At 37.8% G+C, this 144179-nt stretch overlaps 1 pseudogene; it reads right to left on the bottom strand.

The window, feature by feature from the left end:
- Positions 1-36788: 36788 nt before the first annotated feature.
- LOC137765852 (14-3-3 protein eta-like) lies at positions 36789-129290 on the bottom strand (annotated as a pseudogene).
- Between the last annotated feature and the right edge of the window lie 14889 nt (positions 129291-144179).

Below are 144179 nucleotides of genomic sequence, written 5' to 3'. Positions count from 1 at the left end.
GTCTTTTTGTCTTGTTTATGGTTTCCTTTGCTGTGCAAAAGCTTTCAAGTTTCATTAGGTCCCATTTGTTTACTTTCGTTTTTATTTCCATTTATCTAGGAGGTGGGTCAAAAAGGATCTTGCTGTGATTTATGTCATAGAGTGTTCTGCTTATGTATTGCCCTAAGAGTTTTATAGTGCCTGGCCTTACACTTAGGTCTTTAATCCATTTTGAGTTTATTTTTGTGTATGGTGCTAGGGAGTGTTCTAATTTCACTCTTTTACATGTAGCTGTCCAGTTTTCCAGCATCACTTATTGAAGAGGCTGTCTTTTCTCCATTGTATATTTTTGCCTTCTTTATCAAAAATAAGGTGACCATATGTGCGTGGGATTATCTCTGGGCTTTCTATCCTGTTCCATTGATCTACATTTCTGTTTTTGTGCCAGTACCATATTGTCTTGATTACTGTAGCTTTGTAGTAGAGTCTGAAGCCAGGGAGCCTGATTCCTCCAGCTCCGATTTTCTTTAAGATTGCTTTGGCTATTTGGGGTCTTTTGTGTTTCCCTACAAATTGTGAAATATTTTGTACTAGTTCTGTGAAAAATGCCATTGGCACTTTGATAGGGATCGCATTGAATCTGTAGATTGCATTGGGTAGTATAGTCATTTTCACAATGTTTATTCTTCCAATCCAAGAATATGGTATCTCTCTCCATCTGTTTTTATCATCTTTAATTTCTTTCATCAGTGTCTTACAGTTTTCTGCATACAGGTCTTTTGTCTCCTTAGGTAGGTTTATACCTAGGTATTTTATTATTTTTGTTGCAATGGTAAATGGGAGTGTTTCCTTAATTTCTCTTTCAGATTTTTCATCATTAGTGTATAGGAATGCAAGAGATTTCTGTGCATTAATTTTGTATCCTGCTACTTTACCAAATTCATTGATTAGCTCTAGTAGTTCTCTGGTAGCATCTTTAGGTTTCTCTATGTATAGTATCATGTCATCTGCAAACAGTGAGAGTTTTACTTCTTCCTTTCCGATTTGGATTCCTTTTATTTCTTTTTCATCTATGAATGCTGTGGCTAAAACTTCCAAAACTATGTTGAATAATAGTGGTGAGAGTGGGCAACCTTGTCTTGTTCCTGATCTTCGTGGAAATGGTTTCAGTTTTTCACCATTGACACCGATGTTGGCTGTGGGTCTGTCATATAGGCCTTTATTATGTTGTGGTAAATTCCCTCCATGCCTACTTTCTGGAGAGTTTTTATCATACATGGGTGCTGAATTTTGTTGAAAGCTTTTTCTGCATCTATGGAGATGATCATACAGTTTTTATCCTTCAATTTGTTAATATGGTGTATCACATTGATTGATTTGTGTATATTGAAAAATCCTTGCATCCCTGGAATAAATCCCACTTGATCATGGTGTATGATCCTTTAAATGTGCTGCTGGATTCTGTTTGCTAGTATTTTGTTGAGGGTTTTCGCATCTATGTTCATCAGTAATATTGGCCTGTAGTTTTCTTTTTTTTTTGACATCTTTGTCTGGTTTTGGTACCAGGGTGATGGTGGCCTCACAGAATGAGTTTGGGAGTGTTCCTCCCTCTGCTATATTTTGGAAGAGTTTGAGAAGGATAGGTGTTAGCTCTTCTCTAAGTGTTTGATAGAATTCACCTGTGAAGCCATCTGGTCCTGGGCTTTTGTTTGCTGGAAGATTTTTAATCACAGTTTCAATTTCAGTGCTTGTAATTGGTCTGTTTATATTTTCTGTTTCTTCCTGGTTCTGTCTTGGAAGGTTGTGCTTTTCTAAGAATTCGTCCATTTCGTCCAGGTTGTCCATTTTATTGGCATATAGTTGCTTGTAGTAATCTCTCATGATCCTTTGTATTTCTGCAGTGTCAGTTGTTACTTCTCCTTTTTCATTTCTAATTCTGTTGATTTGAGTCTTTTCCCTTTTTTTCTTGATGAGTCTGGCTAATGGTTTATCAATTTTATCTTCTCAAAGAACAAGCTTTTAGTTTTATTGATCTTTGCTATTGTTTCCTTCATTTCTTTTTCATTTATATCTGACCTGATCTTTATGATTTCTTTCCTTCTGCTAATTTTGGGTTATTTTTGTCCTTCTTTCTGTAATTGCTTTAAGTGTAAGGTTAGGTTGCTAATTTGAGATTTTTCTTGTTTCTTGAGGTAGGATTGTATTGCTATAAACTTCCCTCTTAGAACTGCTTTTGATGCATCCCATAGGTTTTGGGTCGTCATGTGTTCATTGTCATTTGTTTCTAGGTATTTTTTGATTTCCTCTTTGATTTCTTCAGTGATCTCTTGGTTATTTAGTAGTGTATTGTTTAGCCTCCATGTGTTTGTATTTTTTACAGTTTTTTTCCTATAAGTGATATCTAGTCTCATAGTGTTGTGGTCGGAAAAGATACTTGATACAATTTCAATTTTCTTAAATTTACCAAGGCTTGATTTGTGACCCAAGATAGGATCTATCCTGGAGAATGTTCCATGAGCACTTGAGAGGAAAGTGTATTCTGTTGTTTTTGGATGGAATGGCCTATAAATATCAATCAAGTCCATTTTGTTTAAGTGTCATTTATAGCTTGTGTTTCCTTATTTAATTTCATTTTGGTTAATCTGTCCATTGGTGAAAGTGGGGTGTTAAAGTCCCCTACTATGATTGTGTTACTGTCGATTTCCCCTTTTATGGCTGCTAGCATTTGCCTTATGTATTGAGGTGCTCCTATGTTGGGTGCAGAAATATTTACATTTGTTATATATTCTTCTTGGATTGATCCCTTGAGCATTATGGAGTGTCCTTCTTTGTCTCTTGTAATAGTCTTTACTTTAAAGTGTATTTTGTCTGATATGACAATTGCTACTCCAGCTTTCTTCTGATTTCCATTTGCATGGAATATCTTTTTCCATCCCCTCACTTTCAGTCTGTATGTGTCTCTAGGTCTGAAGTGGGTCTCTTGTAGACAGCATATATATGGGTGTTGTTTCTGTAACCATTCAGCCAGTCTGTGTCTTTTGGTTGGAGCATTTAATCCATTTACATTTAAGATAATTATTTATATGTATGTTCCCATTACCATTTTCTTAATTATTTTGGGTTTGTTACTGTAGGTCTTTTCCTTCCCTTGTGTTTCCTTCCTAGAGAAGTTCCTTTAGCATTTGTTGTAAAGCTGGTTTCGTGGTGCTGAATTCTCTTAGCTTTTGCTTGTCTGTAAAGGTTTTAATTTCTCCTTTGAATCTGAATGAGATTCTTGCTGGGTAGAGTCATCTTGGTTGTAGGTTTTTCCCTTTAATCACTTTAAGTATGTCCTGCCACTCCTTTCTGGCTTGCAGAGTTTCTGCTGAAAGATTAGCTGTTAACCTTATGGGGATTCCCTTGTTTGTTATTTTTTGCTTTTCCCTTGCTTTTTTTAATATTTTTACTTCATATTTAATTTTTGATAATTTGATTAATATGTGTGTTGGCATGTTCCTCCTTGGATTTACCCTGTATGGGACTCTGCATTTCCTGGACTTGATTGACTATTTCCTTTTCCATGTTAGGGAAGTTTTCAACTATAATCTCTTCAAATATTTTCTCAGTCCCTTTCTTTTTGTCTTCTTCTTCTGGGACCCTGTATAATTTGAATGTTGGTGTGTTTAATGTCCCAGTGGTCTCTGAGACTGTCCTCAATTCTTTTCATTTTTTCTTTATTCTGCTCTGTGGTAGTTATTTCCACTATTTTATCTTCCAAGTCACTTATCCGTTCTTCTGCCTCAGTTATTCTGCTATTCTTTTTAGAGAATTTTTAATTTCATTCCTTGTGTCGTTCATCATTGTTTCTTTGCTCTTTAGTTCTTCTAGGTCCTTGTTAAACGTTTCTTGTATTTTCTCCGTTCTATTTCCAAGATTTTGGATCATCTTTACTATCATTACTCTGAGTTATTTTTCAGGTAGACTGCCTATTTCCTCTACATTTGTTTGGTCTGGTGGGTTTTTACCTTGCCTCTTCATCTGCTGCGTATATCTCTGTCTTCTCATTTTGCTTAACTTACTGTGTTTCAGGTCTCCTTCGTGAGGGTGCAGGTTCGTAGTTCCCATTGTTTTTGGTGTCTTCCCGCAGTGGATAAGGTTGGTTCAGTGGGTTGTGTAGGCTTCCTGGTGGAGGGGACTGGTGCTTGTGTTCTGGTAGATGAGGCTGGATTTTGTCTTTCTGGTGGGCAGGACCACATCCGGTCATGTGTTTTGGGGTGTCTGTGAACTTATTATGATTTTAGGTAGCCTTTCTGCTAATGGGTGGGGTTGTGTTCCTGTCTTGCTAGTTGTTTGGCATGGGGTGCCCAGCACTGGATCTTGCTGGTTGTTAAGTGGAACTGGGTCTTAGCATTGTGACGGAGATCTCTGGGAGAGCTCTTGCCAACTGATATTACATGGGGCTGGGAGGTCTCTGGTGGTCCAATGTCCTGAACTCGGCTCTCCCACCTCCAAGGCTCAGGCCTTACACCTGGCCGGAGCACCAAGACCCTGTCAGCCACACGGCTCAGAAGAAAAGGGAGAAAAAAGGCAAAGAAAGATAAATAAATAAATAAAATAAAGTTATTAAAATAAAAATTTTTTAAAATATTAAAATAAAAAATTAAAAGAGCAATTAAAAAAAAAAAGAAGAGGCAACCAAACCAATAAACAAATCCACCAATGATAACAAGCACTAAAAACTAAACTAAGATAAACATAGAAATCAGAACGTAGTCAGTTGCGTACGGCAAACCCGAAGTCTACAGTTGCTCCCAAAGTCCATCTCCTCAGTTTTGGGATGATTCATTGTCTATTCAGGTATTCCACAGATGCAGGGTATATCAAGTTGATTGTGGAGGTTTAATCCACTGCTCCTGAGGCTGCACGGAGAAATTTCCTGTTCTCTTCTTTGTTTGCACAGCTCTGGGGTTCAGCTTTTGATTTGGCCCTGCCTCTGCATGTACGTTGCCCTCTGGTGTCTTCTTTGCCCAGACAGGAGGGGGTTAAAGGAGCAGCTCACTGGGGGGCTTTGGCTCACTCAGGCTGGGGTGAGGGAGGGGTACGGAATGTGGGCGAGCCTGCAGCGGCAGGGCCCGGCGTGACGTTGCAACAGCCTGAGGCGCGCCGTGTGTTCTCCTGGGGAAGTTGTCCCTGGATCACGGGACCCTGGCAGTGGCGGGCTGCACAGGCTCCCGAGAGGGGCGGTGTGGATAGTGACCTGTGCTTGCTCACAGGCTTCTTGGTGGCTTCAGCAGCAGCCTTAGCATCTCATGCCCGTCTCTGGTGGCTGCGCCAATAGTTGCAGCTTGCGCCCGTCTCTGAAGCTCATTTAGGTGGTGCTCTGAATCTCTTCTCCTTGTGCACCCTGAAACAATGGTCTCTTGCCTCTTAGGCAGCTCCAGACTTTTTCCTGGACTCCCTGCTGGCTAGTTGTGGTGCACTAGCCCCCTTCAGGCTGTTTTCACGCAGCCAACCCCAGTCCTCTCCCTGGGATCTGACCTCCGAAGCCTGAGCCTCAGCTCCCAGCCCCCACCCACCCTGGCGGGTCAGCAGACAAGCCTGTCAGGCTGGTGAGTGCTGGTCGGCACCGATCCTCTGTGCGGGAATCTCTCCGCTTTGCCCTCCGCACCCCTGTTGCTGCGCTCTCCTCCGTGGCTCTGAAGCTTCCCCCACCCCGCCCAACCCCCGTCTCTGCCAGTGAAGGGGCTTCCTAGTGTGTGGAAACCTTTCCTCCTTCACAGCTCCCTCCCAGAGGTACAGGTCCCATCCCTATTCTTTTGTCTCTGTTTTTTCTTTTTCCTTCTGCCCTACTCAGGTATGTAGGGAATTTCTTGCTTTTTGGGAAGTCTGAGGTCTTCTGCCAGCGTTCAGTAGGTGTTCTGTAGGAGTTGTTCCACATGTAGATGTATTTTTGATATATTTGTGGGGAGGAAGGTGATCTCCATGTCTTATTCCTCCACTGTCTTGAAGGTCCTCTGTAATGTGTTTTTAAGAGAGTGTTGGTATTCCCAGAACATGTTCACAGAACGAATGGATTAGACAGGAACTAGGTATATTCCTGAACTTCACTATTTTATGCCAACATACTTGATGATTTATTTAAATACAGAACCAAGTAGAAACACAGAGTTCCTGAGGCTGATAGATGGCTTCAACTTTGACCTTTGTAGATTTCCTTAATGTTATTTTCATGACCTTTAATTTTAGATACAGTATGGTTGTAAATGTGTCTTGTGATCATGGCTTTATGATGGTAATTGCTCAGCATAATAGTAATTACCAAACAAATCCCAAAGCAGTTGTGCATGTAAATTGGACTCGTCTCTCATTAGGGATTTTGCCTATGCAGTTTTAATTTATGAATTTCTATATGGTTTGAAACTAGGCTTAACACTGATCTCTCTACTCTCTTCATGGTTAAGAAAGCCATGAAGCTTTCATAAAAGCCTCATTGTACAGAATATGGCTTTCCACTTTTTGATTCTGTCTTTGAAAAACTTCTCTGGAAAAGTTATTTTATATTTATTTTTTGGTTGAAGTATAGTTGATTTACAATATTGTGTTAGTTTCTGGTGTACAGCAAAGTGATTCAGTTATACATATATATATATATATTCTTTTTCATATTCTTTTCCATTATGGTCTATTACAAGATATTGATAGAAAAATTATTTTTAATCCTATTCTTCCTTTTAGAAGTAATATAACTCCTTGGCTCTATTTTAGAATGTTATTTAATATATCATACCCAGTAAACTAGGAGTGCTCTTTTAAAAAATGAGTCTTAATTCCTTTTGGGTAAAATATCACTCTATTTGGCAAATTATGGAAAAAATGGGATTTAAAAAAAAATTTATTCATTTATTTTCGGTTGTATTGGGTCTTCGTTGCTGTGCGCAGGCTTTCTCTAGTTGCATCGAGTGGGGGCTACTCTTCGTTGCAGTGTGCGGTCTTATTGTGGTGGCTTCTCTTGTTGTGGAGCACGGGCTCTAGGCACACGGGCTTCAGTAGTTGTGGCACATGGGCTTCAGTAGTTGTGGCATGCGGGCTCAGTAGTTGTGGTTCGACGGCTCTAGAGCGCAGGCTCAGTAGTTGTGGCACATGGGCTTTGTTGCTCCACAGCATGTGGGATCTTCCCAGACCAGGGAATCGAACCCATGTCCCCTGCATTGGCAGGCAGATTCTTAACCACTGTACCACCAGGGAACTCCCTGGGATCATGTTTTTTAGGAAGGTGCAGTTGACTTATGGAGGCTATCTGAAGAGTCATATAAGAACATCTTGATAAAAAGAGTCATAAACTTTAAGAATATGGCTTAGAAAAATGTAGTCTACTCCCATGTGTGGAAATAAATGAAGACCACTCAAATGAGAACCAGTAAGGGCTATTTATTCAGAGCTTGCTATAGCAAGACAGTCAGCCACCATAATTTGCATTTGACAGAAACTCAAAGGCTGCAGAGAAGTGGGACAGCTTTATAGTGGAAAAAAAGGAGGGCTTCAGGTGTGCCCTGATTGGAGGCTGTAGGTGTGGGGAAGCTGGAAGCTAGGTAACTAGAAGCAAGACATCCTATGAGATTGGTTAGGGTCACATATTTGGCTTTATCCCATTGGTCCTAAGTTGGAAGCAGGTGCAAAAGTTAGGGAAGCTTTCGGTTATTGATCAAATCCTGACCATTTGGGGCTGATTGCTAGTAGGTTGTGGTTTGGCTTGCTGCACTGGCCACTTCAGGTTAGGGATCAGAGTTCTATTTTAATATCTGACCTGGCTATTAAGTGTCTGTATATGCAGTCTCTCACAAGGAATCAGAAATATCTGTGATCATATGAAAAGTTACCAGTAATTCACAAGAACTAACTTAAAAATCAGGGTAATTTTCCAATCATCATATTGTTCTAGGTATTTTTACTCTTCTTATCAGTGAAGTAAAAACATGGTTGATTTGCTCCTTTTTTTTGCAGTTAAGGAGGATCCTTGACAACTATCTCAAGTAATTATAGAGTAGAAATCAATTTTTGATTCAGTAAAAATCATGAATCAGTAAAATAACTTAATCATAAAAGACTTTTCCTTGCTTCTGAGAAGGAATGAAGATGACACTTACTCTCATCTATTTCAAGGTTTGTAAACACGGCGTGCTTTTAATTACTTACAAGAAAATTTCTATTAGTGTGAATGGAACCAAGCAAAGGCCGTTCTACAACACTTTCATCATTTTGTTTTGACTCAATGTTACCAGTATCTTTTTTGCAAACCAGAAATATATTTATTCTACAATTTTAAAATGTCCCCAAATGCTACATTCTTGTCACTGGATTCAAAAATCTGTTGTATTAAATATGGGTAAATAAAAAATAATACAAAAGAAAACAAAAATCATGTTCACAGGCAGTGTGCACTAATGGTAGTTCCGCTTTCTTGAAATAGAACACTGTGACATGGTAGTTGACAGTAATTAATAAGTGATAAACAAAACAATAAAATGTCAGTCTGCAAGTAACCTTGTCAGACTCCTGATGTTGCTCTAGCTCCCACCAATCAGTCAAGCTAATTAAGAGGATCAGACAGCAATTAATATCTTAATGCCTGTGAGACCAGCAGCACATTACAAATACTACAGAGTTAAAGGGGCTGTACCGAGGTGTGAATATCCCGAGGGTAGAAACCAACAGCAAAGAAGAAAATGCTTCTTCAGTTGTTTCCTCCCTGGCTGCCATTTGCACCTCTTTCAAATAATGTGCTGTTCAGATTATATCATGTTAGTGATTCAAGAAAAGCACTGTATGTATATAATACAATTACTCAACGGTATCCTTTAAACTGGAAGAATATATTAATCATGCAGTCAATTTCTGCTCTCATGAATATTCAAAACAGTACCAGCATCCACCTTACCTTTGTAGTCCCTCATTTTAGCAAGAGAGAATGTGTATTAGTTTACTTGCCTTTTCCCTATTTAAATTACTAGAAATGAGAAATGATAAACTCATTCTGCCTAGTATAATATTGATGATCCATAATTAGTCATTAGAAAATGTGAGTTTCCTGTGCATTTTGGAGACATTATTGAGCTGATGTCTTAGATAAAACCATTTCTATTTTGAATGTGGCAAATTCACATTAAAGACACTACATTCTTGGCTTTAGCTCCCAACTCGGAACCTTTGCAATAAATACAGACAAGGTGTTAATTAAGAGAACTGCCAATCCAAATGAGTAATGGAGTGCTGGAAACAGCACGGGTGAGGGCCTGACCTTCTGTGTCAAAGAGGTGCTCTAATGCTGAAGTCTCAATTTTGGAACTATGACTACAGAATAATGAGAAAATGGGAGGGAAAAAATGGATAGTGGGATCTCCATTAACTCATTCAGCTACTCCTAATTAGTTTGTAAAAACTGTCAGGCAATGTTTAATGAAAGGCTTTTCAGGAATAGGAAATGAATAAAGGTCACTGTATCTATATACTATTTCTTCAACCCAAAGAGTGCCAACTGAATATTAAGTGAGAGTTGATACTTTGTAAGGGCCCTTCCTAAAAGCCATGCTTTAAGCAGCAGCATAAAAAAAGCAGCCATCTTCCTCAGGACACTGACACAGGCTGAGCTAACTCAGCCATCTCGGCCCCCTGGGGGAGGGGAGGTGGGCACGCAAGAGGTGGAGGCATTCGGGTACGTGGGGGCCCATGGTCAACCCAGAGACAGCTGCCACCTCTGACTCCTACACAGACTGTGCCTCTCAGTCACCTGGGAGTCCAGGGCAGTCCAAGTCAGAAACCTCTCATCAGGCAATTCTACTCCTGATTCTAACTTGACAACTAAGTTGTGAAGTCTTTTCTGGACTATGGGGTCCTTCCAGCTTGAAGGAGAGACCCGACCACCATTTAGTCAGGACTCTGAATTATAAATCTCTGAGGTTTTTCAAGTGTTTGAGAAACCTAAATCATTGTGAAGATTCTTCTGAAGCTACTAAATACCTTAGGCCATGAGAATAAAAAAACATTTCAGTGAGGCCAATACTGCAAATAACTTAGTTTCTTTGAGAAAGCAGCTTTGGCTTTGGCCTCTTTTCCAGGGAAATCTCCAGGTTGAACAGAGAATGAGACAGAGGAAAATCATCTTGTGAAGACAAGTGGCATTTATTGAAAGCCTATTATGGATATGTGCTGTTCTATGACAGTATTAAACCTTCATAACAACTTTATGAGGTAAGTACCATTATTATACCCATTTTACAGATAAGGATGCTGAGGCACAAGAGGTAATGTAATTTGCCCAAGAACACTATTCTACCCAAGTGCCTAGTTTTAGGCATGAATCTTGGTGTCCAGGGTGTCACAGGAACCCACTGTGGTCATTTGTTTTCACCAGGACTCTAGACATTGTGGCTTTGGTTTCTCCTGGGTATTTTACTCAGTTTAAATCCTAGCCTATACCCAGGCTCACAGGAACATCTAGCTGTTTCCACTCAACTCCACACACCTGTGTGGATAAACTGAGTGGTCATACACCCAGGCTTTCAAAGCAGAAGCATATTTATTGGGAAGAAATAAGGAAGAAAACTACCTTATCCCCACCTGAGGTCCCATGATAGGGATTTTTCAAAACTAAATACCGTCTCCCAAGTTGGCTGTCAACGGAAAGTGAAGCTGTGGTAGGAATTCCTCTAGGACCACAGCTTGGCCATTGCTGGGTCCCTGGCAAAGATTGCTGTTCTGAAGAAATAATAGAGTGAATTTTGGTTTTAGGATGTCACCTGAAAAAACTTTTGCCTAGCCTTAGCCAGTGACCAGGGTTTAGCAATGTTAGAATCTATTTCCCCTATTTCTGTGTTAAAAGGCTCAACTACTTAGTTGTCCATCTTCCCCAGATGCACGTGAAATTGGAGACTCTTCCCTACAGTTTTTAATCCATGTTATATTTTACATGTAGAGTTACCAGGTAAAAACACATGACACCTAGTTAAGTTTACCTTGCAGAGAATTTCAGAGAAATTCAAGTTTAACTGGGTATCATGTGCTTTTGTATGCTAAATCTGGCAACTGTATTCTATAGCTAACTCATTAGAAGTGAGGGGAGGGGCGAGCCACTTTTTATTGAGTAAACTATCTTGTTTAGTGTAGATTAGTTTAATAACACTAGAAGCTAAAGTATTTTTTGTGCTTAGCATCTGCAGATGGATGCAAAATTTTCTCTCATTTTAAACTGTACATTATAAATTAATTATATTCAGGCTTTAAATCTAAACATATTTAGTATGATTCCCACCATTCATTTTCCCAGGGTAAGACAAGCACCATCATAATTTTCATGAACTTTCCCCTATCATTTGTGATTAAGGGGTCCATAAAGATGAATCTTCTTAAGTACCAAAACTTTTCAATTTTAATTTTTCATAGAGATTTTTCTGAGGTGTGTTTCATTTTGCTTTATCTACTTGGGGGTGATGTATTGAACATGACTTCCTCTGGAAAAATCAGTGTTATCATTATTAACATAAATTCTTTTGGTCTTTAATGCAGTAATATACCCCGATAGTCTATGGGCACGTACAGGACTGTCTTCCTGTCTGTAAACATTCTTGCTGTGCTATGCTCTTGCGGTTGCATGCTGCTGTTTGCTTTCCTCTCTGTCCACCTCCAGGAGACAGCTGTGTGAATTAAGAACCGAGGGAAGCTCATTTACAGACTCAGGTGCGTTTGCTTTGGACCAGCTGTGTTTTTTGCAGCTGCTTCAGAGACCTGCTTGCACTTCGAGGTCTGTGTTTTCTTCCTTACAGGTGAGTTTTGTCGGGTACGTGAAGGGCTGCTCTGTGTTTGTCATTATTACTTCCCAAGAGATGTTCTACCGGACACAAGTTCTATAAAATGTTAATAGGTGCCTCAAGAAAAATTTTAATGGTTGAAGAGTTTGAGAGACAGTGAGCTAAAAAAAAGTTAAACCTATAAAAAGCTAAAGCTGCCTCTAAAGGGATTTTCGTATGTTAACAGGGCTTATAAAGCTCCAGGTGTTTAACATTGTACGTGGCAAATTTTGATTTTATCTGTCCATGTAATCTCTTTGGTGAGAAATCATTCTGGACACGTTGTGACATCTTGTCATGACTTATAGTTTCAGTGGTACACAGAAGTAAAAATCTTAAGTATGACATAAATTCTGTTCTAAAAACAAGAGGAGAAAGGATTGAAATAATGAAGTGATTTATAATGGGGATGAATTAATATCTTTTATGTATTCAACTAATTATGTGTTAGAGATGTTCTCTGAAAATAATAGCAAGTGTACAAATCTTCAGGACATTAATTGGAGGACAAGTTTCTTCTTTAGAAGTAAAGGGTTGAGTTTCTGAATGCTAATGTATTAGAAAGGTATAACATGTCAAGGTTTAGAACCCATAAAATATACTAACAGAACTCCTTCCTGCTCTCTGGACAAGTTCAATGAGAAGCTAAAATTAAAGGTTAAATAGAATTTAATGCTTCCAATAGAGACTGCAAAAAAAAAAAAAAAAAAAAGCCAAACAATCTTGGCTTCTTTTTCTTCCTGAACTGCCACTTCTTTCTCTCTGTGCCCTTAAAAATATATATATATTTTGGGTGAATATTATTGCTTTTAATTAGTGTTTGATATTATTTTGTCATTAGTTTGGAAGTTATTACTGCTAAGTACTGAAGGAAAGGACTGTACATTTTGTTGAGAGGAGCACACTAATATTTGGCTTAAGCACGTGTACCACACTTGTCTTTGCCTGAAGACACACACACATGCACATAAATATATTTGTATTAATTATATTATAAACACCTAATCATGTATAACAATGCCCTCTGTTCTCTGTTTTGTCTCATGTCAGAAATATATTTTTATGGCTTAGCATCAATGATAAACTGTAACTCAGATACTTAATTTAATCTGTGTTTAGATACTTGTTGCAAAGGCAAATCCACAGCTTCCTGCAGCTATTCTGTCACCTACTGGACCCTGCATCTTTAGTGATCTGTGCAGAGAGGCTCATTTTAATAATAATAGCGAATACCTATGTCAGTCATGCTTCTAAAGTGTTTTTACAAGTATTATTTAATTCTCACAACAATGTGTTCATGATTTCATTTTAGAGATGACAAAATCAAGGCATACGCGCCCAAGATCAACAGTTAGTAAGTGGCAGAGCTGGACTGTGAACACAAGTAGTCTGATTCCGGAGGCTGCTCTTATTAACCACTAAGAATGGAAAGATGGGGCTGCCCTGGTGGCGCAGTGGTTGAGAATCTGCCTGCCAATGCAGGGGACACGGGTTCGAGCCCTGGTCTGGGAAGATCCCACATGCCGCGGAGCAACTGGGCCCGTGAGCCACAATTGCTGAGCCTGCGCGTCTGAAGCCTGTGCTCCGCAACAAGAGAGGCCGCGATAGTGAGAGGCCCGCGCACTGCGATGAAGAGTGGCCCCCGCTTGCCGCAACGAGAGAAAACCCTCGCACAGAAACGAAGACCCAACACAGCCATAAATAAACAAATAAATAAAAATTAAAAAAAAAAAATAAAGAATGGAAAGATGGGAGTGATACTTAGCTTATTCCATACAACTGTAATCCTGCATTCCTAGAACCTTCCCATTTTCTGAAGCAATGTGACCACCGAACTGAATTCTTACATTCTTCACAAAAATAAGAAGAATAGAGTTTTTTCCACTGACTTGGGCATAGTTGATGAGGTGTGACATCTCGATTAGGAATAGTGAAGTGCTGCTGGGCTCAGTTGTGTGCGCCTGTAGTCCCAGCTACTTGGGAGGCTGAGGCAGGAGAATGGATTGAGCCCAGGAGTTCTGGGCTGTACTGCGTTATGCTGATGGGTGTCCACACTAAGTTCGGCATCTGTATAGTGACCTCCTGGGAGCGGGGGACCACCAGGTTGCTTAAGGAGGGGTGAGCTGGCCCAGGTCAGAAACGGAGCAGGTCAGAACTCCTGCGCTGATCAGTAGTGGGATGGTGCCCGTGAATAGCCACTGCACTCCAGCCTGGGTAACATAGCGAGACCCTGTCTCTTTTGTTAAGGGAATCCTATATCTCCTAAATGATCCATATATCCCCTAAAAAAAAAAAAAAAAAAGATAGTGAAGTGCTAACATTATTGGTAGCCAGTGTTTCTACCTCCTTGAGTAAGAACATAGATTATCCTAAATCCTGGGAAAGGTGTGGGCTCTGTCTCACTCTCCTTTAATATCCTACAATGCTACTACAGAACCGAGTGCTTATTAGTGGTTCCACGAAGACTTTCTGAGTGATTCTCACTTTACTGATGAAATTGAGGCCCAGGGAGATAAAGACCTTGACTAAGGCATTACAGTAAGTGGCAAAAATTCCACCCATGGTCACAGGTCCATTTCATTTTTCACTTGACTATGTTGACATTCGGTGTTGATCTCTTGAGTTAATTTGTAGAAATGTTAAACTGCTAGAATTATTGAAACATACTGATTTGTTATGCTTATCATGATCATACTAGAATATACACAAATATCTTCATTATAGTGATCAAGCTGAGATTGCTGGTGGTTTGCTAAAGCAAATTACTCTCCAGATGTATTTGGGCCAGTAGCACTTTCTGGCTTCCTCATAGAGCATCCCTACCTTAAAGCAGGCTGGGCAGATCTCCTTCATATCTTCGCCACAAGAGTCTCAGGTGGTGTCAGACAAACGCTTTTGCTGTTTTTCCTCTGGAAAAGCTAATGAATTATGGTCAAGTGTGTTCAGGGTTCACAGACCAACCCACACGCCCTACTTCCTTCCCTGACAGTGCATTTTCCAAGACAATTTGAAAAGCACTATTGTCCAAACAAGAACCATTTTACATGGGAACCTTCCCATATGTCCTAACAACTTGCATCTTGATGGGTCTCTTTTATTTCTCTTTGCCCACTCACTATTACTGATGTGTATACATTTTTATATGTTTTTTTTCACTCCTGACCAATTATTAATAGGTGTCTAGTCTTTCATGCCTCTGAGTTTTACCATCCTGATATTAAGATGGCCAAAAATGTAGTCATCACACTTCAGATACTCCATTCTGCCCGCCTTTACCTGTTTTAGAAGAACATGTGAACAAAAGAATTAATTAAAATTTCTGGAACACACTATGTGTAATGAAGTGTTTTAGTGTCACTGACTTTGCCATCAGATTACACCTGGACTAGAATTCTGACTCTGATAATTACCATGTGACCCTGAACAAACTACTTAACTGTTCTACACCTTAGTTTCCTTATCTGTAAAATGGTGCTGAGAATAAAACATCTCATAGGGCTGTGAGCATTAAATGAGATAATGCATGAAAAGTGCTTAGCACAGTACCAGTTTGTACTGAGCGTAAGTGTTAATTACTTATTTACATCTTCCATACTGACTGATATAGAGAGCAGATCTTTTCAGGTCTCCCAAATGGAAAGGGTAATGTGGGCCCAGAAGTCATACTTAAAATCTCCCCCATTATAATAAGGAAAAATACTGAAAAGACAAAGCTATAGGAGTCTTGTAAGTGTGTGAATAAATACCAATGGCACTGGCTAGCCTACTCAGTGTGATACACACACACACACACACAAAATAAGCAAAAGTTGTGATGTAGTCACAAATGCAAGAACAACAAAACAAAGAAAGAAAAACAGTATAAAAATTCTACCATGTTATATTTTGGGAACTAGTATCTTTATAATCATATATATTTAGGTATGATTTATACCTTTAGTTCCACATGCCACATTAAATGCCTGCCTTTGTAATTATACTTGTAAACACTATTATAAAATTATATCTTGGGCTTCCCTGGTGGCGCAGTGGTTCAGAATCTGCCTGCCAATGCAGGGGATACGGGTTCGAGCCCTGGTCTGGGAAGATCCCACATGCCACACAGCAACTGGGGCCATGAGCCACAACTACTGAGCCTGCGCATCTGGAGCCTGTGCTCCTCAACAAGAGAGGCCGCGACAGTGAGAGGCCCGCGCACCGCGATGAAGAGTGGCCCCCGCTCGCCGCAACTAGAGAAAGCCCTCGCACAGAAACGAAGACCCAACACAGCAAAAATAAATAAATAAATATAGATTTACTGCAAAAAAAAAAAAAAAAATTATATCTTTGTGGCTGAAAGTATATATTCATTTGTGAACTCCCCACACTACAATTAAATTATGAAGGTAAGAAATAATTTTTATTTGGATAAGGAAAATAGCTTGTCCATGCGCACAGGTCCCCTTGTTCTTTGTTTTCTCGGTTTGTGTGACAGAACCCCTAAACTTGTAGGTGCTGCCCCACTCTACCCCACCTCCCAAGTTTTCTATGCTTGGCTTTCCTCAAAAATACATTCTATTCTGTTGTATTGAGCTCATGGGTATACAGATATTTATAGGCTTATTTCACTATAAGCACCCCAAAAACCATTAGGCAATTTTCAGGTCCAAAAAATAAAATAAAATAAAATAATATGCTGGGCAGTGTCGATGTTAAAGATCAAGGTATTTAGGAGACCTTCACTGCTCATCTCCCAATCTATTCTTGTTCTCAGTGACTTTGTGGAAATGTCACTTTTGAAAGGCTCTAAAAAATCTGACCTCCATAGCCTCTTTCCTTCTAGGTAGGGTGACTGTATTATACAAACAAATGTGAATAATTATGACTGAATAAGGATTTTACTTCCAGCTGTGAAGAGCAGTCACAGAGGTGACATATTGGACCCCTGACACATTTCGAGGTTTATGGGAGTGGTTCACAAGCCTTTGGACAGTGAGGGACTATTTTCTGAGCACCTGCTATGTGCGAGGGTCGAAGCTGGGGGGTTATCAGTTAATTCACGTTATGACTCAATGAGCAGGCTCTTTATATTTTCTCATTCTTTAGGGAAAATTGAAGCTTAGAGAGCTTTCCCCCAAATCGCATGGCCAATAAATGACAGAGGCTGGATTTGAGTCAGGTATGATTCCACCATTTAATAAAGCTGCATTAGATTTTAAAGATTCCAAAAAACCTATTTAGTAAAGCTCTTATGCATCTGAAATAGTTTAAATACAGGAATTCCTAGAAGCAGGGGAAAGTCTTTGAGCCTCTTTGAAATCTTTACAATCTGATTTTAACAGGTGGTGCTAAATTCCTTTTCTTCCTAAAGAGAAGCTAATTTCAAAAAAGATCTGATTTGGAATACTGACATAATTAAAGCTATCAAATAATTTTCTTGTTCTCTTTACAAGATATTAAACATTTTGGATCACTGCTTACAATAATCTAGCTATATGTGGACTATAAAGTCTACCTACCACAAGGATAAATGTAATTTTCATAGTGACCGAAGGTAATTTTCCTGTGTTGTTAAAAATATATTTATACCGCTTTGCACATCACCTTCAGTTTATAATCATGGTTCATGAAAGTCTTGACATGTGAATATAATCTAGCAACATAGTTCATATATTTATAATTTTGAAAGAACAAGGGAAGCACCCTAATGTAATAGAAACAGCATAGCCCTGGGCTTTGTCCTCACATTGCCACAAGGTAGATGTATAGGTTTGTGTAATCCCTCAGTCTCTTTGAAGTCAGTGTCTTCAGTTATAAAATTTATTGGGTTGGACCAGGTGATCTGCGGGGTCCTTCCAGTTTTAAGGTTAATGATCATCATAATGAAGGGATCAGAGAGAACACACACTACACTAAAGAGGTTTCGTATGCTCTGAGCTGCCTCTTAGAAAGTTGGCAGTAGCCTTTAAATCAATCATAAACCAGAGGGCAGAGGTGCAATGTGTGAATTGAAAAGCTTCTTGCTCTTAATTTTTGGGTGCATTTCTGATACTGCAGAGTAGTTTAAACGGCTCTGAGTGCCCTAATGCCACAAAAAACCCACATTACTCTACTCATTATGAAACCTTCACAGATGTGCACTGGAAAGATTTTTCTGAGGAAGCTGGAAAAATGAAACTGTAAATGCCTTCCAGCTGGCATGCCTTAATGTTCTTCATCTCATTGGAGATGTGTTCAGGTTAATTTCAGTTGATGACTGATAGCTCATCCAAATGTTACTCAAGATAATGTGGAGCAATTTTTCTCTCCTAGTGATGAACTCAGATAAGAGGGTGATTATTAAAAAAAAAAAGTAACTAACATTTCTCAATGGAAAAAAATGGTATTACAAAAACACAAAATTAAATTATAATATCTTTTAAAAAAAAAGAAAAAGATTCAATGTCGGGATATAAAAAGCATAAGGCTAATTACACACATGCATATGGTGTACATTCTAGTTAAGTACTGAGGGAGTTAACACTTTCGTGCCTGGCTCGTTTAGGTCATGCCATTTACATCCTGCTGTTCACAATAATAATGATAAGAAATCGGCTGCCTGATATCACTTAAGTGCCAGATACAGACCATATGGCAACAAGGCAACATCAAATTTTTAAAAATTGCAGTTTTCTTGAGACTTAAAATACTTTGATAGCTTAAGACATGCAATCTATTGCACATTTCCTTAATTCCTTTAAATTCCTCTTCTCATCCTGGCGTTGCTGCTGGCTGCTCTTCAGCTGTTTAATGTGAATGTGAAAACAAGCAAAGAACATGATTACAAAACCACATATCCTGGAATCTAAGTTCTTTACTTGGGACAATTTCCTTCTTTAAATGATAGCTACTCTCTCTATAGAAACAGTAGAATTCCAGGAAGAAAAACATAAAAAGGGATGACAAGCTATTCAGACTTATGCATATAGGCAGACACATAAAATGTGAAGTGATTTCTTAAAAGTAAAGATAAAAATAATGGAATCATAGAATGTTAAAGCTGGAAGGGATCTCAGAGCTCTTCAGACTCACCCTATTGCTTTACAGAAAAGGAAACTGAGGCAGAGTTGTGTTAAACCACCTGCCCAGGAGCACATGAGAGTTACAGACAGAAATGAGTCTACAGTTTAGGCCTCCAGACTTCCATTCTAGTGCTCCTTCAAAATCTGTATATTATAAGTTTACAGAGTTAAAGATAATAGGGTTTCAAAGAATTAATTTCTGATGATTGATTGAGAAATTGTTTGGTGTACAACAGATAAGCAAACCCAGGACTTCATGATTAAAAACAATACATTTCTAATAAATACAATATATATTTTGAGGAAAAGTTGAATACTTCTTTAATATGATTTTATCTGTTAACTGAATTAGTGAGTTGCCCTAATCACTCCATGCATCAAAAATTTTTGGTACAGATTTCAGAGTCATTCCACAAATCTTTTTCTATACACAAACTAAAAAGAGCGTATTTCTCATGGTCTGGTGATGGATATCCTCTTCTGTAAAATGGCCTATGTGATCTAAAAGGTCCCTCTCAGCTCCAGCAGATTATGGTCCTATTGTACCCTGTTCATGATGAAGTGTGACTTTTGAAGCTGTGATCATCTGACTTCAAGGTAATTCAAGATTTAACTTTTGCTGGTTTAAAAAAGCCATCACTCTACAGTGTTGGTTAAAGTTACTTTTGGTTAAAGATAGTTTTATAACTTCAAATTATACTTAGACATTTCAGAACATCATTCTCAAGATAAATGTTCAGAAATTTCTACCTACTATTGATGAGACCATTAATCCATTGGAGTTTTTCTGTAACTCACACTCAAATGTATGAAATAAGATGCCCTTGAGACTATTTGCATCGGTGCAGAATTTTCATACTTTTTTATGTGAGTGCAATGTATTTTTAAAAGCATTTAAAATTAAACTGTACTCATCATTGAGACTGCATTAGACTTTTTATCTCTCTACATTTTCATATTTAAACTCCATGATTAAAACCAATCCCAGATATCAGAGCATCAAAAGGACAGGTAATAAAAGTGAGGGATAGCCATGGGTAACAGGACTCTCAGGTACAAAGCAGAGTAAAAAATTGAGCTTAGAAACTTAAAGTTAGAGCTAACAATTGATTTATTAAGAAGTGTTTTGGTGATTCAATTTTGATTTGATTATAAACTACTCAAGGACTTCAAAGGGTAAAGATAAATGATTACTAAAGACCACAGTATGAATTATGTAAAAATCTATCACTGAATTTCAGAAAAGCCATTACCCATTCCAATTTTTGTCAAAATGGCTGATTCTAGGGCTGGAGAAAGGAGAGTCTACAGCATCTTGTAGCTCTAGAAAGAAAAGAAAAGCTCAAAACCTGAAAACCATGTGGGTGGAGTATATCAAAAAGATATAGGAGACAAACTGAAAGAATTCCCAGTGGCCAAAGCTGAATCATGCTGAGTGACAAAATAAATAACATAGTATTGGATTATAACCCAAAGTATAAATATCCATGAATACACACCGATATAAATAAATGATTGAATAAGTAAATGAGGCAGGGATGAATCTCTTACACAGAAGAATTTCAAATAGTTTATGTAGCTACTAATTCCTCAAGGAGGTGAATCTTAACTCCCTATTCCTTAAATGTGAGCTGTACTTAGCAACTTACTCCCAAAGAGTAGAAATAAATTTAAAAAAACATAACTTTACAGTGAAGAAACTTGGCAAATGCTATCTCAGTCAGGCGATCAATGTCAGCATTATCAGTGATAAGTCACATTGATAGCATGTACCCTTAAAATGATGTGACAAGAAAGGCACTTCACCTCCGTGATCTTCCCCCAAACCCGCAATCTCAACCTAAAAGAGAAAACATGATATACACTCAAACTGAGGGACATTCTATAAAACACATGACCAGTACTCCTCAAAACTCTCGAGGTCTTGAAAAACAAGGGAAGTCTGAGAAACTTTTAAGACCAGAGGAGACTAAGAAGGCACAATGACTAAATGTACTATGTACCCTGGACTGGATCCTGTAACAGAAAAAGGAAAAGGAAAATATGCGGAAAATGAATGAAATCTGAATTAAGTATGGAGTATAGTGAATACTAACATATCAGTATAGGTTTATTAGCTGTGACAAATGTATGACACTAATGAACTAACAATAGGGGAACTGGGTGTGGGGTATGTAGTAACTATCCATATTATCTTTGTAACTTTTCTGAAAATGTAGAACTATTCTAAAATAAAGTTTATTTAAAAACAAAGAAAGTTGATGATTTTGTTCTCTAAAGTTTCCACAAGGTAGGTTGCATGTTTTGACTGTCATTTTCTATTTGATTAAGTCTTGTTTGCAAAAAAATTCAGAATAACTAGGCAATAGGAGACTTGCTTAACGGCGACAGTTTATATGAGTATCAGACAGAGAAATAAATTGTTTCAAATTATGCTGCCCTCTGCCACAAAGCTCAAAGCATTTTTATAGAGTCATCACTCATTTTCTAATGTGATAAAACTTATGAAAGTGTGTTGTAAATTGTAAAAGACTATAAAACGTATACCATAATTAGTATTACTTTATGATTACTTTTATCATTATTCTTGAGATCTCAATAACGTATTGGTTGCTAAAGGGAGTTTCTACAGGTTAGATAATCGTTATCTTCAAAAAGTTAATGTCAAAAAAATGGTGCCATTTAGCCCCATAAAATAACACTTAATGTGATTTTAACTGTGTAGTTGTGCCCTTAGGAGAATTATGTGTAATTGTCCAACTTAGTTGGTTTCTCTTGCCTTGGTCAAACCAAGTACTTCATATTCTGAGTGTCATATTTGATGAGCCATTTTAATAAAGAAGGCTAACAAGACTGATCATATATTTTATATACATATAATTTGACCTTGAACATATAGACACAAGCTGAGTGACCTCAGTAAGACAAAGCTGCAGACAAGTAAGATAAACTACTGAATATTTATTCTCCTGAGAACACATTCTTGGAGTATGAGTGGGTGATAAAACATTTTCGGATGAATTTGGACTTTTGCCATCTTTTGAGATAAATCAGTGGTTGAAGTGAGAAGAAAACCAAAGCCGAAATGCAAATACACTGGTGAGACAGACTGACAGTGGTGGGAAACTGCTCTCCTGTGGTGAACTCTGTGGATTTTATCTTATCTAACCCAAGCCAATTGCTTTACAGAGCAATTAAATATAGGAATAACCAGTTTCAACCTCAAATCCTCTCAGTGAAGTGACTCTCCTACAGAATTAAATGCGTTAATTTTTTATTTATTGTTTAAAATAAAGACAAGGTGACAAGTGGTTCCCCAAACTTTATTTTTACCACTCATCATGTGCTACTTAAACTAACCCTTTTCCTATCCTGTGGCCATAGACTTTATTATTTTCTAGAAACATACTGAAAGTCTTACCTGCTTGTCCATCACCTTAATCTATGTCATTTGCTGTCATTTATCAAATTCTCTGCCTGCCTGTGGGTGACAAATAGCATAGCTGGCTAGTTCAGGAAGACCCAGATCACTGATTCAAGGCATGTGACAAACAAAATGACACTCATATTTTACCTTCACTTCCAGAAGAAAGCAGCTCCTCATTACCACTATTGATTCTGTAAACATGTCAGTGCTGGTAAATACCTTTCTGACAATATCCACCTAATGAAACTCTGGGAGAAATGACAAGCCTGCCATTAACCTTTCGAGCAACTGATAGTGGTAGAACCAAAATTTATCACTTATAAAAATTACTTGTCAATGTTTTATGGGTCATTTATCTAACCCATAACTATTAATATTGGTTATAGTTATATTGGAGATAACTATTAATGAAGCAGGTTTGAACCTTGAAGAGTTAAGCCTTCTACAAGTAAGTTGTTAAAATAATTAAGTGAACAATCTCTAATTCTAATACTAGAAAAGAGGCATAAATACATGCTATCAGAATTCAAAAGCTTTTCCTGGGTCCAAACTCAGGGACATATTGTGGACATAACTCCATAATAACAACAATAAAATTTTATCCTAAGTGTGCAAAGAGACTCTATCAGAAAAGCAATAAAACTTATTTATTTATATTTCAGTGAGGAACTTGTCACAAAACCTGATATTTATCAGATTCTTCACAAATAGTTTGGGAAGTTTACTTTGTTCCTTCTCTTGTTTTAGTAAAATAAAAAGTAAAGAACGTCATAAAATCTAGGTATCTCGAATTTTATGTTAATCACAACTTTCTAATAACTGAAACATAAAGTAGCATGAAATTCACTGCAGGGTCCTGAATGCTCCTAAAGCATTTCATAAGTTTTAAAAATATGTTGAAAAATTACATTCCTTTCATTACTTTGCAAGTCCTTCCATTGGTATTCCTAGGCCATCTGAGGTTTTAAAAGCTCCCCTGTTAGTTCAATGTGTAGCCAGAGTTGAGGCCAGGGGCCCATGTTTCTCAACGTGTGCTCTGAAAACTACCTGCCTCAAAACCACCTGGGATTTTGTTAAAAATGCAGGTCAGAATCTTTAGTGTTGTGCCTTGAAATCTATGTTTTTTAAGAGGTCACCTGCATTACACTCAGGATCACTTCAAGGCTAAGTAGAAATATCGTAATGAATCCTGATTTTTTTCTACAATGAGTTATCACCTCACACCAGTCAAAATGGTCATCATTAAAAAGTCTACAAATAATAAATGCTGGAGAGGGTGTGGAGAAAAAGGAACCCCCCTACACTGTTGGTGGGAATGTAAATTGGGGCAGCCACTATGGAGAACAGTATGGAGGTTCCTTAACAAACTAATAATAGAGTTACCGTTTGATCCAGCAATCCCACTCCTGGGCATATACCCGGAGAAAACTTTAATTTGAAAAGACACATGCACCCCAATGTTCATAGCAGCGCTATTTCCAATAGCCAAGACATGGAAGCAACCTAAATGTCCATCAACAGAGGAATGGAAAAAGAAGATGTGGTACATATATACAGTGGCATATTACTCAGCCTAAACAAGAATGAAATAACGCCATTTGCAGCAACATGAATGGACCTAGAGATTATCATATTAAGTTAGTCAGACAGAGAAAGAAAATATCATATATCATTTATACGTTGAATCTAAAAAAATGATACAAATGAACTTATTTGCAAAACAGAAATAGACTCACAGACATAGAAAACAAACTTACAGTTACCAAAGGGGAAAGCAGGGGGGATAAATTAGGAGTTTGGGATTGACATATACACACTACTATATTTAAAATAGATAACCAACAAGGACCTACTGTATAGCACAGAGAATTCTGCTCAATATTCTGTAATAACCTATATGGGAAAAGAATTTGAAAAAGAATAGATACATGTATATGTATAACTGAATTACTTTGTTGTATTCCTACAACACAAACTAATCACCAAACTAACACAACATTGTTAATCACCTATGCTCCAATATAAAATTAAAAACTTTTAAATAAATAAATAAAATTAACAACAAGGACCTACTGTATAGCACAGGGAACTATATTCAATATCATGTAATAACCTATAATGAAAAAGTATCTGAAAAAGAATATATATTGTATATGCATATATTATATATATGTATAACTGAATCACTTTGCTATACACCTGAAACTAACACAACACTGTAAATCAACTATACTTCAATAAAAGAAAAAAAGAAATGTCATAATGAATCCCGATTTTTTACCCTTTCTTATTTTCAGAAGCCTCCTAAAGCACAAACAATAGTCCCAGCAGCTGCAGCTTTACTTTGGTCCGTAGTGAGTGATAGGCTTGCTATCACGATTTGTCTCATTATTTATTTATTTATTTTTGACTTCCCTGCTAGCTCAGGTTTTTGAGATCCCAGGCCAATTAATTTCTTAATTCATCAGAGGGAAGTGTCACTCCTGTCTTTTATTTTGGCATCAGCTTGGTAAGGAACCAAGAAAACTCTTTGAGGAAAAAAAAAAAATTTGTTTTTAAGGTTTGCTGAATTTAGCAAAATAGGCAGTCCACGGACTACTAGTTCGGATATAAATTGGTACAGCCTTTTTGGAATATGGCTCTTTCATCTTGGGAAACCAAAGAAGATCATGTTGGATTCCATGGCAGGGTCAGTGATGCTTCTGTGAGTCAGCCTTATTGACCCTAATACTACCCCCAACCATGCTGTAGATTTTGGGAGACTTTAATCTCCAGGTTTACTTCCACCCACATGCCTGAGCCAATATGAACCCTAAAAGACTAACCCTACAAGTGGGTTAGTCTTGTTACCTACTATTGTATGATCCTGGCATGGGCCTGTGGGCACAGTCATGGGGTACGTGATTCCTTCTTTCTTTGCAGTGTCCTTAAATTACTTTGCACGTGCTACCACAGTTATGTGTATCTCTGCAACTTGATGCATTTAGCAATTCACTGACAGCTCTCCCTCACACAGATATATTTGTAAAGGGGGCAAACATTTTTTTCTTATTGGATATTTTATGCATATTTGAAACAAAATAAAAAGCACTTTATAAATTAATAATAATAGCTACTATCTATTAATAATAATAGCTATCTATATCTATGCTGTATATCAGGCATGATGTTGGGCATTTCAAGTATATTATCTCTAACATTCTCACAGAAACTGCAAATAGGTAATATTGTTCCCACCTTACAAGTAAGGAAACTGAGGCTGAGATTGATAAGTCCAATATCATACAAGTAATGAGTAGAATCTAAATTTTAATTCAGATGTAAACTCAATAGTTCAAAATACAACCCCCAATTACACTTTTGCTGTGTTTTAACTGAATATTGCTAAATAGTACCTGGAACACACAGTAATTTTAAAGATTCATCTGGAGCCAGATGAATAGAACTTTGATTACTGCCAAGGTGAACTTGGGCACATTTTTCAATTTCTGTGAGTTTAAGTTTCTTTACTTACAAAATGGGATTATATGAGGATTAAATAAGGACATGGGTGCCAAGAGCCAAGCCAACAATGGATCCTTATGACTATTTACCTTGTTCATTCATGCTCAATTATAGTGCTTACCACGTCCATATTATTATTTCATAGCAAATTGGAGCTGAGAGTAAAACGCATTGCTTGTAGGCCAAAACTTTAGGTTAAATTGAGAATAAAAGTTTGGATTTCTATCCATTCTGAGGAAAGAAATAATTATAAAATAATCTCACACCAAAAGCCCAATACAAAACCAGTCTTATAAAAAAGGCAGGGCTCCCTTACTGTCATATTTCACTGAAAAATAGCTAATTAACCACAGATTGCCAAATAAAGACAGATGAGTTCTTTCCCTCCAGTTCTTCCAGAAAAACCCTATTATCACTTTGCCAAAACAATGTGACATTTTCTCAAGGCTGGGAAATGCAAACAGATGAAAATAATACTGGCCTGAAGTGAAGAAATAGACACATAGAGAATTTCTCACTCAAATTTTTTGTCACATATTTTGTTGTTTAGTCAACTGTCCCATTCTCAGAATCTACAGGTGTGTTTGGAGGGCAATTCAAAGAAATGTTAAGAACTAAATGAAAGGAGAAGGACGCTCATGCAAAAGTGCTTTGTTTTAATAAGTTATGAATAAAGCAAGCAACCATAGTTTCATATAATATTTATACAACACCAAGAAAATTAACGAGAGGATTCCCTAACCTTTAGGAATTTTAGAATTAATGACTTAAGCCTTGGCTTCTTTCCATGGAAGTCATGGCAGAAGTCACAGTGAGCCTCAGGCTCTTGTCACAAATATAGCAATTACTCTTTACGACTTCACTAGAGATTCTTTTCTGTTTCAACACTCTCCTCAAATAAAATATTATAATATTAATTCACATCCATAAAAATGACAAATTCTATGGTTCCCTATCAGGCAGTGTTTTAAGGCTCCACTTTCAAACAGGTTTACAGGGAAACCCTCAGTATTCTTTAGGGAAGAATCATTACAAAGAGTTTGTGTGGACAGTAGTTAAGCAAAGGACTGGAAAGCCAGGATGCCTGGGCTTTGGTCATAAACCCTGCTGCTTACTGTGTGATTTTGGGAGGAGACTTAATCTCTTTGTGCCTCTGTTTTGTCACCTGTAAAATGGGAGTAATAAGAAGGACCTACTTCATAAGTTGTGATAAGGATGTAAAACATTGAGAGCACTACCAGGTACATAGTATTAAAACCAACTTTTTTTCAGGATAAGCAATTTGTCAGTCACCACCTAGCCATTTGACCCTTGAGTAAGTCACTTTTCTGAGTCTGATTTTCTTAATCTTAAAATAGGGAATATATATAGTACCTAGCTGCAGAGTGAGGGCTAAAGATTGTCTTTGAAACATGGCTCTGTGCAGCAAATATAGTTGTTCACTGCATTGTAACCTATTATGGATTTTATCTATATCTTTTATATCTTTTTTTACTTTCTATCTTATCATATAATTGCTTGTGTGTGTGTGTGTTTTCTCTCTCTCTCTCTCTCTATATATATATATACAAATTTTAGATTATTAATTCCCTGAGAAATGGAAGCAATGTATGTTTATATTCCATAGCACATAGGTCAGTATCTTAAATGTGGTGGGCACTCAAAAATTATCAACTGAGAAAAAATTAATATTAGTTTAATTTTAGTACTTTAGGATACACTAAATTCTGTGTGAGTCTCCTTGGCTTCACATTATGAATTATACAACACTCCCCAAGAACCTGGGAAATTAATATAGTAATATTTTCTATATCATATAGATAGAGGAAGTAGAGTAAAAGTTTGCAAGAATACTGAAAATTTATATTTTCCCTTTGATGATTTGCCATTATTTGTTTCTCTTATAAGCTCACAACCCACTAGAACCCAGATCCATTATTTCCATACTTCAAATGTAACTAATGCATATTAATTTTAGAAATTTCCTCAGGTAACTGAAACTGGTAACATGAACGAGTAAGCCATGCTCTTACACCTCCAATCAGCTTTCAAAGTGCTGTTTAATCCCACGGTTGTGCTCTGTTCTGTCCTCACCTCGGTACACCTGTGCCTGCTTCTATCCATGGAGCTGTCTTGGCCCAGACACAGCTTCTAAATTCACAAAATCACAGGTCCTCAAGTATTCACTAATACTATCTTTTAGCAGCATATTGGTTTCCTACTGCTGCTGTAACATGTGACCACAAACTCAGTGGCTGAAAACAGCACAAATTTCTTCTCTTACAGTTCTGTCGGTGAGAAGTCTGACAGAGGTCTCACTGGGCTAAAACAAGGTATTGGCAGGGATGCATTCCTCCTGGAGGCCCTGGGGGAGACTCCATTTCCTTGCCCTTTTTAACTTCTAGACGCCACCCACATTCCATGGCTGGTGGCCTTCCTCCTCTGTCCTCAAAGCTAAGAACAAAGAGTTGAGTTCTTCTCCCATCACATCACTCTGACTTTTCTTCTGCCTCCCCCTTCCTACATTTAAGGACCCTTGTGATTACACTGGGCCCACCCAGATAATCCAGAAAAATTTCTCTATTTTAAGGTTAGCTAATTAGCAATCTTCCATCTTTGAGCTTAATTCCCCTTTGCCATGTGAGGTGACATATTCACAGGTTCCAGGAGTTAGGACATGGCCATCTTTAGGAGCTCATTATTCTGCCAACCACAAGTTCTTCAAAAATATGTTAAACATTAGCACGTTGGAAAACTGACATTTTAAAATTGGAGTTCTTTAAGTAATTTGGGGGAATCAGACTTCTATAAGGGACAGATAGTCCACTGTTGGAAGTGCGCTCATACAGCAATGCCAAGAGGTTCTTTCATCTTAGAAGTCTGGTTTCCACAGTGACCAACACAGCATCATCTGTTGTTTTGCAGCCTGCGCTGTAGGGCACCCACCTCGATTCCGGCACGAACAAATAAGTGACAGAACAGAAAGCTCTCCTAGCAAACACACTGTTTCTAAAAGTCCACAGACTGAGGATTCATAATTCAGCCTCTTCCAGCTTAGTCTGTTTCCCACTGTGTGCTTGGCAACATGCTGGACTCAATGGAAAGACATCATTCACATTGGATGGTTTCCACTGACTGTCAAGTTGACTGCAAAGGGAAATGTATGGCAGAGAACACCTCAAGTTCAGCTACAGATGTCAGAGTGCTCGTGTCACAAATGAGCTACAATCTGAATGCGGAGATTTGCTTCAGGTGGAAGCCGGCTTTTTAGACTTCCAATTTCCACCTTTAGCACAGCTTGTCATTGGTAGCATGGCCTTGGAATTAGACAGCCAGGTGCAAAGCCCAGCTCTTTCCCTTAGGAGATTTGTCATCATGGGCATTTTACTTTTTAGGTCTCAGTTTCTGCATCTATAAAGTTAATTATTGCTACCACATAGGATGATTATGAGGAAAAGTGAGGTAATGTATTAATATTTTAGTACAGTGCTTATGGCACACCATAAGCCCTCGATGGATGGCACTACTTTTACTTTTTCTCTTTTTAATCTGTTAGACTTCACTGCTTTAAATTCCAGCTAAAATATTAGGGAGAATATGAAAGGATATATCTTTTACCCATGGGAACAAGCTACTGAATTTTTACTCTACTGATAGACTATTTGTTAAAATATTTCACTCTGTAACACTGTAATTGAACAAAATGTTAAATCATTAAAATATGAAAATTTTAGTTTAAATGGCTTTCTAGCAACATGAGATGAAATTTCTTATTATTTTGCAAATTCCCTTATTTGTGAATGTAGATTATTCCTGCCTTGTTTCCTTACCTCTATGCTTTTTGGTCTCTCACATCTAAATTTCATGGCATGGGTTAGATCCCTGGTCAGGGAATTAAGATCCTGCAAGCCATGCAGTGTGGCCAAAAAAAAAAAATTTAAGAAGACTCTTTTTAGGTATTCCTCCAGATAGCTACACATAATGGTTTAAATCTCACACTAAGTTTATCCGAATACCATCTTCCACAGGGTTAAGTGGGCTTGCTCTATCTGCTTGTTTTTTCCTTTCTTTTTACTACCTTATTTCCTTTGCCTTTTTCTGCCTCTTCTTTCTCAGTTGTATACTTGGCAATATCTTAGAGCTCATGACCGTATCTGTTTTACATGTCCAGGGAAGCCTAATAGAAAGTTAGGAAATATAATGAACGGGTTCCCTACAGTCTTAGCTGGCAGACTTCTTCACTGGTTGAGTGCTGATGGGTCCCTTTGAATGTCTTTTATCTGAGCCCAGGTAATGAGAATAGGTATATCTCTTCTTGGAAATTAATGCTGTTTTTGTCATCTATCTCCAAAGATACAACTGCAGTTTGAGTGTGATGCAGCTCTCTTACTGCTTCCCCAACTCACTGCCCCCTGCTAGAATACAAATCCCTCAAGAGGAGCGATCTTTCTCTGTTTCATTCACCGATGCATCCCAACTGTCTAGAACAGTGCTGGGCACATGGTGGGCACATGGTAGGCACATGGATATTTACGGAATGAATTGCTCTTAGGGAACAAGAAGCCTAGCAAGGGTTAACCTTATGTAGGGGGAGGGATGTTGGGAGTAAGGCGGGCCAGAAGGCTGTACTATTTGTTCCCGAGAGAGCAAACATTAAGAAAGGTTTTGTGCTTTGGTTGCCCTCTCCAAATATCTCATGGTCTTGCTTTCATACTGTTTTTTTCTAAGATCTTTTTATCACAATCCTAACAACTACTGTATTAACGTAGTATCTTAAACATTCTTCCATAAGTACCACCTTTGAAAATATGTTCGGCTGAGGAGATCGCTCTCCCTGCTACCTACCCTCACATCAGCCACACCTCTGTGTGCAACTATTTCAGGGAGGAGACTGCCACTGTGACTTTGCCAAAGGACAAGTTATTAAAGGAATTATTAAAACAGAGTGTATAAATATAGCATTAAATATTTATTTGTAAATTGTTGAACATATTCATAAAAATTGTCCACCTAATCTTCAATGCTTATGCTAAATATTGATACCCTTGTGTCTGTAATCACCAGTAAAAACTATAGCTTCAATCTTCAATGTTTTCCTTCTTCCTCTTTTATTTCTTCTTGCTGTCTGTTTCTTCCTCTCCCGCTCTTCTGTAAATACTCACAAGGAACATACAATAGCCACAGTACGGATAGGTGCTGGCCTGCAGAGTAGAGTAAGGGGATTCCTATTGAGAGGTCCTCGTGGTCCTAATGGAGGTAACAGATGTTGTGGTCAACATGATCCTGTGTGGTAAGTTCTACAAGGAGGTGGGTTTGTAGGAGATGCTGTCTGAGCACAGAGGAGAGTAACTAACTTAGCCTATAGGTTTAGGGAAGCTTCCCAATGGAGAAATCTTGAAAGAAGAGTAAGACTTCTATAGGAAGTCAAGGAAGATAGGAGATTTCACACAGAAAGAATATGTCCCTGACCCTGCTGGTTGCCCCTTCAAGTACATTTCCTCTTCAATTATTCCTTGCCATCTAAATCCTCACTTTGTTTTTCTGGATGTCTCATGAATCACTTAAGGCTTCGGTGCTCCCCAGCCTCAGGGATTAAATCTTGGTTGGTCTGACTCAATAGGAGCAATTCTATTACCCTTTCCATGGTCGGTTTAGAAAAGATTACTTCATTCCATCCTGGTCCATGAGACAGCTTTGAGAGAAAATTTGCTGTGGGGATGCTGGGACATCCTGTGTGAGGACAGAATGGTCTCTTCTGGTTTTTATATGCTATGTCAGAATATGAAGTTTGAAACTAATACAGACACTTGTCACCACAGGAGACAAATCTGAAGAAAAAGAGCTGTGTCTCTAAGTATGGCATTGGGCCATAAAACAAAAATCCTGGAACCACTAACTGGGACTAACTCTGATTTCTTGTTGTGTCTGATAATAAATCACTTATTTTGTAAGTTCTTTTGAGTTAACTGATAAATAAAAACAAAGTCTTAAGGGAATAAATTATCAGAGTTCCACAATCCGCATACTTACTGTGAAGGGCCAGGCTAGTGTTCCCTATTGTACTGAACTGAGTAGTTAAGGGTGAATAAGCAACAATTTTCCCAAGGCTGAGGATGAAAGACCAGAGCCAACTCTCACAAGCATGAGATGCCAATAAATAAAGACCTGAAGAAACTAGTTTGATTTTGTGGGAAAATGTAAGATGCCTTAGTCAAAATATGAATGCCAAAGATAAATTTTGCTAATCTCTGCAAGGATATAGAAAGTGAGTCTGGCAGCAAACGATAGGTTGGTCTCTCTGACATTGGTTCCTTTAAGCTGACAGGCTCACCAAGTAGACTCATTCATATAAAAGCCTGTCCCCAAACCTTCAAAGCTTTAATCATGAACCACTTGTACTGATTTTGTTTTACCACGTGAATCATTTTCATTTTACGGTTTCACCATGATCTTTGGTCTAGCATGCTCAGGGCTTCTTCACTGTTTTTCCCCTCCACTTTTCCCCTACATACAATTTGATAACTTCCTCTGTCAATACCTGAGGCTTCCTCAAAAAATAATCCTACCAATTTTGGTCAGCTAGGACCATCTCCTCTGGCACAGACTACTCTGAACAATAGATCTGCTCCAGCTTTATGAAGATCCTGGACAAGATCCACCAAAACCCCCTCTTATAGAGACAGAAAATTGACAAAGTTATGGAAAAAAGCCCATTCTTTTCATTTACCGATATTCAACATGTACTTGGTTTTTGAACATATAATTGCAGTGTAATTATCAACCTTACTTTTGCAGAGAACATTCAGTTATCTCAACGTCTATATTGCAAAATTATAAAAGAATTACTGAACCCACATTAATTCATATTGATGTAAATTTAGAGTATGTACATGTACCAAATAATAAAAAAAATAGATATAATAAATTAAAAGTAAATAATAATGGTGTTTATTTTCCTAAGACAGGTACATTGGGGCAGGTTCCTTAGACATGTGCTTAGATATTAACAGGACAAAACACTGTTTCATAAATATTTTCATAAAGAAGTTCTGGCTTTTCAGGATAACCTTTATAGTTCTTCCTTAAGCACAAGAGAACATTCCTATAAAATGGACAAAAACCTATCTTCTTGGTTCTCATTGTTTCCCAAAACTATGAGCTAGACTGAAAAGCCACAAGAGCGAAAACTCACCACTCTTGTCACTTCTAGAATTCTAGTGCTTAACAAAATGCCTGACATATAATGGGTGTGCTGTTCTTTAAATATATTTTTTTGGAATCAGAAGTCTGAGTATTGCTTCAGATCTGTATCTGATGGTCTGAAAGCACTGAAACAAACTGTGGAGGTGCTGTTATCTAGTGAGTGTCACTGTGCTTCCAGAAGACCTTGCCCTGTTTCTGATTTCAAACATGGACTCTTAGAGTTGAAGGGGAGTGAAGGGGTCTTTTCCATAGACCTCTCACCCATGTCAGCAAAAATGCCATTTGATTTCTGCTCTTTTTGGTCTTAGGGTGCTTGTTACATTCAATCATTTGTCTGAGGCATTCTTTCAGAAGAAAGACAGAAGAAATTTACTCCATCTTCTATATGACTGTATTTTAATATCCAGAGGAATAGCTGTCTCTTCTGCATGTGAACAATCCCTAATTTTTTATTTGACACTGTTTCTTGATCCTCATCATCTTGATATTTAATCCTTTCACCTTTCTCTGGGACATGGAAATCTCCTTTAAAATGTGGTATCAAGAATTGAACTCAATACTCCTGATGCACTCTTTTTATCCCAATTAAAAATATAAGAATCCTAGAGAAAAGTTGAAGGAATGCTATATTGAACACCTGCATATTCTTCACCTGTATTCACAAATTTTAATATTTTATCTTATTTACTTTTTTCTGTCTGTATATAAATATACGAATTTTTACCTGAAGCTTTGATATTAAGTTGCTGACATTATAACACATTGCCCCTAAATATATTAGCACGTATTTCATATGAACAAAAACATTCTCCCACATAACCACTATACCATCAACACATCCAATGTAACACTGCTATGACAATATACAGTCAACATTCAAATACCCCCAACTGTCCAATTGTTATTTATAGGTGTTCCTTTTTTTCCCTGCTCCAGGATCCAACCAAGGACCATGGTTTACATTTGGTGGTTATGTCTCTTTAACCTTCTTCAAGTTCTCTCACTTTTCTTTTTCTTTGATCATTTTTTCTTTTTTAAAGACTCTGGGATAGGTGTCTTATAAAATGTCCCACAATTTGAATTGATGTGATTGCTTTTTCATTATTACATTCAGGTTAAACATTTTCACAAGAATATTACATAGGTAAAGTTGTGTCATATCACTCTATCACATTAAGAGGAGCATGGTATCAGTTGGTCCCATTACTGATGGCAAACATTTTGGTCATTTGATCACCATTATTTAAGATGGTGTTCCCAAACCCTCCTTTATAAAGGTCAGTATTCTCCTTTGTAATTAATCCACAATATGTGAGGTAATACTTTAAGACTATATGATTATCTTGTTCTCCAAGATTTATACCTATAGTTTTAGCACCTATTGATGACCCTTGCCTTCATCAGTTATTACATTGGCAGGTGCAGCATTTATAATTTTATCCCTTTAATCTTTATTAGCTGGCATTCTAATATAAAGAAGAGCTCTGCCTTTCCTGATGTGCTTTGAGTACTTTCGATCTCCTTTGTTCTGAATATTATACTCTTCGCATTGCAGCCTTAGGTTGCAGTAAATTATTTTTCACCATCAGGTCACACAGATCACTCATTCAAAGAACAAACTGTAGTTCCATTTGAACATGTAGAGTTTTAAATCATTCATCATATATTAGAGCATTAGAGTGTAAGAATTAATTAGATATATTCATATAATTCATAGGAGATATTGCTATTTCTTTAGCATCCTGACTTAATTAGTTTTTATGTTTTCAAAGCTCTCTATTGACTTAATGTATTTTTCTGGCCTCTTCCTTCCTACTGGAGGTTTATCTACCTTCTGTCATTGTACTGCAGATATGTGGCTAGCAATACAAATGATCACATAATATTTATGAAAATGATTGTAATTCTACCCATAGCTACAAAGTCATCTGCCAATGATTTTCTCCACATCAGTACTATATGTTAACATGTTAGGACATAAATGTTTTTATTACATGTTAAAATTAAATGAGAATTATAAACACTAAGTATAGGAATCATACAACACAATATTGCAACTTAATACTTCTCTGCAGAAAACCCTTGAGATACAGATACTGTTAATATTTAAGCATATTAATTACTCAGAAAATGGTCTAAACGGTTTGAAATTAGGATCATCTGGTCCACCTTTTTTTTTTTTTTCAGAGAATATGACACAGACTAGAGAAACTAAAAATCATTTCTTTTCAAGGACATTGGTATTTTTTTGTTTTGGCTTGGTTCATAAAATCACAGCAATTCCTGAATTGGTGTTTCTCTCATGAGTGCCATTTACAGAAGAAACAGATGGGACTTTTCTTCCCATAAAGACTGTATGTGGCTGCAGGAGTTAAACATATTTCTCAACTGCAATCTGGCACTGCTTTTTAATTTCTTAAATTGAAAAAAACATAAGGCAAAAATTATGAGCCATTTCTCTTGTTATTATACTGATTACACAGATTCATCATGAACAAGACAGATGCTAATTTGTGCATAAAGCATATTCCTTTTGACAGGAAAATATACATAAGTTGTGGTTGAAAAAAGACAAGGATAGTGTTAAAACCATTTTTCGATTTATGTGGAAAGTTTCCAGTGAAAGACATGATCTCCTGCTTTATCACATCAACAATAATTCCTAGATACAGAATGTCAGTAAAGACACCCAAACAAATCTCTTTCCATGGAGTCCGGTGGCTTGGCAATTGGGAATTTTTGAATCAGTGGTGAACCCAAGCAAATCAAGGAAGGTGACTGTGATGGAGAGAAAACAATGAGGTCACCTGTGCCCCAATTTCTTGCACCATTTCTTCTACAGAAATTCCAATGTGACCTTCAGCAATTCCCTTAACATATTTTGGTTTCTGCTTTCCTATTTCTAATTTCAAGATATTTGGGTCACATGCTGGCTGTTTACCTTTTAGCTATAAAATTTGATATATGGATTCTATTTTTCAAGCTATGTAGAATGAGTTTGTGGTCTAAAGTTGAACTGATATAAATTTAGAGTCAAATAACCCCCATGACAGGTGGATTTTCCCCAAATCCCATTATGACCTAGAAAATTTGGTATTAAAAGCAACTTCCCTCCTGATAATCTTATAAGTACTTAAGTGCCAGAAATTCAAGACCTAGTCAGTGGAACAAGACTGATATCTGCCAAGAATGATGGCAAAGCAGAGTTTTAGAAGAGTGGAAGATTAAAGCTTAAAGCTGGGAGAATGTCTGTGGTGATGGATGAACTTCTATTTAACCTGTAATAAAAATCATACTTTTCTTTCAATGCCTAGTCGAAAAGCTACTTACCCCATAACACCTTCCCAATTGCCCCTCCCCCACGCTCTTTTCCATTCTGTTTCCCTACCACTTTGTTCTTTGTCCCTTTGATGTGGTCTTCTATTAAAATTATCTACATATTAATTCCTCCCACTGTTTTGTAAATTTCTTGAGCCTTCAGACACTTCTCTTTCATTTTTGTGTTCATTCTTCCGTTCTCTTCTCTCAATATTCTCCCACCCCTACTCCCAGACCACATTGTCTAAATATTGAGTAGAACCTACTCAATATTTCTTTCTCAAATTTAACATTATTTCAATTGACAGATGTGAATATATATGTCAGAGCATCAAAATCATTGAATTTGAACAGTTTCTTGATTCATTATGACTGTAGACAGTTAAGTACCCATCAATCTCTGGCAGACAAATGTTAAGATTTACCTGACTGAGCTTGCCGAAGTCAGGGACCATGTCTTGTCCAGCTTTGCGCTGCCGGCACTGGTCACGGCATCTGGCACCGAGCATGTGCTCTCTTAAGGCTTACTGAATGGAAAAATCCTGACCTATGAGCTAGGTTAGGATTAGATGGGGAGCTGTGTAGAGAAAACAAAAGATTAGTTTTTTCTTGGATGAATTCAAAAGAGACTTCCAAGAAAATAAATAAGGGATTGCAGCTCTCTATGAACCATATTATCTGCAATATTTTCAGAGTGACTAGTCTTTAACTAACTACAGTTGACCCCAGAGCAACTCCGGGTGGGGAGGTGGTTAGGGGCGCTGACCCCTGCACAGTCCAAAATCCACATGTAAGTTCACTGTCTGCCCTCCCTATGTGGGGGTCCGGATCCGTGGACTCAACCAATCAGGATCATGTAGTACTGCAGCATGTATTTATTGAACAAAACCTGTGTATAAGTAGACCTCCACAGTTCAAACCTGTATTGTTTACGAGTCAACTGTAGTCTCATTTCAACAATAAACAACTTTTTGTGAAAATGACTCTACTACCCAAAGCAATCTACAGATTCAATGCAATCCTTATCAAACTACCACTGGCATTTTTCACAGAACTAGAACAAAAAATTTCACAATTTGTATGGAAACACAAAAGACCCCGCATAGCCAAAGCAATCTTTAGAACGAAAAATGGAGCTGGAGGAATCAGGCTCCCTGACTTCAGACTATATTACAAAGCTACAGTAATCAAGACAGCTTGGTACTGGCACAAAAACAGAAACATAGATCAATGGAACAGGATAGAAAGCCCAGAGATAAACCCACGCACATATGGTTACCTTATCTTTGATAAAGGAGGCAAGCACATACAGTGGAGAAAAGACAGCCTCTTCAATAAGTGGTGCTGGGAAAACTGGACAGCTACATGTAAAAGTATGAAATTAGAACACTCCCTAACACCATACACAAAAATAAACTCAAAATGGATTAAAGACCTAAATGGAAGGCCAGACACTATCAAACTCGTAGAGGAAAACATAGGCAGAACATTCTAGGACATAAATCACAGCAAGATCCTTTTTGACCCACCTCCTAGAGAAATGGAAATAAAAACACAAATAAACAAATGGGACCTAATGAAACTTAAAAGCTTTTGCACAGCAAAGGAAACCATAAACGAGACCAAAAGACAACCCTCAGAATGGGAGAAAATATTTGCAAATGAAGCAACTGACAAAGGATTAATCTCCAAGATTTACAAGCAGCTCATGCAGCTCAATAACAAAAAAACAAACAACCCAATCCAAAAATGGGCAGAAGTCCTAAACAGACATTTCTCCAAAGAAGATATACAGATTGCCAACAGACACATGAAAGAATGCTCAACATCATTAATCATTAGAGAAATGCAAATCAAAACTACAATGAGATATCATCTCACACCGGTCAGAATGGCCATCATCAAAAAATCTAGAAACAATAAATGCTGGAGAGGGTGTGGAGAAAAGGGAACCCGCTTGCACTGTTGGTTGGAATGTAAATTGATACAGCCACTATGGAGGACAGTATGGAGGTTCCTTAAAAAACTAAAAATAGAACTACCATATGACCCAGCAATCCCACTACTGGGCATATACCCTGAGAAAACCATAATTCAAAAAGAGTCATGTACCAAAATGTTCATTGCAGCTCTATTTACAATAGCCAGGACATGGATGCAACCTAAGTGTCCATCATCGGATGAATGGATAAAGAAGATGTGGCACATATATACAATGGAATATTACTCAGCCATAAAAAGAAACGAAATGGAGGTATTTGTGGTGAGGTGGATGGAGTTAGAGTCTGTCATACAGAGTGAAGTAAGTCAGAAAGAGAAAAACAAATACAGTATGCTAACACATATATATGGAATCTAAGGAAAAAAAAAAAAAAGGTCATGAAGAACCTAGTGGCAAGACGGGAATAAAGAGACAGACCTACTACAGAATGGACTTGAGGATATGGGGAGGGGGAGGGGTAAGATGTGATAGGGTGAGAGAGTGGCATGGACATATATACACTACCAAACGTAAAATAGATAGCTAGTGGGAAGCAGCCGCATAGCACAGGGAGATCAGCTCAGTGCTTTGTGACCACCTAGAGGGTGGGATAGGGAGGGTGGGAGGGAGGGAGACGCAAGAGGGAAGAGATATGGGAACATATGTATGTGTATAACTGATTCAGTTTGTTATAAAGCAGAAACTAACACACCATTGTAAAGCAATTATACTCCAATAAAGATGTTAAAAAAACACAATAAACAACTTTTTAATAAACTGTGTGAGACAGTGAGATACAAAAGGAATCTTATTAACATTCCAGATTGAATCATCTAAGGTTTTTTATCTCATTTTCTTCTTCTTCTTTTTTTTTAAAACACCCCCAAAGCAGCACTTACTTACCCAATGAATTCCAAAACATTTAATTTAGAAGTCTGGCATTTCATAATCACCGATTTTGATTGACATGAGCTAACACATAGGACGATAGCCAAAGAGTTAGAAAACATAAATCCATGATTCTTAAACAATAGTAACAAAAAAATAAAAAAGTTACAGATATCAAAACTTTAGATGCATCGCACTGAAAAGAAGGCTTGTGCGCCTCATAATTTAAAGAGGCAAAACAAGGCGCTACTGAAACCTCTCGTTAAACAGCTTATTATTAAGCTGATGGAAAGGAGCAAGTGGTCTCTCCATCTCAGCTTCCCTTAACAGTTTTCCAACAGCTGAAGAAAGAGGTGGGAGGGGTGAATTCATTTATGCATGCACAGATTTACTGCTTTAATAAAACACTATCAGCTTGTTTTAAATGAACTGTTTAAACACCGACTGCAGCCTGTGTCGGCTAATCCTCCGTTCTAACCTCCCCATTGCTTTCACCTGCATTTCACTTAGCTCCGCAAGCAGAGTAAAATGCTTCCTTCAGAACGCACCTGTCTGCACAACCGGAAAAGGAAGCTCCCGTGGGCTCACAGCAAACCGTCAGTCCCGCAAGGCCCATGAATTTGTCCGGAACTGCTTCCGGGGGAGCGGAGAGCCGATCTGAGTGGATCCGAGTAGCTGTGCTGCCATACAGACAGGTTTAGCACTAGCTACGGAGTGACTATAGCGAGGAAGGGGCGGTGGTGCTGGGGTGGGGGTAGGCGTCGGGCCGAGGCGCCCGCGTGGCCCTTCTCCGGCTTCCTCGTCCTGCTGGTCGCTCCTCCCGAGGGTGAAGTTGTCTCACAGCAGATGCATGATGAGCGTGCAGTCCTTATAGGAATCCCCGTTTAGTGTGTCCAGCTCGCCCGTGGCATCTTCGGAGGCTTGTTTGGCTAAGAGGCAGGGCTCCTCGGGCGCTCTCTGGGTCTCACAGTAGAACACGGAGAAGTTGAGGGCCAGGCCCAGCCGCATGGGGTGCGTGGGCTGCATGTGCTCTTTGCTGATTTCGAAGGCTTCCTCGTGGCGGCCTCCGGAGCTTCGACCACACTGTTTTTCTTCTCACTGGAAGCTGCCTCTGCCAGGTAGCGGTAGTAGTCGCCTTTCATCTTCAGGTAGAGGACCTTTGCTCTCACACTGGAAATCAGTGCAGTTCTTGATGAGGAACTTGTCCAGCAGAGCCGGCACGACGCTGCACACCGTTTCCAGCTCCTTCTCGATCTACGCCTGGTAAGCCTTAACCTTCTTTCTTCTCATGGTTCGGCCATGGTTCTCTGCTCGATGCTAATGATAACCCTCCAGGAAGACCGCTGGGCACCGACCACGTTCTTGTAGGCCTGAGAGAGGAGGTTTCGGTCTTCACTGGGGAGAGGTTCGTTGAGCTCGGTCACCGCCTTCATGGCGGAGGCCCTGTCGTCGCAGCGCTCCGCATGCTCGGCCAGCCGCGCCCGCTGCAGCAGCTGCTCGCAGTCCCGGTTACCGCTAAGGTCCCGCCTCACTTAGCGCCCCGCTCCGCTCGCTCGCTCGCGCGCGCGCTCCGGGTCGCCGCGGAGGCTGCCGCCGCGCACGCGCACGCGCACTGGCTCACCGGCGGCCCAGGCAGAAGGCGGCCGGCAGCGCCGCTCGTCCTCTCGCTGGCTTGCCCCGCGCGCTGTGTTACCTTCTTTTCAGATTTGTCTGGAGTGTTGGAAAAAGTTTATAGTTCCTTTTTCCTCCTTTCTAACATGTGATTGAGATTTTTTTATCCACTTCATGATCTGATAAAAGTACTTTAGAAGTTTCTTTCAGTAAATATTTTCCAGTTTATAGCATTCATCCTTGAGTTCCCTCTAGATACCAACAAAGCAAGTAAAGAAGTAGACTTGCTTCTCTTCTCACTGCAGGAAGGTAGATAACCGATAATCCCAAGTTGCCTCAATAAAATGTGAACAAACCTCTGTCTCTGGTGTTAAGACTTAAGAGTAAGGTCCGTAGTAATAAATGTTGATTATTGTGTTTTCCTGCCAATCCTCCTGTTCGAAGGCCATGTGCACGTGGGATGTTTGATCAGCAGAGTTTTCGCCAGGCTCCTCCTTTTCCATAAAATGGATAGTATCTGTACTATTCACGTCAATAATGACTGAAACGTGTCTAGATTGCATAGCCCTGATGGTTTGCTCTCATGGAGTTTCTTTTTGGTGCTATGTTCTCATAAAAGTATTATCAAACCTACCTCTATATTTGCTATAGGAATCTTGTTTGAGGATATTGTCCATCCCAATGTTCATTGCCTTCCCTATGAAGTTCCACATGAAAATGTTTTTTTAGAAAATTTTCTGCTAATTGCTAGTGAAATTTTGCTTCTCCCAAAGAACAGGTATTTTCCCTCATAAACAATGAGTGTTATCTGCAACACTAGCTCCAGTTATTAAAGCATCAGTAAATGTATAACTTCAGTTAACAAGATGTCAGGAGACAGTTTGGTTTAAGAGTGATTATTCAGCAACTCAATGATATTCACAGCAATCACAAATTCCTGTTTTTTCCAGCTATGCACCTTCAGTGTCAAGCTTGTCAGGCTAGCCTATGTCATGGTTGTTAGATGGTTGCAGTAGCATTAGGAGTGAAATCCTCAAACAGTAACATACAGAAGAATAGCATATGCCAAACTTTCTCAGAGTTTTCTAGTTAATTTCAAAGAAACATCTCCAGAGGACCCCCAGTTATCTCCTACCGTTGCATTGGCCAGAACCACATTAGGTGCCCAACTAGAACAAATACTAGCAGCACAACTGTTGCAGAGGAGATGAGATGACCATGGCTGGCTTACATTAATCAGAATTTACCCCCAATCTACGTAGCTACCTTAATAAAAGAGTTTTTTTTTTTTCTAAATAAGGAAGAGAGAGGAAGAGATCTTGAGTAGGAACCAACAGTGTCTATTAGAAACACTTAGAGGGGGTCATTTTCCTTTTAAAATAGAAAACTTAGAATTAACTTTGTAAGCCATGCATGTATTATCATGGCCCTTCTACTTTATGGCTCTTTGTTCTGCTTTTATCTCTTAGTCTTGCTATCAATTAAAATTTATTTTCTACTGCTCGTGATTTTTGTATACTTTTTTTGACATACATTTCTGATGTTCTAGACTTCACATGTTTTTCAAAATGATGTATAATATATGAAAACGAGAGCTAATGTTTCAGATACAAACTAGGGAATAGAAGGTGATTAGGTAACTGTTCTGGATTTGAATATACAGGATTCATTGACATTCCAGCAGAATCGTTAGAAAATGATTTTGGGCTAAGCCTTTAAAAACATGGCTGTAGTGATCGACTTCCCAAGCATGGTAACACTGAATATTCTCACATAATTAACATCTCTAGTTTACAGACAAGCAGTGGTGGCACTTTTTGTTACAGGTAGAATTTAATTAGCCAAGGCAAATAAATTAGGTTTCACACTTCTATCAGGATAGTGGAATTGCAGAGGCTGGTCTGGAAATTTCAGGCCATTGAAGATGCCATTTGACCTCTCAAGGAAATTAACTTTTCCAGCTGCCATGCTGAAAAGTTCTAATTAAGCCATATGGGTATTATTAACTTATTTATTACAATGGATGTCATGTAGGCAACTTTCTTGGAATTCTGGAAAATCCTCCAAATGACTTTTTCTTAATGTACAGGTGAGATGGAAGGCATCTTAGGATGGTACACGTCAATGGGACCATAGAGAGAGAAGATTCATAGAAGATTTATAGACTTAATCATATAAACCTCCAAAGATTCACTTTATTCTTTCCATATGGGGACCCAATTTGTATTACATTTCCTTTTGTACAAGAGTCTTATATAATAAAGAATGCATGAAGCATTTGAAAAAGATTAGCCTCTGTGGTAATGGGAAATATTGCAGAGAAGAGACAGATGTTGGAAAGGCAAATATGGACTCATTTTATGGGGAAATAAATAAATAATGGGAAGGCTTATGTAAGAGTGATGGTTAGTAGTAATCTTCAGGGAAATGGTTCAATTAAATAATATATAGGACAAAAAGTATTGGAAGAGGATTTGTAGGTAGAGATATAATTAATTATAGGGTTATGCAAACTTGGGAACACATTGTGTGATTGGTTGCTTAAACTAAAACATATTGCACTAGTACAATTACTTAAACAGAAAGTAGGAAGTATGTGTTGGAATCAGCAAGAACCCTGGAGGCACAAATGTAATAAAGAGGAGGAGAAAGTTTGATATTCTTGCAGGCAGAAAAGAGAGAAAGGAAACGAAGGGCTGGTGTCTTCAGGGAGAACAGTTAAATGTATGTGATTATAATGTGTGATAGTTAATAAGTTATTCCTATGTGATAGGTAATGTATGTCTTCTCAATCTCCCCATGAAATAATTGATAAAAAGCTGACATTTCTCACTAATGCTTTGTGGGATGGCTTGTATTTCAGGAATGTAACAAAGGCTGAGTTCTGTTCTCAGGTTAGTTCAATTGAATCTTGGAAGGACAGCCACTTATGTTCCATCAGTTGTATTTTGTTCTGTAAGTGGATTTATTTCATGTTTATTTGTTTCAATTTTGGAAGGAGATACTCCTTTTTATCTTTCTCCATTGCAGAGGTCTAGAATTATCTTGGGCTCTGCTGTGTTCCCCCATCTCACCACAGAGCCAACACTTCTTCAGAAAGGGCCTCCTGTTTTTGGCCTGGGAGTAAATTACTCGGGTATGTGACATTATGGGGAATGATGTGAGGTAGCAGGGCACAACTGGTTCAGTATTTCTGTAATCTTTGAATTAATTACTTTGATTATTTGCCTTTGGACAGCTCCTGCTCTTGGATGACTTCCTATGGAATACTGGGGAACTTCTCTTGAGTTTTGCTCAAGATTGTTGGAATGCATGGCTTTTACCTTTGTAGCAGTCCTCTCTGCCTGTTTTGGGTTGTGTGTATGTGTGTGTGTGTGTGTGCGTGTGTGTGTGTGTATGTATGTATGTGTTTTAAACATTCACTCTCTCTCTTATTGCATTCCAATTTCCAGAAATCTCACAAAAATTTTGCCCTTCAAGGTAATCTCTCCTTTTTTTTCTAGCTAATGTCTATTTTTATTTCAGTTAGATTTTGGAAGGAAACAGAACCATGTGGGATTAATCAAGTCAGCCATCTTTAACTATAGTCACAGGTGTATATTCTTGACACTTTAAAATGTTTTTTGTTCAGTGTGTACATTTGGCCCATCCAGTGAACTGGTATCCATTTTCTTTTCTTAATTGGTTAACAATATTAAAATTGATTCAGTTGTTCATACATCATGCTTTCCTGCTCAGGGGAAAACATCTTTTTGGCCCAGGAAAGCTCTTCCTGGAATTGACCTGAAGTATACCAATTTTTATATAACCCAACTCATGTAATTCCTGCTTTGGCTTTAGACTTTAGCTTAAAGGGGCATTTGATTTAGTAAACAGCAGTTGATCAACTTTTGTGGTTATTGACCTAGGGCATTGCATCTGAATGTGAAAACCATCATAAGTAAAAGGAAGATTGATGGAATATGAGCTTGTGCTGTACTTCCTGCTTGCTGCTACTATTTTATTCTTCTTTTAGAGCTAAAATATTAAAGTTTGTCTTACAGATGAGTATTGCTAAATGCATATTCAAGCTAATAAAGAATTATCAAACACACAGTGAGAAATCAATTTTCAAAGTGGTAGAGTCAAAGCAGGCCAAGTATCATGGAAAAGTCTTGAGCATGAATGAAAAGACCTGTGTACAAATCTTGACACTGTCACTTTTCATATTTTTTTTTAACAAGAGAGTTACCTGTGCTCCTGCCTTCCTCCCAGTTTCCTCCTCTGTAGACTAGGAATAATATCATCTTCTCATTGTTTTTGAGAGAAATTAAAGCATCCCTAGTATTTAATAAATGCTCAGTAAATGTAACTTAAATCTGTTATTGCTATTTTTACATTCCATCCTCCTTTGCTTTCTTTTCTCCTATTTCTCTCCTCTCCTCTGGCCCTAGTTATCACGTATGTATTGGGATTCCTACAGTCTTACACACTTCTTCTATCGCTCTTGTTCTTGCATTCAGCCCTATTCATCTTTTTCTTGATTTACTGATAATCAATCTTAAAGTGAACATTTTATTCCTTTGTGCTTTTTACCCTTTTCTGCCTAAAACCCCCAAACTGTATTTTTGGTTCTCTAACATCTCCTCCAACATCTGCCACAAGGCTGGGCTGGAAATGCTGGCTAACAGAGCATGCTGGATGGCAGGGTTTTTGCATTTATTTCTGTCTTTCAGGCAGGTCATCAAATAACGGGTCAACCAGTCAATTAGTAAAATAAAATAATTATGAAACATAGGAAATGTAGAAGTGTTATAAATTCTACTAAAGAAGATAATCATAAAATCATATTATTTAAAAAGAAATATATTGTTAGTGTTTTCACTTTTTATATTTATCATATAAAATTTTAAAATAATTTATAGATGTAAGCCAGCATTTCTTTAAATGTTTACTCCAAGACTCTGTTTTGTCATTAATGATGTCAAAATGGGATTAATGATAACAAATGAGAATAATAATAAAGTAACAGATTTGAAGTTCAAATTTTATACATTGCACTCCTCCTGGCAAGGTACACACACTCCTTGAAGCTCAGCCTAAGCAAACTCTACTTCCTTCCCACTTACCTCTCCCTTTTGTTCACACACATGTGTGCATGCACACACACACACACACACACACATACACACTCAGGTGCAAAAATTTGAAATTTTTATGTAATACCTATGTTATGCACACAAAAGTTTAATCAGAAAGTAATAGCTGAGACAAAATTGAGTTATAACACTCACATTGTCACCCAATAGGATCAAGAAAAATTCACCTAAGACATGCTACACAAGTATTTTTGATTGTCTCTCTTCCTATCTTCCCTCAGTATTTCAGGGGAATGGACAACAAATATTAAGTTATTGCCCTCCTTAAACATAGTCATCATTGTCAGCTATGCAAGAAGATTCATCAACAAGAAGTAAAGGCATTACATTTCACTATAGAAGAAATAATAGATGTTCAAAATTCCCATTCAGTTTTTCACCTGTCTATTGTGGGTAGAGAAACACAGAATTTAAAGAAGGTTTACAAAGAGAACAAACTTATGTATACCAACAGGGAAGAGGGGGGTGGGATGAATTGGGAGATGAGGATTGACGTATATACACTACTATGTATAAAATAGATAACTAATGAGAACCTACTGTATAGCACAGGGAACTCTCCTCAGTGCTCTGTGGTGACCTAAATGGGAAGGAAATCTAAAAAAGAGGGGATATATGTATGCGTATAGCTGATTCACTTTGCTGTACAGAAGAAACTAACACAACATTGTAAAGCAACTATACTCCAATAAAAATTAAAAAATAAAATAAATTTTTAAAAATTAAGAAAAAAATAAAGAAGGTTTACAAGAACACAGTTTGGAAAAAAAAAAAGGAATAATTTCTACTTGTCATAGACCTATAAGTCAAATATTGTTCAAAGTCCAAAACATCTCTGCAGGATTCACATATAATGATTTTCTGGTAGACTCCTGGAAAAAAATCTCTGACATTTGGTCTGTAAGATGAGTCTCTATCTTGGATATAGTTGAGTGAGTAACTGCTACCAATACCAATTGGTTGGCAGCTGAGTTTGAGTTTCTGAAAAACACTTAAGTTGATTGACATATTTATAAACTAGAGGTTTTCGTTTGAGCAAAAATGGTTTTAAAAAACACAATAAAGCAAAATTTTGGCTTCAAAGTTAGTCTAATCATTGTCAACGATTTAAAAAAAGAGGGAGAAAGCAAAATGTAAAAAGACTTACAGCTGAAGGATGTATGTATTCTGCTATGACTATAGTTCTGTAGGTTGCATTTGCACAATGATATTAAATATTTTAAGACTTAAAACAATGCTATGCATATAGTAGATATTTATGTGCCTTTGGAATGTACTGAGACCCTTTCCTATATTTGGTGAATTTCTTATGTTATGAATCCCACTTCCTAAGATAAAGGCCATAAACTTGCTTTTCCAGGCTCCCTTGCAGCTAAGGTACAGGTATGTGACCTTGATTCTGCCAGTCACCCATTAACATATGAGGTCTCTGATTGGTAGAGTGTGGTGTGAAGAAGGCAGTGCAAGGGGGACTCAATTCTGATGTTGAGTTTGGTGGCAAGGAGACACTCAGTTTCAGAAATAGCAACAGCACGTGGCCTAGCTTCCAGCACCTGATGTTGGAAAGACAAGGTACAGAGCCTGTGCCCAGAATGCAGGCCTGGTGTCTTCTGGCGCCAATCCGTCCTGCTCCTAGTTATATAGCCTTTAAGCCTGATTCTTCAGAAGTCTGTGAACTGTCTGATCCCCTCTATCAAATTTCTTTTCTACTTAAATGGTCCAGAACGGTTTCTGTTGTTTACACATCACACCTTCAATTAGTACAGTACATAAAACAATGGTACTACTGTTGCTACTACTAATACTTTATATTTGTATAGAACTTTTGTAATTTTAAAATAACATCTTTTGAGCCTTGTCTTTCAAATGATCTCTTTCAATTCTCATATCAGCTTTAAAACTTGGGATGTGGCAGTATCTGTAGTTTCATTTGACATGTAAGGAAACTGTGAAACAGCGAGGCTAAGTAACTTGTCTTGTCACAGAGCTACTTGGTGGGGATAGGAGTAGAAACTAACATTATTTTTGCTTTGATTCTATTGGCTTCACCATTATTTAATTCCACAAAGAAATGAACTTTTCCCCTAACCCTTGCTTAAGCTTCTTGACTTCCTATATGCTTAATAAAAAAGATTACACCAGAGAGACATTATGAAAGTAGAATTATTGAATATGTAAACATATCCAAGTGACTTGCATCCAGCATCTACTCGTCTTTCTCCAAGGTGAATGTCCTCTGGGGGAGTTACTTTTTCCCCGCACTGTTCCTGATCTGACTCTCCTCCTGGCTCCAAGGATGAGGGTAAGATTTATACCTGCATAGAGTGATTGGCTGAGAAAGGAACAGGCACATGATCCAATGAGATGCCATCTGGATAATTCTGCTTCCCCTTGGAGAGGCATGTTATCTTCTGCTGGTTTTAAACATGGAAGGATGCAGGCCCAACCTTCATAATGTATGGGTAAAGCCAATCCAGAAAAAAGAACTGAGAGGTGGGTCCTGATGCCATTGTGTGAGTCTTTGAATCCAGTGGTGCCTGGAAGTTTCAGTTACATGAGCCCCTAAATTACCTTTCATGCTTAGACCAGTTGGATTGGATTTTTTGTCCCTTGTAACCAAAAGAGTTTTAACTGATACTTTGTGCCCTTCTAACTTTCTTGGGCTTCACCAGTTATGCATACTCCAACAGAGCAGTACTACTGAATCTCATGCCAAGAGATAAGTCAACCAACTAAAAATCTAATTTGCTTTCACAACTTAATTAACTTTTTTACATGGAAGGACCCCAAATATTGTTTTCCCAAATCTAAGTGAAGGTTTAAGAGGAAAGCAATAGATCAGACATCAAGAATGTATAACTTTCTGAATATCTCCTGTATTAATCCTGTCCCTACTTTATTAGTATTCAGTAATCACTTAGCCCCTTCCTAGTTCACCTTCCCTAAATTTAGAAATTGCATTATAATATCCACTAGTAGACTTAAAAGGACAGAAAATACTCTTAATGTTTTTTAAATTACTAATCAATTTATTAAATTTGCAAATTCAAAAACCTAGATCCCCCTTGAGATTTTAAGTTCAGTTCAGAAATTTATTTCACTTATATTTCTACAAATTTTTGCAATCAATTTTAAGGTGTATTTAAATAAATTTTGGTGCCATTTACAAACTGTATACCCTTATCTTGAACAATTTAAACTGCATTCATAAACTTAATCATTTTCTGTCATTTTTAAGTACTTTAATATCTGACTTAAAACCTCCTTAGTATGTAAATAATGCTTATATAACTAATATAAAGTCAAAAATATGGCAGATTTAATGTTCTAAGGGTTACCCAGAGTTAACCAAACTGTACAGTTAGAGGACATAGGCCTAACAAGAGCCCTCACTTCAGACTCCAGCTGCAAACTCAGGGTCTCCATTTCCACCCTCACTTCAGACCAGCTGGCTGTAAATTTGAGGATTCCCATTACTACCCTCAGACTTGAAAATTTGCTACAAGGAGTCACAGAAATCGTTGAAAGCTATTGTACTCACAAAGAGTATACAGGGACAGGATAAAGGTTAAAATAAGCCAAAGGAAGCACACATAAAGCAGAGTCTGGGGGACATCCGCACACAGAGCTTCTGGTCAACCTCTCCCTGTGGAGTTACGTACAGTGCCACCTCCTCCTGGCCATGATGTATGACAATGTGCAGAGAGTATTGCCAACCAGGGAAGCTCACTTGAGCCGTTGGTGTCCAGAGCTTTTACTGGGGCTCAATCACATGCTACTACTTTTGGTTGATCTTTTGTCTCCAGACCTTCCTGGATGTCAGGCTAATGCCTTTACTTTCTAGTTAGTCTGGAGGTCAAAATTGATATAGCATGGCTCAGAGCCCCCATGATAAATCACAGCATTAGATGACTCTCTGGTGGTCAAAGGCCCCAACAAACAGAGTCCTACCAGGCAGGACATGCCAGGGGCCTAGAGCTCACCTTCTAGACAAAGGACAGACTCTTTGGGTAGGGTTATTTCCTCATTATGCAATACTGAAGTATTATTTCTCTATCTTTGATTATTCTAAATGTTTCTAAGCTGATTGTAAATCCTGTGGGTTTGGAAGATACTTTCTGTGGGAGGTAATTACTATCCCAGCAAACTGAGATTATGTTTCCCTTTAGCTTTTCACCTGGCATGAGTTCTGGAGTTGTAGCCATCCTAGGCACTCCTCACTGTTCACTAAGACAGCTATGATTGTTGGCTTTGTCTTCTTAGAACGTTCTAGACTTGGGCCAAACTTAGAGGTGGCTGGATTAGTTTTTAGATGAGTACCTTGAGATCCACAGGTAAAAGGTTTTCTATGAGTAAACAAACATTTTTGGACTCTTCAAGGTGGCATATAATGTTGATCTTACATTGGCAAGCTCCTTAAGGGAGAAACAGTAAATTTTCATCTTGCTGCAGTAACTGTGAGCAAACTGTGAGTGTTCTTTCTAAAGCTTACTTAGCAGCCACAGTTTGGACATAAAGAGTATTAATAATGCTTTGAGGCAATTTTGCAACATAATAGGAAATCATCATTTTGGGATGCTCTGATTTTTGAAAAAGCTTAGAGATTTGTTTCTAAAAAGCGTGGTGACAACACGCAGCTGTCATTATGTGCTCAAAACAAAGGGAAATCACTCTATTTGTGTGGACTTGGGAAGCAGCACCTAAGCACACAGTAGGGCAAGTCCTGCCCAGATGCTGCCTGACAAAACTCATGGTGTTTCTTGTCAATAATACAGCAGGATGCCTCCAAGAGTGGAAAGTTCAGTTAGCAAACTCCATGAGTTGTGTCTTTGTGTTCAGGCCATAGATTATGTACTCAGCCTCTTAGACGCCGGAAACTAATTGTAGCATAGCTCATTATTTCGCAGATTTGCATATACCTCTCTTTTTCCCTAGAAAAATAGCTTCCAAAGATTAAATGTTTAGGTTTTAAAGCATTTATCTTTTTATTATTTATTTGTTTAAGTTCCTAGCTTCAAACCCCATTGTTAAAGAGGAGTTCAGTACCATTTTGACATGTAGAAGGCATTGCCACCATCATATCATAGCCAACATATAAGGACATCGTATCTGAACTGAAGCAAACAAAATGGTGCAGCCAGGTACACACAATAATGTGGGATTTAAATGAAATAATAACTAAATATATACTGTTTTATATGCATAAAGCAAATCCATAGAATTACAAAAGAAGCCAATTATATGGTAATATAGACATAAAAAGCCCAGATTTGAAATATACATATAGTGTCTATTAAAACATCAAATAATAAGATCTACAGTGGGTCTAGTAGCTGCCTTAATTTCTAAGTAGCAATGAGCATTAAATGATATTTGCAACAATTATATAGTGATAAAGGCTCAAGTAATGCTATTACTACTATAGTAATAAATAAAGGAGATGTTAAATTTCACTTAAAGTTTTGTGAAAATAAAGATGTAATGTGTGTGTGTGTGTGTGTGTGTGTGTGTGTGTCTAGGAGGTGAATAATGTTGGCCAAAGACTGAATTCTAGGTAAATTGGTTTTAGAAATGCAAACTACCCTCTTTTAACAGGTGGCTATATAAATGGATTTTGAGAGATGTGTTAAACTTTGCAATTTCTCCCACTTTATCTCCCTTTGTTATTCTCAGTCTGTTTCCTCCAAACTGTTAAACAGTAAAGAAAAGGAAAAAAACCCAAGAGCCCTTGGGGGAACTGAGGGAGATTATTTTTGCATTTTACTCACAGCCTTGGCAGTCAGAGAGTCAAAAGAATGAACTGGATAGTGGCAGCTTCAAAGCAGAAAAGCTTTGAGAAAAGGATAGGAAAACAAACTCAATGCCTGGAATCTGCAGCAGACAAGGAAGGAAAATTTGGGAAATTGGTCCAGGAGGGTGAACAGAAAGAAGGCCTAAGGATATTCCCTGACAGCTTAGAATTCAGTGATTTCTTGAATTAAACACATGAATTTTATCCATTATAAAAACACAGTATATATTTGTCAATGTGTATTTTGTCTATTTGTCTGTCTGTGTGTCAGCAGTTGTTTGATCTTCTCAAACAAACCTACTGTGTGTATTGTTACTTTAGAGACAGGAAACTTGAGACACAAAGATGTTAAATGCTTGCCTAAGGTCACACACTTTGTAAGCAGCAGAGCCAGGCTTAGCATCTAAAGCTTATTTCCTAATACTTTCCCACATGGATAATTGAAGGGATTGGACTGACCAAGTCTTGTTTTGGTGCACAAAGTATTTCGTGGAGCTTCCAAAATGTCCTGAAATGCATTTTTCAGTATGCTAATTTTTCACTGGCATACAAGTATCTTATGCTATAATGCCCTTAAAATCAGACACTTCATATATGAACTTTTCCTGAAGTTATCAGGTGTGTAGATTTCTCCCACAGCTAATATTTCACCTGCTTCTTAACTCCAAATCTTTCCATCACAAAGTGAGGAGACTCCTCTAACTATCCTTGGGCTTCTCCAAATTACCTGTTCAGCCTCACTTAGAGCTGGATGTGTGAGCTAGCAGTGCATGAAGAAGTTCATTAGAGAAAGGAATTGGATTTGATTAATTTTTTCTTAACACTGATTGACCATGACAGTCCATTTTGCTAACGTTTATATTGCAGTAAAGTTTAATTATGGATTATTTCACCATAAGGCAAAATAGAGTGACATAAAGCAGAGAGTGAAAATTTAGTGTTGTATAAATATCTATTTCTAATTTTCTGCCAATTGCTTTCCTATTTTATTTACAACTTTAGGCACACACTTTTATAAGTACATACAATTGTGTTCCTAAAGTAAAAAATTCAGAAAAATTGTTAAAGACAAAGAAGTAGATCATAAGAAATACAGGATTGGTATCCAACATGACACCAAGACGACACCTTCTGTATGTGCACATTAACATTAATGGTCAAGTCAGTTAAAAAATAGATAAACCAATGTGCATCTGTTGTGGCTGTTTCAGAATAATGATTATACTCTTGCATATCATTGGGGTGTGAGGATGGTAGCAAGCTTTTCTAACTCTAGGACACTAGCTTAATATATTCTGTCACCAGACCTATTTTCTTTTTTCTTTTTTTTTTTCTTCCCAAATGCCTCTCTATTCATTTACCTCTTAAAGTGATTAAAGGATTATAGGTACTGCTTTGGAATTAGTCGGGCTCGTCCAAGATATTTCCTATTAGTCAGAGAGAAAAAAATTTATCTTGAAAAGAAGCTCAGAATAAAAAAGTGATTGGGTGGGGAAGGCAGATGGTGAGAGGGGTATTCGGGGGCAAAAATCCAAATTTTAATTGTGTGTCCAAGTTCATATTTGGTAATTGCTGTTCATATTGGCTTCTGACACATAAAAATTTGGGTAGATGTGCCAATCAAACAAGCACCAAATGGGAAGCGCGTGCACGTTAATCTCAGATCCCCAAACAATTATGTTTTACTGACCTACCTTGGATACTGGATAATACAGGGTATAAAATAATGAGCAAGAATATTAACTGAAGTTCTCAAGTTTAAATCAAATCTTGTCCTTATTTGATCACCAAGACCCTCAGTAAAAATGACTTCCTGGTTTGTATCAGTAGAATAGGCATTTGAGGAGAGTCAGCAGGTTCAGTTCATCAGTAATTATAATTATCATTATAGTTAGCACCTGGGTTGATAGCTTCAGCAATAAAAATTCTCGTGTAATAGACAGAACAAGGAACTAACTACTCAGTCTTGTTCTAAACAGTAAGCGCATGTCTTTCACTTTATTCTTCTGAGGATGAATTTTTGTGCCAGCTTCTTTCTAACACTTCATATGAAAACTTGGACAATGCACACTGAAATTTTAGAATTTTATTCAGCTTTGTTTTATTGTCCAACAAATACCAGTCTGCTCTAGAATAAATTAGATAAATAATTAAGATCAAAGTGAAGAAAAAAATTTCCTGTAATCCTTTCTTGTGCTGTCATTACACCTAAGCTAACCACTGTAAATATTTGGGTCCGTATCCTCCCAGACATATACATAGGTGTATAGTGTTTCCAAATATATACATATATTTCTGATGCAAAATATTCAATATCTGCATTCAAGAAACAGATAAGTTGCATCTTTTAGATCTTTACTTGAATAAAATTTCTGATTTCCTTCTCATTCGTTCCTAATCACTCAAAATTTAAGCTTGCATCAAACAAATGTACAATTAAGCTAATGATTATTAGCTAACTAATTGCTAGTTAAACATTCTTTTTTGGAGAGTCAGACATGTTTCAACTTCCTCTTAACTTTCCTGAGTTTAAGTTAGTACATTTAAATATATTCCTTGAAGGCTTGTAACACGTCCAGGAATAATTTAGGGGCTGGGAGCAATAACAAAGTGTAAGAACTTGTCTGTCTCTTTAAAGTGATTCCAGTGTGCTCAGGGATACAAAACAAACATTGGGAATAGATTGGAGAGCAGTTGATGCAATAGGGAAGAGAGAAGGAATAAACACCGGGAATTAAAGACGCTTCTGAGAAGGCTTCAAGGGCTGGAAGGAGACTGCTGGCCGTGAGAGATTTAAACCTTAGGATGGAAGGGAAAACTATTCCAGGCAGAGGAAGCAGCACGAGCCAAATCATGGAACTGATAATGATCTCGGCATGACAGGCCTTTATACAGTGGGAAAAGGCGGTAATGAAATTTGATGTGGGAGGTAACAAAACAAAATAATCATTATTAGTGTACAATATTTTGACCTGAACCCATCTGAATGATATGATTTGGATTTACTGGAAACCTTATCAAATAGCATCTTTATCATCTCTTTAGCGCTCTTTGCAAATATTCAAGTGCCTGTTCATGCCCCACAGATCTTTCAAATCAAATACGTCCCACACTGCACTCGTCGTATTCCCTCTAGTGAATGCCCCAAATTATCACCACAGAGTCTGTTAATAAAGCAAAACTTACCTCATACTTGTTGCAGCAAGGAAAAAACATGAATCTGACAAGGTCTTAGCCGTGTTTCAGAAGGGGAATATTTACAGAATTTTGGCTTCTAGGCTTACATGGCGTAAGGCGGTTCCCCCCGAGACAAAACTAATCAGAGCGGCACAAAATCTCCTGAAGAAAGTCTTGATAAGCAAACTTTTGTTTGGTAAGTGGGCTGTTTGCTCAGGTGAACAGCCTCTTATCTATAATAAATTTATCTGTAGGAATTTCCTAAAACAATTGGTGGAGTTATTTTTTTGCTTTACAGCCTTATCTTTCTCTGGAACAGTTTTCCTGGAACAAAGAACTATATCATGTTGACATAGGTGGTCTGCAGACTTGTCTAAGTCCTGTGGGCACAGATGGTCTCAGTTCTCACCTCCCTAAACCAGGCCCTTCTAAGATGTTTCCTGCCTGAGTCACTGGTAACACCCACCCTCCTGCTCTCCTGGGGAAAGAGCTTGACATTGTTTTCACTTCCCCATCCTCCAATGCAGGCTGTCACTCTCAGCTCCCATACTTCCCAAATGTTCCCCAAATGCTCTTCCAGCATCTCTCCTGTTTCCACTCTTTGTTTCACATAAAGGTGAAAATTTCATTTCTGAAATAAATAACTGAATATGTAATTTCTCTCCTAAATGATTTACAATAGCTTCACATTGCATATGTATATGAAACCATCATGCATCGTGTGTATAGGCTAAATATATACAATTTTTATTAGTCAATTATGCCTCAATAAAACTGGACAAAAAGTTTCCCAACACTAAATAATAAAACCTGAACTTAATAGCACTGACTTCAAGACCCTCCCTGAGCTGGTCTCAACCTCTTAATTCACTTCATACTATATTTTTTGTGTGTGGATAGTTTCCTTAACACAGCATAAAATTTTCAGGCTTTTGTTCTACCTGGTACACGCTTCTCCCCTTTCTCCACTCAAAGACCCTTTATTCAGTGTTATTTGTCTCTGTTTACTTCCTATTTCTCTCTGCCTTCCTGCTAGTCTCCTCAATTACCAATTGATTTGATTAGTGTCCCGGGGTTATGTCCTTGCCTCACCACAGTTTGTACTTTGTCTTCTTTTCAAATGCTCTTTAGCTATTTTAATGCATCTGTTTCCTCATATTTGATGGCTCTCCAATCCACATCAATTTTCCTTAACTCTCCTCTCAGCTCCAGATGCAAATTCACCTGTGCTACACATAGCCCCTTGGGATTCCTACAGGTATCTCAGATTCAACATGCTCAAAACCAAAAGCATTCCTCCTCCTGTAATCCCTATCATGGTATCATCACCCTCTCTAGGTGCTGTCTCCCTCACCCCTCATATCCCATCGCTCACCTTGCCTTGCCAATTTTACTTCCTTTGAATTTCTCAGATCTTTCCCATCATCTCCATCCCTCTACAGTTGCTCCAGTTCATGCCTCATCTCTTGCCTGAGATTTGGTGACCACCTACCTCCTCACTGCTTTTGTGACACCTTGCCATTTTCAAATAAACTTTCCATTGAGCCACCTGTGTTTCTAAAATGCAAAGTTGCTGTCCTTTAAAATCTTTCAGTGGCTCCTAAGAGCCTACAGAGTACAGTTCAGCCCCCTTAACATGCAATAAAAAACCTTCTATAAAACCTGGTCCCTCTGAATCTATCCTACATCACGTGCCTTGTGTTTTGCATTTCAGCAATTATGATTTTTTTATTTTTTTGCCTTTGAGATTGTGTTTATGATGTTTCCTTTGCCCTGAGTTTATATATTCCCGAGTCTCCTGGATAACTCTGTTATTCTTTAAGATTCCATTACGCATCGCTCTAAGGGAGACTTCTCCTGGGATAAGATAACTTCCTCTTTGTATTCTCATAGCAGTGACACTCTACTGAACACATTGTAATGACATTATTTGCTATAGGCCGCCCCTGGTGGATCCTTCAGGACTCAGACAATGTCTTGATTTTGTCTATTTCAGTTAATCTTCATAAACATACAACAAAATAGTATGGTATTTTAATTATTATCAACACCTGATCTGTGAGGATTTGAAGTTCATGGAAGTTTAGTGACTTTCCTAAGCTAGCAAGTGACAAAGCCTGAACTTGAGCCCAGATATGCTTGACTTTTAACTATTAAGCTATAGTGAGATGATGTTATAATGAGATCAGTGTCTGCACATGGCATATATTCAATACATTTATTTATTATTATAAACAAAATACATATTATTTATTTGTATTTCTAGTATATAACTTACTATAGGTGTTCAAAAAATGTTTGTTTCCTTGAAATAAAAGATGATTCTTATCTTATCCTCTGAGTTGAATGAAAAATTTCTTACACTGTGCTCTAAAAGCACTCTATCTTTAATCTGAACAGTATTAATTTGAGTTTCATGACTCAAATTGAATTGTTTAAATGTTTGTTCCTCATATGACCATAAGCTTAGGGTCACAGTGTGTATGTATTTTAGATTATTTGTCCACATACCTTCCAAGTGCTCTATGCACATGGAGGTATTTAAAAAATCTTAGTAGAATTAGAGAGTCAAAGTATAATTTATAGAGAGAGAGATGTACAGATCTTAAGCGTACAATGAATGATGACAAATGCAGACACCTACCGCATCAAGATATAGAACATTTTCATCAACCCAAAGAGTTTTTAAATTTTCCTTTCAAATCAATTAATGTCCCATCCAACATGGAACAGTCCTTTTTCCCCTTGGTTGCTTTAAGGATTTTCTCTTTATTTATTTCTCTTTATTTATTCATTGTCAGCGATTTGATTATGATGGGTCTTGGTGTGATTTTCGTTATGTTTAATCTACTTTTGGTTTGTGAGTTTCTTGGGTCTGTGTTTATACCTCAAATCAAATTTTGAAAATTCTTGGCCATTGTCCCTTCACGTATTTTTGTGCCCCACCCTGTCTCTTGACTTTTTCTGAGATTCCAATTACATATTTGTTAGACTGTTTGATAATGTCTCAGAGATCACTTTGATGAACAAAGAGAGGCTTTGTTCAGTTTGTGTTTTTTTGTGTTGTTTCTATCGCCTGATCTTGAAATTCACTATTTTTTTTCTTGTGTTGACTCTAATCTTCTGTTAAGCCCATGCAGTGAATTTTTCATTTCATTGTATTTTAGCTGTAGAATTTTATTTGGTTCTTTTGTATGGTTTCCATTTATTTATTGACAGTCTCTATCTTTTTCCTCCATATACTCATATTTTATTTTCAACCTTTGAACCTGAACATAGTTATAACATTGTTTTTCAGGGTCCTTGGCTGTTAACACCTTTGAATCACCTTTGTAATTTCTGGTTTTATTTTTATTTACTGATTTTTCTCCTGATTATGGGTCATGTTGTTCTGCTTCTTTGCATGTCTACAAAGTTTTTATTGGACCCTAGATATTGTGAATGCTGTGTTTGTGAAGGTCTAGATGTTCTTTCTTTCCTTGAAGTGTGTTGAGTTTTATGTCAGATACTTAACATCTTTGAAGATCAGCTTGATCCTACTGAGGCTTTTTCAAGCTCTGCTATAACAAGTTTAAAGTAAGTTTTGCTGAACTAGCCCTACTCTTTAGCAGTTGTCTTTCTGGAGTCTCTTCTGAATACCCTGGGTGTTTAAAAAAGATTCTTCATTCTGCTTGGTCCGAACTCAAGTGTCTCTCAGCCCTATGCCAGTTCTGGTGGTTATTCTGGTTAGAGCTTCAGGTAGTTGTTCATTCCCTAGTAGCACTTTTTTGCCTAGTTTCATGTAATCTCACCCTAGACCTGTGCAACTTAGTATTCAGCTGAAGATCTAAGGGGGATAAGGTTGATTTCTGGAGCTCTTTCTCTGTATGGCTCTCTCTTTGCCCCTCACTTCCAGGTGTCTTCACCTCTCTCATCTCTGATCTCTGTCTACTAATCTCAGTGGGACCACTCTGCTCCATTTCTGCTTTGTCCTCTTCTGTTCTAAAAGTGCCTTCGTGAAGCAATCTGGGTCGATTGTGGGGTTCCTCTTGTTTCCTTTTTCTCATGGATCAAAATCCTGTAATGCCTGTTGGTTAGCATATGAAAAAAATTTATATATTTTAACCAGTTCTCTCATTGTTACAGCAGGAGGTATAATCCAGGATCACTTAACTCCAGCATGGCTGAAATTGGGAGTCTTGTTAAAATTAGATCAACTTACAAAAAGTAGCTGCTAATGTTATAAATTTATGAGCTAAATAGATATTTGTGGCAGGTTAGGGAATCAAAGTATTACATTTTAAAGCATGTTTTAAGGATATATTGATCACTTCTTCATTCTTATTAAAGGGACTTTTACAGTAGTTATTTTTTCTATACTTTCACTAAATAAACACTTCAACTTCTATAATGTCTTTTTTTGCTTGTGTAAGTGAGTTATTATTTAACAACAAAGCTGCTGAAGAATATTGCTCATTGGTGAGTGGGTGGCTTTCTGCAGGTTTTACTTGTGGTAAAGCTATTCCTCATTAATCGTGAAAAAAATAGCTTGTGCGTGAAAAGCTACCAAAGAGAGTAGATTTGGGGGATATTGATAGACAGGATGCATCTTACTAAACTCATCCAGCCCACTGAGCTGTGATGAGCATCTCCCTTTATCTGGATGAGTGAGCACACGGTGTGTCTCATTTAAAAAACAAAACAGTTCTCAGAAATTTATAGTAGCATGAAGCCATAGTTTAATAATGTCTTTTTGACAATAAGCATGTCTGTAAGGAAGGGCTTGAGTTGACTAAGGAAGGACCTTTGGGTTCGATTTCAAAATGTGGGTGTTGCAATAACATTGGCCCCACTCAGCAGGTTATTTTCAACTTTTCTGCCTCTCATGAAGAACTGTGCAGAAGGCAGCCGTGAGACCCAGAGACAATGAATGACCTGAAATATCTACTCTAGACTCTGACCCTGATCAAGTATATTTTATGATTGAGGTGAAAAAACTTTTTTGAGTCTGGGGAAAAATAGAGTAGTAAAAGTTTTGGAAATATACTATAGAGAGTAGGTTTTATGGCCTGAAGTTACTTGGATATTAGAGGGCTTCAAGGAATAAAGTGTTGGTCTTACTCAATGGACTTTGGAGGGTGAATGGTAGACATCATGAAAAGGCAGACATGTACTTTCAAAGCCCTCTGCATAGCAGAACACTGAGGTGGGATATTGGAATTCATACCACGGGTAAACATTCTTTACTTTCAAATGTGCCTATGACCCCTTTCAAGTCCCCATTTTAACAGACTTTTGAGGAGACAGATTATTCTGAACCATGTGAACCAAAGTGAAAGTGGAAGAATAGGTGAAATCTTTTGCTGTATCCAGTGGGTGCTAGTAAACCAGTTCTCTGGGCTGGGGGAAGGAAGCCCTTATTTGTGGTGCTTGTTGATTTCTGGGGTGCAAATATTACCACCACAACCAAGTTCAAATTCCCAGATTTTAACAGTTGGCATAGGCCCAGGAGCAGCTCCAGCACACCAGTGGGTATGTGATATGATACAGTGCAGGAGAGGGGTTGTAACGATCTAAGTTTAGAATTCTGGGCCTGTTTTTCGTGAAGTGTGACTTTGGGAGAATAACCTTTCTGTCTGTATCCAATAATCTGTGATTTATTAATACTACAAAGGGTTGCTGTGAAAATTGAATGAGGTAATGATTGAGTGCTTACCACAATTCCTGAAACACAATAAGCATTTAATAATTCGTAGCTGTTATTGACTATATGTAGTTTTGAGATATTCCAATGCAGTTACAGGAGAGTAACTGCTTTTTTAATCTGAGGATTGAGAAAATAAAAAACTACTATGAATTCTGTGATTTTTTTGAAATATATTTTTATTTTAATTATAGCAGGCTTCTCTACATATGAAACATTATTTCTGTGATCACTTATTTATTGTTACTACAGAAAATGCTTGGATGCATATGGGCTTTTAGATATGTTGTAATAAATTAATGGCCTCCCAAGGGTCAAAGATTCGTAAGTTTGGAACCACTATACTGATAATTTTGCAGTGGGAGGTTGAGTGAGAGAGACCAGTTGTCACCTACAGAGGTGAGTAAACAAATGAGTTGATGCAGGTGTCTGGAGTCACTCCTGCTTTCACAAATGCAGCTTTCCAATCCAAACAACTAAACACTTTTGTGGACTTGATAATGGAATTTCAAGTAAGACCCAATTTTATGTAAATTGGGTGGAACTGAATTTATTTTTCTAGGGTTGTATTATGTTTTCATGAGGAATAGTGCTTTTATTTCTGTTTTTCAGAACCCTATTCTTTTGAGGAGAATATCAATATATTTTGACCTATAAAGAAAACACTGATAAAAGTGGCTCATGTAGTAATTTTCTTAGGGTAGAAATGTCTTTTTGTCAGAACCCTTCTAGAGCTTTTGAGTTTTGAGGTTCACTCAATTATTATCATTAGATATCTTGTTCATATAAGATTCAATCCAAAGAATTCTCTGAATTTTTAACTCTTAGTTAATATTTTGTTCCTTTAATAATGAAAATTTTATAAAAATATTTCAAAAGGTAGCATGAGAATATTTCTAATGCTCTTTTTTTGGGTCAAAATAACAAGATCACCTTTTTATTTTAATGCTATGGTGCCAAGGCTATCAAAATACATATACTACAGTGTTATTCATATTCAGCAAATGGCTCTGATTATATTTGAATTCAGGCCTATCAGTGGTAATAAGACTGCAGCTACAATAATTCAAAATAATATAGACAGCATCCACAGATTTCTCTAGCCTTCTACTTTTGTGTAATCGTAAAGCCTCCCAATTACACTGTTGGAAAATCACTGAAAAATGCAAATGGGTAAGTGGTTGTCAAGCAGTCATGTGAACTGGCAAGAATAATAATGTTGGCAGTTCCGTAATCACGAAGCATACAAAAGCTGACAGGACAAGTACTTTCTTTCCACCAGTTGACTAAATGTATATTATTGCTGCATGCTTTAAAAAACACAGGTGAAAACACACCGTTCTCTGAGCTGGACTTTTAAGCATTTTCAGACTCGTCATGGCCTGCTGACTTGCAGAAAGAAAGAATGCTGTTTAATATTGAATTAGTTAGTCTATAATCAGCTGTATTGAATGCATTATAAAGAGACATTTCTTTTTCAGCTAGGGAGCAAACAACAGGCAAAATATCCTACTAAAACTGGCCTTTTTAGAGTCAGTCTAACCTTCTCCATTGATTGAACATTATCCAAGGAGCCACCAGGGCTGTTGCCCTGTATGGAAAGCTCTGATTTCTTGGTGAGCCAGGTGCAGGACCTGGAAGGCTCCATAGCTGGCTCATTTATCAGTGAGTCTCATGTATAATGGGGCAAAAAGTCAAGAAGGATCACTGAGGGGTAGAGATGATTCTACTGTCTGTCCAGTTGCCCAAGGTCTCAGTTTATCTGCCTCTAAATTACTTTTTTTTTCTTTTGAAAAGACCTGCATTAGTTTCCTAGGGCTGCAATAAGAAAGTACTACAAACTGGGTGGCTTAAAACAACATAAGTTTATTTTTTCACAGTTCCAAGGGGCCAGAAGTCAAAGTATTGGCAAGGCTACACTCCCTCTGTAGTCTCTAGGGGAGGCTGCTTCCTTGCCTCTTCCAGCTTTGGGGAGCCCCAGGCGACTTCAGCTTATAGCAACATAACTCTAATTTCTGCCTCTGTCTTCACATGGTCATTTTCCCTATATGTTTCTGTCTTTACATAGTGTTCTCCTGTTGTGTGTGTGTGTGTGTGTGTGTGTGTGTGTGTCCAGTTTTCCCTTTTCTGAGGACACCAGTCGTATTGGATTAGGGACCACTCTAATGATCTCATCTTAAATTTGATTATGTCTGCAAAGATCATATTTTCAAATAAATTCACATTCACAGGTACCAGGGTTTAGACTTTAACATTTCTTTTTAGGGGGCAATTCAATTCACAGGACCCAAGGAGACAGATTACTTCTTCTGGTGCTAACCAAGAGGGTTAAGTCAATTAGAGCAATAGGCTGTGTGTGCTCTAAGATGTTTGAGACAAAAAGTAAATTAATGGAGTGTGATTCATTCATTCATTTAGCATTATAGCATATTGTGAATGTACTCTGTGCCAGACATGCACTGGACTTGCCTATATACAGAGATGAACAAAACAATGTGGTACTTGCCCTCATGGCAATAATAAAAATAATGATGCTAACATCATTTAAGCATTTAGTGTATTCCAGGCACTATTGTAACTGTTTTACTTGTATTAACTCTCCTTATCTTTGCAGCTACCTCACTTTACGGATAATAAAAGTGAAGAAAAGAGGTTAGGTCAATTGCTGAAGGTTGTACAAGAAGTAAGATTTCTGCTAAAACCTAATTAAGAATAAGAGAGGTAAGGAGGTGTGGACAGAGAGCTACCCATGGAAGCAGCAGCATGTGCAAAGGCTCCAAGGGCAGATGGTCTTCTCTCTGGCCAGAGTGAGGTCAGCAAGGGAGAAGGTAGTGCAAGAAGGGAGAGGAAGGCAGTCAAGGGTCAGATCCTGGTGGGCATTATAGGCCAGATGAAGACATCTGTCTTTATCCTAAAAGTAATGCGAAGCTATTGATGGGTTTATATAGGACAGTGTCTTAAAGAAATTTGTATTTTAAAAGAAAAGTGATCAGTTGCAATATGAAGAAAGGATTGGAGGGAGACAAGTTCTCCAGAAAGGTTAATAAGAAGCTTCAGGAGGGAGATAGTGGTGACTTGGACTAGCGACAATGAAGATGGACAGATATGAACACATTTGCAATCGTTAAGAGGACAGGGCTAATACCTAGTATACTGTCGTGATCAACTGGGTGGTTGGTGGTGCCATTTACTGCCGTAAAGGAGTATTGAGTGAAGAGCAGGTTATGGAGGGAAAACTGTGGCTTTGGTTTGGACACATTGCATTTGAGCACCTCTGTGGCATCCAAAAGGCTATACCAAGTTGGCAATGGGAAATACAGTTCTGCAAGTTCATAGAGCCGTCAGGGTAGAACTATAATTTCTTCATTATAGTGATAGCATTTGAAACTGTGGCAGTGAGTGAGTTTGACTGGGTGGAGAGAAAAGAGTATGAGGAGAATAAGGGCTTCAGACTGGGTTCCAAGGATCTCCAGTGTTTAAAGAGCAAGTAAGAAAGGAAAGCAAAATTGGAAGAGTGGCTGAGAGGTAGGAGGAGGTAAATTAGAAGTTGTGACATAATGTGACAGACGCCAAGGGAAGAGAGCATTTCAATGCAGTAAACATGTCTAATACTGCTGAGTAAGATGACAATTGAAAACTGTTCATTAGCCTCAGTAGCATAACAGTCATCGAAGAGCTTATCAAAAGTAATCTTAGTGATGTGGAGAGGGCAATGCGTGTATTGGAATGAGTGGACGGGTGAAATAAGGAAGCTGAAAAGTAAGAATTTTGTACCTTCTTAAAGCACTTTGGCTTTGGGAGAAGATAGGGCAGTGGCTGAAGGTAAGTTGGGATCTTGGTGTGTACGCATGTGTGTGTCTGCGTGTGTGCATGCACACACACATTTTAAACAGGGAATTCTAGTTTAGATCAAACATAAATACTCATAGTAAGGATTCAGTGAAGAGAGAGAGAGTTATTTAGGACGCAGGATAAAGAGGGAAATCAGTCGTCCAAGATTCTAGGAAGTTTGAAAGTGGTGGGATTCGTAACAGGCAGGGAGGAGCAGATTGGTACCAGGAAGTTGAGGGAGTTTATATTGCATGGCTTCCGATTGTTTTGAGGGTTAAGAGGTGAGGTAACCTGCTCCAAATGAGAGGAAGAGGGGTGTGGCAGTTTGAGGAGACTGAAATAGTCATTGCTGAGAGTGGGAAGGCTGTTGTAGAAATCCAAGTGATAAAGCTTGTTGGTTCAGAGATCTTTGTCATTCTGTTTTGCAGATGTGTTTCAAATATCTGGGGTGGGGCTTGTGCATAGTCAACACTTAGCACATTTGTTGAAAGACAATTTTATGAATTTGAGGTTGCAAGGTGACCGTTGCCTAAAGGCCAAAGCACAGGAGCAGAGTTCCCTCTTTGTTTATATTTGACCTTGAGTCCCTTTACACAAGTTGAAGACATTTCTTAGCAGACTTAAAAGGGACTTTTGGCTTTAAGAATTTGAAATGATGTGAAGAAATGTAGCTTCTTCAGTATTACAATTTATATCCGTAAGAAAAGATTACACACATTTTCAGCCTAGTATGGTTCATTTTATCTAAGTTCTTGCTCTCTTTCAGACAATTTCTTCTTTCCTTTAAGGCATCTTTGCCAAGGACACATCCACACTTAGGAAGCTTTTGTCAAAGAATTACCACTTCTTTTTAAGAAATGTGTCCACATTAGAAAGAGACTTGTCATAAAACGGGTGGCAATTATTCCATGTTTAGAATTAGTATTGCCTTTGGAAGAAGTAATGGCATGTTATTTCATGCTTTCCCTATGTCAGTTCAGTCTTTACTGTGTACCAAATGGCTTGAGTCCGTTTTGACAGCTTTTGCCACTTCTGATGGAAACTTGATAAACAATTTGACAATATCAATTTTTATCAGTGCTAAGTTAAGCAACTCAACTTTCAATTCTGAAGTAAATATTCTTGTATCACCACACATTCTGGTGGTATTATTTAGGCTTCTCTTTCAATGCTTATATTTTATTTGGGAATTGAGATTAGCATAATCTTTTAGTAATTTTCATTCTTGATAATGATTTAATAACTTTGGATTCACAGAGAGAAAACTTCCTTAAATTATCCCAGGAGCATATATAGGAATACATCTGATATCTTGATTAATTCCTGCATTCTTCCTATTCCTTTGTCCAGCTTGATTGTGTCCCTTCTTTCCAATAGTAATTGAGAACCATTCTTTGACAATATGTTTATAAATGATATCACTTTATTTTCCAGATTGCAGTATTAGAAAATAATTTTTAAAGTATTTCATATTTTAAAAGGTGATGTTAGTTCATTCCACAGAACTAGGAAATTCTCAAAAAGATGTAACATACCATCAATGATAAAATACTCTGAGCATGACTGTCAAATCTATTTAATTATGAGAATCATGTTAGTAGCCTCATAATAGCTTTTATTTGGTAGTTTAGAAAAATGCTATTCATCATCTGGAATCATCAGCTTTTAGAACTTTTTTTCAATGCAGTTTGTTTTCTGCAAGGAATAACTTGTACATGAAATGCATTCCAGAAGAGAGCTTAATTCCCCCCTGAATGGCTTGGTTATGAGTGACTCATTACGGGCTAAGTGACAATTATTTCATTTTCATCATTCATCTATTCATTTCAACTTTGGTTAGGCAAATTAACCACCTGAGGTACACCTGTTTGAATGCATGTCTTAGGTCTGCATATAAAGTAACTACAGGAAAAAAAAACAAAACGAAAAAACCTGTTTCTACATCCTCAGGGACAAGCACAGTGCACTGCAAGCGTTAAATGCTTGATACACAGTTACTGAAAAAATTAAGATTTGCTCAGATTCTCACTATTACTCATTTTAGGTGAAGTGCATATCTCTACTGTATAGTTTTTAAATTTACTTTTATGCTGTCAAAAGATCCACTGACATCACAACAACTGTTGCTGAGATATTCTTCCATTAAGTGTCTATTGTGTATTTAGAGTAGGCATCATATTCAAGTATTTCACCTAACTGCCAGAAATGTGGACCCTATAGCTACAGAGAAAACAGTTTTAAAATTCCGGTGACGTTAGAGCCTAAGGCCTTCTTTGATCTGTCCTCAGATTGCTGTGTCTCCCAACGGGCAGGACAGAGCAGAGGCCTTGAATTACCTTTATAAAAGATCATCAAAGTAGTTATTGTAGATGCTGCATAGATACAGGATGGGCTCCATCCAGAATTTGGCTTGATGTCCAGACTGATGATGCCACACACACACATGCAAAGTATATGAAAAATATATGACTAAGCTCCCAGGCAGGTCTGAAATGACTCAGAGAGCAGGGAAAAGAGTCCTGGAGTCTTTATGGCAGTCAGGAGGCGGGGTCAGGATGAGGGTTCCTGCGTGGTTTGAATCGTCCCACTGGTGCCAAAGGAATGAATATGTGGGCTTTCTTAGCTTGCCCAGATTGGGGGCAGAAGGGATGAGGGATGGAGTGAAACTTAGAAGATGTCTGTAATCAAGCATCAAAAATAGAGTCAGGTTCTTGAATACAGAAGCCTTCATGGGAAAAATCAGAATTTTGAGGGGAAAAGTGTAAATTTTCATCTTCGTATTGTTATTTATTTATTGATGGCTGTGTTGGGTCTTCGTTGCTGCGCGTGGGCTTTCTCAAGTTGCGGCGAGCAGGGGCTACTCTTCGTTGCAGTGCTCGGGCGTCTCATTGCGGTGGCTTCTCTTGTTGCGGAGCATAGTCTGTAGAAGCACGGACTTCAGTAGTTGTGGTTCGTGGGCTCTAGAGCACAGGCTCAGTAGTTGTGGCGCACGGGCTTAGTTGCTCCACGGCATGTGGGATCTTCCCGGACCAGGGCTCGAACCTGTGTCCCCCTGCATTGGCAGGTGGATTCTTAACCACTGCACCACCAGGGAAGTCCCTTTGTATTGTTTTAAATGATCTGTTTCATGGAGGGTGGAGAATCATTTCCTTCTGAGTCTTTAAGGCCTCAAAAGTGGTGTTTGGCCCTGGACCACCACTTACCTTTCTTTTTTTCTACTATTTTCTTTCTTGGAACCAACTGCTGGCCACATGGAATCATGGGTCAGCTCTCTAACCCTGCATCTTTGCTCACGCTCTTCTGTTCTCCTGGAAGCCTTTCCCACCTCATTAGAAGGTGTGAGTCTTATCCATTCTTCAAGCCCAGTTTAAAGGCTTGAACCTTTTTCTGGTTCTGCCTCTTGGAAGAAATCAGTGCTTCTTCTGCAGTCTCAAAGCATATTTTGTTTGCTCTGATAGCACTTGCCGTTTTCTAGCTGGTCTCTGAAAGTGCCTGACAACCGGAATCTAAGAGACTGATTGATTTTTGTATCTTCCACACTGTCTTTCTCAAAGGATGTCAGTTCTAAGAGGGCAGGAATTTTGTTTTGCTCACTGTTTTTCCTTTAACACTTGGAACAGTGCCTGGCACAGAATAGATGCTCACTCTATACTATTTTGTAAATAAATAATAGACAAATATTTATCAAATAAATAAAAACTAAATTCATAAAGGCTCTCTGACTCAAACTTCTATTAGATTCTTTTTTTTTTCCTTTTATTTATTTTATTATTTATTTTTGGCTGTGTTGGGTCTTCGTTTCTGTGCGAGGGCTTTCTTCAGTTGCGGCGAGCGGGGGTCACTCTTCATCGCGGCGCGCGGGCCTCTCACTATCGCGGCCTCTCTTGTTGGGGAGCACAGGCTCCAGACGCGCAGGTTCAGTAGTTGTGGCTCACGGGCCCAGTTGCTCCGTGGCATGTGGGATCTTCCCAGACCAGGGCTCGAACCTGCATCCCCTGCATTAGCAGGCAGATTCTCAACCACTGCGCCACCAGGGAAGCCCAAACTTCTATTAGATTCTTAAATTGCTTCTTTATGCATTGCTTAAATAAAAGGAAAATGCATATTTTATTGAGCATTTAGCATTTCAACTGGTTGAGTTGGCAGTTGAACTAATTTAAAGGGAAAAATCAATATTGAACCAGACATCCACAACTGGGCATCTCTGATATGATTCCGTAACAGAGAATCTAGCATTGTCAGAAATTGAGACAGACTTTGATTGAAACAGATTGTTAAATAACCTGTGATCACTGTGAAGGTACTTGGCAAGCATAGACATTTTGCTTTTGCCCTGTTCTCAGAGATTTATGCTAAATCTGTTCTTTTTGTCACAGCTGTAGGCAAAATTAGCATATGCTGAGAGGCTGGCTTCATCAGGCTGTGCAGAAACTTTCCTTGCCTGTATTTGTAGGTACAGCATTTATTGGAGGCCAACCTAAGACAGGTTAAAAGACAAGAAGTGAGCTCAATTACTGATCTTGTGGACATTTAACAGTATCAGGTGGGTCATTCTGAGTGAGGGAGGTCTAATGAGGAAGGAGAAATCAGGAGTGAATACTTCCATCTATACTATTTTTTTAGATTCCACACATATGCGTTAATACATGATATTTGTTTTGCTCCTTCTGGCTTACTTCACTCTATATGACAGTCTCTAGGTCCATCCACATCTCTACAAATGACCCAGTTTTGTTCCTTTTTATGGCTGAATAATATTCCATTGTATATATGTACCACATCTTCTTCATCTATTCCTCTGTTGATGGACATTTAGGTTGCTTCCAAGTCCTGGCTATTATAAATAGTGCTGCAATGAACATTGGGGTGCATGTGTCTTTTTGAATTATGGTTTTCTCTGGGTATATGCCCAGTAGTGGGATTGCTGGGTCATATGGTAGTTCTAGTTTTAGTTTTATAAGGAACCTCCATCCTGTTCTCCACAGTGGTTGTATCAATTTACATTCCCACCGACACTGCAAGAGGGTTCCCTTTTACCCACACCCTCTCCAGCATTTATGATCTTATTTGCAAAGCAGAAATAGAGACACAGACATAGAGAACAAATGTATGGATACCAAGGGAGAAGGAGGGGTGGGATGAATTGGGAGATGAGGATTGACATATATATATATATATATATATATATATACTCTTGATACTACATATAAAATAGATAACTAATGAGAACCTACTGTATAGCACAGGGAACTCTACTCAATGCTCTGAGGTGACCTAAATGGGAAAGAAATCTAAAAAAGAGGGGATATATGTATACGTATATACATATATACAGATGTACTCCCCAAATTAAGGGTGTCAAATTTCCAACATCCAAAATTCCTTGCTAAACTGAATTTCAATTGATGGTTGTTTGTTTTAAAGAAGTTTCCTTGCCTTTCGACTTCTCTGTATCTGTTCATATTCAAGAACTTCATGTTCAAGAACATACTCAATGCTCTTCATTCTTAGATTATAGATGCCACAGTGGAAAGGACAAAAGGAAAAAGGGAGGGATACCTGATTACAAAGGGGAGGAGCAAGGGGCTTCCCTGGTGGCGCAGTGGTTGAGGGTCTGCCTGCCAATGCAGGGGACGCGGGTTTGAGCCCTGGTCTGGGAGGATCCCACATGCCACGGAGCAACTGGGCCCGTGAGCCACAATTACTGAGCCTGCGCGTCTGGAGCCTGTGCTCCACAACAAGAGAGGCCGTGATAGTGAGAGGCCCGCACACCGCAATGAAGAGTGGACCCCACTTGCCGCAACTAGAGAAAGCCCTCGCACAGAAGCGAAGACCCAACACAGCCATAAAAAAAAAAAAAAAAAAAAAAAGACAAAACTGTAGTTCCCAGAGGCTCTAAAAAAAAAAAAAAAAAAAAAGGGGAGGAGCAATAGGACTAGGAGGGCTGGTAAGTTAATTACTAAGGAGCCTGGGGTAGGTTGTATTTTCCGCTCCTTGAATCTGTGCTTGTGATTTACTTTGAGGAAAGTGACCTTGTATGTAATTCAGAGTCCAGGCTTCAAGAGGTCTTGCAACTTCTGCCTTTGCCCTCCTAGATGCTACCCTGAAATTTCCATGTAAGAAGCCAGTCTAGCTTACTGGAAGGTGAGAGGCCACGTGGAGAAGAATTGAGGCACCACAACCAAGAGTCAACTAATCCCTAGAAATTTAGAGAAGTCATCTTAGACCTTTTATTTCAACTGAATCCCCAGCTGAATGCAGCGTGTGAGTGAGTCCAGGTGAAACCAGCAGGAGAACTACCCAGCCAACTCACAGATTAGTGAGAAATAATAATTCATGCTGTTTTGAGCCACTAAACTTTGCGATGATTTTGTTACATGGCTAAAGATAACTGATGCACAGCCTGTTTGTGAATTTTACATTTATTTAGTCTACATGGCAAGTCTTAATTATTTCTTTCCACTTTCCAACTTCTTAGGTTTTTCAGCATCTTTAAAATGTCGTATATCTCTGAAGGGTCATTAATTTCATTCATTCATTCATTCATTCATTCACTCAGCTTGGTGTTGCTCAAGTATCATGTATGTGTTAGGAAGTAGCAAAATGAGACTTTAGAGGTAGGCTGACACTAGAGCCATGCTTTTCAATTCAACATGGGCTGACAATTAAATACGAAATAGAACAGATAACATCACGCACAGTAAAGGCAAGTATGGTTTCAGTTATGAGAACATATGTGTATACTGAGTCATAGTATAAATGTTTCTCTTACCTTACTAAAAGAAAAGTTTGAGGGGCTTCCCTGGTGGCACACTGGTTAAGAATCCGCCTGCCCATTCAGCAGACACGGGTTCGAGCCCTGGTCTGGGAAGATCCCACATGCCGGGGAGCAATGACACCTGTGCGCCACAACTACTGAGCCCACGCGCCACAACTACTGAAGCCCGCACGCCTAGAGCCCGTGCTCCACAACAAGAGAAGCCACTGCAATGAGAAGACTGCACACCACAATGAAGAGTAGCCCCTGCATGCCGCAACTAGAGAAAGCCCGTGCGCAGCAATGAAGACCCAATGCGCCAAAAATAAATAAATAAATAAATAAATAAAATTAAAAAAACGTTTGAAAGCCACTGGACAAGATCATGGAAAGCATCACACAGTATCCTAAAAAACTTGGAGTTTTTTCCCCATAGTTTGAAGTGTCACAGAAGAGTTTTAGGCGGGGTTATATATATGTTTTAGACTGTGCTGGAGGCTGTGTGATAGATCTATTTGAAGGAGGAATGACAGAAGCAGAGAGAGGAGTTAGAAGTCTAGGCTGAAACAGAGATAAGCAGAGAGGCTTTCTTTTAACAAGGGTTTGCTAGGTTTGGAGAGAGGAATAGACTTAAGAAGTGTTTAGGAATTTAGATCAGAAACACTCTGAGGTCGATTGGATATGGGGGTGCAGGGAAGGAAGGAATCAAGGAAATGATTGATATTAGCAGGTTCTTTTTTTAAAAATTTATTTATTTATTTTTGTTTTGTTTTTTTTTTTTTTTGGCTGTGTTGGGTCGTCGTCGTTGCTGTGCGCAGGCTTTCTCTAGTTGCGGCGAGCGGGGGCTACTCTTCATTGCAGTGCACAGACTTCTCCTTGTTGTGGCTTCTCTTGTTGCAGAACACGGGCTCTAGGCACGTAGGCTTCAGTAGTTGTGGCATATGGGCTCAGTAGTTGTGACTTGTAGGCTCTTGAGCGCAGGCTCAGTAGTTGTGGCACATGGGCTTTGTTGCTCCGCGGCATACGGGATCTTCCCGGGCTAGGGCTCGAACCCGTGTTCCCTGCATTAGCAGGCGGATTCTTAACCACTGCACCACCAGGGAAGCCCTGCAGGTTCTGACAGATATGTGGGAAATAATGTTAAGGAAGGCATCAAGGATGACATGAAGTTCTATCTAGTATGAATGGCATGGCTATGAACAGGGATAAATAATGTAGGGATAAGAGCAGCATTTGTATTGGGGGCTTTACTGATTAACTTAGTTTGGGGCATGGTAAGACTGTGCTGTTTGCAGGAAATTCAAATAGCAGGAAGCTAGATGTATGAGTTTGAAGCTGGAGAAACAGATGTGAGCATCATTCAATGGTGATTGAAATCAAGATGGTAGATATGTAAAGACACTATAAAGGGAGAAAAATGGGCCCAAGAAAAGAACTTTTAAATACTGGGGAAACCCTTAAGTGGTGAATGTAAAAGGAGGCCAGAATGATGGCAGAGGAGGAAAGCCAGAATTCGCAGTGTACCAGAAATCAAGGGAAGGGACATTGTCAAGGAAGCTGGGTTTAATAGTGTCAAATGAAGTAGAGAGATCTAGGAGGGTAAAAACTAAAAAGGCAAGCAGGAGGTCATTTATAAGCATATCAGTGGAGGGGTGGGGGAAGTAGCCAGGTGACAGTTAAATTAGTAGAAAGAGAAAGGATGTTTGGATGAGATTAAAAGGTGAGTGTCTTCCCCAACCTCCCTTGCATGAGTTCCTTCTGTTTGTTGCTTCTTCATTAGCATAATTCAGGCCTCCATTGCATCTTGCCTGGACTACTAGCTCCACACTGTTTACTGTACAGACCCTGAGATTTAAAGAATTGTGACAAGTAGAAAAAACCCAATATATGAGTTGTCCTTACAGCACTGGGTGACAAGAACTCCGCCCACTGTAATGCACAACCGATAGTAGCATGGTAGCAAGAGCATTTAACCTTTCCTGGGAGGTTTAGAAAACTTCCCAGAGAATGTGGCATTTGAACTGAATCTTGAAGAATGAGTGGGTTTTTCCCAGAGGATCAGGACATTTGAAGTAGAGGGATGGCGTGTACAGGAGGAACAACAAAGCACATGGCCAGAAGGTAGGTGGGTGTCATAGTCTACTTGGGCTGCCACAACAAGCACTACAGACTGGGTGGCTCACACAGGAAAAATTTATCTTTCACAGCTCTGGAGGATGGAAGTCTCAGGTCAGGGTGCCAGCACAATCAGACTCTGGTGAGTTCTCTTTTCCTGCCTTACAGATGGCTGCCCTCTTGCTGTGCCCTCACTTGGTGGAGAGAAAAACCCTCTCTTCTTCTTTTTTTTTTTTTTTTTTAAATTTTTTAAAAAATTATTTATTTATGTATTTATTTTTGGCTGTGTTGGGTCTTCGTTTCTGTGCGAGGGCTTTCTCTAGTTGTGGCAAGTGGGGGCCACTCTTCATCGCGGTGCGCGGGCCTCTCACTGTCGCGGCCTCTCTTGTTGTGGAGCACAAGCTCCAGACGCGCAGGCTCAGTAGTTGTGGCTCACGGGCCCAGTTGCTCCGCGGCATGTGGGATCTTCCCAGACCAGGGCTCAAACCCGTGTCCCCTGCATTGGCAGGCAGACCCTCAACCACTGCGCCACCAGGGAAGCCCCTCTCTTCTTATTAGAGCATGAAAACCATCATGAGGGCACCACCCGCATGACATCTTCCAAATCCAGTTATCTCCCAAAGGCCCCATCTCCAAATATCATCACATTAGGGCTTCAATACATGACTCCTGGAGGGACGTAATTTAGTCTGCAACACTCTGTTTCTAGTCCCCTAAAGTTCATATCCTTGAATGCAAAGTACATTCATTCCATCCCAACAGCCCCCAAAGTCCTAGCTCATTCCAGCTTCAACTCTAAAGTCTAAGGTCTGAAGTCTTATTTAAATATCATCTAAAGCAGCCATGAGTGAGGCTCAAGGCATGATTCAGCCTGAGGCAAAATTTCTCTCCAGCTGTGAACCTGGGTAAACAGGTGTTCTGAGATCCAATTTCCAAAGTGTGTGTGTGTGTGTGTGTGTGTGTGTGTGTGTGTGTGTGTAGGGGGATAGTTTAAGGGTTCAATCCCCCACCCCGCTTCAGATGCCAGTCACAAGCCCAGGTTGTTACCTGTGATTTTGACTGACTGGCTACAGGTTGGATGTTCCCATGACCCCCTCCTTGGACTTCAGATGCAGTTGGAAAGTTCAGGTTGTTACCTGTATTTATGACTGACTGGCTATAAATCAGAGGTTTCCACAATTCCCTCTTCTTTGGTTTAATTAATTTGTTATAGGGGCTCACAATACTCAGAAAAAACATTGTACTTACTAGATTACTAGTTTATTATAAAAGGATATAATTTAGGAATAGCCAGATGGGAGTTGTGTAGGGCAAGGTATGTGAGAAAGGGCATCAAAGCTCCAGATATGTCACTTTCCCCAAATCTCCACGTGTTCACCAATCCAGGAGCTCTCTGAACTCTGTCCTTTTGGGTTTTTATGGCTTCACTGCATAGGCATGCTTGATTAAATCATTGGCCATTCACAATTGATTTAACTTCTAGCCCCTCTTTCCTCCCTGAAAATCAGGGGAGTGGGACTGAAAGTTCTAACCCTCTACCCCAGGTTGGTTCCCCTGGCAACCAGCCTCAATTCTTAGGTGTGGTCCAAAAGTCACCTCATTAACGTAGCAGGAGACATCTGTCACTCTCATCACAGACAGTTCCAAGGATTTTAGTGGCTCTGTGCCAGAAACAGGGATGAAGACCGCATATATATTTCTTAGTATGAATCACAATATCACACTGTGGAACCAGACAAGCTTTGTGTTTCCAAAGTATGATGGTGGGACAGGCATAGGGTAAACATTTCCAGTCCAAAAGGGAGAAATCAGAAGGAAGAAAGGGGGATGGGTCCCAAGCAAGTTGAGGACCCAGGAAGCGAATCTCCATCAGATCCCAAGACTAAGATTTAAGCCCCTTTGGTTCAATTACCAAGTCCACTGGGGCAGCAGTCCCGCTCCCATGGCTCTGCTGGCCAAGGCTTGTGCCCCTAAAGGCTCTGCTGGGCAGGGATATTATCCCTAAAACTATCCAGGCAGCTCAGCCCTTGGCTCTGGGTGACCCCACCCGCATAGTATTGATTAGAAGTCCCTGTCTCTATCCCCTTCAATCCAATCTGGCAATGTCCCTCCTCATATAATCCCTTAATCTCTTGATTGCATGATAATCCAGCCCCTGGTGTTCTTGTCTGAACATGCTTTCTCATTTTTTTGCAATATGGGCAGGATGAAAACTATCTAAATCTTAAAGTTTTGGTTCCTTTTTGCTGAACAGCTCCTTCTTTATTTCATCTCTCTCTTCCTGCACTTTACAACAATCAGTCAGGAGGAAGCAGTGTTAATACTTTGCTTAGAAATCTCCTCAGCTAAATATCCAATTTCAATCATTTGAAAGTTCTGCCTTCCACACAACACTGTAACATGAACACAATTCAGCCAAGTTCTTTGCCATTTTATAACAAGAATTGTTCTCCCTCCAATTTCCAATAACACGTTTCCATCTGAGACCTTGTTACCAAGTCCAAGCTCGCACTGCTTACTGCACCACAGGACAGTAAATCTAGAGATGAGTTGCTGGGGCAAGGGCTAGCGACTTTATTCAGAAAGTCAGCAGACCGAGAAGATGGTAGACTGGTGTCCCAAAGAACCATCTTCCCCAAGTTAGATTTCAGACTTCTTTTATACTAAAAGGGGAAGGAGTAAAGCCCTGGTTCTGGCCAGACTCTGGAGGGGATGTGCTAATTTCTTCCTGCCTGCACCCATTCACAGGTGGGTCTGGTTGGGATGTTTCCTGTGTGCTAAACAAAGGTATGTTAGCTTAAGGCTCATCACCTGGGAGGCAGGGTTCCCAGAGATGGGCCATTATGTATAATTTAAGCTTATAGGCAACATCCCTTTAGTGATTCACTTGTAATAGAACACGGTTTCTTTCCTATAACAACCTCACCAGAAATGGCCCCTAATGTCCATATTTCTATACCATTCTGTTAATAATTATTTATATATTCTCTAAGAAGATGGAAACTTTCCCTCCAGGTCTCTTCTCTTCTTATGAGCCCTCAAAAAATTACCTTTAAAAGTCACTTTGAGGCAATGCTGGCTTTTTCTAGCATGCACCTCAAAGCTCTTCCAGGCTGTACTCATTACCCAGTTTCAAAGCCACTACCACATTTGTAGGCATTTCTTATAGCAGCACCCCACTTCTCAGTACCAAAATCTGTCTGAGTCTGGGAACCAATAATATATGAAGAGATTTACTATAAGGAATGGACTCACGCAGTTATCGAGGCTGAGGAGTCCCAGGATCTGCAGTCAGCAAGCTGAAGACCAAGGAGAGCCAATGGTATGGTTCTAGTCCGACTCCAAAGCCTGAGAACAAGGAGAGTCAATGATTTAATTCCAGTCTGAGTCCGAATCCAAAGGCAGGAGAAGGCCGATGTCCCAGCTCAAGGATATTCAAGAAGAGAGAGCACATTCTCTTTTCGTTCTATGCAAGCCTTCGGTGGATTGGCTGCAGCCCACCAAAAAGAGCAATCTGCTTTACTCAGTCTACTGATTCAAATGTTAATCTCATCCAGAAATACCCTCACAAACACACCCAGAATAATGTTTAACCAGATATCTGGGCACCCCATGACCCAGTCAAGCTGACATAAAATTAATCATCACAGTGTGTATGGAGGGGCTTGTGTGGATGGAGGTTGGATGGGCAGGGCTGGAGCCATTTAAGAGCACACATGGTAAGCCTTCTGAAGCTTTTTGTTCCCTCTTAGCTAATAAGGAAGCATTTAAAAGTCTTTTAGCAGCAAGGACACAGGATCAGAATTGTGTTTTCATTTCTCATTAACATTAATGGTGGTGATTGAAATTTCTTCAGAAATTCACCCAAAAGACCCAGAACTCTGGTTAAGACACAACAATATTTAGAGGCACTCCAATCTAGATTCACATCCCGACTTCAGCACATATTATTTATGTGAATTCGTCAAGTTACTTAACCTCTTTCTAGGTCTCAGTTCTTCCATTAGCAATAGAGAAATTGCAGAGAGTCATGTGGATCAAATGCTATCATCCCTAAAGTAACTGGAAAAAAGTACCTTTCCCCAAATGTTAGCTCTCTTACCCTCTCTGTGGACACAGTCAGCCTAGATATGCTGCCTACATCAGCATATTTTCACCAGTATAGGGACCACAGTGTTAAGAAATCATATTTCTGTATTTGGAATTTCATTTTATTATTTATAAAAAAGGGAGTTGATTGATAGAAGCAAGTGGATTGTTTTATGTTTTATTATAAAAAATTTCAAACATGCACGAGAGTATAATTAATGAACTTTCATATACACATCACCCATTATCAAGATTTTGCACACGTGCTTTATTGATGGCTTTCTGTGAAGTATTTTAAAGCACCCAGACATCTCACACACCCTAGTGTACCCTAAAAATATGGGTATATTGCTATATAACTAAAATGCATTATCACACTTAAGAACACTAAGTAAATATTCATGTGTTCTCAACAATAATGATAGTTCTGTGTGCTCTTAGAACTATTCATATTATAGGGGCTTTGTTAATAAATGCATAGAAATTGATGGATAAAAAATAATTTATCATTTCTAAATATATGCATACTCTTAACAGTCCCCCCAAAAGTGTTGTTCAGTTAGGTTGGCATGTGATTTGAAATACAGAGTTTAGTGTGAGTTAATAATATTCCCACAAAGACGTGTGCCATTGATGATGACGACAGTTTAAACTTGGCAGATCAATACTAATGCAAAAATAGAAGCCACAAGGGAAGGCTTCAGAACATTACCAACAGGCTAGCTTTCCTTGTATTCTCTGTAAAAACTTGTGTTTTATCTGAATTAAAGAGCCATCGACATTCAATTCAGGGATGTGTGTGACAGAAAAAAGAGAGAATATATATATATACTTTCTCTGTTTTTAAGTGAAGTTATTGGAAAGCAATGACTTTCTTCATAAAGTAGACACAATAACAAAGCCGTATTGTTGAAATTGTTTTTACGCAACTACTCAAGTCAAAAATGTCTTCATCCTTGAAACTGACCTTATCCTAGTCATGGATTGTTGGTGTTTAATATTCAAGCTTCCTAATTCTTTTTTGAAAGGCTGTCGCAGGAGAATTGCATGCAGAATATATAATGATTTATTTAGTCTCACAGTCCCTCATATGTGGGGACCAAAGAAAAGAAAAAGAAGACAAGCTGATTCTCTCATATTAGTAGAAACAATTGTCTATGAATTAATTTAAGCAATTGATAATACAAAATTAAAAATAGTAACATAAGAATCTGATTTTTTAAAGTGTTTTTGCTATTCATACCATCCATGCATATTTGAAACATCTGTATTTTAAGTGCTTCAAGATAAGATATTTTAGCCTTGTACTGTTTCCATGAAATTCGATTCACCCGATCAGAATACTAAATTCATAAAGTTCATTCATCTCCACAGTGAATTTCCATGAGTTTGTTTCAAGAAACAAATATTCACAAACCCAGACGATTGTTGTGAAATAGAAGGATAATGATGACACAGAGCTTGTAGATCATTTTTTCCCATATAAGTCTAACAAAACAAAACAGGCTGCATCAGCACATTTAAATGTTTGAAAAAATTTAGCCAGACAACTGATTATCTTTAAAAAAAAAGAAAAACAAAAAAACGTTTAATTCAAGTAGGTTATTAGCTAAATTCTATCTCATTTTCTCCCAATGTTTTGTGTTTGTGGTTAAATAGGCAGTGTATAGGATTGCTCTCTGGTATGGATGGTATAAGCAAAATAGTTGAAAAATGAAGGTCAGCCATATTGCCTTATTTCTGAGTACAAACTTGGTGCCTTGGAAGTACTTTTTGAACTTCTGGGGGTTACATGTAAGCCAGTAATTTTGCAGCAGTGTCCATCAGAAATTTCAGCTACAAGGAGCCAGGCCTAGCTTTAATATGGGTGCAAGATGATTTTGGCTTCAAAAAGACAAGAAGCCACTTGGTATCTCCATTAGGATTTTAATGCTTGTCTCATAGTCAACCAGCCCAAAACTCGTCTCCTGTCAAGACTTCCCCTGCCTCAATTGCTCAGGCTAAGAAGCTCTGCTTAGAGTAGTGCTTGACTCTTCTTTCTCTCACAGCCCATTTCCAGTGTCCAGAGAATCCTGCAGGCTCTGCCTTTAAGATGTATTCAGAACCCAACCACCTCATCGTCACCATCCAGGTCCAGGCTACCCCATGTCTCCCCTGGATTACTGTAGTAGCTGCCTAACTGGTGCCCATTTTCACTCTGGTCTCTCTACAGTTTTGTCTCAACACAGCAGCCAGGATGATTTGTTTTCATTTTTAGAATTCCCTGCTTGAAACTCTGCAAAGACTTCCATCTCTGAGTAAAGTCCAAAGTCTGCATTATGGCCTATGAGTTTCTACTTGACCTGATTTACAGGTTACCGTGCTCCCCCTCGTTCATTTATCCTTCAATACACCAGATGCACCCATGTCCCTGGGATTTTGCACTTGTTACTTCCGCTGCCTAGAATATTTTCCCCCCAGATATCCACACAGCTAGCTCTCTCATCTCCTTCAAACCTTTGCTTAAATATCTTCTTGGTTAGGCCTTCCTTGGCCTCCTCATTTAAACTTGCAATCACCCCCAATGTTCATTATTCTTTTCCCCAGCTTTCTTTGCCTCTGTAGCATTTATCACCACCTAAGCCATGACCAATTTAATTTATTTACTTACTTTTTATTGTCTCTCTCCTCAACTAGAATATAAGATCTCTGAGGGCAGAGAGCTTTTTTAGTTGCTATATCCCTTGTGATTAGAAGAGTATCTGGCACACAGTAGGTGATAAATACGTGTTGAATAAATGAACAAAGGTACCCACGGAACTATTTAGCAATATTTTACATTATGTGTTTTTAAAACATGCTACCATACTGTATATATAACACTTTCTTTTTACATCCAACAATTTCGCCTAGAATTCTTCCGATGTTAGTATGTGGCTCAACCTCATTTGTTGGAATTGCAGTATGCCTTATATGGATGTAGCTCAGGTATTAAGGGACCTTTAAATTTTTCCAATTTTTAATAAAGACAATGTAACGTGTATATTCTGCACCTGCTTCCTTGGGTGCATGAGAGTGTATTTCATTGGGGTAAGTAGATTTGTGGTTTTTCACCTTTGCTAAGCTGGAACTATGTTCCTGGCATTCCTTCTCTTACAGAGTTCCTACATAGTGTGAGCTCTAAGAAGCATTTTTCATGAGATTTGGAAGGTGGAAGTTAGCAGGAGCCATACTGTTTTTATACTTGGAAGGTCGGTCTGGGCACCAGGTGCTGCCTCCGCTCATGGACCTATCGCTTATCTACTGGCTCCCGCGACTGCCCTGGGGTTGCAGCTGGGCCTCGCTAGGCCAGCCAGACCGTGTCTCCTGCTTCAGCTTCTCTGCCTCCCGGGCACGGCGCATGTTTAGTCCATGATGGCACGAGCGGGGTCCTCCTGTTGGACCCCCCCATCACCCAAGTGAGAGGTTTGGTGGTGCTGAGAGTCTAATGCAGATTCCCAACCTTCCTCGGGGCTTCAGCCTCAGCCTCCCAGGTTCCAGTTTATTCTTTCTTCTCCCATTACATCCTGTTACTTCCATCTTCCCTTCCTGACTGCCTGCTCTGTGGATTTCATGCTCCAGCACCAGAAACAGAAAGGACAGCCACATATTGACTGTGCAACCATCTCCCACAATTGCTTAAGGTCAAACCAAATATATGTATTTATATCCTAGTGGTTCTGCTTCTCTGTTGAAATGCTGACTGATGCAGGTAGATATCGAAAAACAAATTTGCCAGGCCATAGGATTTGTGCATTTTTTTCATTTTCATAGACTAAAAGATGGATCTCTCGTCTATGAAACATTGGAAACATTTCCCCCCAGGGATCTATAAATTATGAATCAGTTTCATTTGTTTGCACCTTAACAATCTGAGCAGATAGTAGAGTGTGTTTTCATGCGGAGAGAGTGGCTATGGAGGAAACCAGGGAAGGAAAACAAGAGTAACATGAGACCAAATGATGTCTCATCCTCCTCTGCACAGCTGGCCTCAGTTAACAGGACCACAGTGAATCAATTTACATTTTAAATACTCCCTTTGTAATGCCAGAAATCAGAAACATAATTTCAACATAATAAAAGCTTAGATTTTTTTTTTTTTTTGTGGAACGTCGTTTGAAGGTTTGTTGTTCATGAACAAAAGCAATTTTCCTCAGTGTGTGCATTCTTACCCTTGGCAGATGTTGGACAGATGTTTTTACTATAGACACATGGGGACTTACAGGAAAAACACCCTTCTAATTACTGAAAGCAGCCAAAAACTGTGTTCCATAACTTAGTGATGGAATTAAAAACCCATCTCATGGCTTAAAACATTCATATTAAGATGCCATAATAGTTTGTTGTTCCTTTGATCACATCTGTGTCCTAAGAGTAAGTTCCTTAGACCTCTGTCTTTACAGAGGCCCAGTGAGACGTTTTAAACTCTTGCCCCCCCTTGTTACTACTGATTGAACTAGATTTTTGGAAGACAGAATCCTCTTTAGATTTTCTAGTTTCCCTCTACTATAAAGAGTTTCTGTCAAGCAGTAGTCCCTAAAGATGTCAGTAACAAAAGGCCATTTTAAAAAGTGAAGGAGCTTTCCTCTTTGGAAGAATGTGTGGGTGGAGGGATGTGTTTAACAGAGCAGGGCCTGCCTGCCTCAGATATTGTGCCTCATGGGCTTCTATGGTCGACCTTGGCAAACCAAGCTTCACCATAGAAAGTGACTGTGGCTCACCCGTAGAGTCCCAGAGGGTCCACATGTGCCTTTAACAGAATCAACATTCCTGGATGACATTACGTTCGCAACTAGGAAAAGCAAATTCTTGGATGATTTATATTTTATTTTGCAAAACTTAGATGAGCTCAGACACTAAGCCGAAGGTTAATAGTTATCTCTTTCCTGAAAGCTGAACTCCCATTCAGCAAAGACCCACAGCGACTCTGTGGGTCTCTGGGGAGCTCTGCCTCTTATCTCTGGTGGCAGCCAAGGGCCTGGCACAGCTGGGAAAGAGCAAAGAGTTGAAGCTGCTCTGCAATGAGATACTTCACTAACAGTCCTGTTTGTATTCCAGAGGCATCTATTATGTACTCTTAAGTCACTCTCCAGGGAATCTTAAAATGTGTTCTAGCCTCCTCAGGTGAAGGTTAGGGATGTGTTCAAGCTTTGGAACAGCTTTACTGATAATGTATAAAATCTGAACAGAGTTGTTGGAGTTCTGCCCTGCTCTGGTCCCTAATAATCAAGTTCTTGGAAATAGGTGTCTTCCCTTCTTAGAAATTCTTTTTTATTTTTAAAACACCATTAAGGTTCATTGAGAAATGCACTTTTCAGAGCATTTCTGGCCTAGGGTTCTGTGTTTGGTCCTTCTCGTCATCTAAATTTCCTGTGAGCAGGGCACATTCCACACAGTCGTTCCTGGTTGGCCTACAACACTCTCTGCCTTTGCAGCCCCAGTGGTTTAGTTTTTCTATTCCTGAGGAGAAAATAACTCACTTCCTAACCCTGACTCTGATGTCATTTCCTTTCCTCTTAGTGCCACAGAGGGCTCCCATTCTGGGAAGAAGCATTTAGGCTTCTGGGAGGAGTTCTATGGTAAGGTATGGTGTACAACTTTCATATGTAACTTTGGGCCCAGGGTAGATGATTGGCACATCCGTAACCTCAAATGCCATCTGATACCAACCAGCTCATTCTCACTCATCTCCCCCCTCTACCAGAGAGCACCTCCAACCCTGACAGGCATACCCTGATACACAGAGTTCCATACCCATCTTCCCCCCACCTGCCTAGCTTTCTCCTCTCATTGTTCTAAGAGACACAGCCCCAAGCATGGGTCTCCACAGACCTCATTTCATGCAGTGGTGGTGAAGAGCAGAGATCTCAGAGCCAGGGTGTGTGGGTTCCAGACCGGGCTTTTCATTTACTAGTGGTGTAAACTCAAGGCAAATTACTTGATCTCTTTGTGTCTCAGTTTCCTTAGCTGTAAAATGTGGGATTAAAATAGTATATTTACCACATAGTATTGTCGATATTTATTGAATTAATATATGTCTGTTTTCTTGAATAGTGCTGGCCAATAGTAAGTACTATGTAAGGTTAGCTATTATTTTCTGACATATTTGAAATACTGCAGCTATTTCCAAAGTATGTCTGTTTTTTGTAAAGGACGGTTCCGGATTATTGATCTTTTTTAAGTTGAAAGTATTACCAGATTCTTCAACTCTCTCTTTTCCTTCTCCTTTTTACTTTCCTTTTCCTTTTCTCTCTGTACCTGCATAGGGAGGTAAAGCACAAAATGAGTCCACCTTGCTGACTCTAGGTGCAAAGGGTTCCTTGGGTAGCACTTTGGAATCTTTGATGGGCCTAATGGTATGTCTCTTAATGCATCCCAATGTTTGTAACATGACATCAATGGCTTTCTTCATCTAACAGCAACCATACGGAAGTAGTAGTAGCTATTTACCGTGGACTGGATCTTGTGATAGGTATATAAACCTACAGGCTGTCTCTTTACAAACTTAATCTTAACTTTTAGAAACATGGTGGTAAATACCAGATGAAACAGCTAAAAGAGTGGACGTGATTTCCTCTGGGAAGGGGAGATGGGGGAAGGAATGGGTAGGCAGGGGATTGCAATTGTCTTCTTGTACTCTACAGAATGATTTGACTTTTACCTATTTCTTCTGGTATTTGTCATCATTATCAACAAACATGCTTACACTTTCATTTCCTGATTTTTTTTTCAGTATTACATATTATCTCATGGTTTCCTGTTATTGGGAGGTAAGGATTGAGCTCTCTTACAGCCCTTCTCCCAACATCTCAATATATTTTGGTTAGCTCAATACTGTATTTAGACAGTATACTGACTGTAAATATTATTCACAACTGAGCCATGTAGTATATATTTCATTTCTTTTCTCTTATCGTACAATGTTGAGTATCCTCGGAGTTAATAGCTATTTTTTCTATGTGTCAATCACTTATTCAAGCCCTCTTGATATCTTCAAACATAGCAGGTAATTACCAGATTTGGTTTTGTTTGTGCTATCTTTCCTCCAGCCCTCCATCTTTCTTCTCTAACCCAGTAGTTAGCCTGGGTCTCTCCTTACCATCACCAGAAGATAGGGGTGTGATTTCTTCTACTTCTCTCTTTTGTTGGATTCTTGTTTCTTGAATGGCATGTCTTCCTTTTCTTGGTCAAGTGGAGCACATCCTCCACTAGTCTCCTGAGAAAAGGAACAAAGGAGATAAATTTGTTGAGGCTTTTCACATGTGCATATCTATTATCACCTATACTCACAACAATCTGCAAGATAGTTTTTATTATACTTATTGATAAGAAAACTGAAGTTTAAAGAGGCTTAAAACATCTGCCCAAGCACACATACCTATAACGAAGTAGAACTGAGAAAGAAATTGGCAGAGTTGTATACATGCATGCACACACACACACACACACACAATATAGAATTGGCTAGTACCATTTATCATTAATTCATTTCATTTTTACAGAAACAAATTTTAAAGAATTAATTTGAAGAGTATAAATTTTTCTTTCCTTCATTTAATTTTTTCCCTTTTGAGTTTTGCCTAGACAATTAATTCATCACTCTTTTTGAATGATAATCCTAGAAAAAAATTTCATTTTCTGTAATTAGAATATCAGCTTGAATATTAAAAGACAGCAATCAATGGAGAAATGTTACAGATATAGCAAATTGAGTTTGACTATATTATATCGTATAAATGTTAGTTTGGACACAATATTTTTTTCATGGACATAATATAAATAGCAATAGGACTACAAGGATTTATAACTGCTGAGTAATTAGAAACTTATAAATTCTGGCTACAGTTTTTATTAGAGAAACAATTCTTCACTCCCAGTTCTTTATTGAATTATGTGACTATTGAACTTGAAGTCTAGGCAATGGCCTAGATGACCTTGAGTTCTCTCCTTTAGCACTAACATGTTAAAATCACTTCATAAAAATGAGGAACGAATGTAAAAATGATACCAATGTTTAATAACATTGATACCAATGTTTACCTCCACAGCTGTTATGAACTGAAAGTTTGTGTCCCCTCAAAATTCATATGTTGAAGCCCCAACCCTTAATGTGATGGAATTTGGAGATAGGGCCTTTGGGAGGTAACCGGGTTTAGATGAGGTCAGGGGGGTGGGGCCCCCATGGTGGAATAGTGTCCATATGAAAAGAGTAAGAGAAACTAGAGTACACTCTTTTTTCCACCATGTAAGGACATTGAGAGAAGACTGATGTTTACAAGCCAGGAAGATGTTCTCACCAGGAATCAAATTGGCTAGCATATTGATTTTGGACTTTCCAGCCTGAAGAACTGTGAGAAATAAGTGTTTGTTGTTTAAACCACCCAGTCTATGGTATTTTGTTATAGCTGCCAAAGCATATCAAAATAATAGCTCATTTATTAAAATTTGGGATATTTTAAGACCTAGGATATTATAATATGACGAGGAACACTTTATATTTAGAATGAACACTTTATATATTAGTTTAAGATATCATGTAATTTGGAGGGCTGTAGAGTGTTTTTTTCAAAATCAGAACTCTACAGTTGGAAACACTAGGGTTCAAGTTTCACCCCTGCCACCATTGGCTGTTGGAATCTGCATTTGTGCAGATTCTGCATTTGTGACATAGCATTAATAAGGCACACCTTGTAGGGTATTGTGAGAGTCAAAAGACTAATGTCAGGTACTTAGCATCATGCCCTGTATATACTAAGTACACAATATACGTTAGATTGCTTTTTTTTAAAATGACTTACATTTATTTTCTTTCTCTCCACCCCCCCCCTTCTCCTTCCCTCTCTCTCCCTCTCTGAGGTGGTAAAGAAAGACTCAAAATCAAGAGTAGTTTCCTGACTAAGAGGTCTATATTAGTCAGGATCAAGTCACAAGACAGAAAGTACAAAGTCTTTTGAACAAGGAAAGTTAAATATAAAGAATTATTAATAGCAGAATGAAGAACAGAGACTTAACTTGTGAGAGGTAAAGAGAGTTGGAAAGGATACAGGGTGAGCAGATATAGGGCGCAGCCACCACCCCTAGCGGGAGATACAGTGTCCGAGGAAGCACCCTCACCCCACCCAAGCTGAGATCCAGACCTCCTTGCAGGAGCTAGGATGACTACTAGATGGCAGGAGAGTCACTGTGGAGGTGTACTGGTAGGACTTGCCAGAGATCTTCCCTCCGGGTTGTCAGCGAATGCAGTCCACAGAGAATTATCAAGCCTCAGAACTTGCGAGGTGCTGGGGATACCTGCTGACCACTGCATGCTGATGCAACTGGGACCTGGGGAGGCTGCCCTCTGCGGGAGTCTAGTCCGCTGCCCTGTGTGGCTTGGACCAGGGCACTTCCAGGTCATCTGTACAAAATAAAGGTCAGCCCCCCTGGATTGATAGGTGACCAAACTTGCAGGATCCTGGGCATATGTATACACGAAGCTGGGAACAGTTCCCAGGCTGGGGCACTACCTTGTACTGCATGGGGTCCCTGGCTATGCCACTGCTGCTTGAGTTGGAAGCTAAGAAGAGTGTGCTGCAGCCAGATATTAGAGAAAGGTGCATCCTTCTGGAACTCAGCACAAGAGGGCAAGCAATGGAGAAAAAGCATACTCTTCTGGAGCCTGGAAAGAGATCTACCCAGGAACCAAGAAGAGAACTCTTTTCTCCCCAAGTCTCCCTCTGGCACCCTCTATAGACAAGGCTTAATGTCTTGCTGGGTGGCAAAAGAGAAATATTTGCAAGGCCCAATTCTGTTATCACGGAGCATGCAAAAAGGATGAATTTGCAGCTGACATGTAATACTTCAATAACCTGTACCATGTCACAGTTAGAATCATACATACAAATAAATCATCATATCAGGACAACATTTATAGTATGCCTGACACTGTGTACCCTAGAGAGATCAAGAATATTAATCCTTAATGGGGTGATAAATGTCACATATACCGTTCCAGGTGTCTGACATCCAAGAAAGAAATTTTAAATCTCATCCTCAAAGAACTTAAGGAGGAAGCACAAAACAATTAGAAACAAACAATAATATACTGTCAAGAGTTAAGTAGGGTTATACAAACTTTTTTGCCAAGCAATTATAGAGATGATGGATTTTATTTTTACTATGTTTTTGTGTATTTATGTCTTTTTAATCTTCCACAGACGCACTCAAACTGCTTTCTATTTAAGTATTTATTAAATTCCACAATAAAGTATATTTCTCTACAAGCTTTATAAACCACAAATAAACATTACTTTAAAATCATACAAAATCATATCACAATATTCTGCATGCACTAGTTCTGAATTTCCCAAAGCCTGAAGATCATTACTTTGTAGATTAGCCAGAACCGTTTTTTTTTTTTTTTTTTTTGGTTAAATAAATATTCTTTGTCCCACCCCAGTGACGTCTTATTTGTTGCCAATTTGTCACATTTGTTTTTCTTGCTGTTGCTTCCCTTAAGAAATGCATCTTGATAGTTAAAAGAACATGTTGGAATCCAATAGACCTGGTTTAAATCCCAGCTCTTTCACTTTTTAACTTAAACAGTTATATAATTTACATGAATACATACTTATGTATCTATGGTACTTAGCAGACTGTTGATACACTGTAAATATTAGTTATCTTTTAAAATTTAACTAGCCTAAGAAAGGGGAGAACAAAAACTAATTAGTCTATTTTCTGCTTGTTAATATCAGTGATAATGGAAGTAAAGGGAGGAAATTTTGAAACTCATGGATAAATACAGTTCAGCTGTCATCCATCAGTGGACATCAGTTTGATGAACAGTCTCTATAGTGACAGAGGCACAGCACTGGTCCAATCAACCAGAGAGTCTTAACAAATCAAGTTGTGAGTTTGGGGTGATGACAAGTCCATTTATTCATCTCTTTCTTTCTCCTAGGACTATGGCTGCTTTGGTGCCCTCAGGAAATGAAATAACATCAGAGTTAGATTAGATATTCTCTGTAGACTTGGTTCCCGGATATTAACATCCAGAGAGCACACAGAATGTTTACATGTGCTGGATTCATCTGGCTTCCTTATGATGAGCCAAGGCCAACTGGAATAGCCCATGTAGCCGAGATGTTATCATGATAAGCTCACAGTCACCAGATGTTCTATTTTCTACTCTCTCTCACATGGCAAAAAGTGAAACTGTCTGCCAGCCTCTTGATTAAACCAGTCTTCATCTTCTGTCCCATCCAAAATGCCAACCTCATAAATTATCTGTTCCACCCATTCTTTACCCTACAACCCCCTGACTGCATCACATACCTTACACTCCACAAAATACCAGAAAACAAATGTTAAGAAATTCCTGAGAGAAAGCAGAGCTTCTTGAAGAAAACAGAATTCCTTCTGCTTTCATTTTCCTTATTAATTAAAATAATTTAAAAGCTGTACATCATAGGAAAACAGAACCCATAGAAATGGATTGAGGCCCAAGATGTATAAGGAGAGAGAAATCAAGCAAATATCTGTGTAGAACAGATATTTCAGATCTCAGCCACAAATCAATTTTTTTTTATGGAAAGCAGGAAGAAGTTAATGGAGGATCACAAAATTATTTTGAAAAATTATGGAAAACAGTGACTAATGACCCAATTTTTGAAACAATGAAGAAGTCGGATACCACAAACTTTAGAACAGAAGCTTCACCATGATCATGGGAAAGACGATGCAATGGATTATTAAATGGCAGTTTGTGAGCTCTTAGAAAGGAAGCAAAGCTCGCTGGAGATCAGCATAGTTTTATATGATCAAGTAATGTCAGACATCACATTTCCTTTACTGACAAGGGTTTTGAATGGGATAGGGCAACAAAATCCTTTAGAAATGGTATATATTAATTTCAGAAAGACATTTACCAAAATATCCCTTGACGTGCTTTGGGCAATTCATTAATTTATTTAAGACATATTTATTAAACCCATATTATATGCCAAAGGTTATACTAGCACTATGCAACATAGAAGAATATAGGCTGGATGATGGTAACTGTGGGTAGATTGAATACTTTCTAAAATCTCTACTCCCAAAGTATGTACTATCACGTGAAAGAAGGCTAACAGTGGTAGTCAGCAAGACTATAAGAGTCCTAGCTGTCCTACATTTTTATGAAGATTGTTAACTACCCAGAATTGCTTAAGTTTAAGTGACATGTTTGAAAACAGAATCAAGGCTGAGAGATAACTTGATAGGCTAAAGTAATGGGCCAAAAACGACAAGGCAAAATTAATTGGAAATGACACAATATCTTGCACTTAGTTTCAAGAAATCAACTGCACAGGTAAAAAACAGCCTTCATTAAAACAGTTGCTCATATGAAAACATCTTAGCCATTGCATTTCACTGGAAGGTCACTATGATTTATTAAGTGTGACCTCTCTACCGAAAATTTAATAGAATTTGAGCTACCTGTCAGAGGCTTAGAGTCAGAATAAGAGTCCATCATAAGGACACTACCCCATACTTGTCAGACTATTTCTACCATGTTATGCTCAGCCTTGGGTATTGAATTGTAAGAGGGGCAGTCTATGTCTACCAGCATGCCAAGTTGAAGACAAGCAGTATTGTGTATGTTTTGGCAATCTTGTCATAGAAAGTCAGCTGAACTAATTGAAGGGTGTCTGCACAGAGAAACGAAAACTCCCAAGGGAGATACAATAATTATCTTCAAATGTTGAAGGGTTTCAATGTGGAAGAGGGATTTAACCAGGTTTGTGAGTTTATGACCTTAGAGCCTTGGGATACACAAGGGACTGAGAGGTCTTATTTGCTGTGCAGGGAATTGGGGATTTGAAGAGAACGGAGAAGAGAGAGTAGAAGGGGTTTGAAAACCAGTATAATAAAGAGGAGGAGTAGAGACTGTCTGGTGAGTAGAGCAAAGCCTTTGAGATCAGATACACCTGGATTCAAGTCCTGGCTTTGAACTAACCGTGTGATCTTGGGAAAGTTGTCTAACCTCTCTAAATTCAGTTTTATCACCTGTGAATTTGGAATAATGATCGTACTTAATTCAGAGGATTGATATGAGAGTGAAAATATGTGATGCATGTAAAGAGAGATGTGCACAGCATGTGATCAATTAATATTAGCTCGTCTGCTTTTTCTGTAATGCAATGGAGTAAAGCTAGGATTAGCATCTGGAGGTTAAATTGAGTCAGTTTTTGGCTTTCTAATATAAGAAACTTCTGATCTGTTAGAACTTCCCAATAATACATTTTGAGTAATAATGAGCTCTCCTTCACTGGAATGTTCAAACAGGTTAGGGGAGGAGTTTTACATCATATAAGACATTGTTCTAGAATGACCCTATTAGTTCCTAGCTTTTATAAGTATGAGGATCTGTATTTAGCATCAAATATTTCTCATAATTTTTCATATGATAGTATTTGTATTTTAATTATTCAGTTGAAATAAGCACAACAGAAACTCTCGTAGAAAATATGAGTGGCGGCTACAACATTGAGTTTTTACTGTGTGGTAGGCACTTTACAATAACTCTACAATAAACTCTTTGCAATAAACTCTATGACACAGATGAACAAACTGAGGCTTCTAAGACTTAAAACATCGGACCTAGGCTACAGAATTTATGGAGGACAGTAAAAACTTTAAAATATTTTTAAAAACCCTAATTATCATACAAACAAATAGTAAACACGTGCCAAAATGTTATTTAACTTATCACTGAGAAAATCAAAAAATGACAAAGTTGGTTCAATGGAAGATGTCAGAAACTGATTATATTATATAGAGTCCACGAAAGAAAGAATGCTGGGATAAAAATTGCTAAATCAGATACAAAAATTTTATTGCCTTAATTCCATGAGGACAATAAAAACATAATCTTTGGAGTTATTTTCTCTCCTGGACAGAAGTGTCTTTTATCATTATTAGACAAAGTCACTGTTAAGTTGTGCAGGGAACAGCCTCCAATACCAAGTTTGATGTGGAGAGTATCTACTGGGAAATGCTCATGGGATCAACACCTAATGAAGAGAGCATAAGAAAGCACGATTGGGCAGAAGGAGAAGCTGCGCTGTGATCCTGCCCCAGGGAGGGCTCAGCTGATCCAGCTCTGTTTTCTTGAGCTGGGAGGAGGGAGTTAGCCTTTTATATCCCTTTCTTTACATGACTTCACCAGTCATGGGAAGTTGGTTACTCTTGGGAGGAGGTGTGACCTTAGGAAAGCCAGTTTTCTTCAATGAGGCAGTTCCCAAAGAGGACTGGTAACTGAAGACTGTCTTTTGGAAGTATTTCCAGTAGCTGGGGAATAAGACCTTCATTTCTGGAGGTAGATCTGGGGAACACCTTATGGGCTCTATCACAAATAAAAATGGTTTGTAACTTATCAGTTTTCTACATATAGAAATCTAACTTTAAAGTATTGTTAAATGTCTGGGCCATAATCGGTAGTAAATAGTAAGTCCAACAAACTTACACTTCCCTAGGTCCTAGAGAGTCATAATGGGTTTGCTAGATAATCATTAGCATAATAACCAAGGGTGTGCAGCCATCTTTTGCATCATTTAAAATTTTCCTTAACAATAGTAAGGGGATATGACTCCAAAGAAACTCTCAACAATTAAGACAGTATCATGAAGTAGCTAAGAATTTAACATCTTGAAATGGACTCATAATTTTTAAAATATTAGCACAAATGAACTCAAGATGTGTTATTGCTTCAAACTATGGACATTTCTTGGTAAAATATGAATATGAGACACTCCTCCCAGGGATTTGCAACCCACAGATTGCAAATAAAAGCATTAGATAAATTTAGGGCAATTTCTACCTCACAGATTCTGAAGTGCTTGTCTTCCTCAGAGAAAGAACACACCATGGATGTTTACTTTTAAAGAACATCAGGCAAAGTCTCTTTCTTAAACGTGCTTTTTCCTCCTTCCTCACTAGTGACTGAAATTCTTTTAACAGGAACAAAATCTTGCATTTCATCACTAGTGTTATTGCCTAAATTTAAATGACTTTATGAGCAGCAACATTATGCAGTGGACATTATTATTGCTGACCATGATTTTTAGAATTTCTTTCCTTGCAGGCATACTTTGAAGTAAGATGTGGCTTGTGACTTTATTTAGTCAATGAAATATGAGTGTAATTATCATTTCCAGGCAGAAGCATTTATGAGCTGGTGCATGATTTTCTCTGGTCTCTTTTGCTGTTGCAGCAATTGTAGAAGCATGCATTGATGTGGAGGTGCCAACAGTTTGAAGAGGCCTGGAATGCAGAATCACCACATGGAGGCTGGTTGCTATGGAGAGCTGCCCATACTCTCCAGCAGACTTTGTGGGACTGAGAAAGAAACTATGTCAAGCCACTGAGATTTTGTCTTTATTATCTTAGCATAACTGAGGTTAACTTACTAATAGAAATGAAGACTTATGTGTATGCTAAGGTGTAACTGACTCAGATTATCTACTTTCCTTTTGGCAGGTTTTAGCAGAAAGGAATGGCAAAGAGAAGTCAGGAAGGCATTTTTAGGACACTCAGTCAGGGGAAAGGAAACCAGTAGGTGGGACAAGGAAATATTTATAACCTTTTCAAGTTTGTCCTGTGACAAACTTTCACTGATGTAGTTTATTAAAAGTATTTTTGTAGTTTATTGAAAATATTAAAAATACTTTTGTAAAAGTATTTTTGTAATATTAAAGGTTTCTTTCCCTCCTTCCCTCTCTTCTTTCCTTCCTTCCTGAGTTGATACCAGAGAAACTGGAGCAGAGAAACCTTGACGATTTAGTTGAAAGTCTTAAAAAATTGTATAAAGACTTTCTTACAGTTTACTGAATATTATGGGATTTCTAATATACATATCATTGTTCAACTTGCAACTACTGAAGTGGTTCACAATTCAGAAGTCCTTCCAAGTACAAACAGCACATATCTAGGCCACTTAAAGGTTTATTTGTTACTAACTCTACTACTGGGAGAGCACACTTAAAATGTGAGTTAAAATCTACATAGCTTCTAAAAATGTAAACCTCATTTTTATTGGAGTCATACAGGCTCATAACAACAAGAACAAAACCATAGTCCTATATTCACTCTACCCTTCCCATCACTATCTTCTACTTTCAAGAGTCAAATACATTTAACTCTCTTAACAGTTCTCTACAATAGTTACCTTCAAATTTCCTTTTAATTGCTTATAGTTCTCTTTCTCCATTTCTGTTTTAGATATTATATATTGACTTACTACTAAGAAGGATGAAGATTTACCTCCATTAAATTGGTAATTACCCCAATTACCATCCTCTTATACACACCACCCTCCCCTAATTTTAAATATTATACTTTGAGTGAAATCAATATTCATTGACAATACTATGACTATACATATTCACAACTGAGCCATGTAGTATATTATGAGACATTTTATTTAATTTATAATTTTTATTTTCTCTTGATGTGATAATTACCATTTTTTAAAGTTTATTTTTCTAATTACTTAACTCTAATTCAGACAGAACTATAATACTATAAAACTCCCAGTGATACATTCAAACACATTTTCTGGTTTCATTTTTTGTTGTTGTTGTTGACATATTCCTCCTGGAGTCCTCTATCCTCTTGAAATTATTAGGATTGTTTGCTCTCTAGGCCTGCTGCCTAGGTGTCAAAATGGAATCTCCCTTTACCATGAATTTGTGTGCCTTCTGCAATCATGAACACGCTTGAAATGAATGAAAATTGGAAAGCCTCAGCAAAGAAATAGAAACTCTCAACAAAGAAATAGAAGATATAAAGAAGAAATCAATGGAAATTTTGGACTGGAAAAGTGTAGTAACCAAAATAAAAAACTCAGTAGATGGACTGAAGAGCAGAATGGATGGGACAGAGGAAGGAATCAGTGAACCAGAAGATAAAACAACAGAAATTACCCAATTTAAATAATAGAGGAAAAAATGACTGAAAAAAAATATGAACAAAGTCTGCCTTGGGCACCTGTGGAATGATAATAAAGGATCTAACATTCATAGCATCAAATTCCCAGTAGAGAAAAAACAAGGAGGCCCCAAAAGAGTATTCAAAGAAATAATAGCTGAAAACGTCTTAAATTTAGCAAGAGACAAAACCCCACAGATTCAAGAAACTGAGTGACCCTCAAAAAGGATAAATCCAAATTAATCTATGCCAATACACATCATAATTAAACATCTAAAAATTAAAGACAAAAAAAATTGAAAAAATTGCTAAAAGGCAAAAGCAATTCCAATGACAGTGGATTCTCATCAGAAATCATGGAGGCCAGAGGAACTGGCAAAATATTTTTCCATTGCTGAAAGGAATTAACTATCAACCAGAATCCTCTACTCAGTGAACATATTTGTCAGTAATGAAGGGGAAATCAAGACATTCTCAGATGAAAGAAAACTAAGGAATCTGTTATCAGCAGACCTAACCTAAAAGACTGTCTAAAGGAAATTTTTTAAACAGAAATCAATAAAATTGAAAACAGAAAACAATAGCCAAAATCAATGAGACAAAGAGCTGGTCCTTTGAAAAGATCAATAAAATTGACAAACCTCCAGGAAGACTGACAAAGAAAACAATTGAGGACACAAATTACCAACGTCAGGAATGAAACAAGATCAGTGTAGAGACTCTGCAGACATCAAAAGGAAAATAATGAAATGCTACAAACAACTTTATACACATAAATTTGACAATTTAGACAAAATGGGCCAATTCTTTGAAAAACCCAAACTATGACCACTTACTCATTATAAAATAGACAATTTTAATAGTCCTATAAATATTAAGTAAATTGAATTCGTAACAAACGCTTCTCACAGAAATCTCCAAACCTACATCGTTACGCTAGAGAATTTTATCAAATATTTAAAGAATAACTGACAACAATTCCACACACTCTGGGACAGAATACGCCCCAATTCGTTTTGTGAAGCTTTCTATAGAGCTACAGCAACCAAAATAGTGTAATTATAGCATTGGGATAAATATATAGATCAATGGAACAGAATAGAGAACCCAGAAATAGAACTAACATACCCAACTGATTTTTTACAAAGGTACAAAAGCAATTAATTGGAGGAAAGGACCTTTTCAACAAATGCTGCTGGAACAATTAGACATCCAGAGAGGAAAAAAACCACAAAAACAGAAACTCAACCTAGTTCTCACAACTTATATGAAAATTTAACTGAAAATGGGCCACAGACTTAACTGCAAAATGTAAAACTATAAAACTTTAAGAAAAAAACGTAAAAGAAACTCTTTCAGATTTAGGGCTAAGTGAATGTTCTTAGACTTAACACCAAAAGAATAATCCATGAAAAGTAATGTTGATAAATTGGACTTCATTAAAAAAAAAAAGCTCTTTGAAAGACCCTGATAAGAGATTGAGAAAAGAAGCTATTGACTGGAAGAAAATATTTATAAACAATCTCTCTGAGAAAGAATTGGTATCTCCACTACATAAAAAACTCTCAAAACTTAAGTGTAAAAGCTTTTAAGTTTCATTAGGTCCCATTTGTTTATTTTTTATTTCCATTACTCTAGGCGGTGGGTCAAAAAAGATCTGCTGTGACTTATGTCAAAGAGTGTTCTGCCTATGTTTTCCTCTAAGAGTTTTATAGCGTCTGGCATTACATTTAGGTCTTTACTCCATTTTGAGTTTATTTTTGTGTATGGTGTTAGGAGGTGTTCTAGTTTCATTCTTTTACACGTAGCTGTCCAGTTTTCCCAGCTCCACTTATTGAAGAGGCTGTCTTTTCTCCATTGTATATTCTTGCCTCCTTTGTCAAAGATAAGGTGGCTCTCTTTCCTGTTCCATTGATCTATATTTCCGTTTTTGTGCCAGTACCATACTGTCTTGATTACTGTAACTTTGTAATATAGTCTGAAGTCTGGGAGCCTGATTCCTCCAGCTCCGTTTTTCTTTCTCAAGATTGCTTTGGCTATTCGGGGTCTTTTTTGTTACAGATTGCCAACAAACACATGAAAGGATGCTCAATATCCCTAATCATTAGAGAAATGCAAATCAAAACCACAATGATGTATCATGTCACACCAGTCAGAATGGTCATCATCAAAAAATCTACAAACAATAAATGCTGGAGAGGGTGTGGAGAAAAGGGAACGCTCCTGCACTGTTGGTAGGAATGTAAATTGGTACAGCCACCATGAAGAACAGTATGGAGTTTCCTTAAAAAACTAAAAATAGAACTACCATATGACCCAGCAATCCCACTACTGGGCACATACCCTGAGAAAACCATAATTCAAAAAGATACATGTACCACAATGTTCACTGCAACACTATTTACAATAAGCAGGACATGGAAGCAACCTAAATGTCCACTGACAGATGAATGGATAAAGAAGATGTGGTACATATATACAGTGGAATATTACTCAGCCATAAAAGGGAAGGAAATTGAGCTATTTGAAATGAGGTGGATGGACCTAGAGTCTGTCATGCAGAGTGAAGTAAGTCAGAAAGAGAAAAACAAATACTGTATGCTAACGCACATATATGGGATCTAAAAAAAACGGTACTGATGAACCTAGCGGCAGGGCAAGAATAAAGACGCAGACGTAGAGAATGGCCTTGAGGACATGGGGGGGAAGGGGAAACTGGGACGTAGTGAGAGAGTAGCATGGACATATATCCACTACCAAATGTGAAATGGATGGCTAGCGGGAAGCTGCTGCATAGCACAGGGAGATCAGCTCAATCCTTTGTGACGACCTAGAGGCGTGGGCTATGGAGGGTGGGAGGGAGGCTCAAGAGGGAGGGGATATGGGGATATGTGTATACTTATAGCTGATTTACTTTGTTATACAGCAGAAACTAACACAACATTGTAAAGCAATTATACTCCAACAGAGGTATTTAAAAAAGAAAAAAAAACTTAAGTGTAAAAATAGATACAATCCAATAGAAAATGAGCAAAGGGATGAACAGACATTCGACTGTAGAAAACATACAGATGCCAAATAAGCACATAAAAAGATATTCAACATCATTAGCCAATGAAGTAGCACCACACACCTAACAGAATGGTTAAAATAAAAAGTAATAACATCACCAAATGCTGGTGAGGATATGGGAAAACTGGGTCACTCATACATTGTTGGTCGGATTGTAAAATGTTACAGTCATTCTGGACTGTATTTTGGCAGTTTCTTAAAAAGTAAACTTGCAATTTTTGATCCAGCAGTTACACTCATGGGTATTTATCATAGAGAAATTATGATTTATATTTATATAAAAACCTAAACATGAATATTTATAGCCCCCAAAAGGAAACAACCCATATGTCTTTCAATGGATGATTAAACAAACAGCCATACATCCGTACCATGGAATATTGCTCAACAGTAAAATGTAATAAACTATTGATACATGCAATAACCTGTATGGATCTCCAGAAAATTATGGTGAATTAGAAAAGCAAATCCCAAAAGTTTACACGGTATATAATTCCATTTATATAAGATTCTTGAAATAACAAGACCATGAAATGGAGAACAGATTAGTGCTCACCAGAGATTAAGCAGGTGTTGTGGGTGACAGGGAAGTATGTTCAGCTTTCAAAGTGAAATATGAAGGAGATTTTTGGGATAGAAATTGTTCTATATCTTGATTGCATCAATGTCAGTATTCTGGTTGTGGTATTGTACTATAGTTTTGCATGATGTTACCACTGGATAAAACTGAGTAAATGGTACAGGGAACACTCCAAATTATTTTTTTACAACTGCGTGTGAATCTACAATTATCTCAAAATACAACATTTAACTTAAAATACTATGCCATGAGAAAATAGAATTTTGAAATATTTGGAAATTGACAGATAAACCAATAAATATATATTATACTTGTGTATATATATGTGGTATACATATGTATACATATTGCAGTGTACATATATTTGTGTGTATATGAATAAACCTATGATATTTACTATTTGGCCATTTACAAAAAGCATTTGCCAACCCATGATATACACACGCACACACACACACACACAAAATTGATATTAGCAGATTCAACGTTCACAGTTTCCACTAGGACTTAAGAATTCTAGGGCATATAGGAATTTATAATTTTGCTAATTCATGGATTTTATTGGCACATTGTAATTCTGGTGTTTGTTAGCAAGCTGTTTAGCTAACCGGGGAGCAATCACAACACAGTTTTATGCTTTACTTGTCATTCCCTATTCTTTACATTATCCTACATGATATAAACATTTTTTTCCTGAAAACTAGCCATTGATAAGATGCTAATAAAAATGTAGTTAATTTTTAGTGTTAGATATGCAGGGGAAAGACAAAGTGCTAATAAAGGAACACATCAGTTATAACATACTTTTGTGTTTTTAGAATGTGAGGAATTCATCAAGGTATTGACATACATCCCTTGAGAATGTCAATGGTTCAGAAATACATATAAAATACATATTACCATTTTATTGAAGAAATTTAAGTAGAAAGTAAAATAATTTTAATAGCAGAACATAGTACATGAGGATTTTTGGTAAATTCATAAGGCTTCTTACAACATAACTAAGGATGAGCCAATGATATTGAAATCATATGAACATAGAGTCAATATTGTTTTAAATACTACATTGCTTGGGAAGATCTGAAATATTATTTCTGTACAGTTTTTTAGCATTTTCTCCTCTCTTCTTACTCCTTTGTGTAGTTTTTGTTTGTTTTTTAGGGTTATAGTTTCTAGTACAGATCAAAGAATTTCTCTTTCAATTCGATCCAAACATCACAATTTTAAACATGTATTTGCTGTTAGAAGCCCTCCCTTCCCTCAGTTCATAGTGAACATTGTTCTAATGCTGTGGTTGCAGTTTGAGGAGGTAGTGTTGATGTATCAATAAATAACACTAGTAAAAATCGTATGCTTTCTTTAAAAAAATTATTTTATTTTATTTTTGGCTGTGGCATGTGGGAGATCCCGCTGTGGAGCACAGGGCTCAGTTGCTCCACGGCATGTGGGATCTTAGTTCCCCGACCAGGGGTCGAACCCACGTCCCCTGCATTGGAAGGCGGATTCTTAACCATCGGACCGCCAAGGAAGTCCTCAACATGCTTTTCTGTCCTTCAGGCCCAGACATATATACAGTGTATACAGTGCTTTAAACAATCATACAAATGATAAACGAAGAATACTATACACTATTATATTTTCTTTTACTTTTTGCTGTATTTTGTACCATTTCCCTCTTCTATAGCTTCCAGTTTCACTGAAGTTTGCTATTATAAATAAACGATTTGGAAAATAATTTTTTCAGAATGATTCTTTTTTCTTGCATGAAAGTTTTATACAGTTTTTATTTAAAGTTTAGTCTGCTTTTATCACCTCACATGAAACTTACAGTTCAATAATTTTGTTTCACATGCGTTTTTTTTTTTTTAACATCTTTATTGGAGTATAACTACTTTACAATCGTGTGTTAGTTTCTGCTTTATAACAAAGTGAACCAGCTATACATATACATATATCCCCATATCTCCTCCCTCTTGTGTCTCCCTCCCACCCTCACTATCCCACCCCTCTAGGTGGTCACAAGGCACCAAGCTGATCTCCCTGTGCTAAGCAGCTGCTTCCCACTAGCTATCTATTTTACATTTGGTAGTATATATAAGTCCATGCCACATGCGTTTTTAATAGCTTACCGTGTTGCTTGAGTGAATGCTGACATCAGCTATAAAATGTTTGTGGGCATATCAACATAGTCTTACAGTCATACATAAATCATGTAAAATGTGTACTTAACCCTGACAGAACTTTGGCATAACTTTTAAATTCTCATTATCTGAGGACATACGAAATTGGGAAAAGCATAAGAATGGTTTCTGGAACTTTCCAGTTCCCTCAGGAAGCAATTGAGTGTTGATTTACTTAGGATTCCAGAGTAAATTTTCCGACCACAATCAACTTTTTACAATGTCTGTAAGTGGTAATTCCCTTTTCCTCCAAGTTTCTTTATAATTAAGCAGGCAAGTATTACAGTGTTTGAGGAGAGTTAGAGAGAGAAGGGGGGATTAGTTATACAGCCTACAGCATTTATTTTACATACATTGTTTAAGTCTCAGAAAACTGGGCTGAAAATTTTAATCATTCATTTTGCAGAAACATAGAGATCTTACAAAAACCTTTAAAGTGATAAATTTGTGTGCCTTTCTAATATAGACCATATAGTAGAATGGAAAAACTACTGTATTTGGAGTTAAAACACATACACGCACACACATCCTAGGTTTAAGTTTTGGCTCTAGGCAGTGTCCTTATGCTCAGACAAAAATGGAAAATCTTGTTAGTTGCAAAGCAGAAAGACACTAATCTTTCCTATATAACCGAGGGACATGCATGTTTATAAATATTTAATATTGCTGTTATATCAATATAGCTAGGAGATAGCCTTAGTTTCATTCTTTTCTCTTTATAGATGGTCAAAATTTTTAAGTATATTATCCCCAGTTTTACTCTTTTTATCTGCTAAATTTATCAGTTCTTGTGAAAACTATTTGATACTTTTTTCTTTATATATTGGGTTTATATTGTTAGTTGCACATAGGTTCACAATTGTTATATCATCAAGTAATGTACATATTTATACATAATACTGCTTTTAACAGTGAATTCTATTTCCTTTAATGGTACAACTTTTGCTATATATATTTTTTATTATTTATTTTGGGGGGGCTACTCTATGTTGCAGTGTGTGGGCTTCTCACTGCAGTGGCTTCTCTTGTTGCAGAGAACAGGCTTCAGTAGTTGTAGCACACGGGCCCTAGAGCACATGGGCTTCAGTAGTTGTGGCATGTGGGCTCAGTAGTTGTGGCTTACAGGCTAAGTTGCTCTGCAGCATGTGGGATCTTCCCAGACCAGGGATCGAACCCATGTTCCCTGCATTGGCAGATGGATTCTTAACCACTGTGCCACCAGGGAAGTCCCTACTTTTGCTATATTATCTTTCTCTTGGTTAGTATCATTTTCCATTCCTCCATTTTAAAACTTCCTATGCCATTAAGTTCTAAACATGAATTTGTAAATAGCTGAATTTTCTTTCTTTTTATTCAAGTTGAGAATATCTGCCTTTTAAATAAGTTTATTTTGCTTGTATTCATAATGATTACATTTCTATCATTTTATTTCTTTATCATGTAAGTCCTTCACTTCTTTGATCTCATTCCTTCTTTACATAACATCCTTATTTTGCTTTTTCTGCTACTGGTGTCAAAGTTATAATTTCTGTTCTATTCATTTGAGTCAGAGTTTCTCAGCAACAGTACAAATGACATTTTGGGCTGGATAATTCTTTGCTGTGAGAGCCTGTTCTGTGCATTGTAGGATGCTTCTTGACAGCATGCCTGACCTCTACCCTCTCCTAGAGTTATGGCAACCAAAAATGTCTCCAACCATTGCCAAATATCCCATGGGGGAAAACTCACTCCCATTTGAGAGCCACTGTTTTAAAGGTTATCTGTAAATTGTTATGTTGCACATAAGTTTTAAAAAGCTTAATATCACACTGTATCTTCTGCCCAGAGAAGATGGGGACCTTAAAATACTGTGTTTGAACTCCTTCCTTGTAGATTTAGCTTCCTTTCTGGTAAAGTACTTTCTTCTGAAATGGTACTTTCTGTAAGTATAAAGTCTCTTACTGGGTTTGTAACTGAAAATGTGTTTATTTTATCCTTATTTTTAAATGACAGTTGAGACCGGGTTAGAAGGATGATGTTACTTTTCCTCAGCAATCAGGAGATATTACTCCATCTGGGTTTGGCATGTATCATTGCTCATGAGAAGTCTGCTGATCATTACTTGGAAGTGATTTGTGTTCTCTAAGTTTTTATTATTTTCTCATCATCTTTGATGTTCTGTAGTTTCCTTATGATATGTTATTCTATATGTGGGTTTGTTTTTTAATTAGCCTACTTAGGACTTGAGAAGTGTTTTTAATCTGAGTATTCACGCTTTCTTCAACTCTGGAAAATCTCCAACATCATCTCTTCAAATATTGCTTTCCTCTCATTTTCTGGATCCTCTCCTAGAACTGCAGTAGAAATAAGCTGGAATATCTCATTCTTTGTTTGTATCTCAACTTTCACGATTCCATCCTTTTGTCTGTCTGTGTTTCAGTCTCAGTGATATCTTTATATTTATCTATCATTTTATCAATTTTCTCTTTAATATTGTCCAACATAACTGCTTACAAATCTGAGGTTTTTTTAAAAATATTTTAATGAGATTCTTGTCTGCTTACATTCTTTTTATTTATGTATGTTATCTATGTATGTATGGCTGTGTTGGGTCTTCATAGCTGTGCGAGGGCTTTCTCTAGTTGCGGCGAGCGGGGGCCACTCTTCATCGCGGTGCACGGGCCTCTCGCTGTCGCGGCCTCTCTTGTTGCGGAGCACAGGCTCCAGACGCGCAGGCTCAGCAATTGTGGCTCACGGGCCTAGTTGCTCTGCGGCATGTGGGGTCTTCCCAGACCGGGGCTCGAACCCGTGTCCCCTGCATTGGCAGGCAGATTCTCAACCACTGTGCCACCAGGGAAGCCCCCAAATCTGCGTTTTTAATGTTAATAAACTACATTATTTAATTCTATAATTTACATTTTATTCTTTTTATCTGACTCCTGTATTTTCCCCACAAAGTTTGTTCTTGAATTTTGGTTATATTATTTTCATCTCTGAATATTTTAAACCTATTTTATAATATCTCTTTTAGAGTTGTCTAAGGGGATTGATGAGATGTGAATTTTTCCATGTTCATAGCTGCCATTTCTAATTTTGCCAATCTATTTCCTTTATGTATGCTGAAATTTCTACAAATGGGCTCCTTGTCAGTGGGAGTTATTTTTCTTTTGGAGGATTGAGTGACCAAAGTTGTGGGAATGTCCTTTCAGTTATTAAGGAAGTACCTTGGCTCTGTGCTTCCCTCTGCACTGAGTAAATGTGCAAATTCAGAAATCACATCCACAAGTTCATGTTTTCTCTTTCTTTCAGGTTATAATTATTCTTCCAGTGATCCATGGAGATTAGATGACCTCTGCCATATCCTAAGGCCACTGGGTATCCTCTCTGGTCCTTTAGAATAGATAAGACAACTCATGCAGATTCTCCTCTTTACTTAGGAAGCTCAGTTCCATCTCTCAGACACCAAGACCATGGCCACCACAAGCATCTTGGTGAAGCTGTGTTAAAAATCCAGTCATTTAGACAGATGTTCAATCCAGATACTCTATGGGACACTTCAGTTCTCAGTCACTCTTTGTTTAAGTTTCCTCTTATTTTCTGGCATCAGGGATTGCTCATTTTTACTTTTAAGCTTGGGTTTGAATTTAAATTTTATTGGTTATATTTATCAATATAATGTTAATATATAATTTCTATGTTGGAAGTTTTCTACTTCAGTTGAGTTTGCTGTATTGACTAGAACTCATTTGATTTTCTAATGTATCAATATTTCTTATTACTGCTTTTGCTTCTGTATCTTTATTTTTTTTAAAAATAAATCATTATTTTATCCAGTTTTACTCAGATCTTAATCTGTTCTCTCCTTTAAGCCTCCTGCATCTGTTTCATAGAGATTGCCTCTTTTCATATCCTACTGAAAACACCAAACCTATTTTTAAAAAACTATGCTAGTTCATATAGTTTCATGTAGTTCATACACTTTTCAGATGTCTGCACTTCATTTTTGCTTTAGGATGAAGTTCTTTCCCCCTTCATCTACAGTAAATTTTTCATAAGTTCTACACTAGGGTCTTTTTCTCGTTAAACCTCTAAATACACCCTCCACCCTCCTTCACCCTCTGGGCACTCACTGTGAAGCTAATATTTATGGACTCCATCAATACATGGGAGAATCTTCTGGCTTCCAGTTGAGTCCAACCAGTGGGAGCACCTGCAGGAGATTGGAGGACAGAAAGAGAATGAGATTGAAATATTTAGTTCCCTATCTTCATTCCTTCCAGGCTGTTGAGACTTGGCATAGCACCTGTGAGGGACCCTGTCCTTGTAGCTTCCTCTCTAGATTCCAAGATCTGTTCCCTGACTTTGCCCCTTCAGACTTGGGGTAGAAATGGCTCCCTGTGGTTGCTAACCCTGGGGATCTGCACCAGCCTTCCTTGTATTTCTACACCCTGCCCACACTTTGGTAAAGCAATCCCTTTATTAAATTCTTTTCTTGTATTAGTTTTTGGTTGTTTGTTTGTTCTTTTCCAAGTCTTGATTAATAAAGGTTTCACTTCAGATTTTATTTTTTGCTATTTTTTCTCATTCTTTATAGGGAGATGATCTATCTAGAGCAGCCAAAGGATATGTGGAGTTTCCTTGGCCATAGTCTTAAAATGTGCTAGTCAGTTCTGTTTTCCCTGTTTATAGCTTGAATTTATTGCTTTCATGTTGTATGGCTTTGTTAGAATCAAATAGGAATTTCTCCGGTCCCATTGCCTAGCTCTCCAATATTCTCTGCAATACTCCATGCTAGCTGTGACACTCATATTTTTTTTTTCTGCCTTTATTTTTTTATTTTTTATTTTTAAATTATTTATGGCTGTGTTGGGTCTTCATTTCTGTGCGAGGGCTTTCTCTAGTTGTGGCAAGTGGGGGCCACTCTTCATCGCGGTGCGCAGGCCTTTCACTGTCGTGGCCTCTCTTGTTGCGGAGCACAGGCTCCAGATGCGCCGGCTCAGTAGTTGTGGCTCACGGGCCTAGTTACTCCGCGGCATGTGGGATCTTCCCAGACCAGGGCTCGAACCCGTGTCTCCTGCATTAGCAGGCAGATTCTCAACCACTGCGCCACCAGGGAAGCCCTGTGACACTCATATTTAACTAGCCAAGTTGCTTTTTGTGTAGGAAAGGAAGAGAGTATCACTTTCCTGCATACATAGGTTAAGAAAAGGCTCTCTCTCTCTATATATATAAATTTGTCATGAAAATGATTACTCGAAGGGGTACTTCATCTGACAGAGAGGTTAAAACAAAGAGAAAGACTCAATGCTGAAAAAGTTAGACTATAAAAAGACTTGCAGAAACATCCTGCTTCCACTGGGCCAAGTAGCTCTTATCAGACTAGCCCTCTTGGGATTGATAAAAACTATCAACTCTTGAAAAACATATATAAAACAACTACTTGTTGGCACTGAAGAGTAAATAGAAACGGGTAGAAATTGGAGGAGAGATGATACTTGGAAGAAGGGAAAGGAATCTTGTGAGTTTCCTGTTTATGAAACATTTAGCCTCCACCTCCGGGGATAGCTAAAACTGATGGAAAACCCACAATTTTAGTTGTTTGAAGAGCCAGAAGACAGGGTTCAGTGGGCAACTGCAGCCACTGGAATATGAGGAGGAAAAATACCAGAAAAGGAGAAAGCTAGAAAGAGGGAGCCCCAGATTCTGTGTATAACTCTGCCCAAATCTCTGGCAGTTCAGCTAAGGCTGAAAGAACTGAACTGAGATTTGAGATGCTGCCCACAGCAGGGAAACAGAGTTTGGTACTTTGTCTTCAACTGAACTCAAACTAACTGCTTGCATAAAAAAACAAAAAAAAAAAGAGAAAAAAGACATGCAGATATTTCCTTATTTAACTTATCAGTCCGGGGCAAAGCTTATTTGTGTAGGGAGGGTTTCCTTCCCTTCAGTTCTGTTTCTTTTCCATTTTTGTCTCCCCCCTCCCCACACCCCTGCCCTCTGCCAATTCCTTGAGATGTTTTCTTGAACCTCCATTCATCTTTCTACAAACCAGACAGAATCTTATCCTTTTTCCTACCTTGTCATTCAGTCATTACTTGCAAGGAACAAAAACACACTGAAAATAGCTCAACAACAAAAAAGAAGTGAATGTTATTCAAAGCATAGCAATTCAATACAGGGAAAAGAGGTAGACTTCATAGACAGGAGACTGGGCCTAGTAACAGAAAGTGATCAGATCTAGAAAAAGGAAGGTATTTCTCTTTCTAAGGCTACATTACTCTTTTGTCATTGCTTGTTTCTGCATGTAGTCCAATATTGAAACCCTAAGAAGAGATCTCCGCCCTTAAGTCTACATGACTACTTGGCCTCCACTCCTGATGTGACTCATTCTTTGAGTCCAATTTCCAGGAAAAAAACAAAAAACAAAACCAAGAAAACCACTTTACGTATTGGCCAACTTTGAGTTCTGGTGTTAATGACTGGTCCCATTAGCAGTAGCTGGTGAGATGTATGGGTGGTACATATGTTGAAGGGGAACGGGTACATGGGTTACATGATCCCCACAGAAGTCCTCTGGGATGCAGAAGGTTTTCTAAGAAGGCATGCAAATTATCTTGTCAAATATACTGCAACCTCTGAAATCAATAATTTGCGATATCTTGGTATAGCACTTAATAACAATAGATAATTATTTTCATGATGGGGACACTGCTAGGACACTTGTTAAGCCACAAGTATTTCTTTTGCTGTCTTCCAAAGCAGAGTTGTATAGATCAAGGAAATGGTCATTGTCAAGGACCTTAGACCATATATTTATTCATCTTCAAAATTCATATAGCATGATTTGATGTATTATCTAATTTTCTAATGGTGGCAACAGACTGATAGTGGTAGATATTATAGGCGAATACATTCTCTCTTTGTATTATTTTCTATCCAGGACCTCTAAATATTCTTTTGTTAATTATCATATATATAATCCTTTTTCTACTGAAAGGGTAGAGTGTTAACACCCAGCAAAAGACTCTAAGGGAATATAGGGACTACATCAAAATGTTAACAATTGTTATCTTTGGGAGTAAGATTTGTGAGTGATTTTCTTTCATTTAAAATATATGTTAAAATATTCTACAATTAATTGTATTGCTTTAATAATAAAAAAATTAACTTCATAAAAATAATGCATTCTAAGTGCACAGAGGAAAATGTTTTTGTAAATGAGAAGAACTGTGGGTAAAAATACGTGATTAAAGTTTTGTAAGCATCTAAGTATGGCTGAGAAAAGCACAGAAGTAAAATCCAGGACAACTTAGAGAAAAGAGAGTGCTAGAAGATAACAAATAAATTTAGAGTTACAATAAAAAAGAAAAAGTAAGAAATAATGGTCAACATAAGAGACAATAAAGGGAAACTAGAAGTAGACTTTGACATTTACCTTTAAATACATGTAGTAGAATCACAAGTAAAAACTGCTTCTGCTACAAGCACACGCAGAAAGACTTCAGTTAAAAATTCTGAGAAAAAGTTATTTTGCATTGGTAACTTTTTTCAAAACAACTCTCAATGGTCTGACTGGGGATGGCGGGTGAAAACGGAGACAAGATCCATGATGAGAATAAGAAAATGTGAAGAAATAATTCAAATTTGGTCACCTAATCTGATCATTCAAATATTTATTTATCTTTTCTCTGCCATAATCTAGAGGCAGGAAGAGGGGAATCAAAGTAATAGTAGAGCAGTGATTTCTAAATGTTAGTCTAGAAGCAATTGGGGCTGCTGTTGATCAAGATTTTATTAGTTATTTTTAGTAAAGGGAGAAAAATTAGAACAATATAGTGAACTTCATATTAAGGTAAATTTATTAAATTTACATGAGATTATGCCCTTAATATACTTTCATTGTTAAAATGTCCTTTCTCTTATGAAATGACATAGATAGTAGATGATGGCTTTTAATGTATTCTCAGCAAAAGGAAGAACTGGGAATGCTATATTCACCCCGAAGTTTCTGAATCTGTGAGATCCAAGAGTTAAAGAACTGCAGCTTTAAACCATTGTCATTGTACGTATCCTTTAAGGGACAATAGTTCAACTGAGCAAGGAGATACACATCCATAAATAGGAGCAGTGTCAGGCATTATGTGATTGTTTGACACAGTGAGTGGCATAGATGTGGGCTGGCAGGATCAAGAAGGTCTCACAGTGGAGGTGAGACTACCTTGTGTTTTATACCCTGGGTAAGACTTTAAGTGATGATGGCAGAGAACAGGGCACTCTGGAAGAAGACAAATGGGAAGACGAAGTTCAGAATACACATGACATACAAAGGCCTATGAACTGAGTAGATGTACTTGTTGGGCATGGCAAAAAAATAAGTTCAGATAGAGAAGACTGATGCAGGTTGAGAAAAATTACGCACTTCAGGATTGAGTGTTTGGTTTTTACCATTAAGTAATGGCAATTGTTAGTTTTAAAGCAAGGTGAATGACTGCTTGAAATTATTATCATTTAAGATTTTTCTCTTTGTATTCGGTGCTCTGCTGTTTAAACTATGTATCTAGGTTTGACTTTATGATTATTTATTCAGTTTTTAACATGTTGGTCTTCCTGAACCTATGGTTTTATATCTTTAAACAATTTTGGGAAGTTCTCAGTCATTCAAACATTATCTTTTGCCATTGTCTCTATATTTTCAATCTTCAACTCCTAAGAGACGTATGTTAGAACACCTCATTCTGTTTCGTGTCTCTGAATATAACACCTCGCCTGGCCGAAAGGCTCGAGTCAATTCTCAAATGGGTCTTGCTCTTTTTTTTTTTTTTATAAGTTTATTTTATTTATTTATTTTTGGCTGCGTTGGGTCTTTGTTGCTGAGCAAGGGCTTTCTCTGGTTGCGGCAAGCGGGGTCTACTCTTTGTTGTGGTGTGCAGGCTTCTCATTGTGGTGGCTTCTCTTGTTGCGGAGCATGGGCTCTAGGGGTGCGGGCTTCAGTAGTTGTGGCACGTGGGCTCAGCATTTGTGGCACATGGGCTTAGTTGCTCCGCGGCATGTGGGATCTTCCCAGACCAGGGATCGAACCTGTGTCCCCTGCATTGGCAGGTGGATTCTTAACCACTGCGCCACTGGGGAAGTCCCAAATGGGCCTTGCTCTTTGAGAAAACATTGCCCTGCTGAGTAGTCTTGTCTTGATAATACTCAGCCCAAACCTGATGTCTGATGTCCCAGATCTGCTTTGCCTGTGGGCCTGGTGTCACCAACTTTCATGTTCTCTTTGGCTCCCCAGTATTGCTGTTCCATGGACCAGTGGCTTGTTATATGTCCAAGAGCCAAAAGTGAGGCAACAGCTGTGAAGTGGGATGGGAGCACTTGTTTAGAGGGCAGAGGATCATGGCCCAGTCCTGAGTCACTGCAGGCTCTAGGCTCACTCAGAGGATTGTGTTCTTGGTTCTGTCCACCTGTAACATACTTTCTCCACATATCACATGGCTTCATTCTTCACTTCTTTCAAGTCTTTATTCAAATGCCATTCCATGAGATCTTTGATGAATACTCTATTTAGAACGGTAGCAAGTTTTTTTGTCAATTTCTTGGTTCGCAGATAGTTTACATTTGACTCTCAAAACTGCATGAAGTACAGAACTCTGGTTATAAGATGTTCGGGAGGCTTTCTCTTCCACCCTCGCTGAGACAAATTTCCCTGTTATCTCCCTTTAATGGTGGTTGAGCTTCTTCTCATCCCTTCTTTTACCTAGGGTAAAACCTTTTAGGAAGAGCGGACTCTAGGCTTTATTGGGAATCTTTTTTTCTAACTCTCTGTCTTGAGTGGACCCTTGGTCTTGTTTCTAACTCTGGCATGGGCTTATAAAGCTCAAAGATATTACTATGACTAATCAAACTCCCAAAGATACCTGCAACCTCAGCTCACTGCTTATCACTATGGTTGCAGTTAGCTCTCCATTTTAGGTTTTTGGGGATTTTTCCATTACATTCCTATGATCTCAGCTATATATTTGTAAAGATATTTACTATATTATTTTTTCTCACACTTCTAGGAGGGATAATTAATTTTTATCTAACAGATCTCATTGCTCAAAAATGAAAAACAAAATCAATGTGTTAAAATATTAATTGACAATGGTACAAGGTAAGATTAGAAATATAAAAGCTTAGTAGTATACCAGTTAGAAGGCTAGTACAGTGCACTTTTTTTTTCTTTTTTTTTTAATTGAAGTATAGTTGTTTTACAATGTTGTGTCAATCTCTGCTGTATAGCAAAGAGACTCAGTTATGCACGTATATACATTCTTTTTTTAAATATTCTTTTCCATTATGGTTTATCACAGGATACTAATATAGTTCCCTGTGCTATACAATAGAACTTTGTTGTTTATCCATTCTAAATGTAATAGTTTGCATCTGCCAACTCCCAACTCCCAGTCCGTCCCTCTCCCTCCCCCCCTCCCCCTTGGAAACCACAAGTCTGTTCTCTATGAGTCTGTTTCTGTTTTGTAGATAGGTTAATTTGTGCCATATTTTAGATTCCACATATAAGTGATATCATATGGTATTTGTCTTTCTCTTTCTGACTTATTTCACTTAGTATGATAATCTCTAGTTGCATCCACGTTGCTGCAAATGGCATTATTTTGTTCTTTTTTATGGCCGAGTAGTATCCCATTGTATATACGTACCATATCTTCTTTATCCATTCATCTGTTGATGAACATTTAGGTTGTTTCCATGCTTTGGCTATTGGGAACAATGCTGCTATGAACATAGGGGTGCATGTGTCTTTTTGAATCATAGTTTTGTCCAGGTATATTCCCAGGAGTGGGATTGCTGGATCATATGATAATTGTATTTTTAGTTTTCTGAGGAACCTCCATACTGTTTTCCTTAGTGGCTCTACCAACTTACATTCCCACCAAAAGTGTAGGAGGGTTCCCTTTTCTCCATACCCTCTCCAGCATTTGTTATTTGTAGACCTTTTAATGATGGTCATTCTCACCAGTGTGAGGTGGTACCTCATCGTAGTTCTGATTTGCATTTCTCTAACAATTAGTGTTATTGAGCATCTTTTCATGTGCCTGTTGGCCATCTGTATGTCTTCTTTGGAGAAATGTCTATTAAGGTCTTCTGCCCATTTTTCGATTGGGTTGTTTGGTTTTTTTTTTATTGAGTTGTATGAGCTATTTTTATGTTTTGGAGATTAAGCTTTTGTGTGTCACATCATTTGCAGATATTTTCTCCCATTCTGTAGGTTGGCTTTTCGTTTTGTTTATGGTTTCCTTTGCTGTGCAAAAGCTTGTAAGTTTGATTAGGTCCCATATAATTTTTGTTTTTATTTCTATTGCCTTGGGAGGCTGACCTAAGAAAACATTGGTACAATTTATGTCAAAGAATGTTTTGCCTATGTTCTCTTCTAGGAGTTTCATGGTGTCATGTCTTATGTTTAAGTCTTTAAGCCATTTCGAGTTTATTTTTGTGCATGGTGTGAGGGTGTCATTGATTTACATGCTGCTGTCCAACTTTCCCAGCACTACTTGCTGAAGAGACTGTCTTTTTCCCAATTTATATTCTGCCTCCTTTGTTGAAGATTAATCGACTGTAGGTGTGTGGGTTTATTTCTGTGCTCTCTATTCTGTTCCTTTGATCTGTATGCCTGTTTTTGTACCAATACCACACTGTATTGATTACTGTAGCTTTGTAGTATTGTCTGAAGTCTGGGAGAGTTATGCCTCCTGCTTTGTTTTTTTTTTAGGATTGCTCTAGCAATTCTGGGTCTTTTATGATTCTACATAAATTTTTGGATTATTTGTTCTAGTTCTGTGAAAAATGCCATGGATAATTTGATAGGGATTGCATTAAATCTGTAGATTGCTCTGGGTAGTATTGCCATTTTAACAATATTAATTCTTCCAATCAATCCAAGAGCATGGGATACCTTTCCATTTCTTTCTTTTTTTTTTTTTTTAAAGTTTCCTTTTTTTTTTCACAACTCACACACACACACTGTATTTTATTTTTACAAGAGATAAATAAACTGACACCAAGCATTGTAAATGGATGACCACAACAAAAGCAACAATGATTTCAATTACCAAACACGAAACACACTCATACTATGTCATAATATTGACATTCAGTCCAGTAATTCTCCACTGTAACATCTCATTTACTTTGCAGTGAAAATTGATTTGTATATTTTTTGCCTCTGAGTCCTTGTGGGATTTTCCTTTCCATTTCTTTGAACCCCTTTTTATTTCCTATATTGATGTTTTATAGTTTTCAACATATAAGTCTTTCACCTCCTTGGTCAGGTTTATTCCTAGGTATTTTATTTTATTTTTATTTTGGTGCAATGAACTTCTTTTAAAGACTTTATTTTTTTAGAGCAGTTTTAGGTTTACAACAAAATCCAGAGGAAGGATTTACCATATACCCGCTGCCACCACACATGCATAGTGCCCCCATTATCAACACCACTAGAATGGTGCATTGTTTTTTTTTTTTACCAAGGATGAACCTATACTGATACATATGACCAATCAAAGTCCATAGTTTACCTTAAGGTTCACTCTTGTTTTTGTATAGTCTATGGGTTTGGACAAATGTATAATGACATATATCCATCAGTATAATATCTTCCAAATTATTCTCACTGCCCTAAAACTCCTCTGTGTTCTGCCTATTCATCTTCCCCCTGCCTCCAGCACCCCTGGAAACCACTGGTCTTTTTACTGTCTCCATAGTTTTGCCTTTTCCAGAATGTCATATAATTGGAATCATACAATATGTAGCCTTTTCAGATTGGCTTCTTTAACTTAGTAATATGTATTTAAGGTTCCTCCACGTCCTTTCGTGGCTTGATAATTCATTTCTTTTTAACACTGAATATTCCATTGCCTGTATGTACCACAGTTTATTTATCCATTCACCTACTGAAGGATAGGTTGGTTGCTTCCAAGTTTTGGCAATTATGAAAAGAGCTGCTATAAACATCTGTGTGTAGTTTCTACATGGACTTAAGTTTTCAACTCCTTTGAAACTCCTAAGTACAAGGGAGTGCAGTTGCTGGACTGTTTGGTAAAAGTGTGTTTCGTTTTGAAAGAAACTGCCAAATTGTCTTCCAAAATAGCTGTGCCATTTTGCATTCCCACAAGCAAAGTATGAGAGTTCCTGTTGCTCCACATCCTCACCAGCATTTCATATTGTCAGTGTTCCAGAATTTGGCCATTCTAGTAGGTGTGCAGTGGTTATGATGAATTTTTGACTTGATGAAATAAAATTTATATTTTAAGGCAGGACAAGAAAATTTAAACATAAAATTATCTCTGTGTGTTTGTTTGGGCCTCCTCTCTCCATCCCTAACATGCAGTGTGCATTTGCACTATGCATTAACCAGAGCTCCTCAAAGATAGGAGTGACTGCCCAACCGTAAAGATCATCTTTCCCCCCTTTTTTCTGACACTAGCAATGTAACTTCTCAGAAGAATAGCATTCTTTCACAACTCTGTAGGGGGTCATGGTGACTGGCTGCATGCTTTGTACTTGCTTACCTGGACTATGTATCCTTGGTGAACTTTATGTAAAATATCAATGTCATTTTGATGTACATTCTTTTGTCTTGAAAATGTATATGACTGCGCCTTTGACTTTCATTTCTTTGGCTTTCTGAGAATCTGTCTTCCAGTTTATAATCCTTAATTTGGCTCAAATAAAATCCATTTTTTCCTCTTAACTTGATTATTAATGAATTTTCATCAACAGATTTAACAGTTCTACATGTTTAGTCACAAATTAGGGTAGAGATTTTGATAATTCAGAAATGTTGTGTACTTAGTGAGTACAAAGTGGTAGAAGAAACACTTTCTCTTTGTTGAAAAATAAAGCCAAAGCAGGAGCAATTTTGGGGGTGGGGAGGTAAGCAGTTGGATAGAGAGCATCATTCTCTTACCTGAGGAAGCAAACATACGACTCTGACTTTCACAGAAGAGGGCAGGGGAAGATGTCTTAACCAAGCTTAAGACACCAAGACCTGATTTATATCTCCTCTTAAGACTTACTTAGATAGGCGCTTTCTACTTCTATAAACATTAAATAAAAATTATAGGAAAATCCAACAACTTATGGTAACAAGAAACTAAGAAATTATCCCAGTGAGATGCCTCTGCCAGCACGTGCTAGTCGAAGGGAAAGGGAGGAACTCTGGGTAGTTTAGTAGGTTACATGCCCTTGAGCAGTGACAGAACTTATTAGGAATTTCATATTTTCACAAATATAATTTCATGTCCATGGTTATAGTTCCATTAACCATTCCATTGACTAGGTGATTGTATGCTTTAGGTTACCAAAGAGTAACACATTATTGAGTGGAATTTGTTTTCAAAGTGTTGAATGCATGCAACAATTCTGAATTTAAGGAAAGCATTATAATTCTGTCACAAAATTGCAAAATGGAAGCAAACTTGTCTTTTTGAAATGTAGCTCTTTTATGCCCACTTATTTGAAAATAAAGTTGCTTTCATGAAAACAATAAATAAACACCCTCATGATATGTCACTTAGAGACAACTTCCTATTGCATGAATAAAGTATTAGGAGTCAAGAAGGCAGGTGGGATTTTTCTCTTGACTTTACTGTTACATGGTTTGATCAACAAGGATTTTAAATTGTTAGCATATGGTGTGTGAATAAACTACTAATGTTCATTAAATAACCATCAATTAGTGAACACATTGCGAAGCTCAAGGGAGTTCAAGAGATTTTCTTGTTCAGGATGTTTAGGCAGATGAATATATAAATCAGAAATACCCAACTAATTGATAGGCTCAACCCATCAATCAAGTAGCTGATATGGCATAATGTGACAGCATCAAAGATTATAACCTTCACCACTGGGTAAGAGGTCTAATTGGAAATTGCTACCATATTTACACCTCTCTTTCCTTTTCACAGTTTTGGGGTAGCCATCCACTTTTTCTCTTGTTTCTGATCTATGGTACAAGTAACTCCCACAAGTAATTTGGGATGTCAGCTTTTGGCTATGATGGAGGAAATTATGGCAGATGATTACCCCATTGAGAAAAATCAGAAAATGAATACAATGCACACACGTATATCCAAACCACAACCTTTTTGAAGGTGTTGCAGAGCTTCTCAGCATCCAGGACTTGGCCCAAGATCTTTAGAGGTGAAAGGCTTATTGATTTGAGCCCAACATTCTGCATGTGGTGATACTCTTGGTCTGTGTGCCAATTTTTAAGCTTGGTAGAGTGAAAGGCTTAGGGAAAATATTAAGGGGCAGCAAAGCCAGCAGGACTTTCAGCAATCCCATGGGGTTTAGGAAACAAAAGTAGATGTATAGACCTGTGAGGGAGGCCAGGACCTGAGGGTCCAAGATTCTGGAGATAAATGGGGTACAAGGAAGTGTCTTAGAAGTGGTAAAAGAGAAGTGGGCTATTTCCCCTGCAGGTATTTGTTGATGTGTAAGCTACACAGGGCAAGAGATCCAAAGTTAAGCAAAAAATAAAAATCAAGCAAAGATTTCAGTAGTCTCACTTCTTTGTTGGGGAGACAAAAATTGGAGTTATGAATATCCCAAATGGAAAAACCTTGTTGAACATCAAAGGCTTTCAGTAAGGAACCTCTGGGGAGAGGGGTGGTTGTTTTACATGCTAGGAGATAGAGTTCAAACCTTACAGTGTCTGAAAAACAGCCTCAAGTCACCTAGATTGAGACAGTCTGTCAGCACTCTGGCTGGCTGCCGGAGAATGAGGGTAAGAGTCTCTGGAGGTACATATCGTCATCCAGAGCCTCTCAAAATTTTCATGCACAATGACTGTATTTCAAAAAACTTACCAAGTGTACCAAGAAACATGTCCAAGAGAAAAAGATAAACAATAGCAATTACCCCTACGGTTAATGCAGGCTCTTGTAATAGAAAACTAAGACTTTAAATTTATGGTAATATGTTCAAGGTAATAGAGGGTGAGACAGGCAATTTAACCAGTGATCTGAAATCCACAAAAGGAAATTGTAGAACTAAACATATAATTTAAAATAAAAATGCAATAGATGTGTTTAACAGCAGATTGACACATCTGACAAAAGGATATATGTCTAGAAAGACAAGAAAGACTGAAGCAGAGAAAGTAAAAGAATGGGAAATACAAAAAGATCACAAAAGATACATGAACACAATAAAAAGTTCCTATATATGTAATTTTTATAATAGAAGGAGAAACTGTGAATGGAGCAGAGCAAGATTGGAAGACCAAATGATTGAGAATACTTCAAAAGTGATGAGAGTAATCAGGCTAAAAATGCATGAAGAGCTGTGAACCCAAGCATGGATAAAATGGAAAAATAAACCAACCAGAAACCATGCAGCTGTATCATAGCAAAACTGTTTCAAACCAAAGATAGGGAGAAAATATAAAGAACAGAGAAACCTGAGACAAAATATATATTAGCCTTCACAAGATCAATAATAAAGCTAATGACTGACTTCTCAAGAGGATCAACACAGGTCAGTCAATGGAATGGCATCTTTAAAATGTTGGAAGAAAGAAAACTGCCAACCTAGAATTACTCTTTCCTTAGTGAAAAGTTTTTTTCAAAAATAGAGGTAAAATAAAAATATTTGTAGGCAATGATTCTGAGAATTCTGCCCTGGGAGGCCAGCACTACAAGAAATACTAAAGGGAATGATACTAAAGGGAAATGATTCCAAATAGAAACATGGAAATGAGGAAGGAATGAAAAGCAACAAAATGGTAACTATGAGTAACTCTAAGCAATTACTCACCATGAGAAGCAACAGCAATCCTGATTTCCCAAGAAGATTAACATAATTTTAAATTAATATATAATAAATCCTTTTCAAAAGCATATCTTTTCTTTCCAGCTATGGAAAGAATACTTTCTTTCCCCTGAGCTATGGAAAATCTGCTTCTAATAGTTGAACAATGAGATGTCATCTAGGCTTATTTTATTTTAATTAATTTATTTTAATCTTATTTTATTTTTGCTAACATGTATGATGACTGCCCCATCCTAGCCCTTTCCCTGTCCCCTTGACTGTTCCCTTTGTCAGATTTAGATTTGGGAAGTGCCATTGTGTGGAGCAGATCTTTGTCTTAATTCTGGTGCCTAGATTATATTTATCTTATTTCGTCTGGCTGTTCTTGTTTTTTATGTTGTTTGTTTGTTTGTTTTCATTTTTTGTTTTTGTTTTGTTTCATTTTTTTGTATAATTGCTTTATGCATATATCCTCTCTGTCAAGGAAAGCTCCCAGGGCTCTTTTTCTTTCTGCCTTTGCCTATCTACTTTTTTTTTTTTTAAGTAACTATGTATTGCAAGATAATATTTGTTCACACCTTCATCATGTATGTACCCAGGTGCTTATAGGCTTTGAATGACAATTTTAAAAACTACTTCCCATGTAGGAAGGAGGAATTAAAAAAAAAATTTTGTGACAGGAACAACCACAGGATTCCTGAACTAGAGACAGACACTGAAAAAAAGACAGGTTCTCAGTGTTTTATTGATTTTAAATGTATATACCTTATTTACAGCTGTAGCTGCTATCCTAGTTCAGAGGTTTGGACATGCTTAGTCAAGGACTACACAGAGTCTGCCTGGAATATGGCACTTCATTGAGCAGGCTAATGATTTATTGTCGTTTCGAATGGATATTCTTTAAATGTTTGTTTAATATTTACTTAGTGCGGACAGGAAGGGACCTAATTTTTAACTTAATGAACTGCTAAACTATTTATTTATGTTTAAACTATGTAATTTATTTTATGTACTAGACATGTATTTTACTTGGAATTATCCTTTATTTTACAATCCTTCTGTTACTCATATCTTATATGGTATTAGTCGCTCAATCACTGACTTTAAAGGTAATCATAAGGTTATAGTTTTACTCAAAATACATTTAAAAATCCTTTCTGCTTATTTTCATGGTGGAAAAACAGTGTTCCCTACTTCTCTCTAGTTATTTCCTCTCCGTTTTCTTCTTTTTCTTTTTATTGAGATATAATTGACATATAGCATTGTATAAGTTTAAGGCATACAACGTGTTGATTTGATACATTTATATATTGCAATATGATTACCATAACAGCGTTCACTAACACCTCTATTAGGTCACGTAATTATCATTTCTTTTCTGTGGTGAGAACAGTTATGATCTAGTCTCTTAGCAACTTTGAAGTTCGTAATACAGTATTGTTGACTATGATTACTATGCTGTGCATAGATATCCAGAATGTATGTATACACTAGTCACAAGTTTGTACCCTTAAACAACATCTCTCCAATTGTCTCTTGAAAGTCCCTGAACCATTTTGCCTTTCTAGAAGGCACATAGAACGTTTAAAACTGAGATGATAAAACCTGCTTCTGGTCATTGCACTGTGCACGTGTGGTTTTGGTTGGAAGTTTCTGCTGACACTGACTACCCCGTGTTGGCTGCCTCTCAGCAGTCTGGTCTCTGAGTTGAGGGTGGGCTTGTCAGCAGTTGCAATGTGTATACAGCAAAGTGGCTGTATGAATTGCAGAACCACTCAAGCAAGATAGGGGGGTAGGGTGGCGCTACTGAGGCTTGTTCTGAGACCAGTGTCCACTTGAGGGCACTGTCTACTTCAGTGGGAGTGTAACCAAATTACATTCAGGCGGTTATGTCAGGAATTCTGCCTGGAAAGCCCAGTAATTGGCACCAATGCCTCATTTGTTGCAGTGGATCTGTAGCACTCTTTATTGGTGTGGCCTCAGGTAGCTTCCTGGCTTGTGGCTCAGTTGTGTTTTTCAGTCTAACTCTACTGATACTGCACCTAGTGGAATTCCCCACCCCTCCCTCTCAAGGCCATCTTCTCTAAGCTTTATTTTTTGTAATCTTGCACATTTTTTGCCATTTAGCGTATCTCTCATAAACATTTTAAATCAGATGATGAGAGAGTTTCAGACCATGCCACCATGTAAAATGGGCCTAATTGGAATTTTTTCCAGCACTTATTGGTACTTCTCTAGTACCATTCCTTCAGGAGAAGCAAAACTCAACATACCTTAAGGTTAAATTCCGTAATTGCAATGCAAGTTGAAAAGGCTACACCTGTACAACATTTTACAATTTATAAGAATTTTCCATTGTGGAAACAATCCAGCCTGATGAACGGCAAACAGTAGGGGAAGAAAGAAAGGAGGGCTCTGAATAGGGACATCATCTGGCTTTCTTCTCAGCCTCTAAAATCAAATATACTTTGACAAACAAGGATGACTTTATGTATTTCCTTGTCTACTTTACATGAGAAATTTATGTTCTTCCTAGGGAAGAATGTACTCTGATTCTGTGGGGTGTGTGTGTATGCGTGTGTCAGTGTGTGAAATAATCACCTTAGCTTTAAGTTAAGGATCTCTTTTGTTCCCTATTTTCTGGCATTCAATGGTACTGTACCCATAATTTCTTCTTTCTAATTCCTAAGTTGTTTTCTTGACCACATTGATGGTGGCAGGATGAGATAAGGAGAAATATTGTGGGTTGGAGAAAAAGTTCATTTGGGTTTTTCCGTAACATCTTATGGAAAAACCAGAACGAACTTTTTGGCCAACCCAATAAGCTTCAGTTCACCTTCAATACATTTAACATATTTAAAAATATTTATAGTACATCTTTATCAAATTTACAGCACTTTCATGAAGATGGGATTGTTTTATATTGTTGTTTATTTCTTTTCCCATTATATCTGTCTTGAACACTTAAAAGACTAATTTGAAATATTTCATTTTTGAAAGATTTAAGATATTTCAGATTCACAGCATGTCACGTGAGATTAAAATGTTTCAATATATTTATTCAGTAGAGAAACACTGAGTTAAGAAATACAAGATGATTCATAGGATGACCCAATAATTAAACTGTATCAAGATTGCACATCCCATAGTTGATTGTATTTAATAGCTTAGTATTATTGGGAAGATTTGATTGCTAAGCTTTTTTTAACTGAAAAAGTTTTTTTTTTTTTTCTGACTAACTAGGTGTTAACATATTCAAAAATGAATAATATATTAAATAAAACCTTAAAATATCTCCAGCTTTCCCAAAGTGTTGCATATCTAGTATTTATTAAGTATACAAAATTAAGATAAAAATATTCTAAGAACTAAATAATGAAAATGCTAAAATTTGCCCATAATGTAAAAAGTAAAAATAAATCATTCAAATACACACAAACATATTGAAAAGGGGTTTGAATATTTGGAAAACTCCTTTTAGGCAAAGGGGTTTTAGGTAAAATGGCTTTAGGAAATATGGTCTATTTTTGTAACTGTGTCCTTAAAATTTCTAAATCTATCATAAAATTTATTCACATATATGTAAATGTTGCACATTACTATTCAGAAACATATTTTTACCTTCCAACACATTTCTAGGTATTTATACTACTGTGTATGCATATGTTTATATATGTGCATATATTATGTCTGTACACATATATACCAATTATCTATCATCACAATAATATTGCATAACAAACAACTATGACATCTTAAAGGAATAAAACAATACACATTTATTTATCTCACACTAACGTGTTCAGGTGCTCTTGGCTGGGCTGGCTGGTGCACCTGCAGTCAGCTGGAGTGACAAGGCAGCTCTGCTGATCATAGCTGGCTCACTTGCACGTTGGGTATGGACTAGTTTTGACTGATGTAGGATGTCCTTGGCCGAAATGACTAGGGTGATGTGGTCCTGCTACACTTGTCCTTCAACCACCAGCAGAGTAGCCTGGCTGTGTTCATAGCTGGTAGAAGTGCGAGAGCAATGACAGACACTTAAGTGCTTTTTTTTTTCAAGCCCTGAGTGCACCATCACTGCTAGCCTCCCACTGAGGTAAACAAAATCACATAGCTGAATCCAAAATCAAGGGAAATATATTCCGTCTTTGTTTGAGGGAAGACATACAAAGTCATACAGCAAGAGTGTGAATGAAGGGAGAGGTAAAAAATTGGAGCCGTTAATGCCGTCAATCTATTGAAACTTTTATATTTAGGTTTTTAAATAAGACTCATCTTAATAGAATTAGGAGACAAGGACTATCTATAATAAAAAAAAAAGAAAGGCCTTGAAATTTTCTCCAATATTAAGTGAAAATAACAGTTTCGCTTTGACAGATATTTTAATATTAAATTTTTCTTTTGATTATGAATAAGATTCCATTAGTGAAGGTAGAATTGAGTATGTCCTAAAAGGATTTGAAGGTACATGGTAAGTAGGGGGGAGGAAAATATTGGGCATGATGTGTGTGACTGCATTCTAGAATTCTGTGACATTACTGTTCCCTCTCTGCTTGTAATATGTCTTGTACTTCTCGTCTTCCTTCATGTTCAGACATCATAGAAACACTTAATGGCACTTAAGCTGCATCAGGCCAAAGAAAACAAATGAACAAGCTGAAACAAATGGATTTCACTTCCAAATTCAAAGCATGAGACTGAGGAAAAAAACATTCAAGGGTTTGGAAACTAGTCCTGGCAGTCAGCCACTTAAAGGGGATTTTATGCCCATATAAGATATACCAGAATGGGAGGGAAAGAAATGTAGAGATCAAAGCTGTATAATCTAAATCAAGAAATTGCGAAGATGGAATACAATAGAGTGAAGCTAGTATCACCTTGAGATATAGACTTAGTTTCTCAGAACAAAGGAGACTGAGTCTCATCCTATTTCTTGTTATTTCTAAATATCTGTAGGCTTGACAGGCAATGCTACAATTCTCCCTGCATTGGTAATACTTTTGGAAACCTTATGTGCTAAGTTGCTTCCCCCTGGAAAAGCAAGCTTTTTTTCCCTTAATGTCTGCTTAAGAAAGAATAAGGTTAAGTAGAAAAAAATACCTGAAAGATGAAGTATTCAAAATTTATCTGGAATATGACTTCATTTTAAAGAAGGATGTTTTAGGAGACAAGAGAAAAATAAATTACTATTAAAAACAAAGAAGCAAACTCCTATAAATCTCTTATAAATTGTAAACACGTAAATGTTTGAAAAGCTCTATTTTGACTGCTGGAATATTTTGTACTCAAATTGTAACCATGAGAAACAGTTTCTAATGAATTGGTTTGAATCATTTATGCTTGGGGTTGTTCTTAGGTCCATACAGTTATTTTAGGAAAGAGATAAAAGTCAAGGGACCAATAGACAACGGAGATAACATAAATCTGAATTTGCTAGCACATGCTTTTAAAATCCATAGCTCCTATGATTTAAAACCTCCCTCCAACAACTGTTGAGGTAATTCATTCCACTACCGGTGGTCCTTAACATTTCTGAGATAAAGATCCCTTGAGAGGCTAATCTGAACTCTCCTTCCCTGGAACATTCAGAAACCAGATTTTTAGATGCATTTTATAGAGAGGAACTAGTGATTTGTAGTTCTATTGAAAAATAGTATAACCCTGTTGAGTTTAAAAATATAAAAGCCATGCATAACGTTAGTTATAAATGAGGTGATCAAATGGAGAATTTTTACCACCTAATAACAACAATAATGTTATTGATAAATTGGTATAATGCTTTATAATTAAGGCATTTTTATGAGCATTATGTGCATTGATCCTCAAAACAACACTGTTATTATTTTTATTATCATTATCAATATAATGATCATTATCACTACCTTATGATTAAAGCTACTGAACCTTAGTTTAAACAATTCCTTCAAAATTGTTTTCATATACACTTTTTACACATTATATCACATTTTTCTGTGCAGTGTATTTCATTTTCCTCATCTGTAATATATGCTTACTACTAGTCACTACCTCACAAAGAAGAGAATTAATTGAGATAATGCATATAAACACTTAGAATAATGAATGGCATATAGCAAATGATTGATAAATATAATTCAGTATCTTGATAATGAATATATATTTAATCAGAACTCAGGTGGCAACGGCCAAACAGAAACTTGGTATATAAAAAAGTGCTGAGAATAAATTAATTTTAAAAACCAAGAAAATTCCTAGATAGTCTAGGATCAGCACATATTTATCCTCATGACTTCTATATAAATATAACTTTAAAGATTGCTGAAATTGATGTTTAAACTCATGTGGTTTTAATAGAAGATTCAATTGTACTTACTATGTTAAGTGCTTTTACGAAACTAGTGGTCCACTCAATTTTGGATCCCTAGTAAAGGGAGTATTTTTTCTCTTAATCCCTGGAGACAGTCAATAGGAGAGTATGTTCACAACTAAGCAAGTTGTGTTCTAGAAAATTCCTTTATATGGGGATGCCTTACATCACCAGGCTCAGTTTCTGAGAAAGAGTATACAGGACACACCAACAAATACACAGGCTTTATTTTGGGTAAGAGCTTCCAACCTGAGCCCTACAGGCCTTCTTTACTTTCCTGGTGATCTGAAAAGAATATGACCTCCTTATAATTCTGTCTTAATATATCTCACTGCTTCTTCATCTTTGATGTACAGGATTTCTACAGATGGAAGACATGCTTCTACTTAATACAGAAAGAGAGCAAGCAAGTGAAAGAATCCTGTCAGGATGGATAACTTTCACATTTTGTCTGTAACTATGATCTCTGTAACTATTTAGTCTTAGGCCTAGAGTTGAAGGAAATTAAGATTCATCACCAGTCTTTTTTGCCACTGTGTCTCCATTTATTTCTTGGGTGGCTGAAATTTACTCTTGAGCAGTTTTTCAAAATAACTCAAAGGCACTATATATGCTGAGTTCTTGCAGGTTTAGTTTGTTGCTTTTATTCTTACATGAGAATTTGGGTGGGTTTAAAATTGAGTTATAATCTCATTCTTTGAAAACACTGTAGGCATTACTCCGCTGTCTTCTAGTGTTCCTGTGCAACTTTTGGAGACTAGCCTGATGTTTTACCATTTATCTGTATCTTGATTTTTATACTCGTACATTTAAAGGACTCTTTTATTACCTTTGAAGTCAAGTGATTTTACTACTCTATAATAAAATTGGATATTTTATATCCATTTTTTCCTTGGGATATGCTGTGTTCTTTCTATCTCTGGATTTATTATCTTTTTTTAATTTCTGGAAAGCTTCTTCCCATTATATTTTAAAATAATTTTATGTGTCATATTTTGATTCTCACCTTTAGGGGAACCATTTATGTATATGTTCAATTCCATAGTAATTATTTTTTCTGTAGTCCTCTTTACTCTTTTTTTCCCCCAGTTTTATTGAGAAATAACTGACATATATGAGTGTGTGTTAGGTGTATAGCTTGATGGTTTGGTTTACAAATATTATGAAATGATTATCACAATAAGTTTAGTTAAGATCTATCATCTCATATAGATACAATAAAAAGAAATGAAAGAAGCATTTTTTAAATTTATAAATGCAAGAGACATGAAGATTTAACACCTCCACCTCCCCTTCCTCGTCCTCTCTCCCAAATTTTATCATATTTTAAATTATATCAATAATTAGTGTTTCCATCATTATAACAGTGTAAATATTGTTCTCTGTAAAACCTCTTAGAATATTGTGATTACATATCCTTATTTTCTTAAATGGAAGTATTATTGACCTACTACACTAGTTAGTACCAGGTGCACAAAATAGTGATTTGATATTTCTGTACATTACAAAATGATCATGATAAGTCTAATTACCATCTGTCACCAACAAAGTTATTACAATATTATTGACTATATTCCCCATGCTGTACATTTTATCCCCATGACTCATTTATTTTGTACCCGGAAGTTTGTACCTCTTAATCTCCTCACCTATTTCTCTACTTCTCCAATTCCCCTCCTCCCTGGCAACCACCTATTTGTTCTCAGTATCTGAGTCCCTTTCTGCTTTGTTTTGTTTATTCATTTGTTTTGTTTTTTAGATTCCACATATAAGTGAAATCATATGGCATTTGTCTTTCTCTGTCTGACTTATTTTACTTAGCATAATACCCTCCAGGTCCATCCATGTTGTTGCAAATGGCAGGATTTCATTATCTTTTATGTCTGAGAAATATTCCATTGTATATATGTACTACCACTTCTTTATCCATTCATCTACTGATGGACACTTTGGTCACTTCCATATCTTGGCTATTGTAAATAATGCGGCTATGGACATTGGGGTGCGTTTATGTTTTTGAATTAGTGTTTTCATTTTTTTCAGATACCTACCCAGGAGTGGGGGGTCTCAGGCTGGTGCCAATCTGTGGGTGGGAAGAGCCAGGTCCCTGAGCAGCTGGGTGCAAGGCCCAGGGGTTGCCGGGACTGATACTGGCCCACTGGTAGGTGGGTAAGCCTCCAGTGCTAATAGGATACAGGGAAGACTCCAGAATGGCACTTGTCAACACCAGTGTCTTTGTGTTAGAATGAGCTCCTCAAAATGGCTGCCACCAGTGTCTTTGTCCCCAGGGGGAGTTCCAGTTGCCTCCTGCCTCTCCAGGAGACTCTCCAAGATCAACATGTAGGTTGGACCTGAAGTCTTTTCAAATTACTGGCTCTGTGCTGGGACCCAGAGGGTGTGAGATTTTTGCATGCGTCCTTTAAGAGCAGAGTCTCTGTTTCATACAATCCTCTGGCTCTCCAGTATGCGAGCCCTACGGGCCTTCAAAGCCAGACATTATGGGGGCTCATCTTCCTGGTTCAGGACCCATCCAGCGGAGTAGCCTGATGTGGTGCTCAGACCCCTGACTCTTGGGAAGAACCTCTGCAGTTGCGATTATCCTCCCATTTGTGGGTTGCCTAACTGGGGGTATGGGTCTTGACTCGACTACGTTTCTGCCCTTCCTACGCTTCTCCTTGTGGTTCCTTCCTTACATCTTTAATTGCAGAAAAATCGTTTCTGCTAGCCTTCAGATTGTTCTCATTTACAGTTGCTCTGTAAATAGCAGTAATTTTGGTGTGCCCATGGGAGGAGGTGAGCTCAGAGTCTTCCTACTCTGCCATCTTGGCCCAAGCGACTCTTCTTTAACTCTTTATTTCCATTGCCTTTTGCTTGCTGTTCTCAATGTTGCACTCCACGTTCCTTGAGCATTTTGTCCTATGTGATTCTGCCAACGTAGCCTTCATCTCTGTGATGCTTTTACTTTCTATTCCACTACTTTCCTAAGCTCTTTTGGTTCATATTTCACTCCTTTGTTATATAGTCTCATGTTCTATAATCTTTTGTACCTTTTATTTGAGTAGTTGCTTTATATAGCTACCACTTCTTTAAGTGTTTTTAATTTATAGCAATATTTTTGGTCATCTGCTCTGTGGCAAGATTATTTTGGTGGGTGTTCTCTGCTATTTGCTTTTCCTATTCCTTTCCTCCTTCATGTGATGTCGTGTTTGGTAAGAACAAATGCTGATTAGGTTTTGACGGTGGCTTATTTTTGAGTGTGGTTCTCATTCTGCACCAGTTATTTATAGGAGGTTCATTATAGGACTGGACAGTTCATGGTGCTGTTGGGTAGCTCTTTTCTCCATCCAACATAAGTTAGTAGATGTGGGGCTGCCTTCATTTATATCATTATCTTTTTGCTCTGCCTCACCAACTAAATGCTTATATGAAAATATGGCATGTCAGTGGAATTCTTTATTCAGTCTTACCCTGATTTTTTGTTGCCATATTAGTTCATGGAAGTTCCCACAGTTAGCCCACACATTCTCATGTTTCAGTTGAGAGATGTTGGCTTGTTACTCACTTTGGAAATTCTGCCAAGTTAGTCTGAGATCTGCAGCCACAGGCATCCATCGTCCCCTGTTTACCTCCCATTTTACCTTCTCTAAATTTGGAAGTCCTAACTCAGATCATTGTTATTCTGATTCACAGACGCATCTCCTCTGTTCATTAAAGTAAATTTTTTTAATGTTTCTTGTTCTCTTTATTTTCTAGGATAGTACCATCTTTTATACTAAAGGCATAAAAATGTGATTTTTAAAAACAACATTAAAGGATTATTCAAAAGCATTGGAAAACTTTTATAAATCTGAATTAGTTTTTCATTGTAAATAACACTATTTCTCCTCTTGAAAACATAAGACTTCTGTGATAGGAAATGCCACAAAGTACACTTATAGAATATAAGCTCCCATGTAATAAACCAAATCCATTTGTTCATTTAATAAAGAAAAATTACATCTAGGAAACTTTGAAGTGATTATGAAATTGAAACAAGTTAAGAATCTAATGTAATCTTGACTAAAATGACTAACAATGGGAGAAACTTCTCAGTAATTAACTATGCTGGACTTAGACTTCCACAGTGCTTATAAAGATTCTTAGTTACAAAGGACTTTATTCTCATGTTGTAAAGATGCCCCACAAGTCTTATAACGGGATGGTGATAAATACTTACTTTTTGCAGAAAGTGAAACAAAGTGGATTTTTCCCTACCATCATCAGGGACACGTCCATGAGTAAAATCCTATTAAAAGAGTATTTGAAGCAGAAATATGTAAAGAGAAAAATGGAGAGGTTTTTAGAGATGAGCCTACGTTTTCAGAGGAAGAATTGTCTGCATTACAAGCGCCCTCATTACATTGTGAGGCTAAGCCTGTATGTGGGTTAGAGACTGTGCCTTCCGGGTTCCTGTGGTCAGAGTTCTGGTTTAGTTCAAATTCCTGCTCCTCCTACTGGGAAAGATGGGGCTGCCTACTTAAATGCTTATTGTACATTCAGAGGAGGTCACGAAACTGAAATATATTGTGTACTATGACATTAAAAAAATACCATAAATGTGCTTGAAATTATTGTTTGGTTCCACTGTCCTATAATCAGGAACTACAATTTTACTGCACCAGTTTGGGGGTAACTATCTAGTTTTAAAGGGACCAGAAACATATTTGCTGAACTTAAAGTAAATGTTTGTAAAAAAAAAAAAAATCAGACACTTTTATAAAAAGAGATTCAATTTGACAGAATTTTCAAAATAAATCTTTGTTAGTTTTTACCCAGCATTCAGTCCTCTTCATGGATATTAACACTTGTTTTGTGATTTTATTTTTTGTCCCTCATAATTTTTATGCCATCTGAAATTTTACCACTCCATATTTTTCAGATTCAATATGTTACTTATGTTTTAGAAAGCTTACTAATATAACTTGCCCCCAATTGTCAGATAGCTCTTCATTCTAAAAATACATTTTTTAGGCTATACAGTGGCTCAATAATGCTTTTGATCAGATAGGGATTAAAAGGGACTAAGGGAGTTTCTATATTTAATAACAACAAAAGAGCTCCCAGCTATTTATATGTAAGGTCTATATATTTCAAGAATACTTTACCTTTCCTATCTTTTGAAGTTCATGTTTCCTGACCTTACTGTGACAAGATTTTATTTTCTAATTTTACTCCTTCTTTGTAATCTGCCCTACTTTACCATGTTTTCTGGTCTGTACACTCCTCAGGTCCCTTTAATCAGTCTCAGCTATCACCCACAAGCCTAGAGGAGAAAGTACCTGCCATTTATTTATACTTCTGTAGTGCTTAGTATAGTGCTAATTTAAAGAAAGTGCCTTATAGATATATATGTGTTTTTGATCACTTGATCATAGCTTTTCCAGGGATGGAAAGCCCTTAATGGGTTCATACTTATGATAACTTTTCATCTATCTATCTGTCTATCTATCTAGTCTATCAATGATTGCCTTCTCCTTTTTATCCCTCTCTACTTATAATTGTTTATCCATCGTCTACCCAATTCTTTAGATAATTTGACCTCACCACAGCCTCATACAGTCTTCTTCTACAATCTCCTGAGACCAATTTTTGTTAAAAAAAACTTATTTTTGATATGCTGTTGCTTCTTTTTCTGGTTTTATTCACTTTTTTTTTTTTTTTTTTACACCATAGCAGTCTTAGAGTAAAAATAAGTTTACAAATCCATACTTGTCTAAGAACTCTAGCCCCCTTCAGATTCCTCACATGTGCTCAGTGGATTGTTTTGAATGCCTTCGCATCCCTTTTCTCCTTTTCCTCTTTTTACCTCTACGGGTGGTGGTGATAGCTCCTCTTGCTGCTGACTCCAAAGCAGCAACTTTGCTGACCATGCCCACTAAAGATTCTGCTGCTGTTCCAGGTCTTTCGTGAGAATACCGAAGCTCCATGAGAAGGATCCTGCTGTGCGTGCTAACTGCACTTTCTTGCATCCCTGAAGAGCAATTTCCTATTGTTGCTGCAGTAATTAGCCTTATCTCCCATTGCTGCAGAAACTAGAACCATTATGGTGAACACCTTGTACTTGCAGTTTGGTTTTTACCCTTTTAGGTTTTACTTTCTCTTTTACTGCAACTCCTTAGCCCTAGAAACCAGGCAATAGCCTGTAGAGTTTGGTCTGGCTTAAAGGACAAATGGAGTAATAATAATCAGGCTATGCTCAGAACCACCCTGATAATTGCCCCATTTCCAGTTTATTTCCTTGTCAGAATGTAAATATACTGAAAGACTAATGGCTTAAATGTAATTCTCTCTTTAAAAAAAAAAACCCTGCTATTGAAGCAACAAGAAGTTATAGAAATCAGAAATTTACCATTCAGTTCTCAGGACACCATTTTCCCCAATTATTTTTCTATATGCACTTCCCTTTTATTTAGAATATAGGATAAGAGTCAAAGCATTTACCTCCTTTGAGGTTCATCTGTACTTAATATAGAACTCTGAAAATAGGGAATCTGTTACATATGGTGATGATGACCTTTACTCTTAGATGCAGATGCTTATTTGAAAAGCATTAATATGAACAAAGCATTTCCATATGTTTATTGCTTTAGTCTATTAGTTTAAAACAATCATGGTTACTGGAGTGACATAAATGCCTTCACATATGTGAATGAGAAAGTTGAATAACTGTACTCCACTGATTGCAAGGTAGAGGGAAAGGTGAGGGAAACTAACACACCTTTGTAAAGCAATTATACTCCAATGAAGATGTTAAAAATAACAGGAAGAGAATGCTGGTCAAGTGGTCATAATACCATAAGTTGGGGAACATAAACCAAATTCCAAAGAAAGACATTTAATTCTCTCTTGTTTACTTTTCTTTAGGAATTAGATCATCATCTGCCTCAGGTTTCAATAAACAGTCATCCCTGGACAAATCAGAGTAAAGAAGAAAGATAATTTTCAGAGATTTTTTGCTTAAGTCCTCTAAGGTCACTGGTGCACCCAACACCTATGGAGACAGGGAATGCTAACGCTTTGAGTAACGGCTTATGCCAATAGTTGTTACTGGTAGCAATGATTCCTAAGATGTGTAGGATACAGGGGCAGTTATGGTTATGGACATAGTCTTTTAGATTTTTAACTATGTAATTACAGAATGTTACATTTCTATGCCTTTTGAGATCTCTAGTCAAATGTTTACTAAAAGTGTGGCACTTTACTAAAGTGTGTAGCTTAGGATGCTAATTCATAGGGAAATTATCCGGTATCTTCTGATCAAGATAGTTTGAAAAGTTCTGTGTTAAACAAAGTTAAGTGGATTTCTTTATCATAGGGCTTTTCAGAGTTTTTATTATGCTAATGAATATATGAGTGACCAAGAGAAGGATTCTATGAGTTAGGGGTTTGGGTCAGCTGCATGTAACAGAAACCCAATTACGCTGGCTTAACTCAAGGGAGATTTTTTTTTTTTTTTTTTCCCACATGAAAAGAAGCCCAGTGTAGGCAGTCCAGGGCTGGCTCAGTGGCTTCATTAAGTCATCATTTTCTGAGCTCCTTCTATTTTTCTGTTCAACCAATGTTATTGGGTGTTTTTCCACCTAAAGTTTTCAGGAAGAATCTTACATCTCCAGGCATTGTATTACAATCGCTTTCCTAGGTGTCTCACCCAGTAGGTTTTTACATAAATTTCATGCCAGAACTAGATTATATGCTTTCAGGAAGTCTGAAGTCTGTGGAAGTGAGATTTTAAACCAGGAACATTGTCACTCTGCACCAAATCGGGATTCCACTGGTGAGGAAGTTGGGAAGAATGGATATTGGGAGGCAAAAAACAGTGTTTGTCATTAAGCATTCTCTAACTTGCGTTATTGATGTCCCCCTCTTCCAACTCCTTCCTTTTTTTTAACAGACTAACATATGGGATATACTGATTCTAGTCTCTTTAGATATACATTTTAAAAAACTAAAATGCAAATATGTAAGAAACTTGCTTAAGTCCACATGCTTCTATTAGTTTCATTTTTAGTACAAATATGGAAAATTTGAAGTGAATGTCCAAGAAAATAGCTAGTAATAAAAATATTTGTCTCAAAAAGTTCTAAAGCATTTCTTTGAGCTGTTACACTGTTAGTCACTTTAGGCCTCTCTTTATCCTGTTTCACAATTCAGAGTTTAAAAATTATCTTAGGATTTATCTTCATTTGCAAATTGAGAGGTTTAGTTATTGAGATCATCATAAAAAGGACCAATTTTAGAAACCCGAGCAGACATTTTTAATGTGGGTCATTTGTCTCTGATATCAATTTTATCTGATTACTTTATTGCATATGCATGCTACAAGTGACAGATAGCTTTAATATCACCATGATTAATAGAATATTTTTCTTAGGTTCTCCTGCAGAGAAAAGTGTCATGATGAAATACTGATAAAGTTCTTCCAAGAACAGCAAAATTATCATGATACTTCACAAAATCTTTAAAACTGAGACTGTACTTTCTCTGACTAAACAGGTAAGGTATTTTACAGCTGCAGGTTGAAATACTATACTTATTTTTTTAATGGAAAAATCATCTCATGAGATTTGTATATTCACCACAAAAGGGTCTTTCCAATGACTTTGGGCTCACGGACTTAGGTTGTCTTTGATTGAAAGAGATTAAATTTGTCAATAATACCAAATTTGAAAGTCAGTAACTTAGAAATATATATTAAAAACCACAATGCCTGGACTAAACTGAATAATTAAAATCTGGAGAACATTCAGTAGAAACAAGTAGGGTATACTTTACATAGGGAAGAGAAAAAAATCTTGATAAAGAACATAAGATGGGTCATTTACAAATGTGTGTAAGTAGTGAAGGAAAAGTTCTTAGATGAAGGGAGATAGGCAGCAGTAATGTAGAAATATAGTACTTGTGTAGTATGTTGTTTTACTCAGTCTCTCCCTGACCTTGCCCTGGATTCCTGTAGGCATTGTATTTTTCTGTTGACATGGGGCACGTCACTAGTTTTGGCTAATGGAATATGAATAGATTTAGTATTGAACATGCTTGTGGGGATTGGCTGTGTTCCTCTGTGAGCATCTGCTTTCTGTCATGAGAACGGCACACCCCAGATAGCGGCTGTCCATTAGCCTGGTACTTAGAATGTGAACACATATAGAGCTAAGTCAAGACCAGCAGATCTGCAGCCGATTGCAGCCTTCATGTAAAGTGAGCAAGAAATAAACATTTGTTATTGTGAACCACTGAGATTTGGGGAATGTTTGTTGCAGCATCATAAGCTGACTAGTAAACCTGTCAGTAATACAGGGCTGGAATACTTTAACATGTAAACAGATGCACAATTGGTTAATTCTCCTGCTGCTCAGAGTTACCTAGATTGCCTCTGATACTGTTTCTTAATTTTTCTATGTAATTTGCCTTTATTCTCACAAGGAAAATATTAAGGAAAGTATACTTAGAAAGTGAAAGAACAAGTATTCTATAGAATCGTACACTCATATATTAAAAAAATATGTATTTATTGAGAGACAACTATTGCCAAGCTCTGTTCCACACACCAGAGAAGATAGCAGTGAACAAAAGTTGTTAAGTCCATGCTTTTTGGAAAGTTAAGTTCTAGTCAGTGGAGACAAATAATAAGTAAATTAATTTATCAGTGATCAGTGCTATGAAGAAAAACAAGGCAGGATATAGGAACCACAAGTGACCAGGGGCAAGAAGGACTCACTGAAGATATAGCATTTGTACCAAGTGTCTAATGCAATGGATGAACCTGGGTTTTGTCATCAGTCAGAGCTGAGGCTGACCCACAGTTCCTGCACTAATTAGCTAAGTCACTGACTATAGCTAAGTTACCTTACCCTTCTGATCTTGGTTTTTTTGATAGTAAAATGGGAATTATAATATAAATGCCTTAGGCATATAGTAGAATTAATACACATTTAAAGCGATCAACACAATATTTAACACACAGTAAGTCTTCAATAATTGGCAGTTATCATTATAGGCATTAATAGCAAGGAATGGCCTAGGGGCATGGGAACAAGTATTACTCTTACTGTGAGGTGGGATTGGGGGTGGCTTTAGTCATGTAGGGCCCACAAAAGGAGTTGCATAAGGTCTTAAAAAGAGTTTTTATGAGGTAACAGGGAAGGCAATCAAAAAACCCAAGTCTTCATGTCATGGAGTGGAGAACAGGGCACAGTAGTCAAGATCTGGGGCATATGAATCCAGAAGTCATGTAGCTCCAGGAGCCTGAGGAAGCATCCAGTACAAAGAGGGAGGAAACCCCATTTGGGGTTTAGCTGAATGAGATGCTGCTTCCACTGACTTTAGCTGCCTTTATTGGCCTAATCTACATGGATCATTTAATAAACGTCCTCCTTCTCTAGCTTAGGACATCACTGTTCTAATTTATCTCTTTTCTCCTAAGACATAGAATAAGAGAGTAAAAATGGCCACTAATTGGATTCAGAAGATCTGGATTCACATCTTGACGTTACAATTATCTTAGTTTTTTTTTTCCCCTCTAAAATTACTTCATGTAATTCTATCAAGAATTAAGTAATAATAATGTATATTTAAAAACTTGTAAACTGAAAAAGCCCTATTCAAACATCTTTACTACCCAAGAATGAAAGTTCATTCACTTTTTCATTCAATCACTCACATCCTCACTCACTAAACACTGATGAACTGGGATAAAACATGATTCCTACTTTTAAAGATCTTTTAAGTGTGTGTTGGGGGAACCCTGCCTAACATCTTTTATTATAAGCGAAAAAGAAAGCATGCTATGAGTGTAGCATGAAAGGATTAAGAATATTCCCTCCTCATTTTCTCCTTCATTGGTACACAAAGTTTGGTTCCTTCTCCCCCTACACCCCTCCTCCCATTCCAAAGCAAGAGTAAATTTTAAACGGTAGAAGAAGATACTTGTGTGCAAACTTGAGGAACCAGTTTTTCTTCTTTCAGAGACTAGGTAGATGGAGACTGGAGAAGTGGAAAGAGAAGAGTGGCAATGCACAACGGAGAGGAGGATGGACAAGGGGAACCTCTTGTTCTTGTAATCCCCATGGAAATGCCAGCACGCAACAGTTCTAGGCATTTGTAAGATTCCTGAAGAGAGGGCGGGGATTTGGACACTGTATGTAGGAATAGAGGCAAGAAAGGAGAACAAGACTCCTTGAGTAAAAGTAGAACTGAACAGCCACTGAACAAACCATCACTTTTACACAAAATTCACTATCTTTTCTTTGAGAAGTATTTGCAAAGGCTTTTCTGTTACTCCTACCTAAATGTGTGTGTGTCTACATATACATTATTTTAAATGTGGGTATGCTAAAAATAAAAGTAAGTTTTAAATTTTGGTTTCTTTTCAAGAATCCTTTCACCAACCTGAGAGACTTAGTGTAAAGAGGAATGATTACTTAAACTTTTTGCTTTAAGTATTTCCCAAGATTGTTACAATTTATATAGACAGCTTCTTTCCAAGACACAAGTTTAGACAACAGAGTATCAGTTGTATAATATTAACAACTAGAAAATACATTTTCTAAAAAGGAGCTTGGTTAATAAATCATAAACATAATTGCCTCTGTGTGGATTAAACCCAAGTAATAACTCTCCCCCCAATCTATCTTCTGGACATCTCCCACACTTCCAGCTGCTTGCAGGGAATTCACATTCAGGGATCCCACTAGGTAGCAAACATTTAATTTGTTTTAAGCTGAATTCATTTCTCTTCCAAAACTTGATCCTTATTCTGGGCTTTCTCAGAAACTTATACTCAAAACCTTAGAATTATTTTTAATTAGCGTCTTTCTCTTTTCACCCATGACTAGTATCCTCATCTCATTCTACTTGGAGTACGCGGTGTTACGGGAGTCCCTCCCTAGGTTCTGATAACATAATGCTATGGCATTACTCATCTCTCTTGGGAAGAATATGGTATTAATAAGTTATGACTAATAACCAAGTTGCAAAACGACCTGTGCCCTTTTCCCATTCGTTTCCCACAAGATAAGTTATACATACTGTAACAAGAATAGAAGATAAATTACACATATTGCAAATTCCTGTGAGAAATATCTCTTCGTCTAGTCAATTATATATATTTGCTACTTGAAGTTTATTTGAGAGAATAGAAAAGAAAAACCTCCTTTTTTGGAATGCAAATGAGGTTAAGGATGTTGCGATTTGATGTCATCATTGAACCTGCCTCAGATGAACTAAGAACTGAAACTGGATGTCACTTGAGGTCCTTGGTTTCTGCTCCAGGGAAGGTAATAGAACAAGTGAGAATATATCTCCTTATTGAAATAATTGCTTGGTAATTCCACTGAAGCCTGTCTGTGGGATGTAGGCAAAGCTTTCTCTCTGTATTTGCTCAAAGACCAAGCCAGCCAGACGAGGTCAGGTATCCAGGCTGCTTGGAGTTGGAAGAAATAGCACATTTGCTGGAGGAATGTAAGCAGTGCATGTAATATCTGGTAATTGCTTAAGATTTCCTTGATTAGATAATAAAGAATAGTATAATATTTTGAATGGTCTCAGTGTCTCAATGTCATAAAACTTTTGTCCTGTTGTAATGGAACTAAACAGAGTGAAGCCTGGCCAGAGAAATGTTAGACTCTAATTTTTGTAAGTCCTCAGACACTAAAAGTGTTCATAACCTTACCGTCTAAAAGCATCTATGACCATGGAAGCATTATATGTAAAGGAAATGTCATGGAGTTGCAGTTCTGAGCCCTGGGCTGCCTACCCAATGTCTCCATGTGGAGACATCTCAATCTTAACGTAGATAAGATAAAGATTTTTGATAGTGTTATTAATTAATAATTGGCATTCTTTATTTATCTTCCAGATATGATAGATGCTAAAGAGGTATAATAAAATCTCCCAGCATAAAGGTATTTTATCATTATCTCTTAAGAGATATTTCTAAAAGTTTTAAAAAAATATGAGTATAGTTGCTATGTGTTGGCTTATGACAGCTATATTTGCTGCATAATTATGCCTTCTGTCATAACTTATCCTAGTTAGTTGCTTATCCTTATATTTCACCTGACTAACATTATCTGCAACTACTGATATTTTTTGCATTTATTATTTATTTATTTATTTATTATAGTAGGTCCTTCTTGATTGTATATTTTAAATATATCAGTGTGTACATGTCAATCCCAAACTCCCATGCATCTCTTTGACCATCCACACCTTTTCTAACTCTATCTATCACATTACATATATTTGTTGTAATAACAGATAACTTATTTTTAACACAATTTGACATCTTGTCCTTCTGTAAGAGACTTGAATTAATTTACATATAAAGTAATACACTTGATGTTACTTCTTTAATCTTTTTTCGTGTACTACTTATTTTCTTTATTTTATTTTTTAACATCTTTATTGGAGTATAATTGCTTTACATTGTTGTGTTAATTTCTGCTATTTAACAGGGTGAATCAGCCATGTATACATATATCCCCACATCCCCTCCCTCTTGAGTCTCCCCACCACCCTCCCTATCCCACCCCTCTAGGTGGTCACAAAGCACCAAGCTGATCTCCCTGTGCTATGCGGCTGCTTCCCACTAGCTGTCTATTTTACATTTGGTAGTGTATATATGTCCATGCCACTCTCTCACTTTGTCCCAATTACACTCCCCCCTCCCCGTGTCCTCAAGTCCATTCTATACGTCTGCATCTTTATTCCTGTCCTGCCCCTAGGTTTTTCAGAACCTTTTTTTTTTAAGATTCCATTTATATGTGTTAGCATACGGTATTTGTTTTTCTCTTTCTGACTTAACTTCACTCTGTATGACAGACTCTAGGTCCATCCACCTCACTACAAATAACTCAATTTTGTTTCCTTTTATGGCTGAGTAATATTCCATTGTATATATGTGCCACGTCTTTATCCATTCCTCTGTCAATGTCCACTTAGGTTGCTTCCATGTCCTGGCTATTGTAGATAGTGCTGCAATGAACATTGTGGTACATGTCTCTTTTTGAATTATGGTTGTCTCAGGGTATATGCCCAGTAGTGGGATTGCTGGGTCATATGGTAGTTCTATTTGTAGTTTTTTAAGGAACCTCCATACTGTTCTCCATAGCGGTGTATCAATTTACATTCCCACCAACAGTTTAAGAAGGTTCCCTTTTCTCCACACCCTCTCCAGCATTTATTGTTTGTAGATTTTTGGATGATGGCCATTCTGACCAGGGTGAGGTGATACCTCATTGTAGTTTTGATTTGCATTTCTCTAAGGATTAGTGATGTTGAGCATCCTTTCGTGTGTTTGTTGGCAATCTGTATATCTTCTTGGGAGAAATGTCTATTTGGGTCTTCTGCCCATTTTTGGATTGGGTTGTTTGTTCTTTTGATATTGAGCTGCATGAGCTGCTTGTAAATTTTGGAGATTAACCCTTTGTCAGTTGCTTCATTTGCAAATATTTTCTCCCATTCTGAGGGTTGTCTTTTCGTCTTGTTTATGGTTTCCTTTGTTGTGCAAAAGCTTTTAAGTTTCATTAGGTCCCATTTCTTTGTTTTTATTTTTATTTCCATTTCTCTAGGAGGTGGGTCAAGAAGGATCTTGCTGTGATTTATCTCATAGAGTGTTCTGCCTAAGTTTTCCTCTAAGAGTTTGATAGTGTCTGGCATTGCATTTAGGTCTTTAATCCATTTTGAGCTTATTTTTGTGTATGGTGTTAGGGAGTGTTCTAATTTCATTCTTTTACATGTAGCAGTCCAGTTGTCCCAGCACCACTTATTGAAGAGGCTGTCTATTCTCCATTGTATACTCTTGCGTCCTTTATCAAAGGTAAGGTGACCATATGTGTATGGGTTTATCTCTTGGCTTTCTATCCTATTCCATTGATCTATATTTCTGTTTTTGTGCCAGTACCATACTGTCTTGATTACTATAGCTTTGTAGTATAGCCTAAAGTCAGGGAGCCTGATTCCTCCAGCTCCAGGTTTCTTTCTCAAGATCGCTTTGGCTATTCGGGGTCTTTTGTGTTCCCTACAAATTGTGAAATTTTTTGTTCTAGTTCTGTGAAAAATGCCAGTGGTAGTTTGATAGGGATTGCATTGAATGTGTAGATTGCTTTGGGTAGTATAGTCATTTTCACAGTGTTGATTCTTCCAATCCAAGAACATGGTATATCTCTCCATCTGTTGGTATCATCTTTAATTTCTTTCATCAGTGTCTTATAGTTTTCTGCATATAGGTCTTTTGTCTCCTTAGGTAGGTTTATTCCGAGGTATTTTATTCTTTTTGTTGCAGTGGTAAATGGGAGTGTTCCCTTAATTTCACTTTCAGATTTTTCATCATTAGTGTACAGGAATGCAAGAGATTTCTGTGCATTAATTTTGTATCCTGCTACTTTACCAAATTCATTGATTAGCTCTAGTAGTTTTCTGGTAGCATCTTTAGGATTCTCTATGTATAGTATCATGTCATCTGCAAACAGTGAGAGTTTTACTTCTTCCTTTCCGATTTGGTTTCCTTTTATTTCTTTTTCATCTATGAATGCTGTGGCTAAAACTTCCAAAACTATGTTGAATAACAGTGGTGAGAGTGGGCAACCTTGTCTTGCTCCTGATCTTAGTAGAAATGCTTTCAGTGTTTCATCATTGAGAACGATGTTGGCTGTGGGTTTGTCATATATGGCCTTTATTATGTTGAGGTAAGTTCCCTCTATGCCTACTTTCTGGAGAGTTTTTATCATAAATGGGTGTTGAATTTTGTCAAAAGCTTTTTCTGCATCTATTGAGATGATCATATGGTTTTTCTCCTTCAATTTGTTAATATGGTGTATCACATTGATTGATTTGCGTATATTGAAGAATCCTTGCATTCCTGAGATAAACCACACTTGGTCACTCTGTGTGATCCGTTTAATGTGCTGTTGGATTCTGTTTGCTAGTATTTTGTTGAGGATTTTTGCATCTATGTTCATTAGTGATATTGGCCTGTAGTTTTCTTTTTTTGTGACATCTTTGTCTGGTTTTGGTATCAGGGTGACGGGGGCCTCGTAGAATGAGTTTGGGAGTGTTCCTCTTTCTGCTATATTTTGGAAGAGTTTGAGAAGGATAGGTGTTAGCTCTTCTCTAAATGTTTGACAGAATTTGCCTGTGAAGCCATCTGATCCTGGGCTTTTGTTTGTTGGAAGATTATTAATCACAGTTTCAATTTTAGTGCTTGTGATTGGTCGGTTTATATTTTCTATTTCTTCCTGGTTCAGTCCTGGAAGGTTGTGTTTTTCTAAGGATTTGTCCGTTTCTTCCAGGTTGTCCATTTTATTGGCATATAGTTGCTTGTAGTAATCTCTCATGATCCTTTGTATTTCTGCAGTGTCAGTTGTTACTTCTCCTTTTTCATTTCTAATTCTGTTGATTTGAGTCTTCTCCCTTTTTTTCTTGATAAGTCTGGCTAATGGTTTATCAGTTGTGTTTATCTTCTCAAAGACCAGCTTTTAGTTTTATTGATCTTTGCTATCATTTCCTTAATTTTTTTTTCATTTATTTCTGATCTGTTCTTTATGATTTCTTTCCTTTTGCTAACTTTGGGGTTTTTTTGTTCTTCTTTCTCTAATTGCTTTAGGTGTAAGGTTAGGTTGTTTATTTGAGATGTTTCTTGTTTCTTGAGGTAGGATTGTATTGCTATCAACTTCCCTCTTAGAACTGCTTTTGCTGCATCCCATAGGTTTTGCGTCATCGTGTTTTCATTGTCATTTGTTTCTAGGCAGTTTTTGATTTCCTCTTTGATTTCTTCAGTGATCTCTTGGTTATTTAGTAGCATATTGTTTAGCCTCCCCGTCTTTGTACTTTTTACAGATTTTTTCCTGTAATTGATATCTAGTGTCATAGTGTTGCAGTCGGAAAAGATACTTGATATGATTTCAATTTTCTTAAATTTACCAACGCTTGATTTGTGACCCAAGATATGGTCTTATCCTGGAGAATGTACCATGAGCACTTGAGAAGAAAGTGTATTCTGTTGTTTTTGGATGGAATCTCCTATAAATATCAGTTAAGTCCATCTTGTTTACTGTGTCATTTAGGGTTGTGTTTCCTTATTTATTAAAGTCCCTCACTATGATTGTGTTACTGTTGATTTCCCCTTTTATGGCTATTAGCATTTGCCTTATGTATTGAGGTGCTCCTATGTTGAGTGCATAAATATTTACAATTGTTATATCATCTTCTTGGATTGATCCCTTGATCATTATGTAGTGTCCTTCTTTGTCTCTTGTAATAGTCTTTGTTTTAAAGTCTATTTTGTCTGATATGAGAATTGCTACTCCAGCTTTCTTTGGATTTCCATTTGCATGGAATATCTTTTCCCAACCCCTCACTTTCAGTCTGTATGTGTCCCTAGGTCTGAAATGGTTCTCTTGTAGACAGCATATGTACAGGTCTTGATTTTGTATCCCTTCAGCCAGTCTATCTCTTTTGGTTGGAGCATTTAATCCATTTACATTTAAGGTAATTATTGATATGTATTTTCCTATTACCATTTTCTTAATTGTTTTGGGTTTGTTATTGTAGGTCTTTTTTTCTCTTGTGTTTCCTACCTTTAGAAGTTCCTTTAGCATATGTTGTAAAGATGGTTTGGTGGTACTGAATTCTCTTAGCTTTTGCTTGTCTGTAAAAGTTTTAATTTCTCCATCAAATCTGAGTGAGATCCTTGCTGGGTAGAGTAATCTTAGTTGTAGGTTTTTCCCTTTCATCACTTTAAATATGTCCTGCCACTCCCTTCTGGCTGGCAGAGTTTCTGCTGAAAGATCAGCTGTTATCCTTATGAGGATTCCCTTGTATGTTATTTGTTTCTTTTCCCTTGCTGCTTTTAATATATTTTCTTTGTATTTAATTGTTGATAGTATTAATACGTGTCTTGGTGTGTTTCTCCTTGCATTCATCCTGTATGGGACTCTCTGAGCTTCCTGGAGTTGATTGAGTATTTCCTTTCCCACATTAGGAAAGTTTTCAACTATAATCTCTTCAAATATTTTCTCAGTCCCTTTCTTTTTCTGTTCTTCCAGGACCCCTATAATTCAATGTCAGTGTGTTTAATGTTGTCCCAGAGGTCTCTGAGACTGTCCTCAATTCTTTTCATTCTTTTTTCTTTATTCTGCTCTGCAGTAGTTATTTCTACTATTTTATCTTCCAGGTCACTTATCCATTCTTTTGCCTCAGTTATTCTGCTATTGATTCCTTCTAGAGAATTTTTAATTTCATTTATTTTGTTGTTCATCATTGTTTGTTCGCTCTTTAGTTCTTCTAGGTCCTTGTTAAACGTTTCTTGTATTTTCTCCATTCTATTTCCAAGATTTTGGCTTATCTTTACTATCATTACTCTGAATTCTTTTTCTGGTAGATTGCCTCTTTCCTCTTCATTTGTTGGCCTGGTGGGTTTTTACCTTGCTCCTTCATCTGCTGCATATTTCTTTGTCTTATCATTTTGCTTAACTTACTGTGTTTGTGGTCTCCTTTTCGCAGGCTGCAGGTTCGTAGCTCCCGTTGATTTTGGTGTCTTCCCCAATGAGTAAGGTTGGTTTAGTGGGTTGTGTCAGCTTCCTGGTGGAGGGGACTGGTGCCTGTGTTCTGGTGTATGAGGCTGCATCTTGTCTTTCTGGTGGGCAGGACCACATCTGGTGGTGTGTTTTGGGGTGTCTGTGAACTTATTATGATTTTAGGCAACCTCTCTGCTAATGGGTGTGGTTGTGTTCCTGTCTTGCTAGTTGTTTGGCCTGGGGTGTCCAGCACTGGAGCTTGTTGGTCGTTGAAAGGAGCTGGGTCTTAGCGTTGAGACTGAGATCTCTGGGAGAGCTCTCGCTGATTGATATTACATGGGGCCAGGAGGTCTCTGGTGGTCCAGTGTCCTGAACTCAGCTCTCCCACCTCAGAGGCTCAGGCCTGACAGCTGGCTGGAGCACCAACACCCTGCCAGCCACGCGGCTCAGAAGAAAAGGGAGAAAAGAAAGAGAAAGCAAGAAAGGCAATAAAATAAAATAAAGTTATTAAAATAAAAACAATTTTTTAAATATTATTAAAATAAAAAATAATAATAATAAAAAAAAGGAGAAGGGAGCAACCAAACCAATAAACAAATCCACCAATGATAACAAGCGCTAAAAAACTAAGCTAAGATAAACATAAAAACCAGAAAGTAGTCAGTCTCATACAGCAAACCCCAAGTCTGTAGTTGCCCCCGAAGTCCACCGCCTCAATTTTGGGTTGATTTGTTGTCTATTCAGGTATTCCACAGATGCAGGGTACATCATGTTGATTGTGGAGATTTAATCCATTGCTCCTGTAGCTGCATGGAGAAATTTCCCTTTCTTTTCTTTGTTCGCACAGCTCCAGGGGTTCAGCTTTGGATTTGGCCCTGCCTGTGTGTGTGGGTCGCCTGAGGGTGTCTGTTCCTCGGCCAGACAGGACAGGGTTAAAGTAGCAGCTGATTAGGGGGCTCTGGCTCACTCAGGCTGGGGTGAGGGAGGGTATGGAATGCAGGGTGAACCTGCGGTGGCAGAGGTCTGCGTGACATTGCACCAACCTGAGGCGTGCCGTGTGTTCTCCCGGGGAAGTTGTCCCTGGATCATGGGACCCTGGCAGTGGTGGGCTGCACCGGCTCCCGGGACGGGCGGTGTGGATAGTGACCTGTGCTCGCACACAGGCTTCTTGGTGGCTGCAGTAGCAGCCTTCACGTCTCATGCCCGTGTCTGGTGTCTGTGCTGATAGCCGCGGCTCGTGCCCTTCTCTGGATCTCGTTTAGGCGGTCCTCTGAATCCCCTCTCCTTGCTCACCCTGAAACAGTGGTCTCTTGCCTCTTAGGCAGGTCCATACTTTTTCCTGGACTCCCTCCCAGCTAGCTGTGGCGCACTAGCCCCCTTCAGGCTGTGTTCACGCCGCCAACCCCAGTCCTCTCCCTGGGATCCGACCGAAGCCGTAGCCTCAGCTCCCAGCCCCCGCCCTCCCCAGCGGGTGAGCATACAAGCCTCTCAGGCTGGTGAGTGCTGGTCGGCATCAATCCTCTGTGCGGGAATCTCTCCGCTTTGCCCTCTGCACCCCTGTTGTTGCGCTTTCTTCCGTTGCTCCGAAGCGTCCCCCACCGCCCACCCCCATCTCCACCAGTGAAGGGCCTTCCTAATGTGTGGAAGCTTTTCCTCCTTCACAGCTCCCTCCCAGAGATGCAGGTCCCATCCCTATTCTTTTGTCCCTGTTTTTTCTTTTGCCCTACCCAGGTACGTGGGGATTTTCTTTCCTTTTGGGAAGTCTGAGGTCTTCTGCCAGCGTTCAGTAGGTGTTCTGTAGGAGTTGTTCCACATGTAGATGTACTTTTGATGTATTTGTGGGGAGGAAGGTGATCTCCATGTCTTACTCCTCCACCATCTTGAAGGTCCTCTACTATTTATTTTAGTTTGGTTTTTCCTTATACTTTTCCTATTAGGAGTGTGATCAGCTTTTCTTTTCTTCTTTTTCTTCCTCTTTTTCTCCTTGTTCTTCTATGCAATACTTCACTAATGTGTGAATCATCCATGTGAAGGGGTCATCCCAATGTTTGCATTATTCCAATTTTGATTTATTTATTCAATTATAAACTTATTTATCCAATTTATTCCAATTTTGAAGTTACAAGAGGTTGCACGGATCAAGTGTGTTTTCGTTCCCTTTTTCAAAATTAAATTCTTCATCTCTCTTTCCAGAGCTGTTTTTCTGATCTTCTCAAGCTGGAATCCTGGTAGTCAACTCTCATCCCTGTCTCTTTCTCGTAGCCACTTCTGATCTTTTAACAAATCCTGTCAGTTGTGTCTCCAAAGTATCTATTCACTTCACATATTCACAGCTACTATTCTAGT

This window comes from Eschrichtius robustus, chromosome 6 (assembly GCF_028021215.1).
Source record: "Eschrichtius robustus isolate mEscRob2 chromosome 6, mEscRob2.pri, whole genome shotgun sequence".
NCBI lineage: Eukaryota > Metazoa > Chordata > Mammalia > Artiodactyla > Eschrichtiidae > Eschrichtius > Eschrichtius robustus.
Note: the sequence above shows the minus strand (reverse complement) of the source record. Positions and strands in the feature narration are given on the sequence as shown.